General features: G+C 47.3%; 2 protein-coding genes across 7 annotated transcripts; one reads left to right on the top strand and one right to left on the bottom strand.

The window, feature by feature from the left end:
* The first annotated feature begins 9,848 nt into the window (after positions 1-9,848).
* Positions 9,849-56,688, top strand: ADAMTSL2 (ADAMTS like 2). 5 transcript variants are annotated; one of them, XM_048823134.2, is made up of 19 exons: positions 9,849-10,007; positions 11,954-12,068; positions 14,696-14,838; positions 16,118-16,193; positions 17,018-17,120; positions 19,458-19,603; positions 19,706-19,829; positions 22,011-22,091; positions 23,543-23,718; positions 25,722-26,064; positions 28,084-28,465; positions 35,450-35,553; positions 37,841-37,967; positions 40,789-41,002; positions 44,291-44,446; positions 49,703-49,873; positions 50,374-50,550; positions 53,334-53,478; positions 55,754-56,688. In XM_048823134.2, exons 2-19 carry the CDS (start codon positions 11,955-11,957, stop codon positions 55,870-55,872), a joined length of 2,901 nt encoding a protein of 966 aa, XP_048679091.1. In that variant the 5' UTR covers positions 9,849-10,007; position 11,954; the 3' UTR covers positions 55,873-56,688. The 5 variants fall into 5 exon arrangements, 4 of the variants coding, with proteins under 4 accessions (XP_048679091.1, XP_074976390.1, XP_048679090.1 ...); XM_075120289.1 differs by having other exon boundaries at positions 16,121-16,193; XR_012665206.1 differs by lacking the exons at positions 53,334-53,478; positions 55,754-56,688 and having other exon boundaries at positions 49,708-49,873; positions 50,374-50,479.
* Positions 56,689-57,331: 643 nt separating this feature from the next.
* On the bottom strand, positions 57,332-112,057 carry FAM163B (family with sequence similarity 163 member B). Of its 2 annotated transcripts, XM_048823135.2 has the most exons (3): positions 111,520-112,057; positions 60,948-61,063; positions 57,332-60,115 (listed from the first exon to the last, which is right to left on the bottom strand). In XM_048823135.2, the coding sequence occupies exons 2-3, from the start codon at positions 61,038-61,040 to the stop codon at positions 59,723-59,725; spliced, it is 486 nt and encodes a 161-aa protein (XP_048679092.1). In that variant the 5' UTR covers positions 61,041-61,063; positions 111,520-112,057; the 3' UTR covers positions 57,332-59,722. The 2 variants fall into 2 exon arrangements, with proteins under 2 accessions (XP_048679092.1, XP_048679093.1); XM_048823136.2 differs by lacking the exons at positions 60,948-61,063; positions 111,520-112,057 and adding an exon at positions 60,806-60,941.
* Positions 112,058-137,244: the final 25,187 nt, after the last annotated feature.

Here is a 137,244-nt window from a genome sequence, read left to right on the forward strand (position 1 = left end):
TTTTTCTCTTTCTTAAACAAGTAGGAAATCTCAATGGATAAGCAAGTTTTCAGCTCATACATTTGGATCCTCATGGAAAACAAATTTTAGATTCATTTTTTGTGAGCATTTGCACCACTTAAACTCAGATACTAAGGTGGTGAAAGCAAGATGGAGTGATACACCCTTAGATAACATAGGATAGGCATGAGAATAAAATAGGACAGTGGTTTTCCACCTGTAGTCTGTGGACCCCTAGGGGCCCGCAGACTTTGTCTAAGATTTCCAAAGGGCTCTGCACCTCCATTTGAAATTTTTTAGGGGTCCGCAAATGAAAGGTTGAAAACCACTGGAATAGAAGATAATTCCTCTGCAGGAAAGGCCTCAAACTCAGCTTAGGACCAAAATATTTATTTAGATCAGTGATACTCGGAGGCTCGAGAACAGTAAGGGGTTCTTTAATGTGTCTCCTGTGGCTCTTTGCAACACATGATATTAAAACATGGTGTGATTTAAATTATTAACCAGTCTACGATATTAACCTATCGGGCTCTTTTACTATGTTATTAAACAATTGTAGTTGATAAAATAATAATACTTGGTCATTTTGCTGTGAGAATATATATATATATATATATATATATATATAATGAATTCATAATGCTGTGGCTCTGGCTTCTGAACCACTGGGGGCTGAGTATCGCTGTCTTAGATTGTAAGCTCATTGTGGCAGGGACTATCTATATAGAACAGCATCCTGATTTTGGTTGGAGTCTCTAGGCACTACCATGCTGCAAATAATTTAGTATGTTGTTGGTGCTGATGATGATAATGAGAGAACCCTAGAGGGGCCTTCGTTGTAGAGCATTCATCCAGATTTTGAACACCTCTACAATAGGGGGTGTTGGGGTCTGAATTTTGGTTCAACCCAGATTTGGACCCAATTGTTCACATTCCAAGCTCTCCCCAACATTTCTTGGCATTTGAGTTCTGGAATCTGGGTTCAGGCCCATCTATTAAGAGCTACAGTGTAACCATCCATGAGGCCAGTTGCTCAAACTAATAATCCATCCCATTGGATTCCACAGGACTCCACACATAATTGCATGGGATATGGTGCTTTCGGCGAGGCCCTTAGTAACTTGCCCTGCATAGCAGAATCTAGCACACACCATTGCAAGGTGTTATTAAGCCTTGTTGTTGTTCAACGAATTCTCTCAAGCATAAATATTTAACATCAGGCTGGTTGGTGCAGGTCCTCATAGCAGAATGTGCAGGTGAACAGCTATTCTTCCACCACCAGTAGGTGGGGCTCTAGGCAACAGGAATTACTGTGGGTGATTCCATTTGGTCTGCTACAGAGAACCATGTAGCCGCTGCATGACTTGTGTTGAGATGCAATCCTGCTGCACTGCATGGACTCAGGCACATTTTGGGTTGATTTTGCAGTGTCTTTGTTAGGAGTGATGGGTCCCTTCTCCCCCAGTAAATCTTTCTTCTGTGCCCCCCACCCCCAATTCTGTCAATCAGGCAGAAGATCAATGTTATTTTGCAATGTGGGTAGATATGTTTGGAATTTCTCTAGACTTGCCTCTGTCTTTGCAAGACAGTTGTCTGGCTTTTCCATTTCTACTCAAGTCCAGCTGTCACATCTGTTTTCTTGGAATTTTGAAGCTTTGGTGTTCCAGTGAAATTGAATCTCCGGTTGTTCCTTAGGGAATGGAGGTCACTCTCACTCTGCTTCTGTTGTTATGTGTATCACATCTTCATAAACAAAGCATTGAGGTTTATTGGGTTTGCATCGCCAATCAGAAGTATTTCCACTCAGCCAATCAGCTAAGTGGTAACTTTCTCTTTGGCTTTAACTTATATTAGAAAACAATCTTTTCCTGCCTCCCAGGAGAGGGGAACATAACAGTGTCTGATTAAAAAAATCTCTCATTACATACATTGCTCTTTGGGGCTCAGAGCCATTGCAAGCACCCGAGGGTGTTTGTGGTACTTAATAAAAATATAATTTACATGCATGCTCCAGCACAAGGATCACCAGAAATACACAAGCTGACAGGTGTGCCTACAATGCATTCAGAGATTCTTTTTGCAGGCACAACTGTGAGCTAATTAACCTTGACTCCTGCTCTTGCCAGCTTCCCTTACACAGCTCTGCCAATGCACCTGTGTCCTTCTTTTTTTTATTAGTGGAATAAATTGCCACTTAAAACCCTACATACCCTGGAAGGTCTGGCCTCACTCTAGGTAGCTTTAGCTGAATACCTTCCCTTTAAATCCCCCCTCTCCCCAATTCAATAAGCCTATTATGTATGCTCTTTGCAGTTCGCTTTGTTTTCCTTTCTTAGACCCAGACCTTTTTCCATGGTTCACTTTCCCCCCCCCCCCCCATTCAGTGTCCTTTGTAACCATGGCAATTTGTCCAGGGGAGAGGGGTTTTTTTTGAGTCACAAAAGTTTTCTGTCACTCAGACACAGAGTCCTCGGAACTCCCCCTCCCCCAAGTAAACATTAAACAAAAATACTCTGTGCAAACAGTATGCACCACCTTAATATGGTTCCACTTCATCCCCCAAATTTCCACATCCTTGGGCCATTGTTCAGTACACTTGACAGCCGCTGCTCAGGAGAGACCGGCGCTGGGAAAGCAGGGGCACAACATCACAGTTATGCGGGGATCCAGGAATAGGATAGGGCAAGAGACAGGACTAAGGTGAAAGGGTAGAGCTGGGTTGCCAGGGGTGATTGGAAGGCAATAATTCAGATGCATTGGCAGAACTGCGTAAGGGTGACCAGGACTGGGTTGCAAAGGGTATTCATAGATTAGGATTACCCACCCAGGCTATTAATCACTCACTTTCAGGAGCCCCTCACACACAGGTTAGGGATTCAGCCCCTGCAGAGAACAAAAGATCAGAAGCACTAATGTTTATTGTGTTATGGCCCATTTGGCATTGTTGTGCTACCCCTCCCATGTCCTCCTTTTGAAACCCTTGCCAGAGCACCATTGCATCCTGTCTGTTCCCGGCTGCCAGAGCAGCCCTTTGTGGTTGGAGGCCCTGAGGCTGCCTGGGGTAACACCACAGGCCCAGAATAGGGGAGGAGCAAAGGTGGCAGTTGAAAGCCCCCTGAACAGTGACCCAGAGAGTCAAGTCCCTCTGACAAGCCTATTACAAATGCTTAGCATCTAGGTAGCCCATTCCATCCTCAAAACACCTCTCATGCATTAACTCATCAGCTCTTTCAGACACCACTGTGGTGAGGGAAGGATCATGAACCCCATTTTACAGACAGGGAAACGGACGCACACAAACGCCACAAATGGAGTCAGTGGCAGAGCTGAGGAGCTGCAGGCTCTCAGGTGGGTAGGCCTGTGCCATCATTCCCTTTGCTTTGCATGGTGGAGGGAGGGATACTGTTGCCCGTGACAGTGTGGCTGGTAGACACTCTTCCTGCCCGTGTCTGGGTTATGGGATGCTGCCTCTCCTGAGATAGGTAAATTCACTCAAGCCAAGAGCAACGCTTGACAGCTGTCCACATGCCACCGCTGTGGCTGATACTTCATGCTTGTTCCTGTGTGCTCACTATTTATGCGTAGCCACAGGTAATGATCTAATGTGGGGCTAGTTCGACCATGTATGGACATTGTTCAGGACCCTGAGTCTGCGAAGACAGCGGGAGCTCTGGGCTAAGGGAAGTTGGCTGCCTCCCCACTGGACACTGTGAATCTGTATGAAAAGGTGTGTTTCCAAAGCACGTAGGCCAACGAGGTCGGTCTTGCTCTCACCAAATTTGTAGAGTTTTGCAGATGAAAGTCTGTTTATGGTCTCCTCAGAGTGGGTTTATGAGCACTTGGGCACATGGGCTCGCTCCCTCACGTGCGCTCACACACACTTCTGTCCTCTCTCATGCACTTACACACTCTTTCCCCCACCTCCTCCCCCCTCCCCTCTAGGCTACTCGAAGGTAGCTGGCCCAGACCAGCACAGTGACCGAAGGCCACATCTTACTTTTAGTTACATTTATAGTGAAACTGTCCACTGGCCATGTTGATAAACATATCGGAGAGCTACCTTTACCAGACCTTCTGTTAAGGTCCGGTGGGTTGATTTTAAGCCTATAATTACCTTGACAGTGTCTCATTGGTCCCGTACAAATGAGGGTCAAGGCTGACCTGCGAGTGCCTTATTCATGTTATCCAAGGAGTTTTTTTGTCACTAGGTTTCTGTTGTTTGTACCCTTCTGGACGTTGCAGCTCCTTCGGGTGTCCATCTTAATTGCTAGATTCTGCACTTCTCTTAGCACAGAAGGAAAATCTGTAAAAAGAGAGAGTTGAAACTAGCCTTTGAGAAAGGGAGATAAGCAGGCAGAGGCTGGCCTTGTGGGGGTGGCCTGGATCCTTCAGAAGAAAGACCCTCCATGTCCTGAAAATGCATCTCTATCTCCTTCCCTTTGCCTCACCAGCCACAGTTAAGAGCAGGTTCCTATACTGAGATATACACAAGTCAACTTTGCCCTGGGGTCCTTGGGATAATCCTGGGTAGGTCTGAAACAGCGTCCCCCAAAAGAAAGTGCAAACCCCTTAGCCTCTTTGCTTCCGGCACTTAAAACAAAGGTGCTGAAGGTAAAAAATAATGAAGGATCCTACACTGGGACCCAAGGGTCTAGCTTCAGCCTCTCCCCACTCCAGCAAAGATGAGAGATCCTCTTCCCCGTTGTCACTTCCATCTGAGCCCTTAAGCCTTTCATACCAATGGCAGGTGGTATCTCACTGTGTAGATTGAGGGCTTCTGGTGTTCCCTGCTCATCTCCTGTTAGCCTCTGCTTGCCTGGTGGTGAGCCCCCATGTCAGTTTCTGGGCTGGTTAGACGCAGCCTGAAATCTGGCACTTGTGAAAGCTGCATATATGTTATCTGTGCTCCATACCTGGCCCTCTTGGGGAGGAGTAAAGGAATGCAATTATTATTTGTTCGTTAACTCTTGGTGATATATCGAATAAGCTTTTCACTTCACAGGGTGATGGAGTTGGGAGATCTGGATTCTGTTCCAGAATCCGCCAGTGACTTGCCGTGTGACCTTGTGGATGTTACTTAACTGCTCAGTGCCTCAGTTTCTCCATCTGTAGCGAGAACACTCATGTACCTCTTAGAGGGATTGTAAGGCTTGATTCACTACAGAGGTGATAGGCTCTTTGGAGCAAGGACTTTACCCAACACAATGGGGCCTTGGTTGCTCTAGGCACGAGCACAATACAAACAGTAAATAGTAGCTAATCTCTGTCAAGTGTTTTCTTGGGAATGAAGATGCTGGCGATGTGCAAAATATTATTTATACAGAGGTCTGGTCCAATGTGGCAAATCCAGTGTTGCCAACTCTCATGGTTTTATTGAGAAGGCCTTGATAGTGCTTTTCTTAAAGCTCCTGCTCCTGGAGTTTTGTGATTATGTGCGATTCTCAGCTTTCATTTTAAAAAAAAGGGAATTGTTTCTGGCCCTTATGGTCGCAGAGAAAAACTTGAAGATGTGACCTGCTAACGGCTCAAAACCCAGAAAGCAAATGAAAAGAACCCTGAATTTATTATTTTTAAACCAATCTCATGATTTTTGGGAGTCTGACTCGTGACTTTTGAATGCTTGGGGTTGGCCATACTACATTGCTCAGATTCCCAAGCATGATTGTGCAAAAATTCCAAGCAGAAGCTGTTTCATTTAAAGAAAAGGCCAGGCACTTTTTCATTTTCACAGCAATAAGACAACCACGAGCAAACTATGATTCACAAGGGAGTTCCTCTCAATTTTGTGTAGGAATATGTAATATCTGGGAGCAAGTAAAATGAACCAGAAAAATCTACTGTAGAAAAGTGGCCTTTAAAGCCAATGGAAATATGTGGACAGGACTATAGAATACACCAGAGATCAGGGTGGCCAACTTATGGCTTCTGATGTGTTCAGAGATGCTTTTAATATGAGGCTGATGATGACAGCAACTTAGTGGCACTGGCTTATTTAAGCACGTTGCAAACATTAATGATTCTAGGGAGCCCTGCACTGCTGATTGACAAAGGACACAGCCACAAACAATGAGAAAGGTAGAGTTTGTTTCCAGAGCCCTTTGTTATGCTGGTTTCATGTCATCCCATCTTAAGACCCTGAGCGGTGTGCTCTCTGTAAAAGAATGGAACCAGAAACAGGAGCTGCATGACAGAGTCAAAGCTTCCTGGGAAATGGCTGGGTTATTATGAACACATGTACAGACTGAGCATCTTGGTCAGCCCTGTAGATGTGCTTTATTTATTTATTTATTTTTTAAAAAACATCAATCTTCAAATGCCCAGCTGAGCAGGAAGCTGCCATGTGGTTCTGAGCTGGCAGAATCCGTTGCATAAGCCTGCTTTTCTGCAATAATACGAGCCTACTGCTGGGCTAAAGCCAGCATTTTGTCATGGGCCACTTATCACACCCTGGAAGCCAAAGCCAATGCCTAAGTCGGATGTGTGTTAGGGATGGGCCTGAGTAATGGACTTCAAATCCAAACTGAACTTCCTCCAAGCTCGGGGGTGTTTGGATCTTGGGTTCAGCTTGAACGTAGGGACTGGTTTGAGACATAGCATTTGGTTCTAGTGGTTAGCTCTCCAGAGTTCACTGGGTGTGTTCCAATCTTGTGTCTTAATCAGAGCCGATAACTGCTCTGTGTGCTTCAAAGTCACAGGGAGATGGGATGCTAAAGGCTTGATTCAGCCCCTTTACATATATAGAGCACCTTACTCCTTGAGTAGTGTGACGGACTTTCTGCAGAGTGAGGTGCTTCTCACTGGGTGTTACAGTGCTGGAACCAGTCCCTAAGCATGTGTCTACACAGCAACTAGACACCCGTGGCTGGCCCATGCCAGCTGACTCGGGCTTGCGGGCCTTGAGCTGCTGGGCTGTTTCATTGCTGCGTAGACTTCTGGGATCAGCCTGGAGCCCAAGCTCTGGGACCCTCCCACCTTGCAGGGTCCTAGAACCCAGGCTCCAGCAGGTGTCTAGTTGCTGTGTAGACATACTCTAAATGACCAAAATACTGAGCACCCCCTGCCCATTGCTGAGTGCCCTCAACTCACATTGAGAATAGAGGATGCTCAATTCAAGCCCTTAGTGGGGTTAATTTCAGTTAAGGCATTTTTAAACCCATTGCCTCTGCCGGCTGCTTCCTGGCAATGCAAACTGTTGTCTTTTGCTTTTATTAGGCAGGATAGGAGATGATTTCTTAGTGTCTGCCTTTGCCTTTGTTTGCATTCTAATTATGCACCACACTGTTTTAGAATGGAAATGCTGACTGGCTGTATAAGGTACAATTTCAGAATTTTCCCTCAGGGCTGTAGTGAGGATAAATGCTGTTATTAATATTGATGTGACAGGCTCGTATTGCTGCGGAGACATGACATCATGTTGACAGCTATGTGGCTTGTTTACAATATGGGAAGGTAACCAGCAGAAAACTCAGAGATGTCTTGTTTAAGGAGACTTACTAATAGTCACTTTAAAAACTCAGTGTCAAGCCATGAGCTGGAAGCTACACATTGCAATAGGTCGGGAGGCATGCAGTTTTAAACATACCCACTTATTCTCTTGCTAGGGTCTCCCCAAGTTGTGAATTTTTCTCCATGTGATAGAGTCAAGTTGCATAATCTTGATCTGGATTTCAAACATCGAAAGAACCCATCACCTTGGGACACTACTGGGGACTGATCCCTAGACCTTCAGAGCTAAGAGTATGAGCTGCTACAGCTTCACCTAAAGCCTGGCTGGGACTAGTAGTTGGCTTATATCTGTGTGGACCAAGTGCAGAGGGGGAGCCTAACACACACTGAACAACGGGGTACATCCGTCCAAAGTTGAAGGTGTTTGGAATTGGTACATTATGCAGACGCAGGCCATTTTCAGAATTAGAATCTGGGGATCCAGGTTCACCAGGTGGAACTTCTTCCCTGGTGCCTGGGGTACTTGGATAGAGGTTCTAGTTCTGACACCACTCTGGAGTGCCCGTCATAAGAAAACACAAGTCAATTTGTTGGCCCCTACTGAGATGCTGAGAGTTCCATGGGCTTTCGTAGAAGTGACTTGAAGTTCATTGGTGGCAGGCCAAGGGGAGCTTGCACCCCCACTGTCTGTACTGTGCATGTCCAGCGGATACAGAGAGGATTCCAGTCTCAAGAGCTATAAACCCAACACTTTTCATAAGCCCTATATTTACTTTCAAAGTAAAACAACAACAAACAAACACCCTCCAAACATCTGTGTGTCAGAAAATCTGTCTCACCATTTCGTACAGATGCATCTTTGTCTCAGTTTGAGCATTGCATTTACTATACTCTCTCTCGTGGTAAATATCATCTGGTGCTTTTGTTCAAATCCCAGTCAATGGAGTTTTGCAGATTTATAACAAACTGAGAATCTGGCCAGGGTATATAATTAAACCCGTTATTATTTCATATTAAATGGATTATATGTTAGGTTTTTCTGCACTTACCGCGGCTCCCAGGAAGCAGCCGCCAGGTCCCTGCATCCCCTAGGCGCATGGGCGGCCAGGGAGGCTCGACGCACTGCCCTCGCATCTGCAGGCCCCACCCCTGCAGCTCCCATGGATTGCGGTTCCCAGCCAATGGGAGGTGCAGAGCAGGCACTAGGGGCGGGAGCAGCGAGCAGAGCCTCCCTGGCCGCCCATGCACCTAGGGGCCGCTAGGCCCTCGTGGCCACTTCTGGCATCCGCGCCAGGGAGCCTGCCTTAGCCCTGCCCCCACTGCGCCACCGACTGGACTTTTAATGGCCCGGTCGGTGATGCCGACCCGAGCCACCAGAGTCCCTTTTTGATTGGGCGTTCCGGTCAAAAACCGGACGCCTGGCAACCCTAACTGGAATAGGTAGAGCAGCACAGTGTCTGTGTGTAGGCAAGGCCTGGGATCCTTCCTTGACGTGGTAGGAAGGCTTGCGTGTTCCAGTGACCCTGAAAGCAGTGCCGGCGAGAGCTTGAACTCCCAGCAGGGCCACCCAAACTGGACAGGTCGAAGGGCCGTGAGCCGGTGAAGAGCAGTCCACTGGCCCGCCGGGCTGGGGACTGAGCGATAGGCCAACAGCCTATCCTCATGAGAAAGCTGAGTTAGAGCAACCTGGCAAGGTGACCGTTCCGGGACGGCAGAGCCTTGTTCGTGTCCTTAGCGACGTCTGACGGCCCGGGGAAGGATTCACATTCCGACGGCCTCAGATGCCCTTTGCTTCCCTCTGGCTGGGCTATAAATCTGCGCGCCTGGCTGTGTGTCTTGCGTCGAGAGAAGAATGTGGCTGTGCTCTTGGAGCGCGTCGCCCGCGCGGCCCTCTCATGGAGACGGCGGGGCCGTTACTGTAGAATACCCGTAGTCCTTTCCGTCGGCCCCGCCGGCCTGCCTGTGCGGCTGTCTCGCTCGGCCTGGCCTGGCCTGCCTCCTTCCCCGCTAGACTCCCGGGGCGAACGCTTGGCGCTGCTGGCTCTGTGTCTGTGTGTGTCTGTCTCTCTCTTGGTGAGGAGAAACGCATGCGTACAACTCCCCGCTCCACTCCTCCACCAGCCTAGCCGCAGGAAACCAGCTGGCTGCTGCTGGCCTGCATCAGGGGAGCTGAGCGGGTTAAACCCTGGGCTTGGGGTGTGTGTGTGGGGGGGGGGGGGGAGAGACATCTCAGGGTGAGAAGTGTGAATTCCTCACAGTCTGTCTGACAGCTATAAAACGGACTAAAGCTGACTTGGGAAAGCCACTAGGCAGCTCCTCCTCGCTGGAAACCCAGGCTCTTTGGCTGCCCTTTGAAGTTTGAGGAGAGAGAGGGAGGGAGGGAGGGAGAGAGAGAGAGAGATTGTGTGTCTGCAGCTCCTGCTCCTCCTTTTGCTGCTGCTGCTGCTGTTGCTGCTACTCACTCTTCCCCCCACACACAAGCCTTTGCACCTGGTGTCTGGAGCATCTTCAGCCTTAAAACAAACCCCTTGCACCTTGCTGGCACTTCCCAATTTTTCAAGGTATGGCTTATTTATTGTACTTTCATGGCAATGATACACACGTTTTTTAAATATATTGATTTAGAAGAAGAAAAAAAAGAAACCAAAACAAGAAAAGACAACCCTTTCCCCCCAAACCAAGCAAAAACTTGCTGAAGTGCCAGAAAAGTAACCAGCCCCTTTAGGTTCAGAGAGGCTGGTTTCCCCACCTGGATTCCTCGCTTTGGAGATAGGTTAGACTTTGTTGGAGTCATGTTATGTGTCAGGAGACAGTTATATAACCTTGTAGAATTATTGGATGGGAAAGACGTTAAAGCTGTCTCTCTCTGCTTTGCCATTAGGACACTGGATTTCTCTCCTGTCCATAGACTCATTGATTTGTCCTTCAGTTTTTGATAGGTTTTTATTTTAGCTGGGGTTTTCTCTCCTACTCTGCTCCCTTAAAGATTTGGTTTATTTTTTTGACTGAACAAAGGATAACCCCATAGCAAGTTGTTTTATTGGCTTTGGCCCAGCAGTGTCTGGAAGTCTTAATGAAAACCAAGTGTAAGGCAAGTCTCAGCCACCTGTCCCCGGGACACACAGCCAAGAACTCTGGACTTCAATTAATCAGTGGACTCAGCTTTGGAAACCATCTTCGGAATATTAAGTCAATACACAGCGTGGTGGGGGAGGGGAGGAGGAGGAATTAGAAAATTAACTGATGATCCCGTTAAATGAGACACCAGCCAAATCTGTGGTGACTTTACCCCTAGGGCAAGGTTCCCAAAACTGCTACAAAAGCTCAGGTGGGGCAATGGGGAGAGTATGTAACGGGTGGAAGAGACACTTTTATGCTCCAGACCTGATTGCAATCTTTCCCCCCGTCTCCCATGGGCAGGCTGGGTCTCACTTACCTTCCCACTTTATTGAATATTTACTTTTTAAGGGAAGTCTAGTGTAGGAGAGAGGTTTTTCCTTTCAAACATGTGGTGCTTTGATTGCCCTGAAACATGATTTCCTGAACTTGCTCATCTCTGTCTTCCACAGTGGGGGGTTCCACTTCACTCTAAAATGACCTAGGGTATTCCACTGCATTTTCTTTAAAGTCATGTCATTCTGGGGTGCTGGGTTTTCTTTTACCCTTCCTTCCAGAGTTGCTGCAGGGGACAGAAACGAAAGGCTGATATTTGTGATTTTAACTTTGGAGGATTTCTTTGCTATAGGAACAGACTTTTCCATCCACAGGAACTAGAGTAGAACAAGAGGAACTGCTATTGAAAAAAGGAAAAATAAGGGCTGTCAATTGTAATCCCTTTTTCATTTTAATTATTGAGTGACAGGGCAGTAGCAGAAAATATTCCAATGATCTTGCTTTTTAAACGTCCAGCCATTTCTTCTTCTTCAATGCTTCCTGCACAGCATTTGCAACGCTTCACTCAACTTATAAAAACACCGACATGCTCTACATTTTGGCTAATTCTCTTGCTGTCAAGTGCTTTCATATAATTCTTTCAGAGACAGATCCTCAGCTGGTGTAAATCGATATGAATCCATTGTCTTCAGTGGACACACACTGGTGATGGAGGGACTAACAGTGAAAATAAATTAGACTAACTGCCACACTGAGAGAAGACATTGATCTCAAATGGAGCGACATCAATTTACACCCGTTGAACATCTGCCCCTATATTTTCTTTTAATTAATTAACTGTATAGCAATTATGGCCACTGTAAAAGTTCAGCAGTCCTTTTTACAAGGTTGTGGTTCTTGCTAGTAAACAAACCCCTATTTTTGTTTATGATCACTGTTATTTTGCCTATTGGTGATAACACAATAAAACAGGATAGTTGACGCTGTGCCTTCTATCTATCCCAAAGTGCAGTGGCTCTGACACTGTAATATTGATCGCATCGCTAAAAATCGGCCGTTAATGAAATTACACCAGCATTTTGAATGGCATACATTTGGGCCTGTTGCTTTACAGAATGAAAATAATTAAATGGCGCTGGAGCAGCATCTTCATCTGTGAAAGTTCTCACCTGAAGGGGACCCTGGCCATTGTCCTCTTTGTAGGAAACATTGCCTTTGTGATATCTCAGGTAAGTGTAGCAACTTGGCAGGTAAAATGCTGGTGCTGAAAGGATAGCTCCATGTTTACCTGGCAGACTGGTTTCTGAGCTCCCAAAAGGAAATAGGCATGTCCCATTAAGCCCAGGTATTCTCCAGCACACAAGTCTTGTTTTGATGCTGTGTTTTAGAATCTGCAAGCAAAGACTCTTGAACATATGCGTTAGCCTTGGCAGGTTTTCCTTCTGAAACTTGGATCTCATTAAGAGGGATCTCACCTTATCCCCAGTGTTTACAGAAAATGACACATAATTTTGCATGTTCGTTAGGTGGAACAGTTCCTTCTCCCCGGTTCTTGTTCAGTTGCTAGATTTTTTGATTCCTTTTCATAGAACGTCCTTATCCTTGCTCAAGAAACACAGAATTTATTGAACTCCATAGCCAGGAGAGTGGATGGAAACATAACCCCCCCAATGAAAAATTAATCTTCTAGCCCCATGGAGATGATAAATCCTATGTTTATTGAGAAAGACTCTTGCTATGCATGTGCAGAGTGGTAATGGCAATACATTAAAATCCCAGAGCCAGCATAGGGATAGGTGTGGATGGGCGGGAATGGTGGCAGAGCCATTGATAGCATTCCCGCCTGCTGCACCCTGATGGAAGCAGTGTGCATCACCCTGGCACCTGCTAACAGCAGTGTCATCAAAGGAAAGCTGGGCCCTGGGAACATCTCCCAAAGTGTCAGGCCATGCACCGAAACAGGATCCATTAAGTGCATCCCCAGCCTTTGTAACATCCAGGGAGATGGTTGGGAAGAGATTTTCTGTTCTCTCTTCTACTTCACCACCCATGCACCCACACAAGGCAGGCGAGGGTTTTGCTTTGGGTTTGGAAGGTGCTGTTTCCTTTGCTTTTGTAATTAAACTGAAGAATTGCTATATTGGGTCAGACCAATGGTCCTGCTAGTTCAGTACCCTGTCTCTGACAGGGGCCAGTACCAGAATGTCAGGGGGAGTACACACAACTGGCCAGCTGGAGTGATCCACTCCTGCCTTCTAACGCACAGCTTCTGGTAATCGGAAGTTTACAGTTGCCCTGGAGCGTGGGGTCCCATCCTTATCTTAGCTAATAGCCATTGGTGGACCTATCCTCCATGAACTTACCTATTCTTTTTTGAACCCAGTTATACTTTTGACCTTCACAACATCCCATGGCAATGAGTTCCACAGGTTAGTTGTGTGTTGTGTGAAAAAGTACTTCCTCTTGTTTATATTATACCTGCTGCCTATTCATGTCATTGGGTGACCCCTGGTTTTTGTATTGTGGGAAAGAGTAAATAACACTTTTTTCCCCACATCATTCATGACTTTGTAGATCTCTGTCATATCCCCCCCTTAGTGGTCTCTATTTGAAGATGAACAACCCTAATCCTTTTAGTCTCTCCTTGTGTGGAAGCCATTCCATACCCATTGGTCAACCTAACTCTTCAACATCCTGCGTTTGAATTCAGTGGGGACCAAGGATCAGAATGTACTGAAGAGTTAAGGGTACTGTCTTCATCTGGGAGGTTTTGAGGGCCCCTCCTGTCTCCATCATACTTCCCATTTTAAGTTAATGGGAATTCTGACTGAGTGAGGACTGAATGGGAAAACCATGCTTCTGGGTTTTCCCGTTTCCCTGGGAAGTGGGTGGGGAAGGCGTAGAAGTTGCATAAGGCCCCGGATTAGAGCTGGTTGAAAATTTTCTGACAGAACAGTTTTCCATTGGAAAATGCTGATTCCACAAAAATGTTTTGTAGGAATGCGTCGATGTCAACAAAATTTCATTAAAAAAATCAAAATGATTCATTTTAATGGGGTCAAAACATTTAATTTCAACCTTATTGAAATGTTTTGTTTTGATTTTTTGTTTCCAAATTACCTTTGCATTCTGAAATTTATATATTATATTATATTTATTATAATAAAGTAAAAATCAAAATGAAATGGTTAGACTGACCTGAAACATTTTTGCAGAAAATGCCATGTCATGGGAGTTTCCGAATGTTGACGTTTCATTCCAATTTGGAACAAAAACATATTTTGAAATTGTGGAATTTCCCACGAGACGGCACTTCCAGTTCCTGCACAGCTCTACCCCCGGTGAAGTGGGAAATGCTGTGTCTCTTCTGTGTATAGGGGTCCATGCCATGGAGAAGCCACTCACGTAGACTCCTCATCCCCTTTGCGCTGTGATTCTGTGCACGAGTGTGCAGCATGGGGTGGGTTGAGGAGAACATGGCCTTTGAGCTGCATGGATCCACCACATAGCGGAGCGGCACGGCAGGCCGCACTTACTGCTACCATTATGCTTGGATACTATGGTGATGGGTGCTATAGAAAACCCCAAGATTTCTACAGGCAGACTGTTTAGGGGCTCCATGCCCTGTTCCGCAGTTGGAGGATGATCCCATTCCTCTAATACGCTCACCTTTCCCCCACTCAAAGCCCTCTCGCTTGGACTTTGCCCCCGCCAATCCAGTTTTGGCCCTGAGCGGGGTCTGCTGTCTTGGGGCCTGGTATCACTGAGTGCAGAACTCCCTAGTCAAGCTAACTCAGCCGTGTAAATGTTTAACGCCTCTTCTCTTCTGAACATGAATGCCTGGCATTGCGAATAGGATAACGCGCAGACGTCCAACAGCCTTGAGGAAGGAGCAGATGTCACGGCATACTGGTGGGGGGAATGGACTAAATGGACAGCATGCACGAGAACCTGTGGGGGAGGTGTCAAATCCCAGGAGAGGCATTGCCTCCGGCAGAGGTACTGTCAAAATAATTAAGTGACACACATGCACTACGTGGGTAGAAGATTGTAATACCATCTACCTGACCTGTTAGGCAAACTGCACAAAATTCTGCTCTCGGTCACATTCTGGCAACCCCACTGAAATCTGTGGACGTTAGCCTTCATATCCCAGAGGTGAATTTGGTCCAGTAAATTACACCATAGCAAACGTGTCATTCGTGAAATGTGCTGGATTGAAAGCCCTGGAGAATGAACATCTCTGTCTGTCCACAGAACAGAGACGCACTCATGAGCTTCCTGCCATTGTGCTCCAGTCCTGAGCAGGAAGGGCCCCCTCCGAGGATGAGAAGGCTGTCGCCTCGCTCTGTCCATTCAGTGACCCTGCGGCCTGTCTGCTCATGCAACCAAACAGGGTGTCTGTCAGTGCCAGTGAGACTGGGTGTTTTTATGATGTGGATGTTTGTCTTCTAGGAGTTGGGCTAAAACCACCATCTCATTCCTCTCAAGCCACTAAATTAATAGAGTCATAGATTTTAGAGCCATAAGGGACCATTAGATCATCCAGTCTCACCTCCTGTATAACATAAGTCAGGGAATTTCATGAAGTTATTCCTGTATGTGCTCAATAACTTGTGTTGACTAAAGCATATACTCGCACAAAAGATCTGTCTATCTATCACCGTTCAAGGTGTACTCAGTGTGCTGAGCTCTTTTGAGAGCCTGGCCACTGATTTGGGTGCCCAAAGGGAGCTGAGCACTTTTGAAAACCCGGGTGTGGGTGCTGAACCCTTCTGAAATTGCGAGCGATGAAGTGCAAAATATAAAAATCAGATCTTGCTTTCATCCCCAAAATCTCCAAATGCTTCACAGAATCTATCTATCTATCTATCTATCTATCTATCTATCTATCTATCTATCTATCTACCACATTTCATGTCTAAATAGAGTAAATAACAAAAATTCTGTGATGGCTTGAACTGTAACTTAACAGTTAAGTAGAAGCACCCACTGAACTAGATTGCCTTTGGGGCAAGGCCTGACTTCTTTTTTAGTAAATGTTCATAGCACCTCACACAATGGGGCCCCAGCACACTGGAGCCTCTGGGCGCTGCTGTAATAAACTTAATAAGCAATGATAATAATTGAAGTAAATGGCACCTTTGTCATTGACTTCAATGGGATCATGGTTTAAGGCATTGCCACTATTTACGGGAACCCCTACAAAAAACAGGGAATGTAGATTTTATTTGTCAAAGATTATAACCCCATGTCTAACCAACATTTCTTTATTCAGAAGAAAGTCAGTGAGTGGGCTTGCTAATAAAACTTGCACTGGGACATCCAAAAGATACCAGCTCTGCAAAGTACAAGTAAGAATATTCTTTTTTCATGGGAAATGTTCCAAATAATATAATTTTAATCCTGATCCCTGGATTCAGGGACATTCAGGGGAGCATTGGGAGTGCTTGCATCACCCTAATGGAGGCAGGGAGGAGGTGGAGCCAGGAAGCTGCCCGTCTTTTTAGATTAACACAACAGTATTTCTGGGTAGCTGGGAAACTGACAGGCGTTCATCTTGTCACATATCCAAAACCAAGTGGCTGTATTTTGATTCTTGGCTTTCGATGGCTCCCATTACTGCAATATCTGAACACCCCACAGGACCCCTTTGTGGTAGGGAAGCAGCATTGTCCCCCATTTGACAGACAGGGGGATTGAGGCACAGAAAGATGAAGTGACTTGGACTCATTCGCAGAGTGAGTCTGTAGAAGAGCTGGAAACAGAATCCAGCTCAGCATCTTAGCCAGTTATAGCCCGTGGGTGGTGGTAGCAGCTGCCCCCCTTAAGTGGGGATTTTGTTTGGTGGAACTGCCTCTTTCCTTGCCCCTGGATTGTGGGACCACAGAGAAAGTTTCAATCAGTGCCTGCACAGTCTCCCACCTCCCCCTGCACCAGCGTCACTGTGTGTCAGGTGCTCTGATGACAACTATGGTGGGAGCAGAAGGAGCTGAGCTACCTTGCAGAAGGCTCTCAGCCCTTTGCAGTATTAGGCCCTTTAAGACATAGGTAGCAGCCAGGCTCCATGGCCTGGAGCAGGCTGTGCAATGCTAATTGTGGAAGCGGCCGGTTGAGGTGTGCCAGAAACCTTTCCTGCGTTTTGTTTTCATCAGGATATTAATGTATCCCATTCTAGGAGTGCCCTCCTACCGGAAGGAGCTTTCGAGAGGAACAGTGTTCATCATTTAACTCCCATGTGTATAATGGAAGAACGTATCAATGGAAACCTTTATATCCTGGTAACAAGACATGCTTTGTGTGTTCTATAGCACTTAGCCAAAATATTTTGATAGTTACAATGCTATATCCTTCAGGAAGACTCAGGGACACCACCTGCCCAGGCTCAAAGGAGCATTCTGCAGCCACAAAGCACTTTTTTTAAAAAAAATTACATATTAGCTCAAAGGCTGGATCCTGCAGTCCTCTCTCGGGCAAAACTCCCATTGACTTCGGTGAGTTTGGACTTGCAGGCTTGAGTGTTAAAGAAGCTGGTTTGCGCAAGCTAAATGTCCAATGAAGAGTTCAGTGTGGCCATGGAATTGACTCATTTCATTTCAGTGACATTTGGTCTCACACACAGACATCACCTCTGTAAATAGCTCTCTGTTTTATCTAGTGTCACTGAAATGAAACGAGTCAATTCAATGGTTACATAGGATAAAACTTTTTAAATTGCCTATGTGGCCTTGGAGCCTAAATCCCATGTTCAGAAATGACTCAGGCACTTAGCTATACATGTTTCCATCAGACTTTGGCTCCTAAGGACCAGATTTTTAAAGGTATTTAGGCACCTACAGATGCAGATAGGACTGAGTGGGATTTTCAAAAGCATCTAGGCATTAACTCCCATTGACTTCAGTGAAAGTTAGGCACTTCTGAAAATTCCACGAAGTCCCTGTCTGCATCTTCAGTTGTTTGGATAGCTTTGAAAATGATCTTTGATAATCTGGCCCCATGTGCCTAAGGCTCAGATTTTTAAAGGTATTTAGTTGTTGTTGTGCTCAGCATTGCAATGCCTCACTGATTTAGGAGTCTAAATCTCATTTTCAAAATAAGAGTTAGGCTCCTAAATCAGTGAGGCATTGCAACACTGAACACGGCAACACCTAAATACTGTCAACAACCTGGGTCTAAGTCTCTTTTGAAAATGGGAGTTCGGGTCCCAAGGCGCTTTGAAAATGTTACCCATCATGATTGGGCCTTGTCTGCGGGTGCCAGGAGAACCCTTGTGTCAGTCTGTGCAAAAGCCAGGGACATTCAGGGGAGCATTGGGAATGCTTGCATCACCCTAATGGAGGCAGGGAGGAGGTGGAGCCAGGAACCTGCCCATCCTTTTACATTAGGAGTGGAGCAAGATGCACCATCCAAAAAGAAGGTGCAGCCTGCAGACCTTCTGTACATAGCAGGGAGCAGTTGTGCCTCATGCCTTCTCTTTGTCCTGCCTGCAGTGATACAAGTCCATGATGCACCCGAACCCCTGCCCAGGTCAGGCCTGTCTGGTAGAATTTGGCCCATAATATGAAGGTGGATAAATTATTCATAATCAATAATTTCTTTGTCCAGTTTTGCCTCTTTCCTGTGGCCAGGTGGAAATTTCCACAAATATATTCACTATTGGAAATTATTCACCCAATAGTTTCAGTGAATAATTCTTGATCTGTAGCTGGTATGCAAGCAGCTCATTGTGAGATTCGGAAAAGGGTATTTTGAAATTCATGCTGTTTTAATGGGACATATAGGTCAGCTGGTATATTTCTGTTCCCTGACTAGTTGTGTGTAACTCTTAGAATCAGGTTGCTGGAGCAAACATGAATTTGAAATTTGTTTCAGTGAATGTTCCTGTCAGAGGATTTAGCCACGTGAATATCTGTGGAAAGCAAATGCAGCTGGGGGTCGGGAGTGGGGGTGCATACAGCCCAAATTAATTCATTAACAAATTCAAATTAAAACTTGTCAAACAGTTTGCTGTGCTTGTCCATATACAGCTGTAAATCTTATTTTATCTCTGTGCTAGTCTACCTATTTAATCTCCATAGATATAAAAGAATATATTAATATATAGTTATTAGATATATAACGTGTATATGTATGACATAGCTATATATCATATATAGATATATTAAAGCACACTTTTGTATTATACTGCAACCCCTTACACAGGTGAGTAGTCCTTACTCCTGCAAGTAATCCCATGGATTGATGTTAGCTCTATAGTTTATAAATACATAGATTTTTCAAAGCTGCCTTGGAGATGCCCATTCTCTAAGCAGCTTTGAAAATTCTCAGCCATAATGTATATATAATTGATAACATTAGTGCATGGTATGACTTGCAGGAGGTAAGGACCACTTCCCAGTGCAAGGATTTGCAATGCTGTGCCTGTCATGCTATCAGAACTGCAATCCCTAATCTAGTTTCCAAACCCTGGAGATGGTAGCTCCTGAAATGTGGCTAACTGTGCAGTTCATCATCCCATTGATGTTGTTATCTCTCTTAGCAGACATTAGTTGACATTGGTAGGATGAATGATTGTGTTTCTCCTGTTTTGAATCTATGTTTATATCCTTTCCCCTTAGATGACTATGTTCACATTTCTAGCAAGCCCTGTGACCTCCATTGCACCACTGTGGATGGTCAGAGACAGTTAATGGTTCAGGCTCGGGATGGAACATCCTGCAAATACACTGATTTCCGAGGGGTTTGCGTGTCTGGAAAATGTGAGGTTGTTAAACATTATAGCAAAAATATTGTCAGTAGCATTCAGAAAATTACCATGGGTGCAATATTTGCCTGGCCCTCAATACTCTATTTACCATTTTTCTAGCCAATTGGATGTGATGGGATTCTATTTTCCACCCACATGTTGGATAAATGTGGGGTTTGCCAAGGGGATGGGAGTAGCTGCACTCATGTCACTGGGAGTTACAGAAAAGGAAATTCTCATCTTGGTAAGACTTTACCTTTCCCCATATTTATAGTGTATGTCTTTTAACATAGCTTTTTTGTACATTAGTTTCAGTTTCAAAATACTACCAAATGCCTTGTTGTTTTCTGGGGTTCTTTCCTTTTTTCATGTTCTGTCTTTTTTTAAAACTGTCACTCTTATGTTTTAGGGCAGGGGAAACCCTTCTTTTAAAGGATACAGGTAACCTAGCAAGGATTGAGAATTACACTGATCCAAAATCTGAGCCTCATTGCACTGAATCTTGGAGCAGCAGAGTTATACAATGGACCAATCTCAGTTTTAAGGTCTTATTTCTAGTTACCACTAAAGCTAAGAATAAATGCTTTACAACAATGGAAAGCTAGGATATCTTTGAAAAATTAGGATTCCCAGAGTTAATATATTATAAAGTGTTAGAGCCTAATTCTTCTTTCACTTACGCCAGTGAAAATTAGGAATAACTCCATTAAAATCAATGGTTGACATCCTCAGTTGGTGTGAATCAGCACAGCTCTATTGACTTCAGTGGAGCTACATCAATTTACACCTGCTGAGGATGTGATCCAGTAGTTACACTGGTATCAGATCAATGTAAGAGAGAGGAGAATCAGGCTTGTCATCCTAAATAATGGTGGCTCCTGAGTGACCAGCCAAGAAATGCACCATGGTCCAACTACCAGGCTAGCTGCTGTAGCTAATAAAAGTTTTCAAATAGGCCTTCTCACAACAGTTCGTTGTATTTGATCTGCAACCTACAGACTTTAGATGCAGTTATGAAGATCTCAAACACTCAGATATTACCCTTAATACCTTTGAGGCTTTCCCCCTTCTAATCTACCTTTTCCTTGTCCTTCTCCACATCGCAAGATAGCAGTTCTGTACTTCTGAGGCCGTTTTCAAGATCATATTTCAGACTATTTCAAGAAAATAATTCTAGGAACCTGGGATTTTTTCCATACTGGATCAGATAACTGGTTCATTTAGCCCAATATCCTGATTCCAGTTGTGGTCAGCAGGGGTGTCTTTTCAGAAGAATTCTGGCGGGTGGTAAAGTTGTGTTAGCATGGAGAATGTACATGGGATTGTATTATAGCTTGGAAAGTCAGTGCGGGAGGGTGGAACATACAGATTTATGAAAAGTCTGGGGTGGTACAAACCAAGGTCGGGGATGTGGGTGAGGAGCAACTGCTGCCCTAATCCCACAGCAAATGGCATCCCTAATGATCAGTACTTGATGCTTCTAAATAAGGTATAACCCCCTCCCCTATAATATTCATAGACAAGTATGCCCAGATCTATATGGAAGAATAATTTCTTCCTGACCAATATGAGGATCGTTTTACACACTGATGAATATAATTTGACTTTCCTTTTCTAAGTATGTATAACTGTAAATCTTATTATTGATCATAACATTATTCTGATTTAATTGCATGAGAAATATAAATGGGATGAACAGTAGGACGCAAACTGTGGGTTCAGAAATACTGTTAGTATTTTTCTTAGTGCAATCAACACAATTGGAGCTACATTATAAGACAAATGGGTGCTGGTTTACAAATAGTTTTCAAGATCAGTCTCAGTGTGTGAAGGTCCAGTAAAATGTGCCTTTGGGTCTGTCTCCACTGCAACCAGGTGTGACTGCAGCATGCGTAGACATACCCAATCTAGCTTTGATCTAGTCATCTTGAATAACACTAGCAGTGAAGCTGCAGCAGCATGGGACAGTCACTTGACTGCATACCCAGGGTCCCTGTGCTGCCATGTCATCATTGCTATTGTTATTTAAGCTAACTAGACCAAAGATAGCTTGCATATGTGTACATGTGCTGTAGTCACACCTCTGACTGCAGCGTAGACAGACTCTTATTCAGAGATTATGGGCCAGATCCTCAACTGGTGCAAACTGACGTTGCTCTGTTGAAGTTGATGAATTTACGTCAGTTTACTGCTATGGAGGTTTTCACCCCCGGAAAAAGAGGCAGGAAAGCTACCTTATATGGATGGAAGTTAGGAGTAATGTGACGGTTATTAACGGCTATCATTTAAAAAAATTAATTGGGAAGGATCAAATGTTCAGAAAGCCATCTTTCCTGAAAAGTGACCAATCTTGATTCTTGAACTCATCTTTGTTCATATTATTGGTTATAAGGTTTTCCTTTCATTAATGTATAGTTTTCCATAGGCTATTCCCTGGTAACACACATTCCTGCTGGAGCCAGAGATATCCAGATAGTAGAACGGAAAAAATCGGCAGATGTTTTGGGTATGTATAACCTCTTGGTACTTAGCTGAAAATTGTGAGTGTGTGTGTGTGTGTGTGCGCGTGCATATTTATATTTTTTCTTTGCAAGTAAACGCATTTGTTGAGAATACATTTGCAGACATGGACCAAATCCTCAACTGGTGTAACTCGTCATAGCTCTGTTGAAGTCAATGGAGCTACACTGATTTACTCCCGCTGAGAATCTGGCCCAGGCAGTGCAACATTTTAGTTGCTTTAACTCTGATCTGTTGAACAATGTATATTACTGTTGTTGCAGAGAATTGTACCAGATGCACATCCTTGATCTCAAATAATTTCTGTGCACCTTCATTTCTCTCTTGATCCCATGGAACTTCTGCATCTCAGTGAAAGTACATTGGCTACAGCATGCCCTCAGTAAAAAGCAAATATGATTTAGACGTTTGCCTCATTGATATTGTGGTGGAAGGTGACTAATGCCCATGACTGAATCCAGGTTTCAGATAGGTACAGGAATTGGATGGTGTGGGCAAATTGACTCTGCTCAAGTAACTCACACATATGCTTCAGCTAGTGTCAAGTTCTGATGCTGCCTTCAAGCTCCATGGTTATTAGAACCATGGCTTAGGTGGCAAGATTTCCATGTGCCAAGAGAAGGATAATCTGTTTCATTTTCTAAAAAATGGAACTCCTGGTGCACTGAGTCATGAAACGCCACCCGTTTGTCTACAGCATGTGAAACCTTTATTATTTTAACATGTATATTGGGGCCAAAAGGCCACATTCAGGTTGGGCCCCGTTGTAGGAGGCCCTGTACAAACATGTAATAAATGACAATCCTTGCTTTTTACAGTCTCGCACACATGTGCACAAAATACTGATGTGGAAATAAAGTAACAATGGCAATAAACTTATTATGATACTCATGATGCTGACCGTTGTAAGGCACTTTGAGGTCTATGGATGAAAAACATTATATGTGAGATAGGTGGTATTATTATTTATTTATTATTATAAAATAAATGTTCATTATGATATTAATGATGTTTTAGGATATTATTATAAAACAAATGTAATAACCTAAGTAAATGTCAGGTATTATCATCATCCAGGAAATAAAGATACTTGAACTTCGTATGGGAAGCAAATAGCAATGATTAAGACGTAATTAGCTTAATCTGAAGCAAGGGAGATTTAGGTTAGATAGTAGGAAAAACTTTCTAACTATAAAGATAGTTACGTACTGGAAAAAGGTTACAAGGGAGGTTGTGGAATCCCTGTCCTTGGGAAGTTTTTAAGAACAGGTTAGATAAACACCCGTCAGGGATAATCTAGGTAGACTTGGTCCTGCCTCGGCGCAGGGGACTAGACTAGATGACCTCTTGAGGTCCCTTCCAGCCCTACATTTCTATGACTGCATATTTCTTTTGCATTCAATGAAGCTGGTTACCTGCTCTCTCTGTCTTTTTAAGCTGTTGCAGATGAAGCTGGGTACTATTTTTTCAATGGGAATTACAAAGTCGACAGCCCAAAGAACTTCAACATTGCAGGCACGGTGTTCAAGTACAGAAGGCCTATGGATGTTTATGAGACTGGCATAGAATATATCGTCGCCCAGGGGCCGACTAATCAAGGCTTGAATATAATGGTGTGCTCTGGCTTTTTATATTTGCAGGGATAGAAATTACAGGAAGAGAACAGTTGAATTCTACTGATTTTTTTCCTCTTGTGTGTTTCGTAACCACATTCGTACCAGTGGTCAAATCCTCTGGATGCAGCCAGTAGCTGAGCTACATGCTGGGGAGCTTTACAGGTGGTTCTTGAATTACAGGTGGGGGTTGGGAAGCTCCCTGACTTCTCAAAAATGTTTAAATTAAAGCAAGCCACTTGACAGTCAGGGCCCTCGTATTTCCACCCTATCATTTGAACACTGTCCACAAGGCTTGGGAGGAAGTTTTCCTCTCCCCAGGCCATAAAACAGCAGCTGTTCCATGACTGCAGAGCGGCTTCTTTGCTGCTAATGTGGCCATGTCCCCACTGAGTTTTCTAGCTGTGGCAAAAATGTAATTCAGGGAGGAGACTGTTTGAACATGGCAAACAAGGAGAGGTGAGGCAGGTGAGAACCAAGGTTCTCCAGGCCAGATTCTCCCCTGGGATTGGATGGGTAAGGCCGCAGGGAGCAGAGGTGCAAGCAGCCTGCGACTTCCACTTTACATTGCAGCTCTCAAAGTGGGCAGAGCAGGCCCTTGATGCGGTGGGGTCAGGACAGCTGAGAGTCGCATTGATTCAATGGCTCCCTGGGGAATTTGTAGTTTCCCCTTCCCATGGATAAACACCCGCTCAGTAAACTTACTTCCAGCAGGGAAAGAGGATAAAGGTTGCATCTTGGGGGTGAGCCTGGCTCCGTGTTGCTGACTAACACGTTGTTTTACTGGCATCACCAGTTCAGAGAGAACACGGGAGCCTTTCAGATGCAGATCTGGCTTTAAATAATGAATGCTGGTTTATTAAATTATCATTCTGGATGGATGACAAGCCTGGGCATGGGCAGGGGCGGGGGTGGGGGAGTTGTCTATTCTTCTGCTTGGCATTAGTATCTCAGTCAACTGAAAAGGGGAAGACAATTGGGCCATCAAGCAAAAAACTACCCAAATCTTAAAACACAATATTACTGCTATTATGAGTTCCACTGCAAGGAAAGGAAAGAAATTCATCCTTATGCAGAGAGCCTGCACACCAACCATGCATGCCTTAAATAGTGCATGGGCCTCTTTACGGGGTGAATTTCACCCTCTGAGCCAAATTCTGTCCTGGGTTCCCTGTACATGGCTTGCATTGAAGACACTGGAAACCCCTTTATATCCCAGGGAAATTATTAGTAAATAGCCATGGGACTGCAGGTGCCTTGAGAATTTTCTCTAGCACCGCATTACCAGATGTTTCTTTTCTTTTCTTTTTTTCCAGAAGGGATGATGGTAATAATTATGATGGATTTCAAGGTCTGTGCAGCTTTTTATTCAACCCCTCAGGGTTTAAGTGAGACTTAAAACGTGCACTGCCTTTGTGCCAGCCCTCTGCACAAGGGTGAATTCCCCCCACCTCCACGGGTTTTACAATGATCAGAATTGCTGGATGACTAATTCATAGCACATAATTCATTGGGAAACTGAGTTTTGTTTTCTGTTGGCCAATTGTCTGTGGGCAGCTGAGGATTTTTTCAGAATGATTCATAATTACCAAAGTCTTTCCTCACACCTTTCATGTAAAGATTGCCAAGCACTTGAGAGAAAAAAATTGTAAAGTAGCATTATCCTCATTATACAGACTGGATGAATGAGGCACAGAGGGGATAAGTGGCTTGCCCAAGTCCTTACAGTCAGTCAGTGGAAGAGCTAGGACTAGGACCTAGATTTCCCAATCTAATGCTGTATCCACTGAGCAACACTGCCAAATAATTTATGATAAATTGCTGTGGTGCCAGTTACAACAGATCTATGATATGAACTGATTCCCTAGCGATATGGCAAAAGGCACATTAAAAATGGATAGATACTAACCAGCAGCCTTTGGAGACAATAAGGCAAAGTGTAGAATTCTATGCCAAATATACATTACATCTTGGTTAACAGTAATTTAATTTGCTTTGTTTAGGTATGGAACCAAAATGGCAAGAACCCATCCATAACATTTGAATATACTCTTCTAAGGAAGCCACATTCAAAAGTTATTCAGCCTATCTACTACACCTTTTCTGAATCCGAGAGCGAGGAAAGCAGAGAGTTTGATGGAGAAGTGCCTTTGGGGTTTAGCCAGCGCAATGCAAGCTACTTCGGCAAACTCTCCAGGGAAAGGATAGATTTGGCAAACCAGGTGTTTGGAAGGCAGGACACTGAGGAAGACCTGAACTTGAGCAAAGGTCAGGAAACCAATGAAGTTTATGAAAGAGCAGAAGCAATTGACTGTGAACCGAAACTGAAGGGCAAACAACCCAAAGGTAAGGAGGAGGCCTGGACCTTGCAATGCCGCTTTTCTGAGTTTTTGATGAGACGAATTCTGCTTCCTTGGTTAATTTTTTTGGAATCCTGGGAGAACTCGTAAAAATGTCTCTGTCTATCCATCCTCTTTGCCCGGAGGGCGCTGGTTTCTGGTGGGGCCGTAGGGATGGCTGCAGTTGCACATCCCAGCTGCAGGGAGCCATGGCGGTATTTGCTTTGCAGTCTGCCTTTCTATCTCCCTCTTCCCAATGCTCAGGACGCAGCTCCACTAGGTTCTTCCCCCAGCCCTCAACCCAACACCCCCCTACACCCACCCAGAACCCCCACCCAGCCCAGCACCTCTCGCCTCCCACCCAACTCACCCCCACCCAGCACCCAAACCTCCTCCATTCAACCCAGCACCTCCTTACACCCACCCAGAACCCCCTACCCCCACCCAACCCAGCACCCCTCATCTCCCACTCAACCCAGGACTCCTCATCTCTCATCCAATCCGCCCCCACCCAGCACCCCCCTACACCCACCCAACCCAGCACCCCTCACCTCCCACCCAACTCACCCCAACCCAGCACCCAAACCTCCTCCATTCAACCCAGCACCTCCTTTCACCCACCCAGAACCCCCTACCCCCACCCAACCCAGCACCCCTCATCTCCCACTCAACCCAGGACTCCTCATCCCTCATCCAATCCGCCCCCACCCAGCACCCTCCTACACCCAGCCAACCCCGCACCCCTCACCTCCCACCCAACTCACCCCAACCCAGCACCTCCTTACACCCACCCAGAACCCCCTACCCCCACCCAACCCAGCACCCCTCATCTCCCACTCAACCCAGGACTCCTCATCCCTCATCCAATCTGCCCCCACCCAGCACACCCCTACACCCAGCCAACCCAGCACCCCTCACCTCCCACCCAACTCACCCCCACCCTACCCAGCACCCCTCACCTCCCACCCAACTCACCTCAACCCAGCACCCAAACCTCCTCCATTTAACCCAGCACCTCCTTACACCCACCTAGAACCCCCTATCCCCACCCAACCCAGCACCCCTCATCTCCCACTCAACCCAGGACTCCTCATCCCTCATACAATCCACCCCCACCCAGGACACCCCTAACCCACCCAACCCAGCACCCCTCACCTCCCACCCAACTCAGCCACCCCAGCACCCCTACCCCCCAGGTCCTCCCTACACCCACCCAGAACCCCTCTACCCCCACCCAACACAGCACCCCTTGCCTCCCACTCAACTCACCCGCTCAGCACCCCCTACTCCTAGTACCCTCCTACACCCACCCAACCCAGCACCCCTCACCTCCCACCCAACTCACCCCCACATAGAACCCCCTACCCCCACCCAGCACCCAAACCTCCTCCACTCAACCCAGTACCCCCCTAAGCCACCCAACCCAGCACTCCTCATCCCCCATCCAATCCACTCCCACCCAGCACCCTCCTACACCCACCCAACCCAGCAGCCCCCATCCAGCACCTACACTCACCCCTCCCAGCATCCCCCGTCCCTACCCAACCCATCTCCACCCAGCTCCCCTCTACACCCTCCTAGCCTGCCCCGACCGAACCCAGCACCATCTCCCTGCTCTCCCGCTACCCCAGCACCTCACCCAACCCAGCCCGCAGCCCCTGGTTGTGGGAGGACAGGGAAAGCTGTGGCATATTCTGTCTTCTCAGTGCTGGACAGAACGTCTGAAGTAGTGGGGAGTGAAGCAAAACCACAATTTTCCCTTAGCAAAAGCTCTTTCCTGTGACACATGTAACTGGAGAAGCTCTTCAGAACCTGGCAGCTATGAACTCCCAGTCCTCCAGTGTGAGTAAGTGTGATCCACAGGGCCTAACTGCCTGTGAACAACTGCCACAGATACCACCAGCCACTCCCGCTGTCCCTTGACCCAGCTGCACAGACCCATCGCCTGCACTTTCTGCTTCTCCCATCTCCCTTGTTGAGTTTATTTTGTGGTTGTTGTTCCATCCCCCGCTTTGCTCCAATCCAGATTCAAATGCAACCAGGTCTGCTTACCTGACAGACAGAGATGACAGAGACTTTGACTCGCGATTCACCTCCACGGAGTTCCTGTCAGAAAATGCAATCACCGACAAGCTTCTGGACAAAACCTCGGACTCGAAAGAATTAGTTCGGAACATGACCATGAACAGCATCTTTGCCCCAGGGGACCCAATCAACTCCGTGGGCTCGCACATAGACAGCCTTTACGTTGACTACGAAGACAACGAAGGGGTGATGACGTACAGCATCAACGGCACCTACATGGAGCTGAGCAGCGACAAAATAATCAACACTTCATCAGAGACTCAGTTCTCGAATGCTACCGTTACCCTGACCAGCCCCCAAGGGAACAGAACCCACAAAGCCAGGTAGGGGACGCGTTTTTAATAAAATTCAATCCCATTGATTTCTGTGCTGTTCTCTCACATGCATTGCACTTAGGGCAGTCCAGGTTACACATTCTGATCTGTAAGGTAAGTAGGATGAAGATGTCCTTTAAAAGGTTTCTGCAAGAGGTTAATTTGCAAGCAAAATTCAAAAATGCTGTCAGGGGAGGGAAAAGAATTGACACCTTAACAAGATAAAAAAGTCACTGTCCACATTAAAGGGACATTGGCCACTGTATTTTTATAGCTTATTGCTCTCTGTCTATTGTCGCATTTCATTAGAGGACTGAACATAATAAAACCTCTTTTCCTACTCATTTTGAGTGCTCTTATTTGACCAACGCTTATTTTCCCCTGCTCCCCTTTCCTTGTATTTCTAATGCAGCAGAAGTTGGTATGGCTCCTTTTTGTGTACTTGTGGTTGATTGTCATCCACCAGCATTGTTATTGATGCCAGCAGGAATGTGTAGACAGTAGCTTCGGGGAATCACCTCTGTTAGTTAACTATTGCTCGAGAGCCAGAGGGGGGAGGATAACAGCTTTTGTGCAGGCCCTACAAAAATAGGTTGGTTTGTTTCTTTGATTTGATTTAATTGCTGAAGAAGCAGTGGTGTTAGTTGATATTTATTAAGCATACGGAAACACTACCTACCAGCTGCTTATTTTGAGCTAGGTCAAATATGGGGCATGAACTACAAAGCCCCTTGACTTGGTGTTTTCTGTTGACTCTACTATGAAATGTTATTGGTTGTTAAACAAGGCATAGAGTGTATTTAACAATTATATGTACAGACAGGCAGGGCATGGATTAATGGGGATCTAGGGACACACAGTTCCCGATGATCTCCTGAGGTCCCTTCCAACCCTAACCTTCTATGATTCTATGAAGTCAGGTACACAGTAGTTTACTAAGAAAGGAATTCCCTGTAAGGACTAAATTATGGATCTTCAGCCATTTTCCCCCCTATCAAATAGTTATCTTTGGGGCTGACAGTACAGAGAAACAGTATAATTTACTGTAAAATTAGCACCTGTCCTAGTGAGCACACTGCCTTATTCACAGTTACTCTGTGCTGGGAGATCTGGCGGCAGATGCTGTCCCCTGCCCTAGGGGTGCATTGGGGCTGGAACTGTAGAGCAAGGTGCCAAAGGGGTGAATTTCTTGATCACAAGGCCACCATAAGGCAGTCGTAAGAGGTCCTGCATTCCCCCTCACAACCACTGGTGCAGGGGCTGCTGGGGATAGGGTCAGGAACACAAGAGGGTGCGTCGGAACAGAAGAGGGTGTCTGTAACACACGCAGCTAGAGAGATTCTGGGCTATTCTGGACTGCAAAGCAGCCAACAGGCAGCGCTCAGGATGCTGCCATCAATTCGAATACCTCCAGGACAGTTCAGATTTATCCCAGAGGCTGTTTCGGCTCCTGGAGCAGTCCAGAATCCCAAGGGCAAGAAGTGGATTCAAACAACCTTTGCCTGCTCTCCTACTCAATTGTGCCCTCTGTGCTGCGCCCTCGGGAGACACAGTCAGCCTTGGCGTCTGTTCTTGGTCCGGCCATTGATTTACTGTGTGACTTTGGGCAAGTCACTTCGTCTCTCTCTGCCTCGGCTTCCCCACCCGTAAATTGGGGCTAATGATACTGACCTTTCGAAGTGGCTGTAGGTCTGTGGATTGAAGGCACAATTGAAGTGCTCTGTGGGATTGCAATCTTTATGTCAATATAGTTAGGCCCAAGAAATAACCATTAAAACAAACAAACATGCCAGCGAGCTCCCTGCTAAGAGCTTTAAAACACTGTTGAGGTACATTAGGTGTTAAGCCTGTCAGCTTTATTCAGTATTTGGCGTAGGAAACGCTTTGCAAGGACTTTCTCCTGCGCTGCCTAGGAAAGCGCGAGTGTTTTGGGAGCACTTTCTGCAAACCAGGACTAGCGTCACTTAGCATCAGTGGCCTATAATTTAAAGATGAACGATTTGGAGGGAGTGGATGGCCCAGTGGTTATGGTGCACACCTACAACTTGAGAGGTCAAGTTCTGTTCCCCCGTCTACTGCTGACTTCTTATGGGATCTTGGGCCAGTCTCTTAGTCCCTCTGTGCCTCAGTTCCCCAGCTGTAAAATGGGGGTGATAGCACTGCCCTGCCTCCCAAGGGTGCTGTGAATTTTAAATGCATTAAAGATTGCAAGGCATTCAGATAGGAGGCCATATAGGCACCTAAAATAGAGAATTCTGCATATTAGCTGTGAAAGCCCCCAGTGACACAAGGAACTTACTAAAATGCACTGTCTATTCTCCCCTCCAGCCCCTGACAAAGACAGGGTTAGTAAGGGTTAATCCTGTTGAACAGGGTGCCCATATCACAGTTTTCCTAGAAGCTCCTCTATTAAAATGTTCCCTTTCCCCCACTCCCATTGAACTGAAGCAAAATGCTAATTTTCAGATCAAAATAGTCACTGATGGTTTAAACGAGTTATTGTTTTCTCAGATTGGGTGTTTATATCTGGGCAGTGAAAGGCCCCGATTCTGCGTGGTGGCTGAATTGGGCTCGGTGCATGCTGGGAGTGTAGAAAGATGTCATTCGCAACTGTCCCACTAGTTATTGTCTGGCTCTGCACTGGGCTGACTTTCAACCTTGCCAGTTACCAGTGGTCCCCTAGGGCCATTTCAGCAGCCATTGATTGTCAGGGCACAGGGATGTCACAGCCATGCCAAACGGTCAGCAGCCACACCCTGTGTGCTGGCAGCCAGGTGTGGAGGGGTGGCTTAGGAGTGCCACAAAGGCCCAGCTAAGCTGGAGGTAGGGCAGCTTTGTGCCCCCAGGGCAGTGCGGACCTGAATCCACACAGCTGAGACACTGGCCCCAAGCACTCTCATTAGGAAGCAGGCAGTGAAAAACCGGCATGTGCTTCATTTAAAAAAAATTTTTTTTACACACTTCACTGAAACATTGTTCTCCAGCGTGGTTGTTCAAAGGGTACTTATGACATAATCGGCAACTTGTTCTTCCAAATATAGCGCCTCTGTGGGTGTGTGTGTTTGTGCGCGCCCGAGCGAGTTCTGCCAGAAAAGGCCAGACCACACTCCAGTGCATCTCGGCACATCATGTACTGCATAAATCCCCAGCCCAGAGGACGGTGGATTGAACAGATAAAGCGTATGATCTAGGGGGTCAGTTTCTGGAGATGCTAAGGAAAGCTGGCAGAAGGCAAATTGGAATTTTGTTGTTGTAAAACTGTTGGAGCCTTGAAAGCTTTTCATCACTTGGGTACAGATTGGAGGAGAATGTGGAGGGATGGGCCCCAAACCTGCAGTGGATGGAGATCAACAGCTAGGCTGTCGAGTCACTGGCAATTGAAAGCCACTCCATCGGGCTCCACAGTAGAGGGCAGTGACAAGAGAAAGCAGGAAGCAGTGGCTCTCTGCAGCCTGCTCCCCTCAGATCCAGGTGGAATTCTAGTCAGTTGACCCAGGACTGACTACTCCTTAGGGGGAGTTTTGATCCTGGATCGCATGGTAACATGGCTTGCTTAGGAAGGGTGCAGCTATAGGGGAGGAAGGAACCAAGAGAACAACTGGGCAGATACCAAGTTCCTTACAGATGTGCTCCCATCTTCTGTGTTTTTCCTGAGATCTTGGTTCATCTGCAGGCTCAGAGGATGGAGACCTCTGCCAATTCCATGTGGGTTGGGAAACCCACTCTCCCGATAGAGCAAAGCAGAGGGAACTCTGTGGCCATGCCTACACTCAGAGAAAAAGTGTATTTTTAACATGTTCACTAGACCACATGTTCACATATTGACCAGACAACTGTAGTTTTAATAGGTGTTGCTGGTCCAGGTAAACCCAAGCTCTGGTGTTGACCTCCCCCAGTTAATGTGCTAAAACTAAAACTGCCTTGTCTGCATGAGGATTTTAACACATCTTAAAACCACACTTCTTTCCTAGTGAAGTCTGCAAGTGAAAACACAGGTTATTGGCAAACCATATGTGGATTTTCCCAGGGGCAACTTGTGGCCCTCTGCACTGAATTCTGCTCTCTGCTGAAGCTGAAAGGGTTACGCTGTTGGAACTGAGAGCAGAATTTGGCCTGTAACTGTTCTGATTTTCTTTTGGAAGAGAAGGTAAAAAAATATGGAACTAATCCATATTATTCCATTTGTACCCACAAAATACACAGGTATCTGATTCTCAATGGGCCCTATCTCACTGACTTCAATGGCAGCAGGATCAGACCCATATCTGCTGGCTGATAACATCTTGGTCCTGACTCCCCATTGATCTGCTTCTTGTACAGTCAAGTACACAAGTGCAAAGTTGGTGCAAAATGCTGTTAAATTGGAATGGTTACTGAGGTTAATCTACTTCACACTCACTTTGCACTGGTGTAAAAATCTGGACTAGAAAGCAAAAAATATGAGTCCAAACTCTTTGAATATTGAGCCTCTGCATTCACTTGTAGTTGTGAGGGTTATTCTTCTGCTGCAGAGACCCTTGCTTGAATCCGGCAGCCAAAACAATAGCAGATTCCAGAATGGCAATTTCTACCAGAAAGAGATGTTTGCTTCTATGGCCCCAGGAAAGCAGCTCAGTATAAAGCCAATATGGGTGCGCCTGGCCTGTTGCAGAAAAGGGGGTGGTGCTAATTTTTGTTGTTGTTGCTTGCTTCAGAAACATGGACACAAAAGCTCGGAGGGGGAGGAAAATGGGTGACCTTAGTGCAACCCATAATAATCAGCATAATTTAAAAAAAAACCAGCCTGGTTGTATAACGACTCACTGCCGTTTGCATTTAGAAGTAAACAAAACAATAGTTATGTCTGCGCTCTAAATGGGAAGAGAACTAACTGTTACCATATGACAAAATGTCTAATTTATCTAGAAGTTGTTTCTGCAACATCCTTACTTGTAGAAGAAGCTCTTTGAGTTCCAATCACATACATTAAAGGGACACTGTTGAGGGGGAAGGGGTTCTAATCTCCAAATGTGATACAAGCCTATTTTGTGTGTGTGTGTAGGAAGATTAGGAAGAAGGGAGTAATGCCATACATATTCCAAAGGTCAAATTCTTCACTCAGTTATTCCAGTTTCAGTCTAGAGCAGCGGTTCTCAAACTGTGGGTTGGGACCCTGTTTTAATGGGGTCACCAGGGCTAGCATTAAACTTACTGGGGCCCGGGGCCACAGGCAAAGCCTGAGGCCTTCAGCCCTGGGTGGTGGGGCTCAGGTTACAGGCCCCCTTCCTCGGGTGCTTTGGCTCCCCTGCCCAGAGCGATGGGGCTCAGTCTTTGCCCCCCTTGCTTCCTGGGGTCATGTAGTCAGGGCAGCAGGGCTTGGGTGGGCTCAGGATTCGGTTCTCCTTCCTGGGGTCATGTAGTCATTTTTGTTGTCAGAAGGGGGTCACAGCTCAATGAAGTTTGAGAACCCCCGGGAGGATAACCCTTTTGAAGTCAATGAATTCAGCGACATGGGTGAAAATCCAAAGGGATCCCCCATCATTGGAGTTATTTTGGAATCACACTGGTGTGACTGAGAAAACAATATGGCCTGAAGTATTTAGGCGGTGCTCTCTTTCTCGAGATACATTTTAAAAACGTGAAAAGAACAGACGCTGATCACCATTTTTATGGGTCCTATGGAAAATCATCATTTTGTGCCTCCCCCCGCTGGCTCTACAGCAGTAGTTAGTAAGAAGACAGTTGTTGGGACTGCGTTGACATCAGTGGGTGATGCTGGTCCAAAGCTGTTTGGGTGAGATAAAGCACTATTTATAGCCAGCCACGGTTGTGATTTTTAAACAAAAATAGCCATGTTAATTTCAGCTCCATTTCAAACACAGGAAGTGACTGTTTGCCAAAATGACAGAGGCAAAATCAGTGGGGAAAATGAGATTATTTTTAATTCTTCTAAGAGGTCATTACTAACAATGGAAGGAGGGTACGTCTGAAAGGGAGACGATAAAAATACTCAACAGTGTCCTTTTAAAGCTTTTATGTGACAGAATGGACGTGAACTTTTCCTATGAATCATAAATAAGGCAATTTCAGAGCTTCTGCTGCCTAGAAATTACACAAGCTGCATATCTTGCTAGGCCCGAGACAGCTGGAGATCAGGATAGAACCTTACATACAATTCTAAAACACGATAGCAATTTCAAGGGTTTAAACAAAGTATTTAAGATTTGATTGTTGTAAAGGTGCAGTATCCCTGACGCATTAGAATGTTACATTATATAGCTATGCAATGAGGTTGTGATTCTTGGTTTTGTAAATGCTTGTATGTATACCAGGAGAAATTCATAATTCCTTTACCAATGGCATTACATGTGTGAATATAGTGTCCTAAAAGATGTACGTTATAGAAATAATTGAGCAAGAGTGACATAGAGGCAAATATGAATTTGGAATGCCTGTATGTTTAAAAACCAAGGTTTGTTTTGAAAAGCAGTCTGAGCAAAGTACTATTCAGCATTTAGATTTTCAAAAACAGTAAATTTATGGGATTTGAAAATCTCAAGTCTGTGTAGGGAATGTTTGTGGTACCATATCTGAGCAGTAGCAATTAGCATGGCATATTTTTATTTCATGCCGATATCACCAGGAAGGAGATACTGCACCTTTAATTACTGTATGTTTAGGGTCAGGTGTATTTGAGCAGAAAATGCAAACTTTGTTAAATTCTGAACTGTTTCTACTTGTGGGTATTTTTATCCCATTCTCTCTATTTCTAGACAGTGGAAGCTCTGCCTCTAACCAGGCTGGGGATTCTACTTGGGGATCAGGACAGGTATGTTGTAAAAACCAAAAAACAACCAACCAAACCAAACCAAACAAAACCCCCCAAAACCGAAACAAAATCCCCCCAAACCCAACCAAACCGCAACCGAATCAGTTTGAGTGTTTGATGTGACATATCGAGGCTCTCCTTGTAAATGCTTTTTTTTTTTTTTTTTTTTTTTTGCTTATTGCTAGAAACAGATTGAAGTTGTTAAGAAAGGGCCAAGGTGTGAGTGCTGCTGACATGTACAGGTGGAAGCTTTCCTCCCACGAACCCTGCAGCTCTACATGCACTACAGGTAGTTATCAGAAGCAGCCAAATTCAACCTCTGCAGAAGTACTGAGATCACCCACTGAGTGAGTCGCTTTTATGTTCGTTAGAGATGGGGAGACCTAGGTAATGTTTAGGGGCCTGATCCGAGGCCCACTGAAGTGAATGGCCTTTGGATCAAACCTCAGGTGAAGTTGCCCTGATCCGCTAAAGCCCAGATCCTGCAATCAGATTTGTGCAGAGGAGCCCTGTGTCCACAGGGAGCCGCTTTCTGACTTGATTGTACTTTTAATTCACTCTGCGCAGGGTAAATGCAGGGGAGAGGAAAATCAGGCCCTGTCAGGAACCAGCGGGCAACATTTTCAAAAGAGCATCGGTGACTTAGGAGCCAAATTCCCATTGGCGCTAGGCTTCTAAGTCATTTAGGGATTTTTGAAAATTGTACCCATCTCCACTCCACTGTCAGCTCATTCCTTGCAATGTGTCACTTTCAAACCAATCCTAACCATGTGCTTTTAACACTTCTAAATGGATACAGGCAGACCCTGCATAGCACGTTTTGGTTTTTAAAAAGTTCCCTTTTACGTACCGATTAACGTTTTCTTAATTTACTAGCCCAGCAGGGCTACACTGTGGAGTATGGTGCCTTGTAGGACCATAAAGCTTGCACCAAGTTTTAGCATAGTGGCTTCTTGAATTGAGCCACTATGCCAGTGGAATGATTGAAACCCATGTGGCTAGCATTTTTTTTTTCTTTTTAAACTGTAAAGCTCGGTTTCTTTCTGACAGAGAAACTGTACAACTGTGGCAGAAAACAAAGTTGTTTGAGTTTGTTTTGTTTCTCTCTTTCCTGATCTGGAGTCTGATCTCAGTTACATGGGTGGAAATCTGGAGTAACTCCATTGATATCAATGAGATCAGAATCTGGCCACCGTATTTTCCCCTATTTCCCTCTCAAGGCACAGTTTCAAATGACTTGATCTCCGCGTTTCAGTGATTAGAGGGGAGGGGAGTAATGTTGCTAATAAGTCTGGCCTGTGACAAATCCATGACTTGCCTTGAAATATGCATATAGGTAAAATGATCATCTGATAGTGGGTTTGCCTATATCATTCCATACATAGCACAGTAGTTAAAATAAGCTGGATACTTCATTGCTTTTGGAATTAGGGCGGAAAAAAAGAGGGGAATAAAATCTTCGGAGGGAGACTTTTTAAGGGAATGAATGCACAGATCTTCTTGTAAGCATGCCAGAGTGGTTGGCTTGACCTGCTGGCACTGCTATGAAATGTATAGGGACCAGGAACGTGGACAACTGTTCTTCAGTTCAGAATCCTGAAACCCACAAAGTTCAAGTATGTCCTTGAGCTCTGTGATTCCTGCTGAACAGCCGTCTCCTAGCTGAGGCAGGCTTTCAACCTGACCCAAACTGAAGCCAGTGGGGAATGTCCTATGCAAACCACTCCTTGATCCTCACCTTTTTCTGTTGACATGTCGCAGAGGAGTGCTGCAGTGTCAGGAGTTGGTAGGTTTCTTTTAGTTTCAGAAACCTGGCTGGGAGAGCTGGAATTCTTGGTACCTGTAGACAGATTAGTCTCTTGGTCCCAAGCCATGTCCCAGAAAGGACTGAACAATATTTATTCTGGCTAACAAGGCTGCAGGGGAAAAAGTCCCAGCATGATGACATTCTGCTTTCTGTGCTTAAACAGGGGAGGAGGGTCAGATTCCTCTTTTAATAATCATGTAAGAACCAATACTAGGCCAAGTGCACTGTACATCCTGCAGGCAGTAAGGCACAATTGTGGCATGAATTATGTCGATGTACTGGGTGGAGGGAGATGGGAACCTCTTCCCCAGCCCCATGGTGCACCCACACAAGAACTGGACAGAATAAGAATCTAAAACTCCTTTGAGAACCAGGAGGAGGGACGCCGCTAACATGCTTGCAGGCCTATGGCGGCAATGGTGAGACACCCTGAACATCTTGCATCTATGCTAGCATTGGTCGCAAGTCCTGGTTGGGGTGTCATGATGTTCCGCCTTGGAACAGCACTAAGGAGAACTTCAAAATGTACTACCCCAGGTATCCCCAGGGCCACCCTGCTCCATACAGGCAGGAAGAACTCTCCATTGTTCCACCCCCCACCCAATCCCATCCTCTTTCTGCCACCAGCATCCCTGATGACTGTCAGCTCAGGTCATGGCCCTTCAATTTTAATTTGGAAAGACATTTTGGAACATGCAGCTCACAAACAGTTCGGGTGTAAAAATCACCAAGCATGCATTTTGTGTGTGTGTATTTTTTTTAAAAATAGGAGTGATGTCCACATATGCAATGTGTGTTCGTTATGATGGGATCGAAGTGGATGATACGTACTGTGATGCCATGACCCGTCCCGAGCCTGTCCATGAGTTCTGTGCTGGAAGAGAATGCCAGCCAAGGTACTATATCAGTAAGGAGTTCTTCACGGGGCCATACATTTTGTCTTCCTTAGAATTATTTGGAGCTGGTGGGGATTCTCTTCTAGGTTCTGAGCAGTGATGGGCCAAGCCACCAGGTTCAGAACCTCCCCAAAGTTCCCGGGGTGTTTAGATCTGGGGTTTGGTTTGGGCTCATCTTTAATTACCAAGTCTATCTCCTGCCCAGGCCAGCACAACAAGGGGAAGAAGAACTCTTTGGGTCAGAGACAGATTCTTCACAGTGAGTTAGGTTGAAACATGCTTTATTGGTCCTTGGATGTTTGCATTAGTCAGGAGCGGGACAAACCTCTTGCACCACAGGCCTTGCCCCTGTGGTGACATGGTGGATAGGCTGGGAAGTTAGAGCCTGTTGGAGCACTGCGTAAGGGCCTTGCCTGGCTGAGGGTGTAAGGGAAGGAGGCTTCCTGATCCCTCTTCCCCTCCTGCACCTTTCCCAGCAGTGACTTGCATGGCAGGACTCAACCTTGCTCCCAAACAACAGCTACTGTTGACGTAGAACCTAGACCAATTTCATTCTCCACTCTTGTAAGGGGAAGGGGAATCAGCCAACAAGTGTTACATTCCCAGAGCGTTGCTAGCATCAGCGATCATGCTAATGCTCACTGAGATGCATCAGCAACAGCGTTGGGTCTAAATGAGAACCCTGAGTTTGATACCCCAAACTCTGGGACAGTTCAGACTCTGACCCAGTTCCTGATATGAACTGCATGGTTCGGATCCGCCTCTGCAATGGAACCCCAAATCCAAAGATCTTTCCATTTTGGGGAAGTTGAGATACCAATCCAGATTCAAACTTTGTGGCTTAGGTCCATCTCTGATTGCATTTTTTAAAAGGTTTGTTCTTTTCAAGGTTCGCTAGAAACGCAAGTTATGGGTGGGATAGATCGGTGCCTGCCAAAGAGAAAAGGGCTAAACCAGGCAGGGAAAGAAACGTTACTTGTTGTACTTTGTACCAGGCGGCACAAAGTGAAAAGAAGCAAAACTGTGCGATGCATGTTCTGTAATAGTGCCTTGTTGCTGAAGTAACACAAAGCTAGGCTAGAGCCGTGTCAAGGGTCTGCATAAACCTGCAAACGCATGGAAAGGGGAAGTTTAGCATTTTGGCAATGGGTGCCGGGTTTATTGTATTGGAAAGGTGTGTGTGTGTGTGTTTGGGAGTGTGCGGGTACACTCCCCTTTTCCAATGTGAAAATCTCTCTGGACCCAGGATATTGAGGCTGGCCACATTCACCCACCCCACTGTGCCCAAGTCTTGCTAAATGCTTCAGTGTCTCCTCTGAATGTAGGTGGCACTTTGATGTGTGCAATGACTTTTTAGAGCTGCCCCGCTCATGGCACCCAAATCCTTATTTGGAGCTTACGTCCAGAAGCAAACGTGTGGTCCCTGGAGTGTGTACCAAGCACAGCGACCTTTTTGCTCGGAGACGTCAATGCTCTAGATCCATATTGCTTGACCTTTTCAGGTTGGCCACCCTCAAAACCTTTTGCGACCCCATCTATATTTACTATAAAAGCCGGGGTAAAAATGTCTCAGTGTTAAGCCTAGATAATTGCTTTGCGTGTGTGATTCAAGAGGTCGATTGAGAATTCTTGACCTTGAGGGATAACGGTGGGGGTGGGGGGAGAGGGGACGGGTGAGAGTTTCGCAACACCATGAGACCTCTTGGTTGCCTTCGTGACCCCCTGCCCTGGGCATCGTGATCCATCAGCTGAAAACTGCTGCTCAAGAACCACTTCTTTCCCCCTCACTTTCCTAATGGATTGATTTTTACATTCAAAACAAAGCATGTTTCGTCATATATAGCTCTGTCTATAGCATCGTAACTGCACTATACTCACTGCTTGATACAGCCCTGTCTTATGCATGTGTTTATATAACCAATCAAACAGATTAGCTAAGCACTGACTTCTGATGTCAGTGGAATTAAACCTGGGGTAAATGTGGCACATTAGGCCTACTGTGGTTTTTGAACGCTGTAAGGGTACTCTCTGGTATTGGGTAAGGGAGCATGTAACCTAGGCAGCTCTTTTAAGTGTACCCCAGGGCAAAATAAGAGAGTTCAGTCCTTGGAGATTCTGTGGTATCCCCACCTCCTATTGACTTCCAGGGATAAATCCCAAAGCTTGTGATCAGTTTATTTCTCCCATTTTAGACATTTCTTTAAGTATTTTCTTTAAACTTGGGGTGATTATTGGTGCTTTTGAAGGCAAGGATATGACATCGATGCCGGGTATAGGTGGGCAATGCACACGCTTCCCTTCACAGTCTAGACATGGATGCCTTGGTCAGCAACAGTAATGCATTTATCTTAAAACTTCTGAAGTGAATCTGCCAACTGTGTGGAAATGTGCTCTGGATGTATGTCCTTTTAGGGCTAGACTGAGACCACAAGGGTCATTTTCACATGGAACTATCTGGCTCTCTATCTCAGGGTTTTGTTCTGGAATCTGTTACGGTAGTGTCTGTGCATCTTACAGTTCATGTGAACTCAGGTCTCCAGGGTGAAATATTAGTAGATTGATGCACAGCAACACCTAATCCTACCTTGTATGGAGATATCTGAGTCGTTTACAGCCCCGTTGCAGAATGTGCCTATTGCAACAATCTCCGTACCAGATTTACCACTTACAGGGTCACTGACAGCTTTGAAGAACCATTGCTGAGCTCCGATAACCTTCACATAATACCGTTTTCCTAATCCAGTATTACGCTCACACCTCCTGCACATCTCCCATTCAGAATGTGAATACTCCAGTTAGAATCTCTCTCACTTCCTTGCAGGTGGGAGACGAGTAGCTGGAGTGAGTGTTCCCGCACCTGTGGGGAGGGATATCAGTTTCGCATCGTCCGATGCTGGAAGATGATCTCTCCTGGTTTCGACAGCTCTGTCTATAGCGATCTGTGCGAATCTGCTGATATTACCCGGCCGGACGAACGCAAAATCTGCAAGAACCCAGCATGTGGGCCTCAGTGGGAAATGTCTGAGTGGTCAGAGGTAAATTCCCAGAAGTGCTGGCAGCCCGTGGAGAGACAGCAGGCAGCAGTGGCTAGGCATCAGCCCCCACGTGATATACATGATTGCCAAGTTCTCCTTGCTTCCAGATCCCAAGATAAGGGGAGGCAGAGCTGAAAACTAAGATGCAAATCCACTGACTTCCACACAGATGCACATAAGCCAGGACTATCTTAGCATTGTTCTTAAAACCAACCCCCCGGGGTGGCCCTGCTGGTGCTAGCAATGGCAAGAGTATTCCCATGTGCCAGCCCCTAGTGTTTTAACTACTGTCTCCTAGACCTGCTCCCAGTGGTGTGCCAGCGTTCACATTTGAATGATGCCATGATGCAAACAGGGTCTTGCGATGGAGATGTTTCCACAGTGCCCCCCTGCACCTCACAGGACTTGTCTTGTGTAAATCCCTACAAGCTCCCTCTAGCTCACCAATGGAGATGATTATGTCTCTCCTTGGCAAACCTCTAGCCAGAGATGGCCTCAGACCTGGTCTCCAGACCTCTGAACTTCTTGAACTCCGGGGAATTTGGGTCAAGCCTGAGAACATCTCTGCTCCTAGCCAGAGTTTTAGATTTTTGAGTCTGGTTCTTAAACAAGAGGACTTTTCTCCCACAGGAATCTTGTTCAACTGCACAGTGGCTAGGGGATATAAAAACATAAGAACGGCCATACTGGGTCAGACCAAAACCTTAGAACCTTAGCATGACTGACACCTGTCTTTTCTTCATCTTTCCTGACCTTCCTGTGTGCTGACTAATGAAAAGGGTGGTGAGGTTTGGTTCTGCATTTGCTCATGCCACTCCCTGCCTGTCCTTTTCCACTAGGAGAACAGCTCCTGCAAATCCCGCTTCTTACCTGGCACAGTGAAATCTGAAAAACAATTGTGCCTAATACATTTCTGAGTGCCTGAAAAATATGTGTGGAGAGGAGGCTGCATCTCATAAACAATGATATTTTCTTAGAGCCATCTCTTCTTCCCGTCAGATTTCACTGCACTAGGAGGAACATTAAACGTTCAGAATTCTTCTGTAAGCACATCGCTAAACCATTTGGAAAATATTTCTGTGATATGTCTAATGTGGAACAGTTATTCTCTCGTCTGAGTTTGTCAGTGTACATGTAAAAACCTTTGTGACATGGCAGAGGCATTTGGGAATGTTTTTAGCTGTGAAGTCGTTCTCAAGATGGGTCAGTCTCTAGGCTTCATAGATCCTTTTCTGTCTCCTCCAGTAGAGATCTTTTGAATCCATTTACAACCACTCCATCCTGCTGTGTGCCAGAGAATCTCTGCCAGCATTCCAGTATTTAACTTTCTAACATAAAACTCTTTAAATGATAAAACCAGGGTCCTTTCTTTGGGGGCCCAGGGACAGATTTTGATCTCAGGGTAAATCTGGAATAACTGCATTGACTTCAGTGGAGTTGTCATGGGTTTACACCCAAGTAATAGAGATCGGGATCTAGAATGGGTTTTCAGTAAATGTGTAAAACACACGTGCAAGAGTGCAAGTCATGCTCACACACGCTGATGGAAAACAATCCCTAACTCTTAAGGTTTTTCTTCAACTTTTAAATCTTGAAGTCACAGTACTGGTACCTCTCCACAGAGACGAGAAACAGCAAAGCCAAATTGCTCAAGGATGCTAAGGAAACACAGGAGTTTACCCTTCCAGTTCAGACAGCTGATCAGTGAGTCAGATATCCTGCCTTGCTCAGTGGCTGATAACTCATGTGTCAGAGGATGTCTAAGCAGCCCCATAACACAGCTGGACAATGATGCATTGCTGCATGTGGGGTGAGGAATAATTTCCTGCCTGACCTGGGGGCTGATTAGCTTGTGCCCTGAAGTATGAGTTTTGGCTTTCCTTAGGCATAGATACGTTATTGCTCACAAATTAATCCAGGCCCCTTTCTAAGCAAGAACAAGCACAAATCCAGGCCAAATTCTCTGCTGTTGCAAACTGGTCCAGCTCCACTGACTTCAATGGAGCTGTGCCAGTTTACACCAGCAGATGATTTGACCTCTTTTCTCCCAGGAGACACTTGAAATGCCTCTTACTGATATTTTAAAGGCCATTTTTACACTGAATGCCAGTGGTAAGTAGGTTTTTCTCTGTAGTGGAAAGTCTGGTGGGCTCTTTCATTCTGTAGGATGTTTTGACTTTTCCAGTTTAATGGAGAAAGCTTCCTGAGCATGTTCTGACGTTGTAGTTTGACGGGCTTAGCAAACCAAAGTGGTGTGTGTTATAGAATTCTATCTACTTCTCCAGCATGTGTTGGGGACAGACTGCTGAGACGTCTCCCAGAGTAGCTCTTCTGAGCTAAAGGCCCTGCATTTTGTTCGGCAGACCCACAGGAACGGGAAGCTTCCATTGTGTTTCTAGTGCGTTTTATATTTGATGGCACTGCGATAAATGCTCTTACCTGCACGACCCCCTTGACATCAATGGCTCCAGATGGAAGTGTGAGTGCACAGCCTCTCCGAAAATCAGGCCCAAAGCATCCCCACTGGGCGCCTAGAAAATGGAGCCGCTTGCACCCTGTGGCCACTTTTGGAAAATGTCGGCCTTCAAGCCAAATCTCGCTCTCCGCTACATGTACATTAATAGGAAGGGAGCCGCATGAGTATGTATGGGATGGGGTTGCACTGATGGAACTGAGAGCAGAACTGGCCACTCTGAGTGGGAGAAGGATATTAAGACTGGGCAGAGGGAGGTCTTTTAGTGCATTCTTTGTTGGTCCTCCTGAACAAGAGCAAAGTGCTTCCCTGAACTGTAGCCAGCTAGTGGACTGGATGGCTGGCCGTGCCCTCTAACCCAAACACCTTGCCCCCTTGAAGATATTTTGCACGGGGCCAGTAAGTTAGGTGCATAGCTGTCTGAGAGCTCCCAAGTGCTCTGGAGCGTATGTGTGTACCGTGGAGAGGAGATGGGCCACTCCCAGCCCTGCCTGTGCTGAGCACGAAGGCAAGATGTAACCCTTCCTGTGCATTCGAACTTGTCTGCCCATGCAGCCCAGGGCTGGTTTTGCCATCTAATATTTTACAAGCAGAATAATACAAATGTTTTCCCTGCATTTTTAGAAAGTTTCATGTTAAGAAATTAAAAAAGGCCAACATAAATCACACCTTAAACCAGATGCTTTGGCTGCTGCCTCGGCCGTGTGTGCCCCATCCCTGTCAGGAGGGCGAGAGCAGAAACCAGCTGTGTTGCATGGCCGGGGCTGTCCATGGACTCTGCTGACCCAGTCCCGTTTCATTCTGTGCCCCACTAGTGTTCGGCCAGGTGTGACGAGAGGAGCGTGGTGACCAGGGACATCCGGTGCTCGGAAGATGAGAAGCTGTGTGATATGAACACCAAGCCGCCGGCTGAGAAGAACTGCACTGGGCCCCCCTGTGACCGGCAATGGACCGTGTCTGACTGGGGACCGGTGAGTGACCTCTGCGGGGGGAGGGTTGGGAAGGAAAGGAACAGTGGATCCTAGTTCGTTGTTCATATTAGCTGTTTGTGAGCAGTTTGAGGGGAGAAAGAGACCATTGTAGGCCAGGCTCTATTATGTCATTTACAGTTCACAGGCCAAATTCTGCTTTCAGCTGCTCAGCCAACCCCAGTGACCTCTGTGAAGCTACGTGGGGACAGAGTTTGGTTCAGACAGGGCAATGGGGAGAGTTTCCCCTTCCCGCCCCTAATATCCTGACAAGAGTTGTGAGGTCTAATGGTTACAACAGGAGAGCAGGAATCTGGACCCCCGGGGTCTATAACCAGTGCAGTCAGTGACCTTCTAGGCAACCTTGGGCTAGTCATCAGTGGCCTGACAGCAGGGATATAGCTTTCCTTCTGTGCCCGTTTCCCGGATGGCAGGATGGCTTAGTAACACTTTGCATTTGCCATCTAGGGCCCCAAAGCACTTTACAAGGGCTCAGGCATCATTAGCTACATTTTACAGATGAGGAACCTGAGGTACATGGTGGCAAAGTGATGAGCTGTGAGCAAAGCAGAACAAAAGCCCTGCTCTCCTGATTCCCAATCCTCTCCTCTAACCACTAGACTATGCTGCTGCTCAGCAGCAGTACGCTGCCAGTGTAATCCTTTCCTCACCTGCGTGCTGGGAGGATTAATGTCATGAGGATGGTAAGGCACTCAGCACTGGAAATGCTTCCCCTGCTGCCACCTTTCTGGCTGGGGAGGGCAGGATACAAGCATTCAGAATCCATCAGTGATGGAGGAGTCACTTGTAAACCTCTCTACCCAATGGCTGAGCATCCTTTCCCTTGAAGTGCTCCTCCTAGCCCAGCATGCCCCGAGAGAGAGAGTGAAGGGAGGAGATGGGGGGACACCCAGTGTTTTAATGGCTTGGAGAGCAGCAGCGAGCCTGAGAAGAACAGTCCCTCCCCGTTTGGTGGCACACACTGAAATTATGTGCGTGGTGCAACTCCAAATACAGCCGTGTCCCATGCAGCAAGAAGTAGTGAATCAGGGCAGTAAAATTCCCGAGCGCTGAGAAGCAGCGTCTCCAGCATTAGCAAAGAAAAGAGCAGAGAGCTCCGAAACCCAAATGCTCCTTTTGTGTCAGGGTCTGTGAATTAGTGGGGCTGCAGCAAATATTCTTGCCATCTGAAAACTCTCAGTTAAGCTGACCTGGCACGGCTTCCCACTGTATGGAGATTACATTGAACTTGTTATAGTTCGGAGATCTGGACTTGGCAGGGACATGCAGGCTTCCAGGAACACCCTCATCTCCAACGTGAGCAAAATACTGGCGGTAGAGTTCTTGCACCATCTTCTGTGAACCAGTCCATTAAAGGGAGATGGAGTGTGTGAAGGGAGGTGATTACGGCTGTCATCACAGTCCTGGGCTTGGGGGAGGAAAGGCTGCCAGCTCAAATTTTGCAATCCACAAATGATTTGTTTTGCCCTCGGGCCCTCCTGGTCTGGAAGGAGAGACCCCAGGAGTCCTGTGTGGAAGCGCAGGTCCCAAGGCCAACAGACTGGCCCACATTCCCAGCCTCTTCCTGCCTTTGTTAGGTCCATGTGGCTGAACGATTTCCAGGTCTGTTGAGGCCCTTATTTACAACGCTTCCCACTAACTGCAACTACACTGACACCTGCTGTTATCGGCTGCTGTTCAGAGGATGAGAGGCAGCCAGTGGGCTTAGAGCCACTGCGGGGTGGGTGGAAAACTCTATCCATCTCCCTGTCCCACAGCGTCTTGCTTGAATAAACAGCTGAGCAGCTCTGTTCCAAAAAACAAAGGAATTTATGAGCCCTTTATGTGGCTCTTGTGCAGACTCACTCCTAGAGGGGGCAGGGTCCGCCAAGGGAAGCGGGAGAGTGCGCAGCCAGGCTGTTCCTCACAGCACTTCCTTGGGTGGGAGTGAATGGCAGACGGTTTGGCCTGCCCCTGAGATGTGCCAAAGCTGGAAGGACGAGCAGTCGCCGCACAAGGTATTTTTTTCCTCTGCCGGCTCAAATGTACAAAACTAGCAAACCGCACATGAAAACCAAACCCCTGCAGAAGCTGATCCGAGTGATTTTTGTCATGGAAACCCCTTGACAATGAATAGGGGACCTTCACTTCATCCTGCCTTTACTTTGGCATCCTCCCTTCCCTGAACATGCAGCAAACAAGAGCCAGGTAAACGATTATTCAGTGACGCCAGCCTCCTTTCTTTGCAAACTTTGCAGACTTTGGTCCAAATTCTAACCTCTATTCCACAAGGGCCCTCCCGTTGACCTACGTAACTGAGAACAGAACTCAGCCCTGGGAGCTGAACGGGTGTGTGTTATTCAGCGTGGTTCAGTTTGGGCAAACCTATTTCAGCCTATGGGTTGCTCAAAAATTCTGTGTCCCTGAATAAGCTGTTCACCCTGTGTGATTGGCTGGTACCGAAGTCACCTGGTGCAGTTTCTGCTCTCCAGTTAGTTGACACTGAAACCCGCTCAGTCCTTTGCAGATGGCGGTGCGGATGCTCCAGATGTGAAATTTTATGTGGACAGGCATTTGTGCAAGTGGCAGTGAAGTGGCCTCATTCTTCTGACCAAAAACTAGCTCACAGTGGAGGTCAATCAAAGGGCTTGCAGATAGCAGCAAAGAGAATTCACCATTTTCGGTACCCTTTTGGGGGGTGGTATTCACCCTGGTACTATTCAGTCAGGTGGTCAAGTGACATAGAGATGCTTTGTAGTAATAATCTCCAGTTCTTTCTCCCCAGAATGATTGCCCTTTAAGAGCAGTGGCGAGCAGCGTCTATCTTACATGGTTTGGTCTGTCGTATATAGGCAAGCTAGCTGTGCTCTTACACTCTCTCTGTCTCGGTTGTGTCTGAGTGAGTGAGAACCTGTCAAGCTCCGAGCTCAGATCTATTGTTTGGTTCCACTGCAACTCTAAGTAAAAGACGAATTCATTCGGGAGGGTTTTGGAAGGAGAGGAGCATCTTTGCTGCTGTTATTTTAGACTGTTCTCTTCCTCGGCGTGAGTGCAAAGGGAGTGTGTCCCTATCTACACTCAGGCTGGTCTGTTCGTGAGATTGACCGGAGGAAGTGACGTGGTGACCATAGCTGAAATGATGTGGAGTGTGAGAGAGACCAAGCAATAGACCAGGTTTCCCATCCCGATGGTTGAGAGCTCCTGGGTGTCTTACAACTCGTAGATCAATGGTCATTTCAGGGAAGTGGTTTGCTTGCTTAATCAGTAGATCCAGGGGCAGTAGGGTGACTATTTAAGTGACACAGACTCATCACCTCCCCACCTGGCAGCCAACATATCTTCCTCTGCTCAGTCTTACACTGGTGAGGCTCTTAGTTGGGAGATCGCTCATTCCACATGAGGCCTCCCCAGCACATAAGCCCTGGGGTGCAGGAATCTCCAGTGTACAAGTGCAGAAAGGCATGGCCCTCTTTTGAGTTTACAGTCAGTTGGGTGTGCAAAAGTGGATGTGCAAACTTGGAGCATGGCTTGTAGCTAGCTGAAAATTTGATCCACAGATTCAAGGCTCATTGTGCCTGTTTTTGCTTTCTCTCCGCCCCAGACCTTTCCATAGCTTTGATGTGATTTTTACAGTTAAGTTAGGGGGTCCACTGCTGAGATGTCCGCCACCTCCATGCACAAGTGAAGCCCATCGTTAAAACTGGAGGTGGTCCCGCTGCAAAGTTCTGATTCAGATCTGGAACCAGCACCAAACTTCCTCTTAGTTTAGGAGTGGTTTGATGCAGGCTCAGGTTAAAGAACATCTCTAAGGATCACACCCTTGTTTTGCTGGTTGCAGCACAGAGGTCTCCCCATGCAGATGGATCCGATCGTAAAATTCCCTGCTCGGTTCTTCCTCAGGCAAAGTTCCCTGTGATTTGACTGTTAGAGGACTTTAGCATTTACCATCCTGTGCATGAAGGTGACAGGGTCTCTTAGCCTTGGGTATAATCTTTGCTTGACATTGCCAAAGTTCATGCGATTCAAAACAACCCTCCACCCTATCCCCCAGAAAAAAAACTTTCTTAAAAAAAGGTACTGTGTGTTTGTTCCCGAGCTATTTTTACATGGATTTTGATTCATTGGCATTGTCTAAAAATAAGTGGTCTCCATGGCGATGGGCTACACTGTGAGATGTAGCGCATCTCCTTAAAGAACCGCAACAAAAGCACATGGGAACGCTCGGTGTTTAAAATATAGCTCAAGACAATACCTGTCGGGGGGGGGGGGGGTTCCTTTTATTTAAATCCAGGGGCTATATTTATAACCATTTACCTTATTTTTCATGGTCTCTTTGAAAGCTGCCACCTGTTTCCTCTAATGCAGGCAAAATGCTGGGCTTTCTATATGCCCCTTATATCCTCTCCCCTGCCAGTGAGACTTGAGTTTAGGGGTGACCAAACTCCATTTGCCAGGGATGCATTGGCAACCAGGTCCCTCATTTTGTGCCGTAGTCTGCCTTGCTTTCTGACTAGTCCCATTGTGTGCTGCTCTGTGAGCATGGGTGGCAAGGGCCAGCCCATCATGGTCATATGCCATCAATGTCCTTATGTTTAAAAATAAATGGCTACCACCATCATATATGGGGGCCCCTAACTCGGGGGGCATATGTTGTTTCTTGGCTGAGATCACCAGCAATCAATGCAGGGGATTGGTTTTGTAAGGAAGGATGGTCTTGTGGTTAAGGCTCTGGGCTGGGTCTCTGGGTCCAATAGCTGGCTCTGCCACAGACCCCCTGTGTGACCATGGGCAAGTCACCTAATCTCTTTGGCCAAGATGTTGTGATTTTTTTTGTTTGTTTTGGGTGCCCATCTTGTGACCTTAAAGGGTCACTGACTTTCAAAACGTGCTGGGGGGAACAAAGACCGCAGCAATTTGTGAGGCTTAGTAAAATTCCAGGCTTGGGTCAGTTCCTAGTTAGCCTGGGGTAACTCATTCCATATTGTTAAGCGCTGCCCATAATGCAGCTGAGTTTGCCCAGTCAAAAACACACACACATGGTCCCCGCCCCAAGGGACTTACACCTGAAGTCAGATTGAGACACACAGGAATCCCACCCATTCCGCTATGGCCCCGTCACGATGAGGGTCTCGTGGAGGGCTTCCCAAGAGCCATGTGTTTGAAGAAGGGACTGGGGAGGCATGGGGCTGCTCGCAGGAATGTGGGGGTGTTTGTACCCTCCCATGACTCACCAGCACCTCTCTGCTCTTTTTGTTTCAGTGCAGTGGCAGCTGCGGGCAGGGGAGGATGATCAGGCATGTGTACTGTAAAACCAGCGATGGCCGTGTGGTGCCGGAGTCCCAGTGCACCCTGGAGACCAAGCCGCTTGCTATCCACCCCTGCGGGGACAAGAACTGCCCTTCCCATTGGCTGGCACAGGACTGGGAAAGGGTAAGAGCCAACCCGCCTCGAGATTTGCCTGTTCCAACCGATGGATGCGGCCGTCCCATTCATATGAGGGAATGAGCCTCAGGAGGGAGGGTGCTGAAGGGGGTCTTGACTCCTGGGTCTGTTCCCCACTTTGACTTGCTATGAATTATGTCCCCTGTCTGGGCCTCAGGCTCCCCAAAAGGGGATAATGCTAGAGATCTCAAGTGCCTCATTGCTAGGACTTTGGGAGGGCACTGGTGTGACCCCCTGCTCCCCTGTGGTGTTGGCAGTGGGTGGTGGAGGGCCTGCGTGGGATCCTGGACAGACTGGTGGCCATTTGGGGGTATTTTCCTTGTGGCTGTGGGGAATATACCTGTGGAGCAGCACAAGGAGAACTCGGTCCCTTGGAGGCCAGGAGTGAGACCAGCCCAAGCTTTTCTGCCTGAGGTCACACTACATTGCGGGGTCTCGCCGACGCTTCATTTTGGGCTCTCTCTCTGTCTGGCTTCCGTCCTTGGCAGTGCAACACCACGTGCGGCCGGGGCGTGAAGAAGAGGATCGTGCTGTGCCTGGAGATTGTCAACGGGAAAATCAAAACACGGAGCCCCACAGACTGTGACATCACCAAGAAACCCATAGAAGAAACCACCTGCTTTGAGCGTCCTTGTTTCAAGTGGTACACGACTCCCTGGTCTGAGGTAAGATGCAGCCTGTAGGAACTGGGATTGCTGAGGTCTAGGGTGTGTTCTTGGGCAGCAGGTGCTCTGATTAGAGCAGGGGACTAATAGATGGGAGGCAGCAGCATCCTGGTGAGAAGTAGGAGAGTCCAGTGGACAGGGCACCAGATTATGAGTCAAGAGACCTGGGTTCTGTTCCTGCCTCTTCTGCCTTAGCTTAGGCAGGTTATTTCCCCATTCTGTGCCTCAGTTTCCCTATCAGTAAAATGAGGACAATGGTACTTGTGCACCTTTGTAAAGTGCCATGAGCTCTGCAGCTGGGAAGCAGTAGCCGAGCTCTCAGTAACATCATTCCTAATGGGCACTCTGGTGGGAAACCTCAGCAGAGCCCAGCGGCTTTCCTGACCGGGGGAAGAGGCGATCGTTTCCTCCACCGATGTGGCCCTTCCTGTGCAGCGAGCATGGAAACTGCTGTTTCTGGAGTGCTAAAATGTTTTCAAACGCTCACTCTGCCGATGGCCCAGTGGGTTTGATCACATGGCTGTTATGTTCATAGGATGCCAATCTCCAGGGCTGTCAATCTGGAGCCTTTCATGGGCGCTACATCCACCCTCTCTGTAAAGGTGTGGGGGTGAGGGGAGTCCCATTCCTTTGCAAGACTGTTTAATATGTGCACTGTGAATGAGTGACACCTCATCAACACAGCAATCCTTGGAAAACTCGCCCCCCCTCTCCCAGCCCTACCCCCACTACAAAAGAGCCAGATCCTTTCCCTGCTCTGTCTGGCACGGCGAAGCCTGCACACTAGATGTAAATGCCCTTAGGAAGACGGCGCACAAAATGAAGTGTTCCAGTTTAGCTCACATGGCACAGCCAGCGATGGATCAGCCAGCGAGGTGTGGTGCGCTTGCCAAGAGCTGATTAGGAGTTGGCTACTGGTGCCAAGGCAGCCTTTTGTTGTCGTAGCAGCTTGGGGCAGAGTGCCGGCCCTACCAGGATAGAATCACAGAATCCTAGAAGATCAGGGCCGGAAGGGACCTCAGGAGGTCATCTAGTCCCACCCCCTGCTCAAAGCAGGACCGATCCCCAACTAAATCATAATCAGTACTTGCTGTGCTTTTGGAGAACAGCAGTGAAAGGAAGTGTTTGGGTTTGGGTTGTTTTATTTTTGCAATCGCTTGTAGGAGTCTGGCTTAGTCTGCAGGGGCAGCCGCAGTAATTGTGAGGGGGGAGATACTGGCAGCGAGTGGGGCTAGGAGAATTGGGGTCAGCACAGGGTGCTGGGAGCAGGAAAACACTTCCCGGTGTGTGCTCTGCCGATGGATCAGTGGAATAGGCAAAGATTTCCCTGTGTTGTAGAGGGGAAAGCATTGCTGGTTTTGCTTGCCGTGTTGCAGTCATGCTGGTCCCAGGAGATGAGAGAGAGAAGGTGGGGTGAGGTAATCTCTCTAACTGGACCAACTTCTGTTGGTGGAAGGAGCGAGCTTTTGAGCTTCACAGAGAGAGCGTGGCCCTTCCACGACTGGACATTGGTCCAATAAAAGATACGATCTCACCCACCTTATCTCTTTGTCGATAGTTTTGGGGCAGTTCCCAGTGGGGAGCTATCTGCGTCCCCATGTCGCTACTGCTAGTATGAATTCCCCCTTCCCTCTCTGCAAAGCGAGGGCACGGCCTGAATGGTGCATAGAGGAGGAGCTGATCTCTCTGCCTAAAGATGGTCCTTGCAGAGCTGGCTTGAGGCACATTGGTAGGGGGTCACTGCTGAGAAGCTTTGCCCTGCTACGGCCTGTCCTGTGGTGAATGAGGGTGCACCCGTCACCGGGGCTATTTCTGGGGCATGACATGAACAAAATCCCTAAATATATCCCAGGGAATCGTGTAACAAGTCAATTCCCTAACTGCGTGACAACTCAACACTGGACCGGACTCTGGTTCCGACTGCGTGACAGGGGCAGCTGTAGGGAAACTCTTGTCTAGCAGTCAGTGGCCGGAATCCAGACCCCAAAAGCTGGGTCTGGTTCCTGGCCCAATTGCTGCAGATGAGCCTCTGTCCTGCCTTGCAAGATGTGTTTTGTCATTATCATTATTTACACAGCACAGTAGATGTGTGCGGTGCTTCAAAGGCAAATCAATAATCATAGGTCCCTATCATTATACTAGAGCCCTTTCCTTCTGAGGTCCAGACAGCTTGCTGAGTTTAGTTTTTAAAACCAGTCATTGGTGTAGTCTGGAATCAATACAGCAGCCCCCACTGCAATTCCAGCGTGACAGTGCATCCGAACTTCAGTAAACAGAGACAGGCTGTACTCAGGGTGGCATTGGCTTTGCAACATCTGCACTAGGCACACTGAGCGGCGGGCGCTGTTTTGTCTGAAAGCCCCAAAAAAACTAAGGGGCTGGGACGTTGGGGCTGGGTGTCACCCAGCATGCTAAGCGGCTCCCCTTGGCTACACCAGCCCCAGGAGTGAAACTCACCCCGTGTGGAGGGTCAAAGCAAGGCCTAGATGCTGCCGATGTGGGACATGAGTGGTGCCTGGCTCTGCGTGGCGGGGGGATGTCCATGCTGTGCTGAGGGAAGTCGGGAAGGTTTTTGGATTGGTTTTGCAGCCACCAAAGGTTTGATTCAAAAGGAAACTGTTTCACCGTGACGGGGTTACTTGATTCTATCTGAAAGAGGAGCAATGAGTCTCTGTGCACCCCAAAACCAGGGCTCGTCAGTTTCTAGTCAAGGATTTCTGTGCACAGCCCTCGGAGGCCTGCTGCCTCTGCCAACAATATCTCTGTCTCGCTCTGTTCACCAGTGCACCAAAACCTGCGGCGTTGGCGTGAGAATGCGAGATGTGAAGTGCTACCAGGGCACAGATATTGTTCGTGGCTGTGACCCGCTTGTGAAGCCTGTTGGTAAACAAACCTGTGACCTGCAGCCCTGCCCTACTGAGCCACCAGGTGAGGAGAAAGAATCCAGATCGTCTTGCCAAGACACGGTTTGGGGCTGTGTTTTCAGTGCAAGCCAGTAAGGAACAGGAGCTAGACTAAGGCCTTGTCTACGTGGGAAAGTTTTACCATTTATACAGACTATACCTGTATACAAGCTAAACCCATATGGTTACACAGGTATAGTTATACCGGTATAACCCCTGTGGAGACAGTCTGCTATAGGAGTGGCTTGTATCGGTTCGGATATGTTGTGTGGGAAGGGACTTAAGCTAAACGGGAATAAGCCATTTTCACACTACTACTTCTCAGGTGCATTGATCCTCCGAGGTGCTGAACACCCTCCACTCCACTCCTGCGGCACGTTTTGTAAGAGCAGAAATCTGGCCAACATGTTACTTCCCCTCATTGTTACACAGCGCTCGGTGCACTTGTTGTATGCCTCGTAGCTGCCCTCCACCCCAGAGATGGCTGCTTTTTAGTGGCACTGTATGTGTATTGTTTGCACAGTGATTGGAGACCTATGCATGTATCTTTATTCATGAGGAACGCTAACTACTGTGCAATAAGATGCAGCAGAAACAGTTTGGCTTTTTGGGCAGAGCACAGGACTGGGACTTGGCTCTGCACCGGGCTGCTGGGTGACGTTGGGCAAGTCACGGCAACTCTCTATGCCTCAGTTTCCCTATCTGTAAAATGTGGCTAGATGACACTGACCTTTGGAAAGTGCTTTGAAATTTACTGACAAATGGCGCTGTCTATAGGGTTTTTCTGGCTTTATTAATTTAATTGGGGGGGGGGGGGCTCGTTTTAGCTATTTTTGAGTGTACTGTAGATAGCCAATAATTGGGGGGTTTTGGCGCTTTCTGTTTGTATATACAAACAACACTACATTAAAGTGCACCATCAGGGTCTACATGGACCAATTAATGCATAACACATTAGCACACTTTAGCACTCACACCCCTGTAGACAAGCCCTTAGATACAAGCTAGGGTGCAGAGACAGCCCCTTTATAAACAAACTGCACTGGGAAAGGGGTGAGGTCAACAAAAGCCGAGTCACCGTTTCCAGTAGTTTTCAGGTGTTTATTGGTTAAATACCAGTTTCATTTTTTCGTAGCCGGGGTGTTTTATAGAGGGTTATCAGTTAAATCAGAAGCCCAAGCTATATATGAGTAGTATTATTATATTGTATTTTTTCCAACTGAAAAAAAAATCTGCATTCAGCCCAGCAAACACGTAATGGTGGCAGGTGCCATCAGTGTCCGGATGAGCTGGCCTCACACATGCTATTCCTGCAGATGGCCATGTTACGGTAAGGGGTGTCTTTCAGAGGAATAAAACTCTGGCCTGAAGACAAAAGCTATTTGTGCACAAGCTAACTCTGGTAGCGCGCTTCTCTGTGAATTCCCACTAATGTTCGAGTAAGTTTCAGCTGTGCCATTATTTTAATGATTTTGGTCTCCTAATGTACTGGGGGATTTGTAACTATCTCATTATCTGAGTGCAGTCTGGTGGTTCAAAGAAACCGGGAGCGTTAGTGAGCATGTAGTTCTAATTCACTAATAGGATTTGGGAATAAGAATAGTCCTGCAGATAAAGCACACACCTGGAAGTCATATTTGGGTTCTGTGCCTGACTCTGCCATGGACTTGCCATGTGACCACTGGTAATCCATCTCCCCCATCTGTCACCCGGGGAAAGTGATGCCTGCTCGCTGTCATGAGGTTTGTAAGGTGCTTAGTGACCCTGGGACAGAAGGCAGCATGGAGGGGCAAAGTATTGCTAAAAAACCCAGCAATTAGGTGGGATGCTTGTGCACCAGCAAGTCCTTCCAGCCGTCTAAGTGATGGGTCCTGGCTCCGCTCAGCAGCCTCATTGTAGGAGGAAGGTTTCCCATTCTTTTGTCCACTCTTCCACCTGCTCCAAGATTCCCCACAGCTCCCTTTATTGAGAGCGAATGTGAGCTGCACCCTGATGGAATTGGATCGGGCCTCCTCCTGCTGTTCAGCTGGTCACTCACTCTGGGTTTTTACCATCATACTGCTGCACTCCTGATCATTTCAAATGTGTATTTTGACACATACATTACTGTCTTTATGTGACGTGTCTGTACTGCGCCGGGCACAGTGGGGTCTTGGTGGTAGAGCAATAAAACCTCCAAGGAGGCAAGGAGTTAAACAGCGTGGGAAGAGATGAGCTAATAACATAGACTGTAACTTTTTTCATACTGTTGCCTTCTGACCTCACTCATCTGAGGGTCAATATGTGTTTCTCTTCTCTAGATGACAGCTGTCAGGACCAAGCTGGAACGAACTGTGCTTTGGCAATCAAAGTGAATCTCTGCAGCCACTGGTATTACAGCAAAGCCTGCTGCAGGTCCTGCAGGGCTCCCCACTCCTAGTGGAAAGATTAGCCTAATGACTTCAGCACTTGGAGACAGAAGGAATTAAGGGTAGACTCATTTTGAGCATCCAGCATTTGGCAGGGGATGTAACATACACCAGGTTGATGCTCCCGGGTTTGATTTAACCACTTATCGATAGCTCATCATACTGGCATTAGTAAGAGTTAAATGTGCCGCAAACTTGCGGGAAGGATGTTTTCTTCCACCACTGCAAAACGGCTATTCTGATTCCTCATAACGGAGGGAAAGGGCACCAACATTTTGTTTCGAAGCTGGCATGAAAGCTTCGTTACTACTGTACATTGGTAGCATGTGATTATCAAAAGCTGTACATAGAATCTTGTATATTTGATTCACTCTTAATTCCAAACAGTCACTTGTTTTAAAAGGTCTTTTCTTTGTTTTCTGCACGAGTTTCAAATTGAGAACGTCAATGTGTCAACCATGTGAAATTAAAGCACCATCATGTTTGCCTTAGCAGAGGATCCAGTAACCTGCTTTCTAGCCTTAATTTCCTTTATGTTTGGGAGCTGAATTTCATTCCCTAAATGAGCACAAGCCAAAGCCTTTTGTAATATGTAGGTGTATACTTTTTCAGAGAATTTTATCTTATAATCAAACTTTAGTTTCATAGGCCTTATAAAAATCATAATGCTGACATATTGTATATAATAATGAAACATAACTGCACTTTATATCACAAAAAAGACGTGCTCTTTTTAATATATTTGTTTACAAACAGTGAACTTTATCCCTATAATCATTAATTTGTACTCGTATGTATATTTTAATAAAATTGTCATATTTATGGTGGTATCTAGTTTTATTCTTGAATTTTTAGCATGTGTCTGTCCCTGGATATTGGCGCTGAAGAAGAGGTATTGGATAGGTGTCACTGTAAATGTAGGGCCTGATCCTGCAAACAAGCATCAAACTTACTTTACTATGGGAGTAGACCTATTGAAGTCAATGGGATGTAAACTCTTCGGGGCAGGGACTGTCTTTTTGTCCTCTGTTCACACAGCACCATGCCATGACTGGGACTCCTAGCCGTTATGGTAAATACAGCTAAGAAGTAATAATCATACGACTCTGGATAAGTCGCCTCCATGGCGCATCTTCCAGGACTAGGGCAGTACTTTGTACCTAACTCACTGAATAAATGAAGGGCATGATTTTATGAATAGCTTCTGTCACTTCTTGCCAGCCATAAATTTGCAAAGAGAAATGTTTGATAAGCTATAGGAATAGGGCAGGGTTTCCAAAATAGCTGTGTGTTGGCTTAACTTTGCTTCCATTGCCACCAATGGCAAAGACTCCCACTGATATCGACAGGGAGCAGAGGGGGCCAATCCGGAGCACTTCTGGAAAAATCCCTCCTCTAGGAGACAACGTGATTAACACAAGGCAACGTGATTCCAAACGCCACCAATAAAAAAAAGCTCAGCCTCTGAAATCATGGCAAAGAGTCGTTTATTTTTTTATTTGCTTTTTTTTTCTCAGTGAGTCCAGAATCCCTGTACAACAGTTCACCAGGTGAAGGTTTAGTGAAACAGATGATATCACTTGCTTAGTTTCAAAGATCTACTGGAAAAAAAGAGGAAAGATGGAGCTATAAGTACAGCTACAGGAAATGCAAAGAATCCAAAAGCTAAATGCATTTGAAACAAACTTGAATAAGACTCGTACAACGGAAGAGACCTGTAGAAGCAGCTGCTGTCACACCAGATCACTTAGAAGACGGAACGCCATTCCCAATGAGCACATTTACAGCAATGCGTCCCCACTTAGGGAGCTCAGTAAGGAATAAATCCAGCATATTTAACTTGTTACAAACCAAGACAAAAAAACCCAAGGTGTTCTAAGCTATTAAGTCCTAAAGAATGACGTGTACTTTAAAAGGTCTCCCATGGAATTAAAAAGGCTCAAGGTCAAAAGTATAATTTCCAGTTAGGCGGCATACAGTGGTTATAAACAACCGCTTTCCTTGCCGAGAGCATGTCTGTAATGAAGAAACCTGAACCAGAGCATGGTGCCGAGATCATCAGAGTCTATTTGCAGCCAGTCCCTGCTCTGTAGCTGAACGAGTCGTTCCACAATGACAGAGCAATGCTTTTAGCCTGACTAACGTACAGTGCCATTACAAAGGAGATAGTTCATAGAACAAATTGTATGCACCAGAAAAACAAGCCTTGAGGGAGTGAGTTGCAAAGGACCTTTTGATATGGTTCTGTCACTGCTGTTTCCTTCTTCTTCTAAAGAAATTGTAGATGGTTTGCTATTTAAATGAATAAAATGATCCCTGTCGTGCTTTAGCCAGGGAAGTGCCTTACTACGCCAAAATAGCAGTCAACTGCCCTCTAAAGCTTCCAGAGAATTTGGTGCTTATGGATTCTCAGCATCAAGAAATTACAAGCCTGAGCCTAATTTCAGTGCACACAGGCAGCAGTTCACCTCCTCCTCATGTTAAACTACCTAAGCCAGGTCAGAGATTGTGTTTAGACCTGCTGGGGTCTAGGTCTCTGGCTTTTAGCATTACAACAGTTTGGCAGGGTTTGAACTATTATCAAAACAGAAGAAAACAATGGTGCATTTTTACTTTTTGCGGTGAGCATGACCTTGAAAACTCGGACAAAGCCTCTTCCAGAGTAATCCCTGTGCAAAGCCACATAAGGAGAAGAGAACGGGGAAACAGCTAATCGAGGCCGTGCCCTGGCCATGAATGACTGTGCAGCAGCCCCGTTCTGGGCCGTACATGGCCTTGGCTACCACTGCAAATTAGCAGTCCTATTTAGCTGAGAGTTGTCAGTGACTTGTAATTGAGAATGTGACTGTTGCTTTGTTTTAAGTCTAAAATGTGACAAATTTCCAGACGGAACAAATAAAATGTCCTCTTTATTTCTGCTTAGCCCTCATTTCCCTAGTTTAGAAAGAGCGTGTGGCATTGTTGGGGTTTTTTGGTAATATTTGCAATAACAAACCTGCTCAGTGCACTGTTCTCCCGTTACACAAAAAACCTGAAAGTTTTTGCATGTGCTATTTCAAAAAATACTTTCCATAGATTCCAGATGCCTGATACATTTCAGCTCTGGAGACCTCCACTAAAGGAAGAGACTTTACAATAGTTGTGCATCCTTAACCTCAAGGCACTTCCCTTCAGCACTTGTGACCAAAAAGAGGGAGACAGAGAGCGCTGGCTTCATAGAAAGATCATGGATAACCGTGAGGATTTACTAACCAGTAAATTAAGCTGATCTATGACATTCACCCCTATCTAGAGAGAAACTGCACAAGACTATGCATGACAAAGTCCCAGTTGGTCCTGCTTTGAGGCCGTCGGCGGTGCAGAGACCTGGTGGCAGGTCCCCTGTGGGGGGTGAATTTCATCAACAAAGGGAGGCTGTTGAGTCCTATTTACCTGTGCAATGCTCTTCCACTTTGTCAGCCATTGCAGGAAACCTGCCTTTAAGATTGCAAACTACCCCATAGCAATTGTCGGTGATGGGTATGGAGGGGCCTTTTTAGGTGTAGGAAAGGCTGCACAATATCAAAATCTCCTCAGTATAAAAAGAAAACATTTTCAATGTACAGCTCTAGAAAACCTACCCATACAAGCTGCAACCTCTACAACCATCTCTCTCTGTTTTTTTGTTTTTTTTTGCTTACCCTTTATCTAGCAATTTAATATATTTATATACCTATCTACTGTATAAATACATTCATAATTTTAAAACACTTCCATGGATTTTAAAAGTTTCACCGTTGTTAAAAGCCACAACGGCATAGAAAAAGCCTCACGCTGAGTGGTCATTTGCTGGGCAGCCCACCGGTGCGGGGCTCCAGCCACTCAGACGTCGGTGCTTATGCTCCGACTGCGCGAGAAAGCTTCTCGCATGGCTGACAGCCGGTTGGGGTTCAGAGCTTGCAGGTTGGTCACATTCACCGGCAGTTCAATATCTTCCTGGCTGATGGTCTTGTAGCTGACCCGGTCTCCTCCATTGTGGATCTCTTCCGGCTGCTGCAGAAAGAAGGTAGGTGGCTCATAGTGGGAACAACTGGGGCAGACAGTCCTGCACTGGGAGTGCTGTTTGCTGAAGGGTGAGGAGGAGGAGGAGTAGAGCGAAGGCCCATTGGTCAGCATTACATTGCGGTTGCTGTGAAGTGGAGGGATGTGGGAATGCACGGCAAAATCTGGCTCCTCCTCATCCTCTTCAGATTCCTCCTTCTTGCAGCAGTAATACTGAAAAGCCAAGGAAACAGGAAGCCATTGATCACTTAAAAGGAACTCAAGCCTACAGCCGCGTCAGTCTAAACAGTAATGGATTTGCACATGGATTTGGAACCTATCAACGTTTTCAGGGCAGCTTTGGTTCAACCTACGAGAAAAAGATGGGCCATTTGCAACATCCTGCGCTGGATTTGAGTTTGGATTTTGGACATTCCCAAAGTTCAGGGTCATTCAGTCCCAGGCCCCATGTCTTGCTCTGTATTCTGGATAAAACACGACTGACTGCGCTGTAGGGCACAGCCTCCGTTAGCAAGGGAGGGGCCAGAGAGGGCTGAACAGGGACTTTCCAGCGCCAGGCTCCATCACCTTAGAAACTGAGCCCCTCCCCCCACCACGACATAAAGTCTGAGCCAATTTAGTGAAGGGCCAGAACTTAAAGGGCTGAGAGCCTGGCTCACAAGGGCCAATAAACACTTCAACCCACATTCATTCCTGCTGTGCTCAGCTGTCGGCTCCCTGGGGCAGGGCCTTGTCTATGTTCACGGTTGATAATTTTGCAAGGGAGCCTGCAGAGGCGCTGCAACCTTGTGTAGCTCCAAACACTTCAGTGACCGGAGTCCAGCAGGAATGAACTTGGCCTCAGAGTCAAGGACCAGCCCCATTCGCCCTTCAGCAGCAGTTCCTGTCCCCTTTGGTTCTCACCAAAAGCCCCTTCAATCTCATTTTCCTTCTCCTGCCCCTCACTTTTCAGCTGCCTCTCCGGCCGGGCAGCCCTTGTACAAACTGGTCTCAGTCACGTTGAAACAAAGAAGCATGGGCTGACGTGCAACCCCGCGAGGAGTACCTGAAGCCTACAATAGCAGAGAACCGCTATAATGCAAAGCAAAATGACAGTCGCTAATATTCCACCTGTGATGACCACGGTCCCGGCTGTCATTCGACCTCTTCTCCATTAACAACCTGGAAGACAGAACAGACTTTCAAACACAAGGTGAATGGGCAGTGGCCTCATCCACATTTCTACTGCAACCAAGCAAAACCAGGGGGAGGGGGGCAGCTCAGCACCTAACAGGACTCACTGTGCCCCAGGGGCATGCAGGGGGCTAAGCCTGACTGAAACCCCAGCTCTGGTGGGTTATGCCTGTCTTTGGTGCAGGAGCCCAGCATACAGCACCACCCCACGCTGTGCTAGTGTGCCAATGGGGCAGGTTGCGCGGTGGCCAGTCGCCCCTCGAACGTTGCCCAGCCTGCCCATGCTGAGGCTGCTTAATCCTGAATTTGGGTTTTTTTAAACCATGTGGATACTGGGCCACTAGGGACTGCAGCAAGTAGGCATGTTGACAGCTAGCACTTGCTGGAGAAGGCTCAATCATGGCTGTGACTTAAGGGCCACAAGTCACAGCTCACTTGTGTTCCCCTGAGCTACGGGCCCGAGGTAAACTCCTTGAACTGTAGCTCATGTGACCTCTGGCTTTGTGAGCCAGGTGGTGTGTGGGTGGCTATGGGGCAGGGCTGTGCTTTTGGCCAAGGGGGTCTCTGAGCTACAGTCCCATAGGCATGGGCTACAGGGGCCCCTCATGTCTCCTGTGCCTGTGGCCCCTTGATTACCTTAACCCAGCCCTGTGTAATGGGCTGAAGCACCTAAAGTTCCTGCAATAACAAAGTCAAATGCCAGCAGAGAGAACAGCACCATCTGAAGCCTCTAGACCAAGTTCTGTACAGTTTCCTGTGCACTCATCTTTGACACAAGACCATCAAGCCTCTGACCATGCGTGCACTATCTGGCGATTCAAGCTAGCAAAGGATCGCCAGCATGGCTGGAATGCATCTTCCGCTTTGCCCACTTTTGTGCAGCCAGCTGTTTGTCTGTCTGGTGCCTGTACGTGGTAGGAAGGAATACTAACACAGAAGTACATGGCCCACTGCTTATTTGTGTTCTGGCTGACCTACACACACCAGGCTTAAGCCTGCTGTTCCTTAAGTACACACAGCTCGGTAGAGTAAATCCTGAAGTCTTTCCTCCAGCAAAACTCCCAGCTAAGTTAATGGAACTGCACGATTTGACCACTTGACTTTTCTGGGGTTAGTGGGTGGGCCTCAGGATCAGGCCCATTATCAGGGTTGAGGGGCAGGCCTGCAGGCTGCCTTTCCTGAAGCCAAACAACTGGAACAAAGGCCTGTAAAAATCCATCTGGAACCAATCTGTGTAAATCTACTTGTTTCACTGTGATGTTGCCTTGGCAGCAGCTAGTAGGCGGAACATGATGGAGCTGGTATCACCCATCGCCCTGAGTCCAGCTAAGTGCCACCTGACAGATGTATGAAGGGAGGCTGCAAAAAGTAACCACCCAGTAGATGTAAGATTTAATGTGTGTCACTGCAGCCAACAGGTGGGAAAAAAGTGTCTATGACTTGGAGCCTAGGGAAAAGTCGACTGATTCTCTGGGCTGGTTAACTCCATATAATGAGACAAAGAGCAACATTCTCTGCTCAGTTAGGCCATTGATGTCAAGGGGGTCGTGCAGGTAAGAGCATTTATCGCAGTGCCGTAAAATATAAAACGCACTAGACACACAATGGAAGCTTCCCGTTCCTGTGGGTCTGCCGAACAAAATGCAGGGCCTTTGGCTTTGCGTCACTACGTTTCAGCAGAGCGTGGGACTCATTTGCAAAGGAAGCAAAAAATATGTTTCAGGTCCAGGCTAATGTATTTTAATCTTCCCCTAAGTCTAATGTGTTTAAAAAAATGTTCCCTCATGAATTACGTCTCAGACAAAGAGCTGGCGCGCTGTTAATTTCCAAAGGCCTGCACAATTGCATAAGTGTGCACCAGTGTAACAGTTGCACAGTCTAGCCTGATAACACTGGTACGGACGTTGTTGACTGTTACACAGAGGTGACACGTTGGAGGGTTGGGCGGGGGGGGTCATGTGGCCCACCAGATTTGCTGCTTGGCTTGTACTGAGCATGCTCACACAGACTGGGCACACTCAGTAACACTGCTGAAGCTGGCTGGCCTCACGCGGCCCTCCCCCACTCGCGGCAGGCACGGGGCGTCTCTGCTTTACAGAAAAGCTGGCGTGTTACTAAAACAAAATAATGATTATCCAGCCACACCGTGATAACTTGCCCTAATAACTGGGAGCGCCATTGCAAATTATTGAGCTTTGAGAATCCCCAAGAAAGACTCTAACAAACCACCTCTCAGCCTTGCAATAAAGCACTGCCCATCGGACAACACAAAGCAGAGAGCTTCGTAAGCATCTTGAGTGTCACCCAGAAAAATGCCAATGGCAGCTGTGCTCTGATTCAGGATCCGATTCTGCAAACTCTTACCCACCAGTAGTGCTAGTGAATGGCACAACCGTGCTGACTAAGGGTTACAGGACTGGGCCGGTTCATTATGGAGTGTAAAACATACTGGCAGGAAAGTAAGTCAAGCTGATGCAGGGCATCTTGAAGAACACGAGAAAGTTAAAGCATCAAGGGGTTGGCCTGGTGACCCAGGGGAGAAGGCAGCCACATGGCCTTCATTTATGGAGCCAAACAAATGGCACCTGCAAGAGGGCAGCCACTGAGCTGGCTGGCTTTCCAGCAGTGACAGGGTCCTAGCCATGCTTGCCTGCTGATACCATCACTACCTCTTCCACATATGGTGGAGCAGCTGAGCGGTCAATGGTGATGATGCACCACAGTTGCATAATGTATAATATGATTATATTTATATTATACAAAACGGGGATATATTTTTGAGAGTCACCCTTGGCCAAACCCTCAAAGAGATGCCCTGATCCTGCAGGGTGCGGCCCACTTTCAAATATCAATGAGGGCTAGTCAGCAACCCAGAAGACGGGACCCATGAAAAGGAAAAAAACCCTTCTGGCTTGTAATTAGACCAACGTGGTCTCAGCAGGAAACCACAGACAAGTCACAGTCTAGCCTGTGTACCCATCACTATAACGGCAATATTACCTAGCGTGACGGGCTCTCGCTTGCGCTAAGATTTATAGCTTCTAGTACAGAGAGAGCGGAAGAGCTTTATACAGTAAAGCATTTGAATTGTGTAAGTTTGCCGCCGAGCCTGTGATCTATTTTCCATATGAAAATAATGTGGATTTTAATTTGAAATAACTGGAACTACTAAATGTTCTCCTATGATGAACTCAGGAATAGCACATTTCATTTGCAGAGCTTCAGTTTGCAAAAATAGATGCATTAAATCATGTCACTCAGGCCTTTGTATAAACAGTGCATATATGTGTGTACATGCATGCGCATGTGCTGTGCATAGAATATAAAATTTTTCCTTCGCAGGACCAGCACGCACAAACGTGTGTGTGTGTGTGTGTTTGCTACTCATACAAAGATACAATTATATACATATAATATTAGAGGCGACCATTTAGCAATGCCAGAGAGGCCAGATTCCGATACCACATTGTTTCAGGCCTGGGGTTGTATTCAGACACCTGTTCTAGGGAGTGGCTTTGCCTTGAGAAATGATGCTGAGACTTGGTGTCCCAGGCTGGGGGTGGGAAGGGGCACGATGCCCCTGGGCCGTTTCATAGTTTGCTGTGGTGCAAATGAACATATTGTTCAAAGCGCTTTGGAACTGTTTTTACCAAGAGAGGCCTTGATGCCATGGCTAGGTTTGACTGCATTTTGAATAATGGAAAGACTGTAATTTAGCCTGGGGCTGGCACCTGTCTGCATATTTGGCTGACATCAGTATATCACCAATTTCCTTTGACTACTCTTTTTTCCCCCTCACGCATTGGTGTGTGGGTGTTTTTTTCAAAAAGTGTCCACAAATCCTTTTTAATGATGAGTTGATCTCTCGCGCGTGCTGTGTGAATGGCAGGTATCTGAGTCCTGCAATGGCTTAGGGCTGGCATAATGAAAGGTAAAATACTGAGCAAGCTACTGAGCTGGACTGACACTGGACTAAAGCATAGGCTATTTTAGCTGTAAGCTACCAGGCCCTGCTTTATACACATATCACAACCTTGCGGGTCCAGCACCAGGTGAAAGCAGGTCAGGGACACCCATTTCTTCCACTAGGCTACTCACTAGCCCCCCCGCCCCAAAGTGTCACTTGTAAGATGACTTAGAAACTGGTGTGAGCAGAATAGGCAACTGGTCATGGAACAGCGGCTCAATGTTTCCTCTGTTTGGTTGACGAGGAAAGCTGCTCCTGATGCCATCCTGCCAGTTGAATCCAATTCCCTTCCTTTCTCAAAGCAACACGGAGAAAGAGAGAAAACTCAAGGGACAAGAAATGCAACATGACAGTTCTGTTAAGTGCGCGCCAAGGTGGGTAAGGGAATATCTTTTACAGGACCATCTTCTATGGGTGGAAGGTGCAGGCTGCTGAGCTACACAGAGCTCTTCTTCAGGTCTGGGGAAGGAAATCAGAGTGTCTGAGTTCTGTTAATAATAGTCACCGGGGCCTCTCCTGTCCCCACTGATGTCTACGGGAGGCCTGCATGTGTATGGATGGCTGTATGCAGAGGCGCCAACACGATCCATCCAAGTCAGTGGGACGTCTTTGCATCATTGACTTTAAACGGGATTTGGACTGGACTTTTACTTCTTAGAAACCGTATTAGGTGCTTACACACGGCAGCATGTGTCGTGACCTATATGTGATGGTAGACGCCCAACCAGGAACCCATGGGAAAAAACAGGGGGTTCTCAGCACACACCAGTCACAGTGGTGGCTGCTGATCAGTGAGCAGCTGGTGGGAGGCACTAGGGGGAGAGGGTTTGCAGAGGAGCGAGCGGCAGGCAGGTGGGGGGCAGGGGCTCAGGTGAGGGGGCAGAGCTGGGTGGGAAGAGGCAGAGTGAGGGCAGAGCATCGGGGCAGAGCGGGGGTCGAGCACGCAGCAGGAAAAAGAAAGGTCAGCGCCTGCGGCTGGATGTGGCCTTTACCTTGTCACACCAGTAAGTGGGGCGCTTAGATGGGCAACATGTGTGCAGCTATTCGTGGCTCCCCACTGCCACGGACTCCGCTGCCCCCGAGGGTGTTTCATTCTCTGACATACCAGGGTATAATCCAGACCACTGGGGGCTGTGTCACCCCCTGCAGTGCAACCTGGGGTGCCTGGCAATGACTAGCTGTTGTAGCTTCCTACCCAGACTGCTCACAACCAGCCACCACCATGCAGGCCACTCTCACATGTTTGTGGCCCTACAACCTGTCCGTCACACTCTGGTTTTCACCAGCCTTGCTTATACCGCAGGGTGACCCCCCCCACACGCACTCCCAGTCCAGGACCTTCTCCCCAGAACTGTATGTCCTGCACTGGCCAGTCCGCTCCCAGACAGCCCAGAAAGATTAAGTTCATTATTGCTTTAAAGAAATAAATACACACCAGCTTATCCTGAGAAATGAAGTTACCCACACACTTCAACCTAAACACATGGGATTAGGTGACGCAATAAAACAAGTTTATTAACTACAAGGAGATAGATTTTGAGTACAAATAATGAGGCATACAAGTCAGAAATGGTTACAAGAAAAATAAAGATAAAATAGTGCCTGACTTAAACTGTATTCGATTCAAGCAGAATTTCTCACCACTTGCTTCCTGACCATACACTTCAGGTGATGACCCCTCCCCAAGTCCAACCGCCATTCCCTTTGTCTTCTTAGCTGCAACGAAGGTGCTGGGCAAAGGAGAGAGAGGGGCGTCTGCCCTTTCTTTTTATAGTTTCAGTCCCCCTCTTCAAAAACATTGCCAGCTGGGAAGAGTCGGTGTGGAAGGTTGTTCCCTGCTGGTATTTTTTCCACCTGTTTGAGCTGCCTTTGTTTTCCCCTCCAGCTGGTCAGGTCTCCCTACTCTGCTGGGTACTAATATTATTACAATAGTGTGTAGGGTGTGAATACAGAGGTGTATTCCATCATACACACCATGGGGGGTTCTGCTGGAAAGCTTCAGGCTCGGTGGGGTCACTGTGGAGTTGGTGGGGGCAACGCTGCCCGGGGCAGGTGCACCCTCTCTCTGCTCCTGCCCCAGTCCACCCCCTTGCATTGACCCACTCCTTCCCCTGCTTCACAAAGAGCCACATGTGGATCTGGGGGGTCAAAATTAGGGCCTCTGGGTCTGATCTGAAGCCCAGTAAGTTGATGGAAAGACACCCACTATCGCCATGGGGCTATGGAGCTGGCTCTTAGGTTTATAATACGGGGTTGGGTCAGCAACCTCTGAAGCAGGTTTAGGGCCAGGCAGGATATTGGGCCTAATACCAATGACTGGCTTGGAGACAGCAAATCCAGTGTCTCTGTGAGCTAACTGCGTCTCTCCTTCCCTCTGCTCATTCGGGTGCCCTGCTAAATATTTTCCTGTTACCTAGACAACTTGTCTTGGTTAACGTGGGACTCGGGCCTGTCCTGTCAGCTGTGACAGGCTCTGACCCTCCACAGGAGCGCTGGTGCTGCCCATCTCCATTTCTGAGCACTCCCGAACTATAACTCAGCTCACCCCACCGCGGGACTGAAAAGCTGTTAAAGAAAGTAAGAGTTTGTTTGGTTTGGACGTGAACCTCCCCAGCATCACAGACACAGGCTGGCGCACACATGCTCATATGCACACATGCACACCCACACACGCACACCCACACACCCACACACACTGCCCCCCCAGAGTTCTGGACAGCCTCCCACCCATGCCTCCAGCTCAGAGCACCAGGCCAGCTGGCTGCACCTTGGAACGGCTGACTGCATGTGAGTAATGAAAACGCAACTCAGCCTTTGGGTACCTGGAGCCTCGGGGAGCAGGAAGCAAGCTGCATGCAGGGGGGCAGAGTGGGGAGGCTGGACCAGCTGACAGGAGCCCTGTCCAAATCAGCTTCATGCTCCTCATGTATAAAACATCATAATGAACCTGTCCTGTGGCTTTTCTTTCCCCCCCATTTTTTCCTTTCTCCTTCTGTCAGGAGACTGTAGCCAAGTGCTGTACAAGGGCCAATGTGGCCCCACAGAGTCTGCAGCTGTCTCAGTCTTGAACCGTGTCAAATCTTTAGTCCTTGTTCAGAGCATCCTGCCTGTTAAAAAGGTAAAAGCCCCTTTTAAATACCCCAAGGCCTCTATTTCTGCTGCTGAGCTCACACTGGTTTGCTACATGGTGTGAGCTGGGCTGCTCACAGCTGCCTCACCCTGCTGGGTGAGTGGGGACAAGAGGTTGCTTCGGGTCAGTTATCCCAGCTCATCCCAAGGGGACAACACCACCACAGCTTCCTTCAAGCGCACGGCAAATGCTCGGTAGCCCATATGTTCAGCAGGTGCCCAGATTTTCAGGTAGTGCAGGTCCAATGGCAACTGTCCTGTAGACGTTAGCTTCCTAGGGACAAGACATACCCAGGCCAGGGAGTAGTGCTCTGTGATACCTGGGATAGGTCCCAAGAGGTGATGAGTTCCTACTGCCATTACAGCACCTCTGCCATTACGGCAGCCGAATTGTGGTGTTCCTCCAGCCACTCCATTGGACACCCCCACATCTGAGCTTGGGACAGGGAGCATCCAAACATGTAAACCTGGTTCCTTCAGCCATCTGCTCTACAGCAGGCCTATGACCTTAGAGACAGGTCTGGCAAGAGAAAAAAAGGCCGACAGGTCTGAGTTTATTACATGAGCCTGCTTGGGCTTTGACCTGTGAGAGCAACGGAGATGCACGCTCTACAGCATCAGCTGGCAACAGAGAAGCCAAGGTGCCGAGAATTTCAGCACAGGCTCCAGGCCTTGGCTTGCTTGCACAGGGCCCTGCTCAGAAGAAGGCCACAGCCCAGTTTGTAACAGCCTCCCAAGGGTAATCATTGGGTTAAACAAAACAAAAAAGCCAGCTAGCTCAGTGTTTCGATCCTGCTGTCCCAATGGCTGTGATTTGGGAATCTTCTTCCTTAGAGGTTTTTAAGGTCAGGCTTGACTAAGCCCTGGCTGGGATGATTTAACTGGGAATTGGTCCTGCTTCGAGCAGGGGGTTGAACTAGATGACCTTCAGGGGTCCCTTCCAACCCTGATATTCTATGATTCTTGGCCATTGGCTGTACTTAAAAACTGGACCCAATTCGGTTCTTGATTCATCGGATGTTTGGGATGGGCAGGGAACACAGAAACATGGTGCCCCAAGGGGGAAAATCTGCAGAGATCCAATTTGGGGATGAGAAAGAGTGAGGGGCAGATCCCAGCAATTTGGTGACATGCCAGAAGATTCTATAGACTCGTTTAATCTCTTGTGCGCATATATATTGATTGCTTCCCTTTCAAGTCTGATGCAGGTTGTGTCACCCAATAGCCTCTCTTCCCACAAGGAGGTATGAGAAATAATCATGGGGCTCTTTAAGGACCACAGAGTCCCTAAACTCAGCATACCCTGGGCCTGATTCTTCTCTCACCAATTTCAAGCTGGTCTAACTCCACTGACTTCCTGACTGACACTGGTGGAGGGGGAAGGAGAGTCAGACCCTTGGGGTCATCCTGCCCCAAATAATTGTCTTGCGATGCCCTGCGATGGCCAACTTGCCAGAACATCCTCCCCATCTTACCCCTTCCCTGCCTGCTCACTCCATTGCCCTGCCTGGAAGCCTGTGCCCTTGTGCTCTCACAGGCTGGGCTTTGCAATGAACACTCTCTCCTGGAAGGAAAGGTAACTGATCAATTGGGGATGGTCACATATCATCCACTCACGAAAGGATATCTATGTCCTGTGGCTGAAGCAAAGGTATCAGGAGTCCCGAGGTCTGGAGACTATTCCATGACTCTGCTGCTGACTCGCTGGGTGACCTCAGGCCAGGCACATCAACTTTCTGGACCTCAGTTTCCCCATCTTTAAAAGGGGGATGAAGTTATCAACCTGCCATTGTAAAGTGCTTTGAGATTCCCCAAATACAAGTAAATTCTAAGTATTTTGATGCTGATGCTGATTCCCTTTCTTTCACCTTTCATTAATTAAACAACCATTCCCTCCCTCATGGAATCAATAACGAAGGATAGCACATGGCCCTGCTTCCCCTATGTCCTGTGCTTTCAAACACAAAGCCACACGCAGCCAGCCATGTATAGAGCGTAGCTAGGAAAATCCCACATGTCAGGATCTTTGGAATTCTTAGGCACCCCTCAGTTATAACTGGGGCCATTTGGAGTTTGCTGTTTTTTTAAACATATTGTCTGATGAACAGTATAGACCTGGAAGCTTTAAACTCTCCAGTGTGCAAGCGGGGGCGTGGAGGGGGGAAGGGGGAGAACAGAAAAGTGCAGCATATGGAGGCCCACAAGCTGAATAGTTCCTGTCTAGACCGCCTTTACATTTGTTCCTAATTTCACGCTCCACAGGTTCCCAGATTCACATATGTGGTAATGAACAGACTGGTAAAAGGAAGTGCTTTGCCGCTCTGCTGTGGTCTTGGAGAAACTATGTAGAAGCCCTGGTATGAGGAACACAGGCGCTGTGAGGTACCGCTCACAATGTAACTCCATATGGCTCCATCATTATGTATGATTAGGAGCCCTAGAGCTACTGTGGATGCCTGAAGACACTCCCTGTCCAAATTCATTCCCCCACCCAGCGCGTTTTCTTTTATTGCCAAGAGTGAGGAAAGGCCTGCAGCCGAATGTTAACTCCACGAGGCCTGAGGTGGACATTCTCCTTTCTGCTCAGGGGTTCTCTAATGCGTCCTCCCCCCATTCACATCTGCTCCCCTTGCTCTCGGCCTAGGCGACAATCTGTCCTCAATACAGACACTCTGTCCAGTTTGTCAGGACTCCCCCAGGCACTGTTCCTCTTTGGCAAGCCTGTCTCCACCCAGGGTCGGTGCTTGGCTCTGGCACTGATCAGAGCCTGACGTAAAGGAAAGCTGTGGCCTGGTCCATGGCTGTGAGGTGGGAACAGCTACCAAGAGCGAGTTAAGGGATTGTTTTAGAATAGCAGCCGTGTTAGTCTGTATTCGCAAAAAGAAAAGGAGGACTTGTGGCACCTTAGAGACGAACCAATTTATTTGAGCATAAGCTTTCATGAGCTACAGCTCACTTCATCGACGCATCCGATGAAGTGAGCTGTAGCTCACGAAAGCTTAAGCTCAAATAAATTTGTTAGTCTCTAAGGTGCCACAAGTCCTCCTTTACTTTTTAAGGGATTGTGACACTGTCCAACTGCTGGCATGGAGAGATCCCTGTTTCTGGGCTGTACCTTGGCGCTTCACAGCAGCAGCCGGGATAGAACTTCCCGATCCCTGTTCCAGAAATACAGGCCACAGAGCAAGTGTGCCTTAGGAGAATCTCCTGTAGCTAGTAACTGTAGAGCACCTAATGACACACAGTAACTGCTCTGACTCTGGCCCGGATACATGGGTCTGTTTGGTCAATCGCTCATTCTGGAGAGAGAGTGGGCTGCCATTCAACCAGAAACCAACTCCAGAGAGAGGCCACATAAGCTCCCAGACCCCAGAAGACACCTTCCCTTGTTCCCTCTCGTCCTGGCACATTTTGAGAGTGGCTCCAGTCAAGAGGAAGAAAAGAAACTAATGGATTTGCAAATGGAAGAAAACGTCTTTTCTCTCAATAAACAATGCTCGTCTGCTGAAATCGGGGCAGATGTTATTTCAGTCTCAGGTGTACAAAACATGCCGGAAAAACCCTGCCTGCTGAGAGAATATGAGAGAGACAAGGTGGGTGAGATCATGTCTTTTATTGGTCCAACTTCTGTTGATGGAAGGTGCCACAGAGCTTCACAAAGCTCTTCAGGCCTGTGGGAGGAATTTAGTGTGTCTGAGCTCAATACAAGTTGGGAGAGATTGTTAGGATTGATTTCCTTCTCTGGACCTGAAGAAGAGCTCTGTGAAGCGCGAAAGCTTGTACCTTCCACCAACACAAACGAATCCAATAAAATATTTTACCTCACCCACTCATCTGGTCTGCCTCAGATCCTAGGACCAACACCACAGCAAAGAGAGAAAATAACACCGTTCAAAATGTCATGGATCACACTGTCCCTCTAACCGCAGGGGGTGAGTCCATGCTGAAAGAACAACACTGTGTCCCACGTATAGCACACTTTTCATCATCAAAGCACTTTGAAAATATTAAATAATCCTCACAAGCTCCAGCAAAGTAGGTAAGGATAAATAGCTCTAGTTTATAGATTGATAGAGTGGGCCAGAGAGGGTACAAATACCTGATTTTCACACACGTCTCCAGTTCTGTGGTGCAGTTTTACACCTGCAAATAATTTAGCCTGCATTTTTTCTCTCACAATGAATTGCAGGCACAAATATTAGAAGGCTGGCATGCTACCGCCTCTGTGTGTGCCTGCATCTCAGCTTGTCAGATGGCTAGCCGCTAATACTTGCATAATATTCAGTGTTGGAACAATTATGCACTAGCAGAAACCGAGGCTGGGTTAAGAACCAGCTGAAAGAATCAGATCGTAAGGTCACAGCAGAGTGAGGACCAGAGTTAGAACTAGAATCCAAGGAGCTTACAGACACTAGAGCAAATTTTCTCCTTATACCCCCACAGACCTGCCTTCTTGCTTGGTCCCCATGAATAACCCAGGAGTAGCAGGAAATTTTCTGAGTCACGATTAACAGAAAACAATTATTTTTAAAAAATGGAATGTCTAAAGCAAAGTCCCAAGACTGCTGAAAAACAACTACCATTACAATGCTAATACACAACATGGCTCTGAACATCAGCGTGAAAAACACCGAAATTACCCCAGGCACAAAGAAAACAGCATCAGTACAAAAAAAGAGCACAGCGTCAGAGGAGGAAAAAGTCTCCTTGGAACCATTAGGTGCCAAAGGGCTGGAATAAAGACAAAGTCATTTTGAGCCCATTGACGTCAGTGGGAGTTTTGCCATTGACCCCAATGGGCACTGGACCAGGTCCTTCAGTTCTGAACAGGGACTGAATGGGAAAGATGAGGGAGAATTCAGTGACAAAGGCAGCAAGCAGGGCTTGGGCAAGGGGTGAGTGGGAGAGGCTGGGGCTTTCACAACCACTGTGCTGAGCCAGATGCCAGTTAACGCCGTACTTGTAGACAGCAAGACCCAGGAAGGCAACAGCAGCTACTTAGCTGCCTCCTCCTCTTGGATGTCACTGAAGTAGGTGCCTGGAGTCAAGTTTTGCCATCAGTCTCAGGCAGGCAGTCTGGCTGTGGTCAATGGGGCGGCTCAGGTGTGAGTATGAGCAGCATCCAGCCAAAAGCAAGGAGTACATTTCACGGCTACTGTTCGTTATTAACACAGTCGCTTGGCTTTGTTTGGTGAGCCGGGGGGGGGGATGAGGGTTTGCTCCTTCTGCCCAACTGGCTGAGATTCCTCTGTGTTTGGGTACAAAAAACCAAAAAAGGTTCTGTTTCCAATAACCACCTGAACAATGGTATGGAAAAATGCAGAAGGAAAATGAAGCTTTTTTCATTGTTGTCAAAAAATAATTTTTTGGGGGGAGGGGAATGCTCCATCTCCCATCCAGTCCTAAGACATATAAAAGCAAACTGGGCTGAGTGTGAAGTACATGGAGACAGGATAAGTGACAGAAAACACCGCTGCACTGGTATGACCTGGCAGGGCTATCAGGTTTTGATGCGGATACAGTCCCCAAAGACTTTTGCTTGGCTAGCCTGTCGCACTGCATGATGGGACAGGTTCTGCTCTGCCCACAAAAGCCAGGCTCCCATTCACTTCAAGGTGGGGTTTGGTTCCTGGAATCTGCCCTGACTTGCAACCCATACATTTTTTGTTGGGGGGGAGGGAGAGAAGAAGGGGGAGTGGAGAAAGAATTGCAGAAAAGCCTGAAAGAAAACGTGTTCTGCAAACAGTTTGGGAATATCTGAAAAGAGCCCTGCTGCCTAAAACCTGATTGTTCCTGTCTTCATGTTTCTCATCAGTTCTTCCTTTCTGCTTATGTATCTATTTCTCAAGGGCCTGGTATCCAAGAACCTCACAGTAGTCTGCAAACTTTAACAGTCTAGCCCTCCTAGCATCCTCCTTGATGTTATCGCTGCTGTCCCAGGTGGAGAAACTGAGGCACATATTGTTTTTGTTTTAAGGCCAACATTTTCAGACATGGCCGCTGTTTTTGGGGTGCCCTACCTGAGACTCCTTGAGCCTGATTTTCAGAAGTGCTCAGTGCCTGCTTGTTATTATTGTAGTTTCAACCCATAAATATAGCTGAGGCGTGCATGCTATGTGGGCTAGGAATGAAAGCAATGCTTAACCATTAGCATGCTGAGCTCTTTTGAAAATCTGGACCTTGAAGAGCTGTAGAGGCTAAGCCCCACTGCAAATCTGGCCGAAAGGTGTATCAGAACAGATGTGCCCTAAATCACTAGGCACTTCTGAAATTTGGGCTGCCAGTGTCTTGCCCAAGGGTCACACTGTAAATCTTTGGCAAAGCTAGGAGTTATACCTGTACCCCCGACTCATAAGCCTGGGCACTAACCACTGGCTTGTGCTGATGGAGACAATTCTATTGCTCAGTTCCCCAAGTGCAAGCATATTTGGCTCAGGGTGGGGTTGTCTGGAAGGAAGGGGGATTTCTACGAACGGTGTAGCCATGTGAGAGATGTAGGTTGAAAAAGGGCCAATTATGTAATTTAGATGCCTAACTTTAAATAACTCCGATGTTATGTAGTCTCCTAATGAATATCCTTATGATCACACCCACAGGTTGTTCTGTGTTACCGATTACTCCAGCTCAGAGCTTATTTTACTTTAAACGTAAAATAACCCACCACCAGCAGCAATAACAACCTACCACACTTAGACGATGTCGTTTAACCCATAAACAGAGCTGTTATATGGATGCCAGGTGGGCTAGGAGTTGTTATGTAGCTTCAACCCATACACAAGCGGTTGTCTGCATGCCATGTAGGATAGGAATGAAAGTAAGGCACTAATCAGAGCACTGGGAACAAATAACCAAGCTACTGTATGTGCCAAAATGTATTTTTCGGTACAAAGCGGCATTATGCACAGAAGTTCTGGACTATGGTGTAACCGTGATATCAGACGTCTGGCACTCAGAATGTCTCGGTCCTCTGCTCCACCGTAGCGGTGGCACCATGAGCTCAGCAGGTGACCTTTATCTCCTGTACTCTGTCTAGCTCTATTGGAAAGAAGTGGAGCTATTTCCTGAGTGCTACCTCGTTATATTGTCCAACATGTTTTTAAATTAAATGAAGTATTTGAATACCCCACTGCCCCAAATCCCCGCCCCTCCCTGAAAGCTCAGAGCCAAATGCTGTAACTTCCACGAAAACCAGACCAACATGACTTCTCCCTAATAACGGGAAGTTGGCTGCCTGCTATGCAAGTCACAGTTCAGACCTGGGATATGAACGTGGCAGGCCAGCATGAATCATGAGTGCTTTTCTAACTGTGAAGGCTGCTTTCAACCAAAGCAGCCCACAGGGCCAGGTCTCCCATCCAGAGTCCTGCTGAGGTGGGGGAAAGAGGCAGCTTTCCAACAGGTAACAGAAAACAGACCGTCACCAAACTGCATGTGAAAGTCAGAAAGGAAAAACAATACCAGCACAAGTATCTGGCCTCCCTTTTTATAGTGATCCTGGGGGGGGGGGGGGGGGGGGGAAATAACTGGGGGGTCAACAATGCCCTCTCTCTTTAATTTAAAAATGAGTTTCTAAGCTGTGTTATTGGGAAACACCATAACCTAGAATAATTTTAAACCATGTGTTACAGTGCCTTTCCAAGGCTAAAATATTCCTGCTCATCTTGAGGCGTAGGGAGAGTGTTTGGCACACCTTCACTACAGGTAATATCACATCTCCTGCCTGGCAATGTGTGTCCCCAGGCACAGAAAGCACCGAGCGACAAAGACGTTAATGCAGTTTGAGTGCAACCAAAGCTATCTGCCTTTCATGATCACCATACACAGGATGTGCGGCTCTGGACAGCAGCTGTGGCCTCATCTTGACTGGGGGAAAGTCTGAATATGACTCAGGCGCAGCTCATGGGATCTAGCTAAGCTCATCCAAAACCTGACCACTTTTCCGAGGAGACATGCACCTGTCTAGGCATGAACTTGGCCTTCTAAAATTGGGCTAAAGGCCCTACCTTGTGTCTACCCTGGGGACTGTGGTCGAGTTTATTTTATGTCCGTTAAGTCTCACTTCAACACAGCTGCTTTTCCCAGTCAGGACCAAACTTGAGTGGGTGACACCAAAGCGTGAGCAGTGTGTGAACACTAAAGGCTCACAGCACTAGTGAGCAGGTACTCGCACACCTAGGCCTAGCCAAGCCACTGGGACTGCCAGGGTGACTGCAAGGAATTTACCTCCCAGCCCAAACAAAGTCATTCTCACGACCTCCAAGCCCACCATGTTGAGGAGGAAATTGTTATTGTCCAGATGCGGGGAGAGGGGGGAGTAGGCTGCAGAGGGATTAAACGACAATAATACTTAGTCCTGCCTTGAGTGCAGGGGACTGGACTAGATGACCTCTCGAGGTCCCTTCCAGTCCTATGATTCTATGACTTGCCCAAGGCGACCTAGTAGATCAAGGTCAGAGCACGGGGAGGTACATGTGGCTGGAACAGGCAAGTCTATTGTCCATGCCCCCTGTGGGAAGTGCTCTGGCCAGCCAGGTGATGCCATCAAAAGTCACTGTATAGACACAAGACAGAGTAGAGCCAGAATTCAGGGCTGATTATTAGCAGTAGCAAGCGAACTCCAGCCTGTATTATTCAGTCCACATTCAGCCTGCATTATTCCAAAAGATTCAGGGCCAATATTCCTAAAAATGGCAGGCTGCGGATCTACAATTCCATGCCACGCGAATAGGCAGCAATCAATGTTTTTAAAGCCCTGCCGGAAGGAAACTGAAACCGACAAGTTTCAAGCTCTCTAGCAGGAATCGTGTCATTTGCAATTCCTTGCTGGCTCACAACAGCACAGCTGGTGGCAGACCTGATAGGTGGCTCAGTAGCAACAGCTGTTATTCATGCACTGTTAGAGGAAAGCCAGTTGTTTAATGAACAGGGCGGAGAAGACAGAATGGAAGGAATGGATCACTTGATTGGCATTCGCTGATCCAGTCTTGCTCATGCCTACCTGGGCCATCTGGCCACCAGTTGGGGATGCTGATGCTTGAGAGTTTGGAGTGTTGCTAATTAGAGCTTTCCCACCACGCCATGATGGTCCTCTGCAGTTCTGCTGATATCTCAATCGTAGTGATTGTCTCATGAGCCTTGGGCAGCCTGCTCAGTTACATTAAGGCACAGCCACGCACACTGGCCCTCCTATTGCACACAATCGCATGGGGGGGCTGCAGAGACAGTTGTGCTCAACAGTAGAGAGACAAGTGGGAGGACTGGGGGTGAGGGGAGGAGGAGGAAGCAAGGGAGGGGGCATATATGGGGGAAGAGGGGAAGCTGTGGCAGCAAATGAATTGCACAGGAAGTCATGTGTGGAGATAGGGGGATGCCAAAGGCGTCTCCCTCCCTACTTTGGCAGTGTGCTGCTCTCTCCAGGCCGCCTGGGGGTGCACACTATGCACATGAGGGGATGCGGGGGACAGGGTCGTGGCTTTTCTATCTGCAACACCTCACAGAATGAAGCAGGCTGCCCTATCCTAACCCTCTTGTGCACCAGGTCCCCATGCAAGCCAGGGCCCTCATCAGTGACCTTAACACGCTGGTCTTCTCTGTCCTGGGCACCTCAGCTCTGCATGAGGTGAGCATTTCGAAGGACAGGGCGGTGCCCCAAAGAGACCTGGGGAATGCTTCCCTGCTGTGCTTCAATCTCCATAAAGGGAGGCACAAAGCTCTGGCTGTTCCTGACACCATCACCACTGACACTGCTCCCCAAAAAAGAGCGTAAATGACAAGCGAATCCTGTTCCTTTCCAATTCCATTAGCCAGCAATGAAGTGCCCAGCCCAGGAGAACCAGGACAGAGCTGGCAGGGAAAGGAAACGTTTTCTCCAGCTTCTAAGAGGGGATCAGTGACAAGGAGGGGAAGAAAATGCTTCCCCTGAGTGTGGGGCCATGCTCAACATGCATTCACAGCAACAGCTGTAGAGACTCCTTCAGCTGATTCACTGGGCTCCTTTGGAGAGCCGCGACCCTGAGAACCAGCGACCCTGTAAAGAGCACCAGGGATCAGCCTGGGTCCCGGGGAGAGCAGAATGAGCCCGGGGGCAGGTCTAAGAACCCAGCCCAAAGCACAGCTCCTGGTCTGGGCCGTGGAGCCTGCGTGGGGCCTTGCGGTTTCAGAGCTCCGGTCAGGGTTTGGGTGGATTCTTGCCAAGAGCAGCTGTGGTGGAGGTTGGGTTTTTAGCAGTGCTTAGGGGCTTGAGGCATCCAAATTTAATGGGGCTGGGTGTTTTAACTCCTCCAGGCTCTCCTGCTGGTGATGGGAAGAGGCTGATGATTGAGGTACACTGTAGGGGGGGGAGCTGTCGAAGATTCCAACACATGGGTCCGGCAGTGCAGACACCTGCCCGGCATCCCCAGGGCTTCTACGCAGCACAGGCTGCTGATTCAGCCAAACTATGGGCAAAACACGGGGCCACGCTGACACCCCCACCAAACTCCGTTCATTTGAGAGCCAGGGCAGGGCCTGGGCAGGGTTTCCAGAGTGGCCAGGTTAATAATCTGTAGCTCAGTGGTTCTCTAGTTTTTAATCAGTGGATCACGAGAGCTCCTCAGAACCCCTGCTGCTTCACTAAGGAAGAAAGCAGTTTGAGAATTAAGCAATGGGGCTGCGGGACAGCATCTCTCTTTCAAAGGCATCCACAGAGTGAAAAGCTAAGTCATGGCTCCACCCAGGCCCCCTTACAAGCAGATTGCCATTGTGCAAATAAAATACCACACTCACTATTAATTTGATTGGAGACGTAAGAACTAAGCAGCAGAACAGGTGACAGGTAAGAGCCTGAATGCCTGGCATAGGTGTACTGCAAGTTGCATGAAAATCAGAGACAACTCCCATGGCACAGAGCTGACACCTGTGGCAGGGCCCCCTTCTAGCTTGGACACCAGGCCAGCAGCTCTGCAACAGCCTGGATGGCAAAAGGAGAACACATTACTCTAGAACAAAGATGGCTATTGGACTTGAAACAGGAATTAATACAGGCCTGTGTTATGCAGGAGGTCAGACTAGAGGATAGAGTGGCCCCTTGCAGCCTTAAAAATTTATGATGTGGTGAAAAAATACTAACCAGGTGATGGACAATCTGGAAGAGACTTAAACCACCTCCGTATCTGGCATTTTGCTACTACAGCAAAGGATATATTTGAAAATACCACAGATAGCATAAAGGGCCAGCAGCAGAAACCTGAGGCCAGATCCTCAGCTTGATGTGGCTTCATTGACTTCAGGTGAGATACACGGATTTGTTCCAGTGGAAGATCTGGCCCATTGACTTCAATGGAACTATAAGTCAGTTTAAGAACATAAGAACGGCCATACTGGAATTTTTTAAATTTGCCTTCTTGTTTTCGGTCTTTTTCTCTGCACCCATGAGGTACAGAAATGTACCTTTAAAAAATGAATGTTGTGATTCTCACTTGACTCCAGGAGCAGGGGCTTTAGAGAAAAAGCACCAACTATTGAGAGAGTTCTGATAAAATCAGGAGAGTTGGCAACGCTCTGATCTGAACATCGTTGAACTTTGGCAAAGCTTGGAGTTGGGTCCGAATTTCCTGGCTCAAAAAATCGTTAACCGAACACCCCCAAATTTGGGGAAGTTTGGATCCACCTTGGAACTTCTGCAGCTCAGACCTCTTTCTACTTACTGTATGCCCCAGTGCTCATGCATGTGAGGAAGGGAGATGCAGGCCCGCCTTGGTCCGCATGAAAAAAATGAGAGCAGAAAAAAGAAGGGAGAAAAGTGCTTTGACAGTGGCCTATTGAGGCCAGCCCTGCGTCCTGAACGAACGCCATCACACCTGGTTTTGGCACCACTGTGCACTCGTACCTCACAGCCCATGCCATGTGCTTGGCAGTTATTTACACTACTGGCTCGCTGAGTGGCGTCCTCCCACCCTGGCTAGAAATGGCTCCTGGATTGGAATGAAAAGGAAATACGAGGTGGCAGCATGTTCCTCCCATGCGACTGCTGAACATCGGAAACAGGGTGGCGGGGAGGGGCCTTCTCGTGGGGCAGAGCCAAGGCCATTTGTGTTCACTTCTAGGGAGCCCACTTGGCTGGCAAATCTGCAGCATCTCCCTGCTACAATAAGGATCCCATCTGGAGCTAGCTGCTGCATTTTCTGAACATGCCTGCCCGTATCGGATGCTGCTGCACTTGTGGAGATACGGCAGATACAGGAGCAGAGTAAGGCCTCCTATGCCTGCCTGCCTGCATTGCCAGGTGCATGGCAGAGGTGTTCCCCAGGTGCCTTCTGTCAGCGACCAGGACGCAGCTTGTAACTGGAGTGGTTATACACAGCTGGTTGGTGGGAGGCTGACCCCACCACCTTCTTCTCTTACAATGCAGGGAACCAGTCCATGTGGGGATGTGCTGATGGACTGGGGAGAATTTCCAAAGGGACACACTGTTCTTCAGGCCAGGACAAGAATTTAGGCTTGATGAGATCTATTGATCCCACAGTGTATCTGGAAGGAGTCTGCTGGGAGGAGGTCAGGCCGCAGGGAAAAAGAGACAGGAATGCACTCAGTGGGGTGAGAGGGGGCGAAGGTCTGACAGTCTGCAAATGCTAATGCGCAGGAAACAGACGACTCTGGTAGCATAAAGCACCTTGGTCCGCAATCTGCATTCCTTGTGCAGCCAGTTTTGGTTACATAAGGATAATAGGCTCAGGCATTTTACGTGAAACTTGGGGCGGGGGGGTCTAAGGGATGTTTTTTAATTGCAAAGAAGTGCCAATCTTTGCTGAATATCCTGGCATTTGTCAGCTTGCCTTAACGCCCTTAATGTTAGTTAAACAGACTCTTTTGTCACTAATGTATGATTATAAACCAGATATAGCACAGAAATGCATATCTGACAAGCGTCTCATTTCTCCAGCAGCACCAAGCAGCTTTACCGGCTAGTGAAAGCACTTATCCAGTTGTTTTATAAATAGCTGCAACTTTGTTCTGAACCAATTCACTTTCCACAATGCGAGGGGAAGGGCTGCATTGGGCTCGGCGCACAATTCACTTCTTTAATGCATGTGCAGATCTGCAGGTCAGTGACCATGCAGCAATTCCATCTTGTGTGTGGATAGGTGTGGGGCACGGCCTATTCCTCGGGCCAGGTGACTCTCATGGGTTAAAGGCACCAACATGCTCTCTGTCTATCTGGCAATACATTGCCACTGACCAGGATACCAGCTGCCTCAATTCTTGCATTAAGCAGCGACACACAGAAATCCAAGACCCAGCACCAGGGGCTGGGGGAAGCCCTGGCAGGAATTTGAAAGGCTGCAGAACTGAGACTGAAGACAGTGTGGACAGTGTGATCGCTTCAGAGACGGGGATTACATTAGCAGCGCAATCTGTGTTACTGGGGGCTTGCAAGCTGCAGGCTCAGTCTCTGGAGTTCCTGGACCTTCAGGTGCCTTTGTGAAGGGGCTGTGTTGTTAGGAATGGCTGCCCCCTAGAGCAAGCAGAAATCATGACCAGAATGGGAACACAAATGCCGGCTCTTTCCCCAGGAGAGCAGCGGCTGGCGTGGGCTTCGTGTCACTGCTGCCCTCAGCTAACATGAGTATGTTCACCAAAGGATTGATTGCGCTTACAAATCAGGGCATCAGTTCCAGACAAACTTAATTCTGTGTCTGGTTTAGTCCCCACCAAATTAATAGACAAGTGAAAAGCCTGCTTCTTCCAGGAAACGTCACCGGAGGCTTTGTGCTACTTCTGAACTGCTATCTACCTGCCTAGATGTTTGCAGTGCACTTAGCACCATGGTCCCTAGCTGATCTTCTCCTCTGCCCCTCTTCTTATTGATCATGAGGGGCGCTGTTAACACTGATGCCCAGAGTGGCATAAAGAAACAAGCAGAAATAATGAGAAGCATTTCCTCGGGGTATAACCACAGTCTATCCAATTTGTCTACATGTGGTATGTCAAAGGCAATTATCACTGTCGTATCTGAGGGCAATTACAGCCATGAAAGTTGTGATATTACAACAGAAAAACTTCAAAACCAGACTCCAGCGAGAGACTGCTGAATTGGAATTCATTTGCAAATTGGATACAATTAACTTAGGCTTGAATAGAGACTGGGAGTGGCTTAGTCATTATGCAAGGTAGCCTATTTCCCCTTGTTTTTTCCTCCCCCCCCCCCCCCCCCCCCCCGTTCCTCAGACGTTCTTGTTAAATCCTGGATTTGTGCTGGAAATGGCCCACCTTGATTATCATACACATTGTAAGGAGAGTGATCACTTTAGATTAGTTTCAGAGTAGCAGCCGTGTTAGTCTGTATTCGCAAAAAGAAAAGGAGGACTTGTGGCACCTTAGAGACTAACCAATTTATTTGAGCATAAGCTTTCAGGAGCTACAGCTCACTTCATCGGATGCATACTGTGGAAAATACAAAAGATGTTTTTATACACACAAACCATGAAAAAATGGGTGTTTATCACTACAAAAGGTTTTCTCTCCCCCCACCCCACTCTCCTGCTGGTAATAGCTTATCTAAAGTGATCACTCTCCTTACAATGTGTATGATAATCAAGGTGGACCATTTCCAGCACAAATCCAGGTTTTCTCCCCACCCTCCCCAACAAACCCACTCTCTTGCTGGTAATAGCTTATCTAAAGTGAAAAGAACAGGAGGACTTGTGGCACCTTAGAGACTAACCAATTTATTTGAGCATAAGCTTTCGTGAGCTACAGCTCACTTCATCAGCTGCATCCTGATGCAAACCTCATTTCAAGAAGCATGACGCATCACAACCAACCCTAATGCAGCATTCAGCTTCTTTCCTGGTAGAGTGCAGTTGAAGTTGCAGCCAGGACAAAATGATCATTTTTGGGGGTGGCGGGCGGGTTAGGAAGAATGAGCATGCTTTGGTTGCAAATCTCTCTGTGTCATGACTACCCTAGAAAGGCTGCATTGCTGTAGTCCGGAGAGACTGACACTGTAATAAGTCCACCTCTCCAAGAGGTGGTAGCTAGGTCGATGGAAGCATTCTTCCATCAACCCAGCAGTGTCAACGTCAGGGCTTAGGTTGGCTAAACTACATTGCACAGGGCGTGAATTTTTTCACAGCCCTGAGTGATGTCATTAAGCCGGCCTAATGGTGTGTTGTAGGCCAGTCCTCTGGTCACTAAGTCTTTTTACTTTTACATTGTAAGACTAGATGAAGCTCTGTCGGATTCTGAGGCTGAAATGCCGTGATGCCACAGTTAAGGATGTAAGTGTGTGTATAAAGGAGGTACGGATGAAGAGAGTGATTAACAGAGAGCTGTTCTGCCATCTCTTACAGCAACCGTTTTAATAAGACTTCGTTCTTTCATCTGAGGAACTCAAAATATTTTTGAATCATTAGTTACGCCTAACACCACATAGAGAAGTTTAGTGATTTGCCAAAGGTCACTCGAGGAAGTGTCAGAGGTGGGAATAGAACCCTGTGCTTACTGCTCACCCACATACATTTAGGACTGATTAACAGTAACTATGGGAAGGAGGAGCATGCACAGGACTGGGAATCAGGAGATAGTTATTTTCTCAGCTCTGCCACTGCTTCCCTGCATGGCCCTTGGGCAAGTGACATAGAAAGCCTCCCCTCTGCATTGATTGTGGCCCCTATCAGCTTTAGTGAGAGCTGGATCAGAGTTAAAGTTATCAAAAGAGAAGCCAGTGGGAGTCATGCACCTAAACAACTTTGAGGATTTGGTCCTTAGGGCCTCAGTCTCCTGGGAAGTTAATGGGGCCTTCTAAATCACTCAAGAGCCTTTGAGAAATGCATCCTAATTTCTTAAACCTCTCTGTGCCTTCATTGCCCCCCAAATCAGGAAACGGCACTCTAGTCCTTATCTACCTCACAGGGCTGTTGTGAGGGGTACACCATTTGTGTTTGTACAGTGTGTTGTGATCCTCAGCCCCCAGGTGCTATAAAAGGGCAAAGTATTATAAATTCTCTAATGATTGTGGTGTCTAGATAGTACAGTGCCAAGTGCCTTAGAAATGCAGAGATAGATGAACAGTATTATTTATGATTGGGTTTTGGATGGGCCCCCAGTGGCAGACCAGGTTGCCATTGTGCTAGGTGCTGTACAAACACAGAACAAAGACAGCCCCTGTTACGCTTGACAGACTACGTAGTTACACAGTAATTTCAGAGCAGAAGCAGGATGCTGGCTCTTCATGTGTGGAATGGTTTAATATCAGCTCTGATATCTCTAGCCTTTATAACTTTACACCTCCCTCGGCTGTTGTTTTTGTCACTTGAAGAGGCCAGGGCAAGCGGAGGGAAGCATTCTCCCCTTTCACCTGTGTTCATCTCACTATGGTGCGAGCTTATCAAAACCCCTGAGAGTTCTGTCTATAATCACCCATTTATTGTCATTAATGCTCCTCGCTGTAATGCCCTAATGCCCTATTCGTTTGTGCCAAAATGTAAATAATCCTTACCACCAGCCACAGGTTCTGCTCAAAAGGGAATTCTCTGCTTTACATCCAAATGGGCAAATATCTGGGCAGCATGCCCTGATCTGAGCCCTTTGCAGCGCCCGGCAGTCACCACAAACCTATATCGGCTCCACATTCTTCTCCTGAGCATCCTTCTCAGAGCAGCACCTGCTGAGAGGCTCTGGCCACACACAGCAAACACCTCAATTATGCCAAGCTGCTCTCAGGCCTTCGCAGATTTCCAGTGATAACGAAGCTGCCTGTGGTGAAGGCAAGGGGAGGAACGTGGTTCTGGGGGACCCAGTGATCGTTGGACTCTATAGAAAGAAATGGCTCAGTGAGACTCCTGCAGGGAATGGCAGACGGCAGGGGGAAAGACGTACGCTTCTGAGGGTGTGTACCACAAAAGCAGCTAGAATCAAGGGATAATAAAGAGCTTGCTCCAATCTGAGCAACACAAAGATCCTCACAGCAGCCTGATTCTAATCTCACTCACGCTGGTTTTACCTGCAATGACTTCAAGAGAGTTAACCCACCCCGTATATCAATGCAAGTCAGATCAGAATCAGGCATTCACTCACAGCCGAACAATGTCATAGCGCAGCTCCAGGCACAGTCAGACGGCGTTGTCTCCCTCAGGCCAGGAAAGAGTTGCCCTCTGCCACGGGAGCTCTGTGGTGGCTACGCACAGCCCGAATCCTGCCCGTGTGTGACCCCCAAGCCGTGCAGAGGAGCTGTAATGTAACTGAGAATCTGGCCTATAGAATTTAAGAGCGAATCTGATCCTTGCTATAGGTTTTTTTTAAACCCTCCTGTCATAAATATAAAGGGAAGGCTAACCACCTTTAAATCCCTCCTGGCCAGAGGAAAAACCCTTTCACCTGTAAAGGGTTAAGAAGGTAGGATAACCTCGCTGGCACCTGACCAAAATGACCAATGAGGAGACAAGATACTTTGAAAGCTGGAGAGGGGGGAAAACAAAGGGTCCTGTCTGTGTGTGTGTGATGCCTTTTGCCGGGACCAGAGCAGGAATGCAGATCAGAACTCCTGTAAAGAGTTAGAAAGCAATCTAGTCAGATACGCATTAGATTCTGTTTTGTTTAAATGGCTGATAAAATAAGTTGTGCGGAATGGAATGGATATTCCTGTTTTTGTGTCTTTTTGTAACTTAAGGTTTTGCCTAGAGGGATTCTCTATGTTTTGAATCTGATTACCCTGTAAGGGTTTTACCAGCCTGATTTTACAGAGGTGATTCTTTTACTTTTTCTTTAATTAAAATTCTTCTTTTAAGAACCTGATTGCTTTTTCATTGTTCTTAAGATCCAAGGGTTTGGGTCTGTGTTCACCTATGAAAATTGGTGAGGATTTTTATCAAGCCTTCCCCAGGAAAGGGGGTGCAGGGCTTGGGGGGATATTTTGGGGGGAAGACGTCTCCAAGTGGGCTCTTCCCCTGTTATTTTTGTTAGACGCTTGGTGGTGGCAGCATAAAGGTTCAAGGACAAAACGTAAAAGTTTGTACCTTGGGGAAGTTTTAACCTAAGCTAGTAAGAATAAGCTGAGGGGGTCTTTCATGCAGGTCCTCCACATCTGTACCCTAGAGTTCAGAGTGGGGAAGGAACCTTGACACCTCCCATAGAGTTTTACTGTCCAGGTATAACGCTCTGTTAAATTCTGCAGGACAGCCCCAAAAACCTACAGAAAATATATCATGCTCCTATTAAATTTTATAGGATTTTTCCATATGGGCTTGAAGAAACAATGTATAAGCCCCACTGTAGGTGTGGCTGTTAGCAGCAGCAGCGTTATGGGTCTTTAGAAGACTCCAGTGGAAGGATATATCCTCCAAATTGTAAGGAAACCCAGAAAACGTCAAGAGGCAACTGAGAACCCCCCAGCTTTCCCCTCAAATGATCCCAGAGTTTTAACAAAACGCCTCTTTCCGTAACAGCCACCCTGCAGCCCTCACTTCCCACAAGCGCATCCAGCAGGGGTAACTGAAAAAGTTAACGAAAAAAGCATGAATTCAAGGGACAGTAATGTTCTCTCACCTCAAGTTATTCTTATTTTTTAAACCAGGGATCCAGCTGCAGCTGAGCTTTCTGAATTTTCAGCACGCTGAACCCGGCTGCCTTCAAAGCTAAGCAATCCGGGGAATGCCTGCCCCCGTGTATTGCAGAAGGGAATACGCGCTTCGTCCTACGAGGCAGTAACGTCATTTAATATGACTAAACCACGCCGAATGCAAAATAATATTTGCACAGCTCGTCAAAGCAACGGTGATGCTTACTAAGCAGAACTCCAGGCTCAAATGTAAATGAGTTGGGGCATGCCAAACTGAATGCAACAGTGCCACTGGGGAATGGGGGAAGAGGGGGGAAGAGAGAGAAAATGCTGAATCACCTGGAAGGAGCTGTGACCTATAGAAGGGGAGACCTAGGTATTGGAATGCCTTTCGACCTCTCCCAGATGGCTGTAAGCTCAGCCTCCATTGTGGAGGAAAGGGGGTTAAGATGATGTATGCCCAGGCACTCCCTAATGGTCCACTAGCAGGAATGGCATTGCAGACATATTGACTGGCAACGGGCATGGGAAACGTAGTGATCATGACTACAGCAGGGGAGAGGGGAGTACACACCGCAAACTATCACTCTTAGAGAAGCAACATGAAAGCCCTAAAGTTCCCCATAACCCCAGCCAGAGGCTGCTTGGTCACCATTGCTTGCCAGTGCCACTGTGGCAAGAGAAAGCCTAATGAGTACAGCCCTATTTGGGACACAACCAGATGAGAAATGCCGCCATCTTGTTTTCAAGGTAACATCCACTGCAAGCCCAACGAGTGACATCTCCATGTGAAGGAAGGCGCACTCAGCCTAAGGGGTTCTAGGGAAAGAGCTTCACAACACTCAGCAGTGCTCCCCTCCAGCTCAGGAATGGCACAGCAGCTCCAAATGGGTCTGGAGGGTCCTCTGCAGCCAGAAGAATGGTGGCCACAACATGGAGGCCTCAGGGGCAAGGACAGCCCATTGATTGGGGTATTAGCCTGGGGCTTGGGAAAGCTGCATGCAGTCCCCTGCTTTGCAAGTCACCTAGTCTCTGTACCTCGGTTCCCCATCTGTGAAATGGGAATAATAGGCCTGCCCTATCTCATGGGGGCACTGGGAGGTGCTCAGATACTCCCACATTATGATACTGGAGAGCGGTACCTTGGACTGACGTGTTGAAACTGCCAGGGCAGAGGACGGTTAAGAGCAGCTTTAACAACACTTATTTCTTATCTATCAACATTATCTAACTAACCAACGCTCACAACCTCCACCTTACCATGAGCTGGGCAGGTATCATTGGGCAACAATCATTTTACAGACTGGAGAACTGAGCCCCAGAGAATGCAAGTTACTTGCCCAAGGCTACAGAGAGTGCAGGAAAGAAAACTCAGGTCCACCTAGCTTCCACTGGTACGCTCAGAACACGCCCCTAGATCACACTGATGTGCTTCCATAAAGGTATGTCTTTCTACTCCTCGGGTGGGAAGTCTGAAAGACTAGCTGTTGTTCACCTAACCTTAGAAAAGTCTCTGAGGTCTCTCTGAATCACATGTCAAAACACCAGTCCCCCCCACCCCTTCCCTACAAGCTGCAGGAGCAACTGAAAAAAAAAATCAGACCTGCAAAAAAAACAACACAAAAAAAAACAGAAGAGTGGTGCAGGACAAGAACTAAGGGAAGCGAGGCTTGCTCCTGGCTGAAACGGAACATTTTACACTGCCGGTGTCTTGGCTTTGGAAACCTAAACAGGGGGATCCAGAGCAAAAGAAGAATCTGATTTAATTTGGGCAGATGATAATTCACAAGATTTTAGAGAGGATATTCAGGTCATGCCACAGAATTTCATGCCCATCAAGTTCCACCCCTCAAAACCCAAACAGTCATGCATGGCTTAAGTAGCAGAGAATTATTTCCATACATCAGTGGCAAAGCACGCGTTAATCCAAAACACACACGATCAGCCTAAACGCCTTAAAAATAAGATACGCCTGCTTTTATTTCCCCCCCTCATCATTTAATCGCCTCTCAAATTAAGGTTTAGACAGCCTGAGACATTAGCATCAGAGAGCGCTGCTTCCGGTATTACCAGATAAGCTATTACCAGAGATAAACTACTGCAATCACTGCTAAAGTAGGAAATAAAACCCAAAGCCAAAGAAAAAAAAATAACTCCCCCTATAATTTCTTCTATTAACAATCCCATTTGGTCAGCTAAGAACTTTCTCTGGCCTAAGTGCCAGAGACTGCCCCGAGGAGGACTGTAAATCTACCAACTGTACAAATGTAATGAGATTTAATGGTAAGTCTCAGATGTTTTTAGCTTGTCCCATTTCAATAAGCAAATCACATCTCGGCAACGCAAGAGCCCGTCTCAGCTGCCTGGTGAGGCGCGCACACAATGTAATCTGCTGAAGCGCAGGCTGAGAGAACAGAAAGCCTTAATTATGCAGGAAGCGACACACAAAAGCGGGAGAGAAGGAAGCAAACATTTTCTTTCTCCTAGAGGGAAACTCAGAAACCCCCCCAGAAATGATCCATTTTGTTTGACTAAAGAGAAATAGCTACAGTAACTCAGCTCATGAGGATGGGGCTGGGAAAGAAGGAAGCCGGGACGGGCTGGTTTGGTGGCAGTGGACAGGATCTTGGCCTGGAAGGTCTCTTGGGTCCATTGCTCCATGAGCTGTGTCACACAGGGGGCTCTAGATGGCCACAGGGCAGTCCAGAATGTGCCCATCACTTGCTTCTCGAATGCTCACATTGCAGCGCTGGGCTCAGTGCTGCCGTGGCGTGTGCCGCTCTGAAAAAGGGGTGAGAGATCGCGCTGGGATTTCCCAGTTCACTCTGGATTTTCAAAGGATATACGGTGGGGCTGAGGGGAACCAGTTCTGCTCTCAGGTACGCAATCTTCACACACGCAGAATTTTATTAGGCGCTAACGTAGTCTCTCCTTCGGATTCTCCTAGAATGTGACTTATCTCGCTCTACAGCAGTTCCTGGCAATCAGCTGGAGATGCTGAAGCATACAGAGGTGAAATGACTCATACAAAGTCACAGAGGCCGATCTGAGATTAGAATCCAAGGCTCCTGACTCCCACTCCTGGGCCCTATTAGGGCATGCTGCCTCCGGAGAAGGATGTATTTACAGAGCCGTTGTAGGACTAACATAAGCAGAGGAGGGCAGGAGCCTTTTTTCTGCAGTCTTTCAGGTTTCGTGGCAATAATAATAATAAATAGCTGTAACATTTTAATCCTGAAGGATCCCAGAGAACGTTCCAAACAGCCCTCTCTAAGGCACACACTGCATGACACCAGGGGACAGGGACTTTGATCAAGAAGATGTAACCTATGCTCGGTGACTATGGATCTTTGTCTCCCTCTAGTGACTGCTCCCTATAGACGACAAGAATCAACTACAGCTGCTGTCTAACAGAGTTATTCCTTTAGCTCAAACAGGACAGACCTTTCACACTCAATCTCCTTGGTTTACTCCCCACGGTGGGGACCTGACAAAGTCCTATTCTTTTAGCAATGCCCGGACCCTAAGAGATATAGTGTTCATGCAAACCCAAAAGGCCTGTGTGCAGTAAATGGCTTGGAATTCAGTCCATTTGCTCGGGAAGGATGAAGGATCGAGGCAGCCCTGCTGTGATTTGGTCATGCACTACAAAGGGACTCTGGGTGTTTCAGGGCTTGCGTTTAGACCGCTAAGCTTTCCCCCCGGGCAACGACAAAACCATCCACAATAATGCACAGCACAGAGCAAAACCATGGCTTGGCGCTGAGACCAAAACCGAGAGAGGAGCTGCTCTCAGCCAAGGAGCCGGGAAATTCAATCTTTGCTAGAGACAGGCCCAGACCAAACCACCCCAGATCTAGACACCCCCAAACTCTGGGGAAGTTGGGATCTAGAACCATCTCCAGACAGGAAGCCAGGCAGACTCTGCACTGCTCCATATGCAGGCAGAGGGATGTGTCAGGGACAGGTGGTCTCATGGCTCTCTGCAGAGTTCTTTCGCAGAGATTTCACGCTCTGGTACTGTTCTCTCTGCGCTGAGCCGCAGGGAGGATTCCTCACAAGCTAGTTCTAATGCAGCCATTAAGAAGCAAGTCCCTCTGTGGTTATTCCAGCTTCTCACTTGGCACTTAACCTGGAAACTCGCCGGTCTTGACTGAATCCAACCCCTTTCCTATGTACATGAGCAGAGTTCAGTGTTTAATTGGCTCCCTGCTGCGTAGGAAGGACACGACCACCTTACGAAATCCTGCCCTGTCTTGCAGAGGTGCACTTGAATAAGGGAGAGAGGGCAAGAGGCCTTTTTCCCACTTCATTCCCCAGCAGCTCTGGACAAGAACCAGGCAGGAACCCAGACTAGCAATCTTGTGAGCGCTAGGCTGGCCACCTAGTTCATGCACCTGGCATGCGTGGCTAGTTCCTGCACCTGGTTGCAAAGACATGTAGCCAATCAGCTTGGGGCCAGGCTCATTCTGATTTGTTGGAACTGAAACCTTTAACTGGAAAGGGTCAATTTTGACAAATTTCCTGTTTTTTTTTAAAAAAAACCCTGAATATTTTTTTTCCCCAAAATGTAAGATTTTCAAAATGAAAAATTCAGTTTTTCACTTCAATACCATTTAAATTTTGGAAATTTAAGTTAATTCAATTTTTTTATGATAAACTAAGAAAAGGTCAAAACAGAAACACAAAGTTTTGGTTGACCCACAACCAAAGTGGGGGGCAGTATTTGGTTGATAGGAATTCTTGAGAGTTTGACTACCTCTCCTGATACGGAAGGGGACAATTTTTCAGAATTGTCCCAGGATGGGAAATGAGGCCCCTGGCTGGGGGCGAGGCATACTCTGTGCATACACATTAGTCTAGTCTTGTCGAATGAGGGCAAATGGCAAGCAGAGAAGGTACAGCTGCTTCCAGATCATTTTATAAAACACAAATGACCGCAAATAACTAAAGACAAAGCAGTACAGGCTTTTGCCGGCTCTTGTGTTGTGTGTGGTGCAGCTTCAGCTTCCTGTCCTGGCTGCTATCACCAAGGGAAGTGATTATATGGGGAGAGGCATTTTAAAAGGGCAATGAAAGAATCCAGCTGGGGATCCATATGCCAACTGTCAGTGGTGAAAAGTCTCAGTTAATGAATGTGGCCAAGAAGAATGAAGGGGATGAAGTGACGGAGCCTGTTACCTGCACCAGCTGCACAGGGGTCTTTAGGGTGAGATGATTTATTTATTTATTAATATTATTTGTACTACCTAAGAACCCCAGTCACGGACCAGGACCCCATTGTGCTAGGTGCTGTACAGACACAGAACAAAAAGACAGTCCCTGCCCCAGAGAGTTTACAATCCAAATATAAGACAACAGAAAACAGGTGGATAAACACGGCCAAATGGGGGAGCACGTGGAAACAATGAGACAGTGCTGGTCACCATGATAGGCATAGGTGTGGGAACTATGGGTGCGGGGGGTGCTGCAGCCCTGTGTGCCTGGGGTTCTGCTATCACTCCGCGCCCAGGGTCCCGGCTGTCACCCCGCTCACCTGGAGTCCCAGTAGTCAGCCCTGCACCCAGGGTTTTCCTCCCGGCTCCGTGCCTGGGGCTTTCCTCCTCTCTGCCCGGGACTTTCCTCCCAGCCTCAGCTTGGGGGGGCGGGGGGTGGACAGGAGTAAGGCAGCTGGCTTTCAGCACCCCCACTATTAAAAATGTTCCAGCGTCACTGATGGATAGGTGGTAGCCAATGCACACCCATTGCCTAACTGTTGTCAGCTTTCTTGTAGGCTTCACAGCAAAGTAGAGTTAGGGAGTGTTTAGGAGAATGATCTGGTGTTTGCAAAGTGTTTGGTCCCTCGGACACGTTCCTTACGTTCTTAGAGTTCCTGGGCCACATGGACCCTGGTGGGGTTACCTCAGGGATGAGGCTGGTCAGTTATTGTTCATCGTTATGTAATCACTGACGTCCTGACCACCTGAGGTCATAGCAGATCCCAGGTCATTTTTTCACAGAAGCCAGTTGGCATCGACCCAGTGATACGATCATAGTCAAACTCATTCAGATTACATCCCTCCCCCCCACACCCCACACACACTCTTCAGTTGCCATTGCATACCCCGGTCTGTATTTTCTGTACTAAACTACTGTGTAGCGTTGCTGTGCACTACCAAACATCTGCTGTATCGGACCCCGGAAGTGGCTGCACATCAGGGTGTGTAACCTCTGGGACTATAGCCTACCTTAGAAGAGTGCCATTAATGAATGCTGTGGGGTCCTTAGATAAAAGGGCTGTAGAAACGCAAAGTGCAATGGTAACTGATTCGCACTTTTCACCTGCTAAAAGTTGATTCTTGATCCTGGACACTTAATGCTAGAGTTCCTAGCCCTGCTTCTTCTGACTCGTCCCTGCAGGGGATATCTGACAAGGGAACAGCATGATGGAGTGTTTACCTTTCTTTCTGGGAAATGGGGGCAGGAGTTAGGCCTGCCCTGTCCTGTCACTATTACACATGCCTGTGATTAAGAGCACCCTTGAGTATTCACATGGTGCTGAGCTACTGAGGCCAATTCACCTGCAGGAAGTAGAGCATGAATACTGTGTAGATCACGTAGGAGAATGCATATTCTAAATGCTCCCTATCCCCCAACATGTCACTCAAACCCTTTGGAGACTGGGATTATTTTGCTGAAGACAATGTTTAAGTGTTTATGGCACTGCCGGAGAGTCAAATGTTCTGATGTTTAGCCTCCTCAAATGGCTGCAATTTACAAATAAATTACAGACCGACAGTCAGGTGTTTCACAGATGCGGTGTTCCAGGGAACAGCGTAGGGAAGGATTTGCCTGTGTGGTCTTGGGCATTGTCCCACTGACTCCTCCACTTCCTACAGAAGCTTGCAGTGTAGAGCATTAAAGGTTCAGTTTGCTGGTTGGGGCTCTGTAGAGCAACCATTTGATAATACACTTCTGCCATGTCAGCATCACTAAGATAAACAGACAAACAATGGGTCAAACCCCGAGGCTCTTGCTCTTCCTTACTCAGACAGACAGTAAGTCCCATTCAATCAAGGGGACTTTTTGTCAGAGCAAGGATTTGGGCCTGTATTAATGGAGAAGCTCATTGCTAACAAGCATTTGGCTTCTGCTGCTCCTGGAAACGTGCCAGAAGGTAGCAGAGCCTTTCCCCACTGGACATGTGCTCCCCAAATATTACAGACAACTCTGCTCACCTTCAGTTTCAAACAAAATGGACATTAATGTATAGACTGGACAATGCTTTGCACTTCAATAAAACCCTCCACCTGGGGGATGAAAAACACAAGTGGGTAAGTCACTTCCCCAAGGTCACACAGTGAGTTAGTGGCAGAGGCAAGATCATTACACTATGTTTGCATCCACAGAAGTAGAATACTGATTGGCGTTGAAGGAGCTGCCAAATATTTTGTGCCATCCCCTCACTCCTGAGCCCCTTGCCATGCTGATCCTTGCCAATGTCATGAGGCAGGGCTGACTGTCAGCAGGACAGAGAAAGGACAAACAGACTGTACGTTTAATTTAAGCAATAGGACCCAACTGGCATTGCATTTCTAGGGGATGATAGCACAGCTCCGGGTGGTGTTACAAGGGAAAAGATCTCAGGTGGTTAAGAATGATTGTAAAGTACACTCATTTCCCCACCCCCCCATCCTTACTAAATGGGATTCATGCATCCAAACAAGGGAAACAATCAGACCTATGCACTCGCACGGATTATTTCCTTAGAGCTCATGAAAGGTCCCAGACTCATCGCTCTGGAGGCTGATGTTCTCTGGTTATCCTCAAAACAGGTGCAGTCTGGGCAGCAGCAGTGTAAGAGGAAACCAGAGGAAGAGGAGCGAGAAGCCTCCTTGGCCCAGTCAGCCCTTGGCTTTCTTGTTCAGACTGCCAAGAAGGGACTGTGTGGGCATGTGTCTGCTAGAAACTGGACTGTGAGCCACCAACCCACCATCAGATAGTAACGACGTATCACCGCAATTAACACAGCCTGGATTCCAAACACCAGCCTAGAGGTTTAAAGTTGTACATCTCCAGCACTGTGTGTGGGTGTGGCTGACCCGGATACGACATCACTGACAGCCCATCAGATACCAGCCACTGGGCTCTGTCTCCAAAAGCCATGTCCTCCTCAGACCTGAACTCCTCTCTTTTGGGTCTGTTGGAAAATCCTGCCCATGATTCCAAGCTTTGTGCAGGTGGCCAGCCCAAGACACAGGGTGATGGCAACTGAATGAACTAAAGGGAAGGGGCCTGGCAGGAAGGAAGGTACTTCAGAAATGGGAGGGTTTGCAAACCTGCCCAGCTATTCTGGGTGGTTTGCAGACTTTGTGAGATTATTCGAGTCTCCTGCAATTTACTTTTTCCTCTAATTCATAATTTACTATTTTTAAATTCCTGGGATTTAACCCCCAAGTCAGTTAAAAAACCCGCTCTTTTCTAACCCAAGAGTAGCTGGGGCACTGTTCGTGGGTTAGCAGAGCCCCTCACAAACCAACCTGGCCCAGCTGGGATCTGTGTCTGTTACCGTTTATTCTTTCATTTGAATTTCTCTTTCTCTCTACCTCTTTCTGTTCACAGATTCCAAGGCCAGATGGGACCATTGTGACAGTCGAGTGTCTGGCCCCCTGTATAACATTAGCCATCTGACTGCCCTGAATGAATTCCTGTTGCAATTCGAGCATATCCTTTCCCTGCATTCTCTGTCCTCGCTCTCCGCTCCAGTCCGTACTCAGCTCCGTTTTCCCCCCTTTATCCATAGGATTTATTCTCTCTCTCATTCTCCTGATCTCTTTCCCCACCATCTAAGTGTGACAAGAATCCAAGAGTACCTGAGCTCAGGCTGAACTTTCAAACCTTCCATATCTTCATAAGATTGGAAATTAGACAGGAGAAGTTGGTCCCTTTCTAGTCCCTGGGCACCGGCAGGGATCAGCATATAAAACATGCCTCCTCCTCTTTCCCCCCCGTCCCCCCCCCGTCCCCAAACAAAAGGCAGGAGAACCAGAACTCAAGGAGCTTCCCGCAGAAACACTGGCGCAGTGCAGGGAACAGCCCTGGGGTAGCTCAGGGGAGACACACATCCTAGTCTTTAAAAAAAAAAAAACAAAAAAAAAACCTGCAGGGGGTTGCCATAGCTACAGGTTTAAGTTGGTCTCATAGAGGCACAGGTCCAACCTGTCTAATGAAAAACAAGCTGTATTTTTCCTTATTGCATCCGAGTAAGGTAATTTGGCTGCAATGCAAATTCAAGGGATTGTCATCAATATGCTGCTGGCCCTGTCCGGCCAGACAAAACAATCAGGAACACATTCCCTAGCTTGCAATGTTGTTCCCCAACCTACCTAAGCCCACCCTTCTACTGCTAACACTTGTTCCAGACAGATCGGCCCAGAGGGTCCGATGTTCAGAGGTGCCGAGAAGCTGAAGTGCTCAGCCCCTCTGAGGATAAGGATTTCAGTGTCCATGGGACAGGCAGGGTGGGGCTAGTGATTGGCTCGCATTCCCCTCTGGTTGTGTCATGCAATATGCTGGGATTACCGTTCAGAAATTTGGCGCAAGTATCAGAATTGCAGGTCATGTCTGACGCAGCAGAAGAATGCAAGCGCCTTCCTCTGCACATAGTTTCAATGATAAGGGAGAGCAATGTGGCTGGATACCATGGGTTTTCTTACAATGACAGGCTGCAGAATCCCTTTTTGCTATAGATTTTGAGGAAGGATTTAACAGACACATGCAATATCGGGAGAATAAACACAGACAATAGTCCTCAAAGGTAATGTTCAGGCTCTCTCAGCAACTTCTATTAAAAACCTTCCTGTAAATCTTGCTTTTGTTCTCCCCTTCATTCAGTTACAGCTTATCCCATGATATGAGAGAGATTTATCTTGAAATTCTCACTCAATCATGGGTGAAAAGCAGAGAGAAGAAACTCATGCAATTTATATGGATAATTTCAAGCATTAACATTAAAAAAATCCCGCACACAAATAGTTCCGCTGAAAAACACGGGGGCTTCAGAGAGCTGCTTAGATCAAATGTTGAAAATATTGATGGTTCCCAGGGATAACATCGCTCAGAAATCAAAAGAGATGTTGGATATCTTGTATCGCAGCATTAGGACGTTGCAACCATTGCCTTTGAAATGACTCTTCTAAATAGGCTCCTTAATAATGATATTATAATTAATACTCTCCAAACGGTAGCTGATTATTCATGTCACCAGCCCTGGGCAGTAGCACTGAGGCATAGAGATGATCACAATTAGTGAGCACACGCACACACACAAAGATTTGCCTTGTTTTTGAAGCCTTAAAGTGTGAGGCTCTTCGGTGGGCAGACCCCAGATGTTTGGCCCTTGGTTTCTAGAGGATTTTCACCACACGACTGCCTACATCTTCAATAAGTGACCTGTGATTTTGGGGTGCCTTGGGATTTGGTGCCCAACTCGAGACACCCTGAAGGATCCAGGAAGTACTAAGCACCTGCCCTCTGGGAGTCAGGTCTCAAGCTGGGCACCCAGAATCACTGCTCGCTTTTGACAACTGAGCCTAAAAGTAAGTAAGCGACTTCTCGCCTCCAGCTGGCCTTGTTTATACTCAAATACAGGAAGGGGCAGGACAGCAGGCGAGCCAGAGTGCCAGCAGCAGAGTAATGGCAGCTATTCCAAGAGGTTTTATACTTTATACGGCTCCTTGCTATTCCTCTTGCTGTCTGACAACATCCAGTTGCAGAATTGGGCTCTGATTCAGATCACCTCCACTGCCACCCCAAGGAGATCAGTGTCAGTCAGTGACAGCAGAATTCCACTGCTCCTTCCTTGAACGGTGCTGACTCTGAAGCAGGGAGCTGACGAGCTGGTAAGTTATGTCACTAAATGATGCTTCCTGCCCAAAGGCCGAGGCTTGCAAAGGGAATGACGCAAAAGGTCAGATATTCAGTGTAGCAAACCTTTAATTAAAACTTTCCCAATGTTCCAAATTATCCACCACTTCCTCCTAGCCGGAGGTGTTTGACCGCGCAGCAGTGATCACCAAAGACAGCTCTTCATTAGCTTCCCTTTTAAAAAAAACAGTTTATCTTCTGCTCAGTATCCCCTTGATCCCCTGATATTTCGAAATCTGAACAGTTCTGGCATGCATGTGCGTGTTGGTGCTGACCTGCAGGTGATCATCTGAATAAAGCTTGTTAAAATGAGGGGGAGCCATCAGCGATAACGGCCCAGAGATTTTAAATGTGATAAAAGTCTGCCAGCTGGTGAAGCCACTTACAACGTGAACAGCGCCAGAAATCTCTTTTGGGGATTACAAATATCTTCACGCCTGCCCCCAACTCATTGTGGGCCCATCCTTACTTAGCACATGCTTGACTGCTTTGGGGAAGTGCACCTCTGTGCACAGGGCTAGCTCATATCTCTGCACCAGCTAAGCCCCACTTAGAATTTATAGGTCTCATGCTGGCACTCAGACCAGGGATACATTTTAAAACCTTTTAAAATCAGAGTTAAAAAAATTAAAAATTTCACCCCAAGCCAGGTGGCTCTACTTAAATTCCTGTAGAGAAAACTTCCTGCCAGACTTGGAAAGGATAGATCCTGTTGCTCTTTTCCCTCCTTTAGCCAGAGCTTTTGCAATTTCCGCAACACCTCCTGGGAAAAAGATCAGTGTTTGCTAAGGACCCAATCCTGCTCCCACTGAAGTTGATGCAAACATCAGGGGGTGAGTGAAGCACCAAGAAGTGCTTTGCTGCCTCAGGCTCTGCAAAGCTGCTCTCAGAGTTCAGTAGTGGAGCGCTTTGAGAGAGGCCACTCAGCACACTGGGGACTGCCCAGAGAGCCGCAGCATTAACTGTCTGTATGTCCAGCCTGAGGCACAGAAGATGCTGGCATCTTGATTTGCTCCAATTGGCATGGAGCTCCACATGGATCAAGATGGCACCCAGTGTAATTCATTTCTCTGTTCCCAAAGCTGACCCTGGTTCCAGTCCCACCGTTGTTTTTTTCTTCCATGGGTTTATAAAATGCCATGCAGGGAGCCCATGGCTAGGTGGGAGATGGTCGCCATAAAAGATTCTCTGGTGCCATCATGTCTTTTTTCTCACTATCCTTGGAACTGGTACTCAAGGGTATCTGGCTTGAGTTACAGCTGGGAGAATATTAGAAGAAACTGTTTCCCTGATGAATTGTTTGAAGCATGTCGTGACATCCTCCAAATAATTAGTGCTTATGAGGAGCTCCCAGAACTCTCCTCAGGACTAAACCAAGAACAGGTGCGTATAAAGTTCTTTCCATACTCTGCCCCAAATCCTGCAACCAGACCCCCTAGCACGGACACCTGTATCCCTGGGGAAGAAGATGACTCACTGGTGGTGCCTCCTTGTGGCTGGGCATGGTGTAGCAGCTCTACCTCCCCTCCCCCTCCCAAGTGTCTCCTGCCAACTGCTGCTCTGCCTATGCAGTGACCGGCCTCACTCCATCACTTGGCCCTCTAGCCAGGTCCCTTTAAAGTCTCTCCCCTTCCAGCATAGTCCATGAACAAAAGCAAGGGGAATTAATGCAAATAAGCTGAGATTGTAAGAAGCAGAGGGGAATGACTCCCTTCTCAGGGTGCACCAGGATCTAGCCCTCCTTTCCCGCAGTGGTCGTCTGGGAAACTCCTGGCTTCAGTCAGCCCTTTTCTCAGCCCTGAAGGTCTGGCTCTGTTCCCTGCTCTGCCAACAAATGAGCCGCTCTGCTCCCCCTTTAACCTCCCCCTTGCAGATGTGGCTGTGCGGGGCTGGCAGAGCCCAGAGCAGCTGCCTAACTCCTTGTTTTCCAGTGTGGGATTTGTATCCTCCATCACACCCTACAGAGCCCAGCTGAGCACTAGGGTCTCTCTATGTGGATCTGACTGCAGGAAGACAGAGGGGGTGTGAAACCATGTGTGTAGGAACTGTATATATGTAGGTTGTCTATAAACACTGCTCTTGCTAGCATGATTTTTCTGGCTAGTGTGGAGAAGGGGCTGTGCACACAAGGAACTGTGAAATAAATATGCTACAAAATAGTCTTCTTGACAATCTAGTGGAGGGGCTATGAGGCATGCCATGTTGCACAGAAATAATTCAGTCTGCATACCTGTCACTGAAACGGTGCTAGAACATTTCTAGGAAGTTTGCCTTTCGTTTTTAGTCAGTTTGGGTTCTCATGCGCTGGTACAAAGTTGCAATGTTTGCATTTACAAGGGAATGTTTGACTCTAAACCAAAACAAAGCATTGGCTTTTTTAGTAAGTTTTCTGAAAATATTTCTCTCAACAATATTAGCTTTTCTAACCCTTCCCTTTTTAAACAAAACCTAAATGTTAGTTCTGACAGAATCCCTTGCATATTTCTATAATGAGGCAATTATAGGCTACTGTCGTCAATATTATTGTTATTATTGATGGGTTATTTACTAATGATCCTGCTAGATTAAAGTTTCAAGACATCTACCTGCCTTTTGCTTGCCAGTCCTAACATCAAACAAGTCAGACGACATGCTAAAAGGCCCCCAGGGAGGCAGCAAGACCAGCTGCCTGCTTGTTGAAGTCTGATCCCCATTGTAGTCTCATGGAGTCATCAGGATGTTCTATGAAGGTTTATTTTTAAAAAATGACAGATTATTGGGGAGGAGGGAGAAGAAGGGGGAAACATCCTCAAACTAGAAAATGCCTCATATAGAGGAGCCGACTCTGCTCTCGCTTATCCCTGCATAAATCAGGAGTACTTCTGCTGAATTCAGTGGTGTTAAACGGATGCAAAGTTAGGCAGGCAACAGGAAAATCAGGCCGGGACTGTTTGCTTTTAACAGGTTTGCACAAATTACGTTTGGCGTCTCCTGGAACTGGGGGTGAGAGCATGGATGCTATTCCCAGCACTGGCCAGAGGGTTTACCTAGGACTTAGCATGTTTGGCATTTCCTGCCCTCCAGTGCAGAGCAACATGCTTGAGTTTGGGTTCTGCACGGTGCTGAATGCTATGTGAGGTGCTGAGTGCCCTCTGGGTCTCCTCTGGCCCTTGAGAGTGGAGGGCCCGCAGCACCATCAAGGAATGAACCCATAGCTTAAGCCAACCTTCATTTTCCAAGAATGCCTCACTGAATTGGGCTCCTCTTCCTGTTGCCATCAACGGGGATGGGAGTTTTGAAAATGACTTCAATGACCGCAGGATCACTCACTGGGTTTCTAACACAGAGCAGTCACCTGACAGGCTTTTAGAAAATCCTTTAAATTGGGCGTACATCCGAATGGGAAACAATTTAACTGCTGCACACTGTTCCTCCATTAGACAAACAGATTTTTGTGTACCCTCAAGGGAAGCTGCCTCCCCATGACTGGGTTTCCCCCCTTTCTTGTTTGTACATAGAGAGCAATCTCAGAGAAAACCCACAGGGAAAGACAAAAGTTTGGAACATGTCCCCGATCTCTATTTGATCTAATAATAATAACAAGCCCAACAGAAAACCCAAATCAACGCTTAATACCTATGTACTCCCATGCTCACACCTACAGCATTCCTGAGGATCCATTTATTCCCTGCATCACACCAATAATCTTTCCAACTAAGGAAGATTAGAAAGAGCTCCCTTTGCAGCCTTTTATTTCAAGTCCTTAATTAGCCAGAGAGAACAAGTTTGAACAAAATAAGATATGCCCGTCTACTCACGTCCTTTGTGCTGCATTCCTGCAACTCCCACCCATGCTGGCTTGCAGAAAGAGACTGGAACAGATCCTGGATCTCTCACATGCTCAACCACTAGGCCATCATTAAAGCAGCCAAGGTACCAGCGGGAGTATTCTAAAGCCCATAGTGCAGCTGAGTCTTTGGCCACCTTGGCATCATAGGAGTGGGTCCTAGACTTCCTTTACACAGACTCTCTCTCTATTTAACATACACATTTGTTATTAACAAACAACCTTGCTCCCAGTAATAATACAGGGGCTATTGTATTGCCAATGATTTCTATTGCTGAAAGTTAAAGTGAGTCAACTTGCATCAGTATTTTCTATCTAAGGAAACGTTTCTGACAGCACCTTTTGCAAGGGCTGCCCATCAGCGTGAATATTCAGTTTCCAAAAGCACAATAAACCTTTACGAAGATCATCCTTTCCGTATTGCAAATGATGTGATCACTGAGGGACGGCAAAACTCGCCACTAGGGGGACATGGTGATTTTAACAGTTTTATTACAGCTGATATTCTACTGGGGACGACAGCCCGAGCGGTCACTGTACTGGTTGTTTCAACAGTCATAGGACCGAACCCGTTCCAGCTGTATCGGCCTCAGCCCTGGACCACCTGGCAGTGATTCTGCCATGCCACCACCATTCTCTTTCAAGGCATGGGTTGGCTGGGGCAGCTTCAGCATGTGCTGGGAGTGCCACGAGATCTCTGCTGGCAGAGGCTGCACTGGGGACCCCAGGAATCAATGCACTTTTGGAGCTGTGGCCTCCTGGTGGAAGGAGGCCAGCAACCACTCTTGGGGTCCGCTCTGAAAACCAAAACCCGAGGGTGAGGGTATGTAAAACCAAATGTCAGATCACCCTAGCTTGGCCATTAGGGAGATGGGAAAAACCAGGAGCACTTTCTCTCAGTCCTGCTAAGCTTTGGCGGTTCTGTCAGTATTCTCAGAACAGCAGTTCCAACAGAAGCCAAGGCCCCATTGTGCAAGGTGCTGTGCATATAACAGTCCCTGCCCCAAAGATCTTATAGTCTCACTAGCAAGACAAGCAAAGGGTGTGAGAAAGGAAGCATTATTATCCCCATTTTAGTGATAGGTCACTGAGGCACCGAGAGATTAAACTGACGTCCCCAAGGTCAGAGACAAAGTCTGCGGCAGAGGCTGGAACTGGACTAAATCCAGATCCCAAGTGAGATCTAATGGAACCCAGAGGCAAACTACCACTGCAAAACCAAAACACCTTTCCTGCACTGGGAATGCTTAAAAAGGCAAAGAGAGGAAATTGGGATTAAAGAGAAGGGCAGTGATGTCATTTTCCTCACAGGTTTCAGAGTAGCAGCTGTGTTAGTCTGTATCCGCAAAAAGAAAAGGAGGCCTTGTGGCACCTTAGAGACTGACAAATTTATTTGAGCATAAGCTTTCATGAGCTACAGGAATGCATCCGATGAAGTGAGCTGTAGCTCACGAAAGCTTATGCTCAAATAAATTTGTTAGTGTCTACGGTGCCCCAAGTCCTCCTTTTCTATTTTCCTCACAGAAAATCTTCCCTTTTGGATGGTCGGTTCAGTATAACTGCAACTGCAAGTTGTACACTTCAGTGCACAGGTTTGGGAACTGGAATGGTACTTGGGGACTTGAATGCACTTCACTTCAAACTGAGGAACGATAAACTTGTTCCATTGTAAACACAACAAACATCTGATGAAGTGAGCTGTAGCTCACGAAAGCTCATGCTCAAATAAATTGGTTAGTCTCTAAGGTGCCACAAGTACTCCTTTTCTTTTTGCGAATACAGACTAACAGGGCTGTTCCTCTGAAACCTCAATTAAGTTAATGCACCATCTTTTATTATAGTACTTAACGCTTGTTTCTACTGTGAATGGTACCCATTTTCAAGTCTTTATATCTCAAGAAATTCTGATCTGCTTTAGCCCTGTAGGCCATTGGTTAAGAGCCAAAGGGAGATAAATGCTTCAGGATTTGGTACTATGCTTCTGCATTCTTCTGAGAATTTCGGGGCACATACGTTATCCAGCAATCTGTATATTTACCTTTCCTTCGGCAAGTGAGCTCCCTTTCACTAATTCTGATATCCCTCTGAGCTCCCTTTGGGTAGTACCGTTCTTCTCAAACAGTCCCCGATTTGAGACGAATAAGGCAATCAGATTCTGTCCCTTGCCAATATAAATGGAACAGGCAACATTAAAGCATCAGTTTCTTGGTCATTAAAATCAAATCTAAACAGAATGACATGGTCTTCGGGCAGTCATCTGGCCAAGCCACTTCAGATCGTTCTCTATATTAATGTATTAAATGGTATAAGAGCTCTTTCTCCCCAATTCACTCGGGAAAGTAATCTCAGTTTTACTTTTTTTCTCGATATGCCCAGCACTTACAGTGTTCTTCAGATAATGAGCTACTGTAGCTCTGGCTTTTTTGATGAACCTGTAACTCATGAACAGTCTTTGACTCCCTATTTAGAATCTAGCAATTCAGAGGGCCTTGTCTCCTACGCATCAAAGAGATGATCTGTGGTCATCCACTTCAAAGATGAGCCAATTATCATGGATTTAGAGGAAATTTGAGACCACACAGCAAACTCCCACTTGCTTTTCAAATGAGACCTATTGTTTAAGGGTGAGGACCTCTAAGGGTTGTCTCGCTGCCTAAATGCTTGAGATCAGACCATAGTTAATGAACCACACAAGAGAGAGGTCCCCTGTAGCCAGGCAAAATCCAAGCAGCCAAAAGAGGCCACCCTGAGTACCCAGAAATAAACCTGTAGGCTGTGTAGGGTAAGAATCAGCATTTTCCGAAAGCCAGGCCCACAGCTAGAGTGAATCAGCATTGCTCCATTGGGCAACAGAGCTATGCTCCTTTACACCTGCTGAGGGTCTGGCTTTATAAATCGGATACAGGCTTTGTGACACCACCAGCATTTCAACAACCAAATCTTAAAATGGAGTATTTATTGGTGGGTGGCAGCAGGGGTGGATTAGGGTTTTGTGGGGCCCCTGGGCCAGAGCAAGTGGGGGACCTCCCTACCCCTTCCGCCTGCAGTCCCCCTGCCCCTCGTTGATTGCTGCTGCTTGGGAAATGGGGTCGGGGTGCGGAGGCTTGCCCCACTCCACCCTCCTGGCTGCCAGGGAGCGTGGGGTCAGGGCGCAGGGGCTTGCCATGCTCTGCCTGCCTGGTGCTCTGGCCGGGCTACAGTGGCCTGCCCCTGCACCCTGACCCCACTCCCTGTCTGGAGTGCTGGGCAGGTGGAACGGGGCAAGCCCTTGTGCTCCGACCCCACTCCCCGGCTGGAGCGCTGGGTGGAGCGGGGCAAGGCCTTCCACCCTGATCCAGCTGAAGTGCCAGGTGGGTGGAATGGGGCAAGCTCCCATACCCCGACCCCACTCCCCGGCAGGAGTGCTGGGCAGACAGAGCAGATCGGGGCACGGGGGCACCCATTTTTACGGGGCACCCCAATAGGCCTGGGTCCCTGGGTCTGGGCCCTGTTGGCCCAGTGGCTAATCCACCACCGGGTCGCAGAATACTCAGGTAAGCTAGGAACCCTGTTTGGACGCAGATAACTCTGCCAGCCTAGCAGAGTGATAGACACCCCCAACTGACAAGTCCAGACCAGTCCTTAGACATAGAGGCAAAACTGCTGTAATAGGCAGGCAAACCCGGCACTATTTCATACTGTTCTCAACTGCATGAAATTACAAATGGACCTGGTCTGGCTCACCCTCCCACCAGCATAAACCAGGAGTAATTTCACTGAAGGCCATGGAGCTATATTGGTGTGATGCTGGTGTAGGTGATGCCAGAATCAAATCCGTACTCTTCTGCAGAATTTGGGAAACATTTTGGCATCTGGATCAAGGAAGAAGCCTTGTTTTTGAAAATATTCCTTCCGCCCCCCGCCCACCCCTCCCGCCCTATTTTGTGAATGGAGATTATTAAAGTTGCATTCATTGAACTGGGAGTGGTGAAAAATTAAACAAACCAGTAACCCAATGGAGGCACTGGGAGCAAAACATCGGTGGTATATCTCGAAAACTTACCTCATCTAAATGATCCACTGGTGCCTTCTGGCATTAAACTCTATGAGTCTATGATCCGAGCCTGGAGATTTGTCAGCATTATGGACGCTCACTGTGGCATTGACTGGCTAACCTGGCTCAGCGGGAGATCTAATCCTTCCTCTCTCTCAGGAGTAGTAGGAAGTGGTAAAGCAATCCAACTCAAAAAAGAGATGTTTGTCTCCTCAAACCTCGTATTCTGGGGACAAAATCAGATAAAGGGCTCCCTGCACATGCTACAGGTCTTAGAAGATTCCTATGACCTCTATGGTATCTCTGACTCAAGAGAGGAATATGTCTTGTCATATGTCTGCCTCCAGTTGTTACTCCAGCTGAAAGTGTGAACGCTAGTGGTTACAGAGGGGACTGGACTTCAGGACTCCTGGTTCCTGTTCACTGCCTGAAAATCTAGGCAAGTCTCTTAACCTCAGGGGCCCACAATTTCCCTATCCGTAAAATAAGGTTAATAATCAGGGAATTATAGGGCTGGAAGGGACCTCAAGAGGTCCTCTAGTCCAGCCCCTCACGCTGAGGGAGGATTAAGTATAATATTTACTTCCTTCTAGGATTTTGCGAGGGCTACTTAACATTTCTAAAGTGCTGTGAGAGCCTTAAGTGAGAGCTGCTACTGTATCCGAGTGCAGAGCATTAGCAGAATTGTGTTTCTTGCCTTAACACACTGATTCTAGTATTACTGTGCTGCCTGCAATATCCGAGGAGTCTTTTCACGCTTGGACCCTGGACAGACTCCACTCTGTCCCTCAATATGTCCGAGAGCAGCACGTTCCCTTTCAGAATTATATGAACCTGCCTGTGGGCTGATCCAACCATCACTGAAGTAAATGAAAAACTTCCCTTGACTTCCATGCTACTTGGATCAGGCCCTTGGTCTGGCTAATGCTGGCTGCAGCTTTCCCTTGGGTTTCTAATGACTCTTTTCTGAAGTGTACTTTAAAAAAGCAATTATCGCCTTGCCATTAAGGCTCTCCCCTCTGCATGGCCGGATCACTTGATAGGAGTCTCTGAAAATAACCTTCAAACAATAGATCCCCGTCTTGTTTACTGAACATTTCTGAACTCGACAGTAATGCATCCAGATGTCATCTGTGCATACTGTGGGCCTAACTATTTCTGGAAAGACACCCAGGGCAAGTTGGATATTGTCAGATGTTGTTGTAGATGGAGTGTGACAAGATTCTGTCTCCTTGATAAAAGCTGTGGAGCAGAGAAGGAAGTCGGAGCTTGTCACAAGGAGGAAGAGCCCTTTACGCAATCCTGTGCTGTCCAAATGTGTCACCATATCATTCCAGCTTAGAAGCTGTCTGTACATCTCTAGTCTGATTGTAGGACTGTACACAAGGGCTCCACTTTTCATCTTGGAATCAATCAGCATGTTACCAAGCAAACAAAGGTGTTGATCCTGCTGGAAAGGGTTTGGCAGGTTCTGCTGACACTGTCACAGGGGACTCTTTACCCAGCTGCGTATCAGGAATGTGGGGGTGGCACTGAAGAGAGAGCAGCCCAGGAGCTAAACAGCCCTCAGGGAGGAACCATGGGAACAGGCAGGGCTTGGGGCAGGGCGGGGTGGGGGGGAAATTAGGCTACTTCTGTGTTGTTTCATTTCGAAACGAAACCAAACCCAAGGACGGGGATAAGTTCTCACCCCCCCCCCCGCCCCCACAATTTGCGTGGTCTGATTGGAGTTGGGTGGGGGAAAACCACTTATTCATACACACAGAACAGGATAGAGAAAAAACCCAGAAAACCATTCAAAATAAAAACTCTGAAAAGCAAGAGACAACGGCATCGGATCCACGAGAGTAAATAAACAGCTTCCCCCTCAGCCTGAGTCATCCTTCTTCTATCTTCATGGTATTCACTCTTTACAGTGAGCATGATTCGATGCCCCTTTGAGAGGAACTGCAGGCAAGAAAACCCACGTAACATGCTGAGAAATGGAGGAAGGAGAAGTATGCGATACCATGACCCTAACCAGGCAAAAGTCCCCCAGGAGTGCAGGGGCAGGGCTGCCAATTACACAGAGCTTTACACTAACTCAAGTAAGAAAATAGTATGCACGAAAATGTAGGGAGGGTGGGGAAGCAAAATCCAACTGACTTTTACTCCCAAGCACAAAAATCCCAGCCCGAACACAAAGCTTACTAAAAGCCACAAAGCCTAGAAACTGTGGGGTACTGAAACCTGTGTCATAATTGCAGGCTGTCACTTTCATTTGTAAGGGGCTTTCTGGTCCTGCATGCATGCTAGGAGGCTCTGTAGAGAAGCCTGAGATCGGAATCTGTCTGGAGACAGCTGGCCTAGAATAAGATTGAGTGAGTTGTACACTCGCTGTATTAGGGAGCAGTCTGTTTTGTCTCTCTCTGGTTTTAGGTTTTTGTGTTATTGTTCTGAATTTTAAGGAATAACGTAGCATTAGGTTGCAGCCTTCTAGGAAAAATATTTGTTTTTATCTAACTTCTGTGTTTGTATGCCATGAACATAAAGAAATCAAGCAACATTTACCTGAACTGGTTTTGTCTACCTCTTCCTGGAATCTACCTTCTCAGTACTGAAGCTCTAAGTAAGAATACACTCATAACAAGGAGCCACAGCTCCAAAAAGACCACAGAAAAGTCCAAATGAGGAACAATCAATGTAGCAGGAAGAGAGATGAGAACACTGACCCTGCCAAACAAGGCAGCAGCTCAGCAATAGGCAAAGTGCTGTCAGGCATCACTTTCAGTTTGGTGGATCTTGCAGGGCTGTGTGGATTAGCCTATGTGATCTCTAGATGGTCCCTTCTCCAGCACGTGGCCCTAATCACATGTTGTCTTCTTCTGGAGCCTGCCCTCATGATTCTGACAAGATACAGCTCTTGCACTCCACTGGACTCTCTCTTTAGCAGTGCATGTCATCCCGCCCCTGGTCATCACCTTGATAACTGTGTGGTCTCCTAGAAATGTTTAACCTTCCTAATGGCCAGGAGGAGAAGCTAGTGGGCCTGAAACCAGTATTAGCTTGTCATTTTCTCAGGAAACCTTTCAGAGAGCAAGAGGCGGAAAAGAATGTTTTTTGGGGGGCGGGGGGGTCCTGATGTCTCTCAGTCTTCTCGGGCAATCTGATCACTTCTGTGCTATTGCAATGATTCCATTGCTTTAGAGGTTCCTGTGGCCCGCTTGTAAGTTCCTTATCTTCAGAACTTGTACAGCACAGGCTCTGCAAGACAGGTTGCCCTGCCCTGCCCAATGTACCTCAGCCCTGGTCTACACTACGAGTTTAGGTCGGATTTAGCAGCGTAGTGTAGACCTACCCTCAGTCTCAGTCTGGAGAGACCACCCCATACAGTGTGGACGAAAGTTTGGTCTACACGAATCACTGAATCCCAGGTCTCTCTGCTGAAATGTATTGCTTTAATACATTTCCCCCCCCTCAGTCAGAGGGTAAAGACATACCACACTTATCTGCCAGGAGGGAAAAGCAATAAACAAGGAAACAGAACAAAATGTGAGCAAAATACATGCCACATGCGTACTCATCTCACCACACACACACACACACACACACACCCTGTCACCCACCCTTTCTTAAAGATTTAAGAAGTTGCATCTTTAAAAGCCAAATCTCCCAGGACGCCAGCCACCTACATGCCGCTATTGACTGTATCATTATCTGTGACTCTGTTATGAGGGTATGGCACAATGTAGCAAGTCATAGCTATTTATCAATATGACATTGTTGCCTGTCAGCAATTTATAGCCAAATGCGAAGACCAGGGGTTTGAGTCTGTGCTCAGTTATGTAGGAATGACTTCGATTAACCTGAAGTCAGCAGCAAAACTGCCTTATGGAGGCAGGACGGGACCATAAGTATTTAGGGTCAAATTTTCAAAAGTGCCCAAGGGTCAGATATAGAAAGGCATTTAGCTGCCCGGTGGAACTTACAAAGAATCTAAGCAGGTTAGGTATAGATGCTTTTGTGCATCCTGCTTGGTGCCTCTCTACATCTTTAGGCACACAGACACCTTTGAAAATCTGGCCCAGGTCCTTTAGGAGCCTAAGTCACACTGAAAATCAGAGTCACTTACGCACTTTGGAAAAAGTTACTCTGTCTGTAAACTTCTGAGGGTAGAGACCTTGGGCTAGATTCTGGTCTCAGAACCACTGGAGTTTTGGGTGGAGGGTTGCAACTGATTAACAGAATTGGACCCAATGACAGGAATGATTCAGAATGCTTAATTTAAATGCCAACGTGAACCAAAATGAAGCCTAGTTAATAATCACAGCAGCTGTTAACTTTTGGACATGAGTAGGCAACACACTAAGGAACTAATTTTATTTATACTCTGAATTCATGGCTGAGAAAACACAAAGAGACAAGTGCATTGTTGCTGTTTCCCCCTTTTTTCCCTCATGCCCCCCAAATCAGCAAAGATATAAAGTGATTGCTTTGTGAAAGTGATCAATCTATATCCCACCTACCAGTCCTCATCCTCAAAGGAAACCTGCACAACACTTTCAAAAGATGAGCCTGGCAGCTAGGGTGAGCAGAGGTCCCGATTTTATAGGGATAGCCCAGATATTTGGGGCTTTTTCTTATATAGGTGCCTATTATTCCCTGCCCCCATCCCGATTTTTCACACTTTCTATCTGGTCACCCTACTGGCAGCTTAAATGCATAACTTTTCTAGACACTGAAAAATCCTGATTTTAATAGAGACACTGGATTCATGCCTCATTACAACAATCTGTAACCCTCTAACCCCCTTTTTATCCTATGACTACAGGGGAGTTAATGGGTCACTTAACCTTCAGTGGTCCCTTGGAATATGTGTTAACTACTTATGCTAAACTATCTGTTTCACCCCTGAGTACATTTCCCAAGCCTGTAGAAGAGCTCTGTGTAGCTCAAAAGCGTGTCTGGGTTACCAACAGAAGTTGGTCCAATAAAAGATAATACCTCACCCACCTGGTCTGTCTTGTTATTGTTAGTCAAACATGCTTAGAAAAGACGGATGCTGGAGCCATCACCTTTCTTGCATCCAGCTCTGTACTTCTCTGTCATATTAAACTTATGTCCTTTGATTGCAGTTCTCTGACCTGTTTCTCCACTTGGGAGCAGTGAAGTTTGTTTATCTTAATATCTTGGGTTTGGGACAATCTATAGAAACCCATGTGAATGCACCTGAGAGTTTCCCCAGGCATCCAGAGATGGAGCTCTACCTGGGGACAAATGCTTTGCCTGAGTGGGTGGTTCCTACTGGAGTGCCCTGGCAGATCGCTGTCCGGAGAGTGAGAAAAATTCAACTTCAGATCCACTCTGACTCCTGCAGCTGTCACTAAAGAGTATGAGAGAGGGAGAGCTAGCCCCGGAGTAGCTAATAACGGGACCTGTGTACTTATATAGCGGGTTTCCCTCCTGCCACCCAGAGAGCCGATTTAATGACCCTGCATTTTACAAAAACAACAAAAACCATGTTGAGCTTCCCGATTTTTTAATTCATTCCGCTCTCGGGGGTGGGATGGGGGAGGATTCACCAGTTTCCTTGACACGGGCTGAGCAGGCATAGTGTACAATCCTTTCTCCCTTGTCCCTATTCAATCCATTCAACATCAGGGGACTCCCCTCACCAACCTGCTTGCTGTTCACAACTGTATTGCAACAAGGCTAGATCTCCCCACTACCATCCCTGCATGTACTCCGTCAAGCCTTGTGGATTAGGGGTCAAATCTAAAGGAGTCCACGGTAGCAGCATCACTCCCTCCGCTGGCATTAGAGCTGTTTAAAAGAGGAGGGAGCAAAAACAGGTTTGGATGGAGGAAGAGGTGTGGGGGGAGTGCTCGGGGGTGGGGTGGGGGCCAGAAAATGAGAAGTAGTATGGAAAGAAAATACTGTAAGGGCAAATGACCACGGAGAAGGATGAGGTGTGGATAGGGGTGGAGAGAGAAGGGCACCCAAAGGGAGCAGATGATTTGGTTGCAAATCAAAGAGCCTTTGCAATTTCACCCCCCCCCCCAACTCTTACCTTTCAACATTGGAATTGTGCCTTGATCTCTTTCAGGCGAGGACCTCCCTTCGCAAAGCCTCCAGCTTGGAGAGCATCAATGCAACCACCAAATAACTAGAAAACAAAACAACCTAACTGCACACGAGTCGTCCCGAAGACGGTGGTTTTAATTGAGGTGGGGGGGGGGCACGCTCGCTCGCTCGCTCCCCGCCCAGGCGCTGCTACCAGCGGCAGGTCCCGCCAATCAGACCAAGGCCATGGTGGCTACGGAGCATGGCGCCCTCCTCTACTCCCGGCGAAGTTCCGAGGGGAGCGCGCCGGGGGTTGCGTGAAAAGAAACGCGTGTAAACAAAACAAAAACAACCCGCCCTGGACGAGCAGCCGCGGAGGCGCGGCCGCGGCTGCTGCTCCCCGTGGTGCTGAGGAGGAGGAGGAGGAGGGAGGGAGGAGGATGCTCCCCGTGGTGCTGATGCTGGAGGACGTTCGCTGCCGCCTGAGCGCTAGTCCCGGGCATGGAGAGCGGAGCTGCAGGCGCGCGCGGCCCCTGGCTGGCGCGCGCCAGCCCAGTCCCCGGGGCTGGGGGGAGACACAAGGCGCACGCGCTGGGGGGCTGCAAGCGCGGGGGAGCTGGAGTAAGCCCGGTCTGCTCCGGCGCCCCTCCCCCCTGCCACCTGTGCAAAGGGAGCAGCAGGATCCCCTAGCTCCAAGGACGGTGCTGGCTTGTGCTAAGTGCAAGGGGGCGAGCTGGGAGGGGGAGGGGGAGGGCGCTAGGGAAATTTGCCCTCCCCCAAAGACCCTAAGTAGTTGCCCTGCCCCTGGGGCGCTGTCTCCCCAGCCCTCCCTGCTGGCCACAGCGTGCTAAATAACAGGCTGGCACTGCTCTGCCTTGCAACAGACCTGCCTGGCTCTGAAGCACCTTGGGGTGGTTTCTCCTCTTCACTCTGCAGTTTGGAGAGCTTCTCTTCCCATGGCTTTTCTCCTCCCCCCCCCCTCTGACACAGCTACCCCTACACCTTTGGGGGGCTTGAACCCCCATGCCATTGCAGCTTTGAGAGCTGCCCCTCCTTTGGGAATTCACAAGGCACTGGGTAGTTTTGCCCCACATCACGTTGCCCTGACAAAGTGGAGGGGCCTGGGCTCTGGTGTTAGCTCCCACAGCCACTAGATTGCCTGATCTGCCTTTGCCCAAGGTGCACTTCCCCTGTAATTCTGCTCTCAAAAGTGACTGTGAAAAACAGCCTCTTCATATTTAACAGACCCCCTCCCTGTGTGAATTCACTCCAAGGGGCCATTGGAGTTACTCTGGCTTCACAGCAGTGTAACTGAGGCATTGTCTACACACAAAAGTGGTACCACTTCAACTAAACCAGTATGTATACTGGTATAGCTAGCCCCATATGGGAAAGGGAATAAGCTATAAGGCATCATTTTGCCAATATAACTGCATCCACATGAGGGGTTGTACTGGTATAATTATTTCAGGAAGAAAATTACACTGCTAATGGTACAAAATTTTGTGCAGATCAGGCTTAAGAGTAGAATTTGGCCTCTGTCAATTTGGTGACTAAACTTCATTTGTGCTTAGGGCTCTTATTAGCCTTGTCCAGCCAGCACAGCTAGGGGAAAAGGAACTGGATTCCATTCCTTCTTGTGCATCAGCAGAATCACTGACTAATTACAGGGCCCATTCACTTACTCCTTTACAAATCCAGTGAAGTCAACAAGGGCAGAATTTGAAGATGCCTGTGTCACCGAAGGCACAATTTGGTCTGCGGCTCCTTCATTACTGAGAATGTGAAAGGAGGGATCCAGCTTGAATCTCATCTCCCTGACTGAGTTTGCAGGGCTGGCAGTTAGGAAAATCAACATTTTTCACTTAAAAACCAAGATCTTTTTTTTTTATCATGGAACTCCACAATGCCCTTTAGACAGTGGGTGTTTCACATTTTAAATTGCTACCTCAAATGCAGTTTATCATGAACTGTGTTTTTGGAAATGGTTCAGTGAAATTTATTTCCCTACCACAAAACTTGAGTTTCTTCCCTTTCCTAACATGATGAGAATTTCCTGCTATACTCGCTCAATCTGTGCTACAACCTGTGCTCTTTAAAACACACATTCCTAGTGCTCAGCTGCCAGTTAAGAGGGGGAACAATGTTCTTCCTTTAAATTTCAAGTGCAAGACTAGTCCTAGGTTTCCAGCTCCACATGCAATTAAACCACACTTGCCCCCTGCCCCACTCTTCCTGCAATTAACTCCTCCATCTCTGTTCCAGTGACCTCCCTCTCTATCCACCTGCAATCTGTGGTTACATCCATCCTCTGCAGTTCTCTGGTGCTCAGTGTTTGGATCACGATGGGATAAGAACTAAGCACATAATATGCAACATTAGCAATGATGACTCACAAAGTTTGATTAGTGTAAAGATTGTTGTGGCATCTGAAAGCTCTCATTCTAAAGAAATGTAATCGAGCATAGCAGAATCCAGGCAAAAACTTAAAATTTCAAGTTGCTATTCTTTAATATTTCTATTAGAAGTATGTTCAGAGATCCTAATCACGACTGGGGCCCCACTGTGCCAGGTGCGGTGCAAACAGGAGTACACATCCTTGTGCCCCCCGAAAGATTGCAATATAGGAGCACCGTCTACAGCAGTTTTTCCAAAGTACTCCAGTAGGCCTCAGTGAGTCTGACCCTCTTTCTGTGAGGTGCACAGTGCCTTTAACTCCCACTGGGAACTGCGGTTGCTCGGCATTACTTAGGAGGCACTGACAACCTTGCCTAATCATAACCTTTGTCATAAAAACTAATTGCTAAGTCACCTTGATGACTTGAAAATCATCCAAGTGCTTGAGTTGGAAGGCGCCCTACTGAAGGCCAGTGGCATTCTCCAGGATTGTTTCAATTATCCTTGAAAAATGAGTGGGTTTGGACTTGAGAATGTTCACTGATGACAGTTCTTGACTTTTCCTTAGCAAGCTTGAATTTCCATTGCCTGGACCATTCTTACAGCTGCAAAGTTATTCCTCATATTTAAGTAATTTTTTCCCCTTCTGGAGTTTTAAGCCCATTACTTCTTGTTCTGTCCTCGTTGACTATTGAGAATAATTGGCCCCATCCTCTTTACAGCACATCTGCTCTTTAAAGATGGTATCGCTTACAGCTCACTTTTTAATCTGCAGAGAGGGGAACAGTTGCATTTAATTAATTACTCCCTAAATAAACTAATTACTGCCAGTAATTTCAGCACACTTTGCACACAGTTCAAACACCTGTGCAAAGATTTGAAGTATAGACCATCTTGTCTATTGACAAGAAGTGAAAGAACCAAGCAGGAAATAGCTAATTTATATAGGAAAAGTCCATATGAGATTTGTTTTATTGATGTTATTGGCTAATATTGAAGTTACTACACCATGGTTACTTTTCAATTTCATTTGACGTTTGCTTGGACTCAGGCTAATGTGTATAATGAATACTGAAACATCGTGCCAAGAAAATTTGATCTTGACTCTGTTTTACTTGGGTGGGTCAAATGTCATTGCTGAGTCATTTATCATTGCAGCGTGGTTCGGATATGGGAAAAGTTCTCTGTTTGGGCCATTCATTTTGGTTTAGAGGATTGTATTCTAGTGTAAAAACCAAACAGCTTCTTTGCTTCCCAAACTTCTTCTTTAATGTACGTATAAAAGTAGTTCTCCAGTGAGTTGAGGACAGGACTGGTAGCAAGGGCCACCTGCGTTATAGCACTGGTTTGGATAGGGATTGCTCGGGTAGTTTCGAGCAAGCACCATATCGCTATGTCTCCATTTGTAACACTGGGCTATTAATACTCACCCCATTGTATAGGGATGTTGTGAGGATCAGTTAACCAGTTTATGAAAAGTGCTAGAATTATTTGAACTGTGGCAGCGTCCAGGAGCCTCAGTCATGGACCGGACCCCATTGTGCTAGGCGCTGTACAAACACAGAAGAAAAAGACAGTCCCTGCCCCAAAGATCATACAGTCTAAATATCTGAAGACTAAAAGTGCTAAAATATCTCAGGGCTGTTTAACCAACGCCTGGTAAATCACACATTGGCAGTCTAGATATCGTTTGATCTCTCAGAAGGCTATCCATTCAAAAGCAGCTGGCTGGCTTCCACATTTGAAAAGTTTCTGGTGTCCCCCAAGACCAGGAGATAAACAGAGTGGGAATTAGGCAAGAGCTCCGTTTTGCATTACTGTACAGGAGGTTTCAGAATATACAAGATGGATACTAATCTGTTTCCCTCTAACCAGCAGTAACAGATTATTTACCATCTAGCTCCATTGGTACATTCACACATTCAAGCACCATCCCTGCAGCCACAAGTTCTGGGTTTATCAGATGCATTGCACAACACAGCACCAAGCTGTTACAGCCCTGTCTGAGTCCCCACTAGGGCAGAGTCACCAGTCTGTTGCAATAGGTCCCAGCCTTTGGAGCCCACGTGCTTCCAAGCCAGCTAAATCTGGGCAGAGTCCAGACACCATATTAGAGATATCACACAGGAAGTCTGTGGCAGACAACGGAATTGAACCTAGTCTCAAGTTTCAGGCCTGCACCATAACCACTGGATCAACCTTTCTCCAGAAAACATATCACAGTGTGCTCCAGTTAGGGAAACTCAGATTCAGATCCAACTGCCATGACCCAGTGTCCCATGGATTGCTCTGAGTTCATCTGAGATCCACAGTTGGTAGGAATGTGGAAGAACCCAAGTCTGAATGCTGCCATCTGCAGTGGAAATACTGAAGCACTTCAGAGTTTTCATATTTATTTTCAATACTCTTCAGACCTCACTTCCATAGTAACTTGGTGGATGATAATTATGCCACTTCTGTATTCAAGCATCTTTCAGCAACACCAGTTGTTCACTGGACACAGCTCAAATCAAACAGATGGCCTATTTGGGATAGAGCAAAACACAAGTGGAGCCGAAATAGAGCTAATTTTGAGTGGTGGGCTCCCAATACTGGGACATGTTCACAGAGTCTTCTGCTTTGCCTGCTGCAACAGTGACTCAGATTTGGTTTGTAGAACTCCAACGTGAAAAAACAGAATCAGCTTTTTGTAAACAGTCCATATATATATATATAATACACATGCATGTACACACACACACATATATGTGCATAGATATAGGTTACATGATGACTATTATTACAGTACAATATGCACCCCTGTCTGTATAAGCATCAAGTGGATTTTGACTTAGAGGCCAGGTATGTTAATTAAAGATGGATTTTCATAAGGAATCAGTATCTGTAAAATATCCATTCATTATGAGCTTGGCGTTATCATGATAAATTTGCATTGAAAAACCAAGGCATTATATAGGTACCCCAAATAGAACTAACATTTTAAATCCCGGGCTCTGATTTTAAAAAGACAAAACATTTTGGTACGTAAAAAATCTGCACAGGTTTACCTTCATGTAAATGGACCTGAATGCTGAAGCCCAAGGCACAATTGAATCAGAGAGTGTTTTAACTTAGTATGAACTACATAAAACCTGATTAAGGTCCTCAGGATCCAGCCCATTATAAATAACCATGTTAAAATCAATGTGGGGACTAGCATAGACCAACTATATGCAGAAAGTTCAATATGAAGACTGCTCCTCCACCCTTAAGATCTGTGACAGTACATTAGCTGGTGCATCATCTCTGCACAAGATGAAATTAGCACAAGGCCTGTGTACCACTTGCATCCCACTTAAACCCTCAAAATAGGGTTTGTAGACTTAAAAGAGGTACAGACATTTTGCTCGTTCTCAGCATGGTGGCAAATTTCATCCACAGGGAGCAAATTCTGTTCTGTGATACATGCTTGCATCTCTTTTTGAGTCACAGGGAGTTTTATCTAATGTACCTCTCTACAATTTTATATCACGCTCATCACCATGGTTTCTGTGTGAATTGTGTGTGCACTTCTGAAGGCAGAATTTGGCCTCAGACCTTCTGTAATAACAGGGATTGACTGGATGAGTTAGGGAGAGTAGCTGACACAGATTTCTGGTTTCTTTCTCAGATGAGATCAGTGCTTCAATCTTACTTTAATGTAATCTCTCCTTTATTTTTCAGCTCTTTATCCAGACTGGCTAAGAAAGGCAGGATTGCCTGGTGTGTAAAGCAAGTCATTGAATCTCTTCATACTTCACTTTGCCCACCTGTAAAGTGGGGATAATTCTACTTTACATCTGTTTTAAAAATGAATATCTATAAAACGGGTTGTGACCTCGGGCTGACAGACACTACAGAAACATCATCATCATCATCATTAATTAATATTGTCCTAGTATTTCAAGTAATTGAAGTAGGAAGACAATCGCCTACTTGGAAGATGATAGAGATAGGGTAGGCAAGACAGTGTCCATCTGGCAAATAAAATAAATAAATAAATAAATAAATAAAAGACTACTCAATGCAGAAGAAATTCACAGTTAAAAGAATGACTTCTGTTATTTTACTCAATGCAGAAGAAATTCAGAGTTAAAAGAATGACTTCAGTTATTTTACAAACCTGGCTGCTAGACTTCTCAGCCACAGGGTGCGCCATGTAATAGCAGAAATAGCAATAAAGGAGATATTGCCAACCCCAAACATTAAATAATCATGAGGTTGGCTTAAAATCATGACATTATTAAAAAGGATAAATTTGGGGCTTATTTTATTTGTTTTCTGTTTTCTGAATTTCTAGGGTGCACCTGGGACATGTTTTCAGGCTTTTCTCTGCAATCATGAGGGCTAGAAGTTGACTTTTTAAAAAAGATCAAAGCTGAGAGTCCCACCGAATCACCTGACTCCAGGAGCTGGGGCTTTGAGAAAAACATCAACTATCACAAGACTCATGATATAATCATGAGAGTTGGCAACACTGCAATCATGCTGCTTTATTTTTTAAAAGCTAGAAAACACATCAACAGCTTTAAAGTTCAATCCATATCCGAGCCTTTCACTAAATGTATGGGGTAAAATTCTTGACTATTGTGGTCAATGCGAATTTTGCCACTGATTTCAATGGGACGAGGGTTTTACCCATGAGCTCTAAGATGAACCAGGAAAAATAGTGGTATGGAAGTAAAATACATTTTCATCAGCCCCCTTCCATGCATTTCTATGTCGAAAGTCAAGCCCTTCAAAAGCAGAAATCAGTTCTGCTCATTTCCATGGTAACTCAGATTATGAAAAGACTGTGTTTATTCAGCATCTTTTGACTACAGTTAATCAAGTGGACAACACTCAAATCTTGCTGGCCTCGCTGGTAAAAAAGAAACATTTCTAGGGAGAAAACTAATAAAGAAAAAGAACTTTGCTGAAACAGTACCAAAGTCCACACGTTCTTCTAGGCCTTTCTGACAGGAATGAACAGCCACTGTTACGGCATGGGATTTCATTTTTTATGCATGGTAAAATTTGCTCCTGTGCAGAGGATCCAGAACAAGGCTTGTGCACCAGTTAAGCCTGCCAAATAGCTGTGTTTACACTAGGAGATTTTGCTGGCACAACTATGTCAATCAGGAATGACACCCCTTCATCTCTCACCAATATAGCTATGCCAGCAGAAGTCTGTAGTCCTAGGCTTGTGGCCCAACCACTGCACCATCCTGTCTCTTGGGCTAAAGCTAATTAGCAGTATCTCTAAAAAAGTCTCACTATGGGCATTAAAAAATTTAGAAACTATTTTTCTAGTGCCCAGTAAGTCCTGCTTAACATCAAAGGAATCTGACAAATTATATGCAGTGATGAGCTGCCAGAAGCTGAAAAACCGGTTCCTTCAGCTGCTCCGGGTCTTCGGCGGCACTGAAGGACCTGCTGCCGAAGTGCCGCTGAAGGCCCGGAGCAAGTGAAAGACCTGCCGCCTGCCGAAGGCCCGGAGTGCTGCCAGGTGAGTAAAAATTCTCAGGGGAGCTTCCCCAGCCGAGAGCTCAGGCAGGACAGAAAGGACAGTCCAGCGGGCCACAGTTTGCCCACCCCTTTAACAACTGGTTCTAAACCGGCTTCAAAATTTAACAACCGGTTCGCGTGAACTGGTGCGAACCGGCTCCAGCTCACCACTGGTTATATGGTTTCAAAATCTTATAATCCCCATCCTGGCAGTGCAAGTGTCCCACTCTGTAATGGAGCTCTCGGTCCACAGGTAACACCAGCCTCAAACATTACACGGTGGGTAGCTAGTTCTTTAAAGTAGCATCATGTCTTTAAAAGCCTCCCTGTCATTCTGAGAGCTTGGCACACCATGTTGGACAGCACTAATCTCCTTGTGCTTCTGCCAGGAACACGACAGGTCTAACTAACCATAACGTGAGCTCACACACCCACCACATTGACTGAAAATGTTGACAAAAGGGAAGGTATTCCCAATGGGGCCTGGGTGGCAAAGAGAGTTTGATGGTTCTGAGCACAAAAATCATCACATAATTTTGCACGATCCATCACAAATGGCCATCTCTGCTCAAGCGAGAACCAGGACTGGGATATCAGTGACGCTGCAGGTACATAGGAAGAGCTGGGTGGGTTAATTTTTCTTCCATTGAAATCAATGCAAGTTTTGTCACCAACTGTAATGGGAGCAGGACTTAGCCCTGGAATTGCAGGGACATCACTGGACAGCTTCAAAGTGGATTTGCAGACCTTCCTGGGGCAAGCTTTGGAAACGGAGTCCACTCCTCCCTGTGCACCTCCTCGTGGCCAGGGTGGCCCTTGCTGGGCTAGTGCTCCCTGTCAATGGTTGCTCCAGGGTTGTGGGCATGTAACTTGGCCCACTGGCCAGGTCACAGACTTTAGTCCACCCATCCTTGGGTCACAACATCCAAACAAAAGATCAAAATTGTCTTTAACAGAAACAAAAAGCTCCCACTTTTCTGAGGCTCTTCTTCTGCTGGTCCTTGGTTCTTCAGGGTCCCTTCCCATGCCTTCCTACCTGGAGAGCTTTGCTCCCTGCTCACTCAGGGCCCTGCAGGAACCTCCCAGCTCCCTGCAGTCTCTTTCCCCAGCTAAGCCCTCTCAGCCCCCTGGATCCTTTTATACAGGATTCCTCTCAAGTGGGGCTCATTCCGTAACCAGGGCTGGCTTAGCCTCAGGATCTCCAGCCCACTGGGCAACCCACCCAGTGACACACAGCATTTGCCTGTGTTGTGCAGTCCGTGCTAGTGATCCCTCACGCTCGTCAGCAGTATATTCCCTTCCAAAATAATAACACTAAAAAAGGGTAGAAAAATCAGGCATTTCCCCACAGCCAGATTGATGAGAAATAATGACTCATTACTGCACCGTGCTTTGGCTTTCAGCCTGGAAGGATTAGATTTGTATCACTATAGGTAGTAAACGCCAATTCCACAGTACACACACAAACCAACGAAAAGATATTTCCACTGACGATCATCAACATTTGCAGGTAGACACAGGAAGGAAAATGTCGCTTGAGAACTTGTTAATTTGATGTAAGGATATTTACGTTGCATATTTTGTCATGGGGGGGGGTGGCAGTGGCCAAGAATGTAGGCTTTTGCTTCCCCCTCTCTTCTGCACCATCACTGCCATCCGTTGAGCCTGCCCCGTTGGAGTATTTTAAGAGCAGGGGAGGCAAACAGCTGACAGCAATGGCCAAGGTATACATGGTCCTGCCTCAGCACAGGGGGCTGGACTAGATAAGCTTTCGAGGTCCCTTCCAGTCTTTAATTCCTGTGATTCTACGATAGAACAGCATGGTGCATGGCATCCCTGATCCGAAACAACCTACAAGGAAAGATGAGAACACACTGGCTGCTGTCTATGCAGGAAGACAATAGTCTTAGAAATTCAAAGGTGCCGCGTATGGAAGAGAAGGGCATAATTTCAAAGCTGCACATGCTACACCTTGTCCCCCTCCCTAACCTTCCCTTCGCATAATCCTTCAGCTGCTCTGTTTGTTTATTTTAAAGATAACAGAGGAAGGGTAGCCTAGGAGCTGGAGTGGGGAAAATTGCTGAATATTTTGCTAACTCATTTTTCATGGTCTTCATATCTACAGAATTTCAAGTGATGAACACTGAAGCATGTGCAAAAAGGTGCAGACTATATGGGGCTGAAGGTTTTAGCTGTGCCATACATTTAAGTAGATAGCGTTGTCATTACTCTTTCATGGAAAGGAGGGGAAGCCAACACACAAAGGTCAGTGGGCTCCATTGTGTTACACATGGGATGGGAATCAGGAGACGCTGGTTCTTGTCCTAGTTCTTACACAGGCTCGCTGTGTAACCTGGGGTAAGTGATTTAGGGTCTGAACCAATGCCCACTGAAATCAATACAAAGGTCTGCTTAGGCCCTGCTATCCTGCTGATGAAATTCACTCCTATGCAGGGGGCCAGCCCAAAGCCTGGGAACTACTCAAGGCCCACATAAGCTCTCAACGTGGGATTTAAGTAGCAGCATGGACCTTCCTCTGGCCTCCTGCAGCGGGCCATATTTCACATCCTGATGCCTTAAGTTTCTATCAAGTTGCCATAATATTTACCCAACTCCCAGTGGGGTTCAGGGGCTAATTCATGAAAGTTTGTATGGTACCCGCAGACTCTGGGATGGAGGATGATACAGAAAGACAAAGGACAATGTTATTAAATTACTGAAAGGCAAAAATTGGACTTGGTGTGTTTATAGCAGACCTCTCCTCTCAGAGAGTTCGGCATTCTCCACCTGGCCTACGTAATGAGGCATGGCAAGCTCACAGGCAGAGAGACTGGAGAGCAAACAAGTGGATGAGGGAAAGTCCCAAGAAGAAGGGCATCAGGAAGGCTGTGAGGAAGCTGACGTGGCAACAGGCTGGCCATGTCACAGCGAGAGCAGATGAAGGATGGGAGGTGAAAAGCTACTGCATGTTACAATGGAAACCAAGAGGCATTGCAGGGATGGCATCCACAATGGAGAGACAAATGGAATCATGTTCAGGCCAGGGATTGTAGCCCCAGAGTGAGACCTTCATTTTTCTGTAGCAGAATGAGCCTGCAGTGAGGAATTAATCCTGAATGCACCATCCGCTGGGGACATCATGTTAAGCTGCCTTCCAACTAGCGTAGATGTTGTTAGTTATTGAAAAGCAACTTCACAGAATATCAGGATTGGAAGGGACCTCAGGAGGTCATCTAGTCCAACCCCCTGCTCAAAGCAGGACTAATCCCCAACTTTTGCCCCAGATCCCTAAATGGCCCCCTCAAGGATTGAACTCACAATCCTGGGTTTAGCAGCCAATGCTCAAACCACTGAGCTATCCCTCCCCCCCCACTTCACTTTAGAATGGTTTTTTATTGGGGCTGGACTGTAATTTAGTCCCTATTGTATGTTTATATCTATTACTACCATTTTTTAAAATACAATAGTGCTCAAACTATGCAAGGTGCTTTCCATACACAGGGCGTGGCACAAGGCTTGATCTTGGGGTCCAACTGAGCTCTGCTTGGTGCAGGATTGTGACGGAGAAGTACAGGGGCATAGATGGCTGTAGGCCAGCTTCTCCTATCACCACTCATGGGCTACTCTCAACTGTAATAACAGAATGATCTACTGTCACCTTTACATGTGGCAAGATCCCTACTGGCTGAACTCCCTTCTGTGTATGGCAAAGTCAGAGGGGGGCCAAGGAGCTTCACATTAGGGCTCAGTTTTGATGGTGTTGAAATCTCACCAGCTCAGCGTGTGAGGTTTTGGCTCCAAATGGCCACCTCTTGCTGCTAACCCCAAAGTCTGATGTAATCAGGAGAGGATCGGGATGCTGGACACGCCCCTTGATCTGCAGAGCATGCCCCCGCTGGGGACCTGGTTCCCGGCCAGGCTCCACAGTGGCCTCTCTACTATCGCTTTCTTGATCGCCCTGCAGAGATCTCAGCGGGGGGACAGCACTGGCCAAGAACATGGCTCTCTATACTCGCCGCCTCCCCACTCTCTTGTGCACCAGCACAGCACAGGATCTACCCGTCTGTCTGTCAACGAGCAGGTGGAAGCCACATGAAAATGCAGATTCTCAAGTTCTACCCTCTGAGGCACACAGGCATGACTTCCACTGAGTAACAGGCATACCGTGCAACTGGCATGCACATGCAGATGCATGGATTTCACTGGCTGGGATGCATGGGTGCAGCTGCAGGGGGCGAGAATCTCTTTTTGTCTCATGACTACTTCTAGGAAATGGCAGCCTACAGCTGCAATTGTTCCAATGAAGGAACCAATTTCAGTCCAATAAAAGCTCACTCAGTTCATATCGCTGTCATCTTCCAGATGCTGGCACGAGCCTGCAACAAAGCATTCAAAAGCTTTCAAGAAGCCCATCTGCATGGCTGAGGGACCCTGACACCAGCAAGCAGATAAGGGAAAACAATGCCCAGGATCATGGCAAGGCAGAGCATGGCTGCAACAAAGGAGAATCGACGGAACAAAGGGAGACGGTTAGAAATTATTGATTGCTGACTTCCCACAGGGTTCTCTGCACTTTGACAATCCGAATAACGTTTAACGCTCGCTTTTCACAGAGAGCGTTGCTGTTGTTTCCTTTTCTCAGCTGAAAGCGCCTCAAAAAGGAAAGAGCCCTAGGAACGTATTTTGAACGCCCCCCTCCTCAGCGAGGTGGAAAGCTTGCCTGGAGTGTGCTGCAGTTTGCTCTGTGAGCTGTTGCAAGGATAAGGCAGTGCCAGCTTCTACGGGGATGAATTAGCAAGGCCAGTATTGAGCAGCTTTCCCAGGCATTGTCCGAGGTTAGTTGGGATAAGTACCGTGTATAAGCCTTTTGCAAGTGACTGTTTTCTTGTCATTAGGATTCTCCATGGGAAGCTGTGTTATTTCTCTCAGCCTCTCCTGCTCTACTGGGTCCATCAGACAGAGAGAGCATGACCTGATGAACAGTGCTGCAAGTAGAAATCATTTCTTGCCAGTTACTGCACTCATGGGAGGGACATATGAAGGGTCACGTGACCTCCTCACATGACCCTCCATATGACTCCTCCCCGCCTTGACCCCAGCCCGGGGCCCCCACGCTCTCCCCATCCCCTCCAATATCCTCCTTTGTATATACAAACACAGGGGTGAAAGTAAGCCGGTCCAGTCCAGTACGGTGTACCGGTAAGAGCCAGTACACAGCTAACCATACTGACAGGGGGCAGCTTCCCTGGGACCTGGCAATTTAAAAGGGCCCGGAGCTCCCAATTGCTGCCAGAGCCAGGGTAGTGGTAGAAGCAGCCGGGAGCCCCAGGACCTTTAAATCACTCCCTGGGGTAGCGGCGGTGGCCGGGAGCCCCAGGGCTCCGGCGTCAATTTAAAGGTGATTGGGTAAGGTTTTGATGCTGGGGGATATTAACCAAGACTGGGAGAACGAGAGGGACTCTCAGATCAAAGGGCGTCACAGAGATGGGGCTTCATTGTGTATGCCCCAGTGGAAGTTTGCCTGCGAACAGCAGAGACTGACGTGCTGCGTGACACTCCACAGAGCGGCCGGAACCAGTCTTCCAGTCGCTGTCTGTGCGCAGATGGGCAGAAAAAGAAACATGTGTGGGCCACAGGAGGCCAGTGGGTGCAGAAACACCACACACACCACACACACACACACACCCCGTGGCCCATGACAACCACCAAACCCCTCTCAACATATTTGCAACTCCACTGTTTCGGAAACATGGCAGGCCTAGAGGAGACCAAGGTAGAGAAGATGGTCTCCCCCTCAGACTCACAGGGATGTATCACTTGTCCTTTCAGTGCCCATACCAGCCTAGGTTTCTGTCTATCTGCCCTAGGTACTTATATGCCCCCTATTACTGCCGAAGCTGATTGCCTCTCGTCTTTAATGTCTTTAACCTCACAAGTAAGGCAGGGAAGGAAGGCAGTTCTATTATACCCATTTTCCAGTTGGGAATTGAGGGACAGAGGCCTGCCTTCACTGGAGTGTTAACTCAAGTCCCAGACAGGCACAAAACCCCTTAACTTTAGCATGCTGGAGGTTTTAAGTCCAGCTGGCTACGTCACTAGGAGGTAGAGCCTACAGCTGGCATCAGCCCAATTCGTCAGCTGCTCACCCGACCACTCTGCAGCCCGAGAGCTCTTTCACAGCCCGGCTGCCCTCACTTGGGCTAAGCGAACTCGAGAGGAGTTAACACTGCAGTGGAGACACAAGGAGTCATTGGCAAAGCAACAAATTGAACCCAGGTGTCCTGAATCCTAAACTAGTGCCCCAGCCACTGGGCCAGCCTTCCTTTGAGAGGAGGCTGTTCAGCCTTTCGGATGAGGAGATATGCCATCCCTTCCACGCACGCCCTCCACACCGCCCTTCACCGGTAACGAGCAATGCAGCGCACTCAGGATCTCAAGCCAAATGCAAAAGTTTCCCCCACGAGGCAACACAGCCTTCCTCTGCTTTTATGTATTTAAGCCAAACGTGCCTGGAGAATACTTCTGCCTCTTCCTATTATTATCAGCTATTTTAGGTGTTTGTGGAAATCTTTCTTGTTTATATAACAAAGTCACAGCCCAGTGTCTGCGATACCATATCCATGGTAACCCTCATATAGCATGCACAGAGATGTAGCGTTTCATTATGTGGGTAAGACGCAGGAGGATTAGGAAGAGAAGATGGGGGGGTAGGGGAGAGAATCATCTCGAGGATGCATCGGAAAGACGCCTCGCCATTAGACTGGACTTTAAAGCAAGGCAAGAGCAGCGGTTCCTGCGACACTCTGGCCAATTGACATCCTTCATTTACCGCACTAAAGCCTCAGTGTCTTTCCGGTACCCGCACAGGAGCAGCCAGTCACCTCAAGCAATTCACGATCCCTCCAACGCCCTTTTATGCTGTCAGGGGACCATAATGTGTACGAGAATCAGGCCCTGGCCGCCAGGGTGAAAAGACAAAGGAGAAGGATAATAGACTGTACCTCTGCCAGCTCGCTCTCCCCCTCCTCTACGGCAAGAACTAAAGCAACATGACACAACTGGGACTGGCCAGTTCGATCCCATCCCGACGTCTTTACTCCGACAAAGTGCCCCTCGGAAGTCAGTGGGGAATTTTACCTGCAGGGTGGAGTGGGTTATTTTCCTGGGGACTGATTCTGACACCTGCCCCCAAATGCTGAGATTGAAAGGAGGGGGTTCAGATGCGGCTCAGGGTGAGGCAGGGTGTCAGAAGCTAGCCCTTAGTAAGCAACAAATCAAAGGAACAGCATCTGCCTCGCCAGCACAAAATCACAACGTTTATCGATTCTCGTGCTCCGGGGCTCAAACAAATCACCAGCTGAGGCAGGAAGAAATGTACCTTCTCTCTGTATGGCACCTTCCAATGACCGGAGTCCAGCATTGGCCAGCATGAGAGACAGGCTCCCAGATTAGATGGGCCAATGGACTATTCTGCAAAAATTTGGCCCTGTCAGTCTGTCGCTTCCTTTCTCCGCTCTTCCCCTCTCCTGGTCCTTTCTTCTTACCAGTGCTCTGCCCTGCACCTTGACACACCTTCCAAAAAGCAATAGCCAGCAGAGTCAGCGGCGTGGTATGTACGCCTCTGGTCTATGATGCCAGTGTCAGTTCTCTCTGCTTATACCGGTACTGTTCTTTATTTGCCCAGCACCCTGAGAGCCAGGTGTCTGTTTGTTTGCAGCCAGTTCTCCTTGCGGCACTTGTTATTCGTTACTTTCTTAAAATAAAGTTTGCTTAGTCCAAAAGCCCCCTGTAGATCTGTAAGCTCAGTGGGGTGCCACTTGTTTACAACCAGTGATGGGTCTCAATTTCACTGCCAGGACGGGAGTGCACAGAGCCAGAGGCAGCCATTCCATTTTAACAGAGGTGTGTATAATCTACAGAAATAAAAAGAAATGATATAAAATAGTCCCCTAAAACTTTATTTTCAAGTGGCCTGTGATGAGAGACACTACTGGAAAGGCACTGTATGTCATATCAGTAAAAGTACTGCATACCACTGTCTGGAAGAAGATATGATTACACCATGTACATTTATTATTACAGTATTTGTATCGTGATAGTACCTTGGAGCCTCAGTCATGGACCAGGACCCCACTGTGCTAGGCGCTGTACAAACACAGAACAAAAAGGCAAGTCCCTGCCCCAATGCGCTTACACGCTAAGTATAAGCCAGGAGACAGCAGGTAGATACAGACAGACGGGAGCACAAGGAAACAGTTAGGCAGTGGTCTCAGCACACCACCTGCCTCATCATTGTCAGCTTTTATATACACACAGGCAGAGGGAGACAGTGTTGTTCAGGATGGTCCACTGGGCTGGGAATCAGGAGAACAAGATTCCATTCCCAGCTGTGCCTCTGCCTTACTGTGTGACCTTGGGCAAGTCACTTTGCTTCTCTGTGCCTCGGTTTCCCCATCTATATAATGAGGACAACGATACTGACCTTCCTTTATAGAAACACTGATTTCAATGGATGGAAAAACCTGTGTGAGAACCAAGCACCATGCTGTATAAAGCCTTCATTCTCCCCAGGGACCAGCCCTACAGTGTTAGCTTCTTCTCCTACGTGTCACATCTCTGTCTCTGCCCTCTTGTAATTTGCCTTTTCCTGATGTACAGCCTGACTCAGGCTCCACATAACCTGATCAGCACCGAGGTAAATTTGATCAGGGCATTCAAGCATGGTACACAATCTTGCAGTGAATGTGAGCTGTGAATGTCAGAAGCCCTCAGGCACTGAGACCTGCTTTTTCTGTGTGTCCCATCTTTAGCAAAGCAGATGGCGAGTGTCCTTCCCCCCCCTTTCCAAATTTAATTTACATTTACGGTTCTGTTGCATTTCATTATAGCTGGAAGGAGCGCTGCCTAGTCCAATCCCTAATTTAGTGCATCAAGAGCGTTTAAACCTACTTACCTGTAAGTAACTCTTTGTTCCATGAAGGCAGTTTTGCCTCTTGCCGGGGGGGTACATGGAGCAACGCAGAGAAAGTGCTTTCTCAAGGTCCCGAGGACAAACGTCTTACAGAATTGATTTCATGGCTCTGGAAGTTGAATCTTGTCTCTGCGTAAGGCTGGGTTTTCATCCAGGGGTGCGGCTGGCACTACACGCTGCAGAGGCAATGGTGGAGTGGTCCTGGCATGTCTCCAGAGCTCAGAGTTTAAACATACAGCGTATAGGGTGATGATTAAAGTAAGTCTCTGTGGGGCAGGGACAGGCATTTACTGCATGTTTGTACAGTGCCTAGCACAAAGGGGCTCTGACCTGTCTGAACTCTAGATACACTAAAAATAACTCCTTTCGCTGCAGGGACCCCAGGCACTTTACAGGTATTAAATGAGCCTTGCAACGCCCCCAGCAGGTAGGGTTTTCTTACTGCCGCCTGACAAATTGACAGATGGCCAAAGAGGAAGCTCTGGCTGGTCTAGGATGGAACTGTTCACCTCTTGAGTAGGATGGTCCACTAGGGTCTTGTCTAGCCCAGGGAATTTTGGGAAAAAGCCCCTACCCAAATTAGTACCAGCTCAGCCACAGGGATGTTAGCACCAGACTTGCTGCAAACGTGGGCATGGCTCCAGTGGCTTCCAGAATATTTATTTCTGTGTCTCCACGTGAGAGCCCCTAACGTCACCTCTTCATATCTCTGCATTTGCTTCTGAGGGCAACTCCCATTAATGTGGACACCTGGGACCCGCTTATCCAAATGGCCTCCTCTCGCCTCATACAAGGTAGGGGGAGGCGAACTCATCAGAGGCACTGCCGGGCATTATAGGCACTGCCATGAACCACAAGAGCCATCCCAAGCTGACACTGAGTGACTCATTCTGCAGGGCTGGCCGCTTTCAGAGCAGAGAACCCCTGGCCTTTAGAAGGTCCCTGGCCTTGGAGATGAGCCAGCACCTGGCCTTGGCCACTTCATAAGGCTCATTTGGCTAATTGTGTCGGCTCCCAGGTTGGAGCATTGTTTTCCTCTGGTCTGGGTTGTTTGGTATTGTGACGGTTCATCGGTAGTCCCTGGCCCTTCTTATGGCCCCGATGTGCCCCTAAGGAGTCTGGCAGGGAGGCTGCTGGGGGAGGAAGTCTGGCTGAAGTGCTGCTCTGGTGATCTCCTGCGAGCATTATGGCCCCTTGGGGGCTGTTACTATCTGATATCTTCTGACTTGCTCTGGGGGGACAAATTGCCCCCCAGCCAGCTGAACCCTGAAGTAGTGGGGCATAGAGCCAGCTTTTCCTCCCCGCCCTCCTCAGGTCCTGCACCTCATGCAGCTTGACCAGATCCAGAGACTGAGCCATCGCCCCAAGGCCTCTTTTAGCTGCTTCTCCTAGACACTGACTTAACCCCAAGGGATTATGATATTCGAGATTTACCAGCAGCGCTGGCAATTTCACAAGCCTTTTTTGGAACCACCGTCATCTCGGTTCCCTTTGGATTCTCTTATCCTCTCCCCAGCTCTCATCCCCGACTCTGCTGCCTACACTCAGCAAGGGATTGGGCTGAGTCTGGACGCTCACATCCTTCAGCGCCTCTCAAATTCGTCTCCCAGCCTGCTCACCCGTAGCAAGGCCCTGTGTGTCAGAATCAGGGACGAGCTTGCAATCTTCCTCAGACTGCCTTAAAATAAACAGCCGGAAACAACGGGTAGAAGGAGGAATCCTTGCTCTTTGCCTGGATTCACGAGAAACTATTCAGGATAAGTTGAAAGAAAGTATTTTTCCCCCCCTTCAAATAAATTCTGGCTGCTTATCTCCAAAGTTCAGCTGCTTTTGAGCTAACTAGGCAGTGCCATGCTGTTGTACGGTCAATGCTTTCTGGGGAGAACAGCTCAGGAACTCCACTTGCACATGATGAGCGTCCGGGGGGTTCCTTCTAAGAGATTTTAGCCTTGCATGCTCGGGGGAGGGGAAGGAGAATTGGTTCGCTAAGGAACCTGTTTTAATGGCCTAGTAAGGATAATTTTACCTCCTGCCTTGTAGGCAATTGAGCTTCTTATCCCATATAATTAGGAAATGGTACCAAGAGAAATGGAGAAGCGTGCACGTCTGTGGGTGGGTGGGAGGGAATTAAAAACAGGGTGAGGCAAAATCTGCTTTTCAGTCTCTCAGTGATGAGAGTCAAATGAGAAATTGGTGTGTAGGCGCGTGTGTACACACATGCATGCACACGCACCAGCAAGAAGGTTATTTTGCGGCTTTCAGGTAATGATCTCAAAGCATTACAGGAACACAAATTAAGTCTAGCGCCTTCTCCATCCCTCGCAATCAGGCTCAGATAAGTAACAGCTCCTATTCCCAACTGGAGAAACTGAGGCACAGAGCAGTTAAGTGACTTTCTCTAGGGAAACAGCACATCAGTGGCAGAGCCAGGAACAGGCCCAGATCCTCGGGCCCTTCCTCTAGCCACCATGACACACTTTCTGCCTCCTAAAAAGTAAAGCTCGAGGGCCAGCTCCCCAGCTTGTGCAGCACAACACCATTCAAGTAGCCTGATTTACACCAGTTGAGAACCTGGCCCACTGAAAAGCCAGCGAGAGCGGTGAGAGCACGACTGAACTCTTCTCATGCCTGACCCACTCCAGACCATCCATAATCACTTCCTTCATGTAACGCTTCTATGATGTGCTTTTTCATAATGGACACAAGCAAAATACGAGCTAACAACTTAGATCTCTCCAGTCGTTCTCCCCCAGTGCTATAAAATGTGACTACAGAACCCTCAGGCACAGAGACAGACACAGCATAAGCCATGGGGGAGGGAAATATACACATTCATTTGCTGGAGAAATTTATTTCATGAGGCACTCTGTGTGTTTTAGCCTTTTCTTGACCTTTGTTTGAGTGTATGCTGTCTTAGAGACCAAAAGCTCTTAGCACTGGGTCACCTAACAAGGATAGATGCTTTGGATCAATTGCCTCATCCAGGCTAATGGCTGCATCGAAAAACAGTAAAACCTCATTCAATTAAACTTAACGGTGCAAGAATGAATGATTCACCAAAACACCAATGCCCCAAATTAACTCTAATCCCTTTCATTACACAAAAGAGCAAGGTTTGGGAATCTGGACTCTCCCACGTGGCATGTCCCTAAACACTTCTAGTGACACCCAGGATCCAGCTGGTACTAAGTATTAGTCCACACACCCGTTCACCTGAAAGGACAGTTTGCAGCCATTAATAAAGACGGGAGGTTCAGAGTTTAAAGCAAGGCAGTTGCTGTGTACCAGAGCTCCAGGCAGTTTATTATCATTCCAATTAACGTACACAAAGTTAAGAACCAAACCACATAAAACCTTTAAGGAAAGGGAGAGAAAAGAGGAGGAAAATGTATCTTTAAACTGTAGTCCAGAGTCACAGCTGCCCCTAGAGCAAAGAAATATCAAATATTTAGCATCTTTAAAGCAACAAATGAGATATGCCCTATCAATCAGACCCATGCATGGGATGCGTTCAGAGTAATCGCGATTATTTCTTATGCACTGGGCACCCAGGGGACGGGAACTGAGGCTGGAGGAAAAGGGCTGGTGTTTTCCCTCAAGCTCTGTTCAGGATTGGGACCCCTTTGTATTAGGTTGTGTAACATAGAAACATGACAAACGCTAACCTCGGACACCCTTCAGCATGTCGCTCTTGCCTCATATTCCTGAGCTACTGAAACTCAACGGATAGCAACAAGAATAAAGACGACGACTGGATTTACCCCAATCAGCAGATGCAGGATCCGTTTCGTGTGAAGAAAAGAGACAGTTCTACCAGTGAGTTTGCTGGGGCCACTCAGCAGCAAGGAGACCAAGTGAAACACATTTCCTTTCTTCACAGTCCTCAGAGCCAAGCACAGCTGTATAGTTAACAGAGCAGCACTTTCATCTTGCAGGCAAAGGGCTAGATCCTTAGCTGGTGTATATCAATGTGGCGACACTGATTTACATCAGCTGAGGAACTGATCCCAACAATCCACACAGGGGTGGCTGCTCCTATGCTCCAAGCTACGTGGCAACTTTCCAGTACAGGGCTCTGCATCAACGCCATCAGCACCCCCGCAAAGTCCTGCGTGTCTTGGAAGAAGGCCAGCAGCCACAGGCAAGGGCTGCTCATTAGGGTATGAAGCCACAAGGTGCTGGACACAAGCCCATATGTTCAAAGGTATTTAGGCTTCGCTCCCTCAGAGCCCTGCTGATCAAACCTTTGCTGAGCACATGGTCCGCTAAGGTGGGGCAAGGGGACCCTCTTCCACTTTAATTTACAGCCACCGTTGGGCAAAAAGGTTGACCCGATGGACAACAGACAAGTCCAGCTGGGTCAATAAAACACAGCCCTCTGGGACAGCGCAATGCTTATAACACAAGCAGTCTGTTCCCACATGGGGCTCGTTACTAGAGCCAAACAAATGCCAGCAACTCTGCACTTTTTCTTTCTTTCTTTCATAAAGAAAAAACAAACAAGAAAAGCTTGGAAGCCCAGTGAGAAGCTAAATTTTAACAGGTCTGAATTTAATCCCCCAGTTGGCCTGCTTGATTCCATCAACCTTACAGGTTTGAATTTCCTTTAATAAGGGACTTTGTACTGCAGACACCCAGGCAAACTCAACTGCCTCATGTCCCCAGCTCCCAACGCCTGTGCCAAGCTAATGCTGGGCCTGATCAAAAGAGTGGCTGCTGGTAATGTAGAGCCTCAGGTACCCCATGCAGTGGGAAGTTCTCTCGCGCCGAAGGACACATGAGAGCAGAGACAGAGCGAACTCTAGCGCTGAGCGAACCATGAAATTCAACACTCTTATCCCAACCCTGGAAAAAAAAAAAAAAAAAAGGAAAGGAAGAAAGAGAGGGCGCTCCTGCTGCTGGCTTCGTGCTGCTAAATTATTTACTTCCCGAATGAGAAGGTGGCTCAGATACACTTAATGCTTTAAGGAGTAAATGCAAAGTAAAAAGCAAACAAAAGGGAACATTCTAAACTCAGATTGTCGGGTCATTTGTTTTCTCATCTTTAAATGGAGCTTTAAGGTTGAAGAGAAGCAATTTAGTGGTTGGAGCAGGAGACAGAGGCAGGACTCCTGGGTTCCAGCTGGGCTACGGGCTTTAGCAGTGTGACCTTCCTGTGTCAAATGGGGATAATCGTACTTACCTCCCTTCCAGCGGGATGAGTGGTTTGGTTAGTTAATGCTCCTGGAGCACGCTGAGACATGAAAGACACCGCATGCTTGTTAATAATGTCACTTTGATTCTAATCATTCTTCCTGGCTTTCTCTGAATGCTAACAAGCTAGCACTACTCCGCTGTGGTTTTTATCCTGTCCACACTGGGAGGCTGTATGGCTTGTTACAACAGATGGGTTGTGCTCAGTTATCAAAAGAGCAAGACATTATCAGGGCCGGTGAGAGGAACCTCTCACTTTTCTTAGAGGGAAGCTGGCATAGGAAAGCCTAGTCCACTGACGTTTCAGAAGGTGTCAGCACCCAAATGAGTGGCCATTTTTTCAAAGGAGCTCAGTTGAAACTCTGGCCCTCTGGGTTTGTCCAGGTTCACACGGGAAGTCTATGACACAGACAGGAAGTGAGGCCAGCTCAGCTGAGTCCCAATCCAATGCCTTCTCCCCAAGGCCATCCCTCGCCTCTGCCCTACAGCTCAGTGGGGATCCCAAGAAGCTAGCCAGGGGAGCAGCGAAGACATGCCCATTGAAGGGGCGGCAGGGGAGGCTGACCAAACTAGCCCAGGTGAGGAGACACTCCTGTTGTAGTCTCTGAACACCTGGGGAAAGCCAGGTATGTAAGTATAAAGTGCCTTGAAGGCAGCTTCCCCCTGCAGGAGCAGTGTTTCCTCAGCACATCAATGACCCTGGCAGAGATGCAGGGGTCATATTTCCCACGGCTGGAATGTTATTGCACTGCTTCTCCTGTTTACTAGACACAGGAGGGTTTTCCTCAGCACCAGGCAGGGTTCCCCTTGCCCCACTCTGCTTCTTCCTCATTCATTTCTCTTTCCCAACCACGCTTCTCTTTTCTGGGGGCTTTTTTTGGGGTGGAGGGCAGGGAACTGAGGTTATCTTCCTCTGGCTGTGGAGGATTCAGAGCATCTTCTAGTCCACTGCTGTGACCGTGTTCAATACCAGCCGGCGGAGGCTGGAGCGGAGCAGGAGGGACAGAGGCAGCAGAAGTGCAGCGTGGGTAGGCTATGTGGACAAGGAGCCCTGCCAGCCCCCTCTGTACACAGACACTTCCCAGGCTCTCCTCAGGGGGTAGAGGCCACCTTCTTGGAGCCTGGAACCATGCCATTAACATGATACTTGCACATTAAGGGCCAGATCCTCAGCTAGTGTAGACTGACATGGCTCCAACAGTGGATTTATGCTGATTTACAACAGCTGAAGGTCTGGCTCGAATTTTCTAGGGTCAAATCGCTAGGCCTCTTTGACAGAGACATTCAAAGCCATCTTCCAGGAAGTGGTGGATGTGCATACCACTAGCTGTACAGGGGAGAGGGTCTTCGGGCAGTCTGTGGTTTAGCTCAGACTCTCATCTCTTTTAGGCATAAAAATCTGCTGAAGGGACTTGCACCAACCAAAAAAGTCAGCATGCCGAATCTACCGGTACCTGCTGACTGCTTGCAAAATGGCAGGACAGGTTCATAGCGGTTAGAGAAAATGAAGACTTACCAAATAGCATCTTAATTAGACTGCTAGCTATTTGGGGCAGGGACAGTTTTTTTTTGTTCTGTGTCTGTACAGCACCTAGCACCTGGTCCATGACAATGGCTCCTAGACGTTACTGCAATATAAATTAGAATAATAGAATCCAGCCGCCTGCTGGAGTAGAATGCTCTGCATTGAAAAAGGATAGATGACATTTCAAACAGGTCCTATCCTTGAGCAGCTTTCAGGAATGTTTTGGTTCATTACTGGAACAGAATTGTGTAGCAGGTTCCTATATATAAGGGACAGGATCAAGATTCCTTGCAGAAGCTGTCGTTAGCAGGCTAACAAAACGCGACTGAGATAGGGCAGCAGGGAGAACTGACAGCTCCTGTACCTTTCCAAAAGTGCTTGATTGGGTGAGGCCACTGGAGTGGAAAGCACTGTTGCTTTCACTCACCAACCGGGAAAGATATTTCACGGATGATTTCATTGCTCACTCATCGTGCAGAGATAAGGCAGTTCCTGCAAAGCGGAGAAGGATTTCTCACAATGCTCTTGGGAAACCCAGTGCACAAGGAATGTTTAATGCCGCCCGTAGCCCAGTACTAAATCCCACCGTGCTGACCTAGGCAGGCCAGAAAGTTTGGATCGAGGTCAAAGAGAAGTATGCAGATTTGTTCTTCCATTCTGAATACAAAAGGAACTGTCAGACATGACATGAGACAGGCCGCCCCAGATCTACCTGCCCTGGCTTGTGTGTGGGTACCACCCAGCTGCTCTCCAAAATACCAGCATATCTGGGACATGCTAGATCGCTGCACAGCATTGCTACTCCCAGTATCTGTGCTTCACCAGAGAAAGTAAGATGTTTGCCTGAGTAATGAACCTACTAGGAGTCATCAGAGGGGACTGAACTCAGAAACCTAAACAAGAAAAGCAAAAGCCTCTACCACTTGAGCTAACAGAATAACTGCTTTATTGCTTAATAATTTATCCTTGCTGGAGCCAGCTGTCTAGAGACGTGTGATCTCTCTCTCTCTCTCTCACTCACACACACACTCAGACCCACCCACCCCCTTATCTATTCACAAAATTACCCAAAAGGTGTAATTTTACACAAATTTAATTAAACCAGTTCAACTTTGTGTGTGGACTCTCCTAAACTGATTTAAAGCTGCTGTACAATAGTTTAGTTTGCCTTGGTAAATATACAGGCGTCAGCTCATGCAGTAGAAGAATGTCTACACAGGGTTTGCTCTGTTTCAGCTAAATCGAGTTGAGCTGGGCTCCTCTCAGCCTGGCTGTTTTATGGGAAACGACGCTGTTAAGTGGAGGAGAATTAAGAGGCAAATCAGTCTGGCAAGAATGCCAACTCAATCCCCGGCAGCAGAAGGTGTGCCTAGCCTGTGCAGCAACCTGGGAAATTAACAACTCTCCAGGCTTTGCTTTCTGCTCATCTTTTCGGTCAACTGAGATAAACATTCTTTGATTCAACCCTTTAGAGACAACGCTCCCACATGCAGCCCTCTCCGAGGAAAACGGAAGAGATTCATCAAGGGAGATGCTAGGGAACAAGTGGTGGGCTGTGCCACGTGATGTGCATGGGCTGTCATAAGAATTATTATTCCGTGACGGGGCTACGTTTCGAGTGGTTCCATCGTTGAGCCCGAACGACAGTTTTGTGTACTGCATGCACATATCAAAACCGCATGGCATTTGTGTGAGCGTACCCCCTGCACCCGTCGAGCAGCCAGCAAGATGGCAGATTCACAAGGTTCACACTCACCGGCTATGGCTCATGGCAATGAGGGGTGTCCCCAGCCAGACAGCAAACAGCACTGTTGGATCCCCAAAGGATTCCACGCTGGCTTCCCCAGCTGGGGGGGCAACCTCATTATATCCCCTTCCCCGCTACACATGGCTGTGCCCATCATGTCTAGGATGTGGATCCTCGAAGATGGGAGGGAAGCAGAGGAAGCAGTTTAAAGCAGGAGCAGTCGCATGTCTTTGGGGCCTGCCTAGAGATATGGGAGATCCAGCAAGGAGAGGGTGGAAAGGAACCGTTGGAAGAAGCCATGGGGACTGTCCGAAGGTCTCATTTAAATCAATGGGAAGGGACAGCAGGATCCAGGCCCTAATAGAGTTGTGTGGGCAACTGGGGGCCGAGGTGC

This window comes from Caretta caretta, chromosome 16 (assembly GCF_965140235.1).
Source record: "Caretta caretta isolate rCarCar2 chromosome 16, rCarCar1.hap1, whole genome shotgun sequence".
Taxonomy (NCBI): Eukaryota; Metazoa; Chordata; order Testudines; family Cheloniidae; genus Caretta; species Caretta caretta.

Bases quoted from the DNA above. Each gene is read 5' to 3' on its own strand.
- ADAMTSL2 (XM_048823134.2), top strand. From the start codon at position 11,955: ATGAAAATAATTAAATGGCGCTGGAGCAGCATCTTCATCTGTGAAAGT. The intron at 17,121-19,457 runs GTAACAAGACAT...CTTTCCCCTTAG, and splicing joins ATGGAAACCTTTATATCCTG to ATGACTATGTTCACATTTCT. The intron at 53,479-55,753 runs GTGAGGAGAAAG...TCTCTTCTCTAG, and splicing joins CTGCCCTACTGAGCCACCAG to ATGACAGCTGTCAGGACCAA.
- FAM163B (XM_048823135.2), bottom strand. From the start codon at position 61,040: ATGACAGCCGGGACCGTGGTCATCACAGGTGGAATATTAGCGACTGTC. The intron at 60,116-60,947 runs GTACTCCTCGCG...TTGGCTTTTCAG, and splicing joins TCTGCTATTGTAGGCTTCAG to TATTACTGCTGCAAGAAGGA.